We start from the raw sequence: 107,253 nt of genomic DNA, 5'->3' as shown, positions 1-107,253 counted from the left end.
GGGGGTTGAAGTTTGGGTCTGCATATTTTTCATGTGATCATGGTATAAATATTAGGGGGGTTCTTCCCCCCCCCCCCCCCCCCACAAACTATGCCCCTGGTTAGGCTACAGAATAGAACGTCAGTATGAACTTTTAACATTCAATTTAAAACAATTTAATTGCACAAACTATGTAGGCAACAATTTGTTTATTGTGAAATAGCTCAAACATATGTTTTTCTGTCTTCTGTTAAACATTGTTCTGGAAAACGCAGCCCTGTTTGAATGCATTGTCAGCAGTGTGTGAACGAATCAGTCTGTGATCGATTGGTTCTGACTTGCAGTATTTGCGTGTATTCAGTTCAGATAAGCAGGAAAGTGGTTCTACTACACAATTATTCACTAACATAGGTTATTCATCAAATTCACTGCATATTGTAAGCATTAGATTTCTTGTCAAATAAACAAAATCACTGGTAAAAAAAAACACTGTAGTATTGATTTTTTTATTTGAGTATCGATACTTTAGATACTTGACGTCAGTATCGATATATCGATACTTTGTATCGATACGCCCATCCCTACACCTCACTGCAGTACACGAGATCCAGGGGGCGGAGTTGGATCCAGATCTAAGGGGTGGAGATTGGAAGTAAGGATCAGGGGGTGGCGATGGGTAGGTTTAGGTCTGAGTAAGGTGGGAGGAGTTGGATCTGGATCCCTGGATTTCGTGTTCTGCAGAGGGAATTCTGGCGAGCACAGTGCCTGTGGTATTTTGCTTTCATTTCATGGTTTCGTGGGGCTGCTTCTTCAGTTATAAATTTGTATACAAATTTTGCATAGCTCATGTCTAGGTTTCACATTACTCACTTTGACTTTCAGTTTACTCAATCCTTAAAGCGCCCTTGCAGAAATTGTATAGAGGCATTGCACATTGTTATTACGATCTGCACAAGTTATCATAGGCTATATGACACACAACACATTTTGAGCAACTTGGCCTCGAACAAACCATAAATCCTTGTCAATGCAAAATGAATTTCAGCAACTTTCTAGAAATCAGTCTGCATTTAATGTAGGCCTATTAAAATGTAAGCCTAAGAGGCCTACTTTTTAATGGTCCTCCTTTGCACCTTTTACCATTAGACTGAAAAACAAAATACCAGTATTGTAGTTTTTTTTTATTTAAGACAGCATAGAACAAAGAAAGTGTTGCTCCAGTATGTGGAGTATGACGTTGAGCGTTAACGCGCAGACCCGGGTGGAGCATGCGCGTGGGCTACTTGTTGTTGTCGATCTCCATTAAAGGCTTGACTAAACTAGTCTCTTGTGTCAGCGACTCATTGTACGTTCTTCACACTGGCGTGGTGGCAGCGTTACAGTCACTCCCCAAACAGTTAGGTGAGCTCATGTGAGATCAGTTCACACTATAGACAATGCATAAACAAGCTGCATTGTGGATTATCTCTGCTGGTGAAATGCGAGACTTAACCAATGGTGAATACACACAGCACCGAAACAATGGTGGCTCTCAAAAGTTGAGACTGAATTCATTTGAGAAGTTCGCTTCATTTCTAGTTGACGGTGCGCACTGGGAAAAGAAGACGAGGGCTTCATCATTCAGAGGTTTTACCGATGATGACGCAGATGTTCCCGCGGCGCAAGCGCCAACAAAAGTTTAGCATGCTTGAGCTTATGCTGGGGCAGATTGTAAACTACTGCCCAATTATTTCCCGAAATACTATTGTTAAGAGCTCTACATTGATCTCATATGGCAGAAAATCAGACTACATTATGGATTCCAGCTGAATGCTGCACATTTTATTGATTTTTCTGCTATTTAACTAGAGTCTAATGAAGGACCAGAGGATTTGTACCAGAGATTAATGGCTTTTGTTGAGGATAATCTACTACGCAGAGACTCTGGCATTACTCACTCACTCAGCTCTATATTTCTTCAAAACCTAACGAAACTTATCAATTCACAAAATTAACGGAATGCATAGCGGATATAAAAAATTGGATGACTTGTAATTTCCTACTTCTAAATTCTGAAAAAACAGAGTTTCTAATTATTGGACAAAAAACTTCCTCATGTAATAATCTAGAATACTGTCTAACACTTGATGGCTGCTCTGTTAAGTCTTCGTCGTCGGTTATGAACCTGGGTGTGCTCTTTGATACCAATCTTTCATTTGAAAGTCACGTGTCTAGTATCTGTAAAACTGCATTTTTCCATCTTAAAAATATATCTAAATTACGCCATATGCTCTCATTGACAAATGCGGAACAATTAGTTCATGCGTTCATGACTTCAAGGCTAGATTATTGTAATGCTCTACTGGGTGGTTGCCCTGCACGCTTAATAAACAAACTACAGCTGGTTCAAAACGCAGCAGCTCGAGTTACCAGAACCAGGAAGTATGACCATATTAGCCCAGTTCTGTCAAAACTGCATTGGCTCCCTATTAAACATCGCATCAATTTTAAAATATTGCTGATTACTTACAAAGCACTGAATGGTTTAGCTCCGCAGTACTTGAGCGAGCTCTTAACGCATTATAGTCCGTCACGTCTATTACGATCTCAAAATTCCGGCCAGTTGATAATACCTAGAATTTCAAAATCGACAAATGCTTTCAAATTTCAAAATGCTGGTGGTAGATCCTTTTCCTATTTAGCACCAAAACTCTGGAACAGTCTTCCTACCATTGTCCGGGAAGCAGACACACTCTGTCAGTTCAAAGCCAGATTAAAGACACATCTCTTTGACCTAGCTTTCACATAATACATTATAGACTTTTATAAATTAATGTTAGGCTGCATATAGTAGGTCAGCCGGAACCGGGAACACTTCCCAAAAATCCTGATGTACTCGTTACATCATGAGAAGAATGGCATCTACGCTAATTTTAGTGTCTGTGCTTATCCCGAGGTTTTCCTGCAGCCTGCCGGATCCAGGCCGTATCCAGATCTGACGAAGGACCTTCGCCTGGACCGATGACAACGCAGTGCTGAAGTGCCAACTAGTCTCTCCCTATGGAGGATCCCACTACCACTCTACAGATAAGGCGTTGTCGGGAAAATTCGTCTCGCGGTCCTTCCCCAAAGCAACAAATAAAATAAAATTCCTTATCAAAATTTATAAGGAAAGACAAGTATTTTGTTTAGGCTTGGCTTGTAGGGAATTCCAAACCTGCGTATATTCAAACGCACATAACTATAGAACCCATTCTAAATGCGCATGTGAACGCCATCAGCGTTTCTCACAGGTTCGCGTTTAAAGTCTGTGTAGAGGGAATGGTGTCGTCTTAGCGGCCCCTAATTTAATAACAAATGATCATTGCGACAGAAGCAAATCAATTAAAACTAACTTTAGATGGAAATAACTTAACTCTGCTGTAAAGCCGAAACAATCTCTGTTACCTTAAATTATACGTTTATCTCTGCAAAGCTGCTTTGAGACAATCTACATTGTTAAAAGCGCTATATAAATGAAGATGACTTGACTTGACTTGACTCACGGAGGTGAACCCATTGCGGAGGATGAGGAGCTCTCCCCCACGACAGAAAGCTTTGTTGTTCTCACTTGGCTTCATCTTATACACAACTACTTGCTGAAGCTTGTAAAGCAGAGGTATGGCAAAGAGTTACGTTCGCGCACTCTGGCGTCCATTAAACCAGAGATATCTCAAGCCCTGTGCTCATTACTAGACGAGCTGCAGTCATCAGATGATGCTAGAGCTACGTGCTCGGCTGTGTCTAACCCCCCAAGAGAGAAGCTGGCTTCACTGGGTCAACTCCTCTCTGATGTGCGTGTTTACAGACTGTGTATATATTAGGTTTTTTTTATTAGGGGTTGAAGCATGTGGAGCTGAAACCCTATTGTAATTGTTAGAATTTCCAAGGATCAGCATTTTTCCCTAAAATTGATTGGGCAGACCAAACCATAAGTCATAGAGACTTAAAACTTTTAAGGGATGGTGGTACCCTGTCTACAATGTCAGCAAGACTTGCCCCAATTAGCCTGATGGTGGTGCTACAGCAACCAAAGGTAACTCCTAAACTGGAGTTGGGCTCTGTCTGTATGAAAAAGGATGTGGTGACTGGTGTGGTAGATTTTTCTTATTTCGCACCTGACGCAAGTTTACCTGGTCGTAATCGACATCACCGAACGTCTACAGTCGACATTAGTTTGTCTGGGTCTCGTCTACAATCGACGTCCTCGAACGTCTACAGTCGACGTTAGTTTCTTATAATATTTATAGCGCGTCCATGGGGCGTTGCTAGACCCAGGGGCAGTATGTTTGATGAATACAGTATATTTGATGAATGTTACAGTTATTGACCTGAACTGAATATTAACTGAATATTGACACTATTGGCTTGTTGGCCAAGCTGCTTATCAGGCGATTTTTTAATTTGTTACTATTGTGAAGCTGCTGTGAAACAATACATTGTAGCTAATATGTATACGGATCTACACACACACACATACACACACTGAATATGCAAATATGCCAAGTCAGAAACTCAACTCTATTTCTAAAGCACTGTGTGAGTGTGTGTGTGTGTGTGTGTGTGTGTATGTTTGTAGCCTATGTATGCATGTATGTGTAGTATGTGCACATACATATATAAAATAAATACATACACTAGTCTCGCATTAGACTACTATGAATGGGAGAAACACAGTTCTCTACATGTCACACTAATTTACTGACGACCTACACCCAATGATCATGTGTGAAAACACTTACAAATTGATCACATAGAAATCAAATTTCCCCTTGAATTTCTGTTTATAGTGCAAATATATATATTTGCATATATATATGCATACATACATACACACACACTCACACAGCGCTTTAGAAATAGAGTTGAGTTTCTGACTTGGCATTTTTGCATATTCAGTGAGTGTGTGTGGACATGTTTTTCTACACTGGTGGGGACTTAAACCTGAATGCACACAGACTCATGGGGACTCGTGTCACCGTGGGGACCTAAATTGAGGTCCCCATGGGTACAAAAGCTTATAAATCATACAGAATTAGTTTTTTTGAAAATGTAAAAATGCAGAATGTCTCCTGTGATGGGTAGGTTTAGGGATAGGGGCAGTGTAAGGGGATAGAATATACAGTTTGTACAGAATAAAAACCATTACGTCTATGGAGAGTCCTCACAAAGATAGTGCACCAGACGTGTGTGTGTGTGTGTGTGTGTGTGTGTGTGTGTGTGTGTGTGTGTGTGTGTGTGTGTGTGTGTGTGTGTGTGTGTGTGTGTGTGTGTGTGTGTGCAGATCCGGGTTGGACCACTGCTGTCAATCGATTCGTTTATTAAATATTGGAGATTTTAAAAACCTACTTTCGCGAACTAGTCCTAGATTTTTGGCTCAACATCGATAAACCACTGCGGCATAATTCTCTGGACTCTCGGTCCAGATTATCAAAATAATTATTTTATATAATAATTATCAAAAATTATAAAACTCTAGCTATTATAAAACTCAGAACCTCGCGTCATTAGATGAGCACATTTGGCACATAATTCTAAAGAAGCATGCAAACTTTTATGGAGATCGGGCCATAGGTGGGGCTATAACTGTTAAAAAAGTTGTAAAAATACTGTAGTAGTCATATGGAAAATCACACGAAAAGGCTGAAAATGGGCGTTTCCTGTCTGATTTACGTAGAACTTAACGAAATTAGGTGAGCACATGCGTTACATGATTCTAAAGAAGCGTGCAAACTAGAGATCAGGCCAGAGCTATTACACATTAAAACGTCAACAACAACAAAAAAAACCCTAGATTTCCATGATAAATGACCTGAAAGTGCAGAAAGGGGTATTTTTCCTCTCTGATGTGCGTGTTTACGCACCCTATTGAAACCCTATTGTAACTTGAATTTCCAAGGATCAGCATTTTTCCCTAAAAGTGATTGGGCAGACCAAACCATAAGTCATAGAGACTTGAATCTTTAAGGGATGGTAGCCTACCCACCCGTCTAACGTCTCCAAGACTTGCCCCAATCTCCAGCATGGTGGCGCTACAGCGAACAAAAGTAACTCTGGGGGATACGGTGAATAAGCTAATGGCTGCTTGCAGCTATATTTCTGTATTGAAGCTGTTTATGTGAAGTTAGGTCATTCAAGCAGTTTAGAAAGTATAGGCCTATATATTACAGTGTAATTATTAATGAACAAATCTAATAACTACATATATATGCAGTAATATATATAGGATCACACTGAACAGACAAATATGAAAGAAAGATTATTTATTAACCACACAGTGCACAGATCAAGGAGAAATAATCAAGTCTTATTCTTCAATGGAGCTTCAAATAAAATAATACAGGCTCGGTGGTAATAGACACATGCATTAGCCAGCACACCGTACAATGGCTCTGCACGCCACTCTCTAGTGGTCACAGCCAAACAGCTCCTGAGACACCCTGTGCTGCTCAGGCATGATTTTGCTTGTCATCATAATCGTGGGAGTATCATATATGTAGTAATGGTTACCGATGACAACCGTCAAACCCTTGGGGCCGCACATTGCAGCATCAATCCTTTTAAATTGTGTTATGCTTCCTTCCTTCACAGGCTTACGTGGGGTGACTTTCAAGTCAACATCATAGATTGTTTGACCTATAGTAGAAAAGACAGTGAGTTTTCTGTCACTATGACAAAAGCTTGTAGTAAGGATCTACAGTAGAATGTGACAGAACAAGCATTCCTGTGATTATACCTTTGATGACATGAGCAATGTGTTTGTCTGCGCACACAAAGGCAGCATCTACAGGACCCTCAATTCCCAGCTCCTCCTTCAGGGGTTTGGGGTAACCCTCTAGGTGTGTGTGTGGCTCTCCAACTTTGTACACAAACACTTGTTTATCCTTTGCATGGAATATAATATATGAGAAGACATTTCCACAATAAATTAAAATACAGATGAAAAAAAAACCTGGTAAAAAAAAAACTGCTGCACAAAATAACCTTGATCATGTAGAGATGACCTTCATAAGAGAAGACTGCATCCACTTCACTGTGTAACTCTTTAAAAGCACTCTCAATTGTGTCTGAATGAAACTTATCACCAGTTATGCTGAGGAAGTGGTACCCTAGGGAAGAGAAACGAAGATTATTATTATTGTGTGGGTCTGTGAAATTGCATTTGTTAAAATAGTGGCTTGCAGTTGCATGTGTACATTGGTATACATTTTTTAAGAAATAGCACAATAACAAGAGAGCTTTCGATGCCTTACTGATATTTGGACGGACTGTACAATTGGGATTTTGCAAGTGATTTTACTTGTATATATACACATTTAATAAACAAAAGATTAATATTGTGTAACTTATATTTTAGACACATTATGGTCAGTTACAATGTCTGTTTTTGTTCTGCCTATACGAAAAAAGTAATTGAAAAAAATTATGCGAACAACGCGTATCCGAGCAACAATTCGCATTTTTCAAGGAATCAGTTGAATGAGTGATTCAATGACTCACTCATAAAGGCTTCGATCCTGATAGGATTCGAATCTTGCCTCCCAATTCGAATCCAATCCACCCTAAATATTAGCCTGATTAGGTCTTGAATAGGCCTACTATTAATGGCGGATTATATGCCAAATGAGATGCAGGGTCTGCGTTTTTGAAGGAATTGTTTGAATGAATGATTCTCAACTAGTCACTTGCTGCCACCTACTGGTGTAATGATGTAACCTGAAAAAGAGTCACTAAAATTCCTTGTCCCTGTCTAGACAAAATAACAATAGGAAATTCACCTCTGAAAGCATATACACTGCCATCATCGTCAGATGTAATAGCATCCAAGTGCACACGGCTGCACTGTTCTCTCTCAATGTGGTCATCAGTGCTTTTTTCTCCTGAAGGAGATACAAGTAGAAACACCCTATAAGACTCCAAGTTCTGCTTTTTAATGCATGCCTTCTCAAGCCTGTTAACTTTTCCACATTTGTTACGCTTACCAAAATGTGGGCATTTCATAAAGTAATCACGGCTCTCCTTTGGATATTTGCCCTGGACTTCTCCTGTAATAGGGTCAAACTTGGAGAACTGATGTCCATGGAAGCAGTAATAATGACCCATGTAACGGAAGGCTGCTGTGCAGTTGGGCATGCTCTTGAATTCCTTTTCATCAACCTTCTTCGTCTTCATATCGAAGTGGTAGATCTCATCACCTTTGGTGGAAAAAAGGTGAAAAATCTTCTCAAAAAAATCTTCTCAACATACTTACTATCCTTACATGTTTTCCATTATAATTAATCAAAGAAATATAATAAGATATTACAATACCTTTGAAAAAGACTACGGTGTCATTAGGACAGTCTTGCTTGGGACACTCCACTGCAGCATCCAAGTAGTCAGGAATCCCAGGGAAAACTTCAGAGATGTCCTTGGGATAGTCCTTCTCCAGTTTGTGCTTGTAGTAGCTGAAGACCTTTTGGTCCTTAAATGGTGTTAAAGATGATGTTAGTTTACTTGTCAGGTGTTGATACATAAAGCAAACATCACAGTGTATTCGACAAATAAATTGCACTTCAGGTAATGTTAAAATTACCAGGAAGAAGAACTGGTGGTCATGGTGGTCTGGGCTGTCTTCAGAGTGCATGCGGAATGCAGCATCCACATGTCCCAGATGATGATAGTCGTCCAGCTCAAGGAAGGTTTGATTAGACAGCTCAGCCTGGCCATGGAAACCCTTGAACAAGTGGTCACCTTTGGTCAAAAGTCAACGAGAAAGGTCAGTTAAAGGGCCACTAAAAAAAAAATAATAATAATTCATAAGCTCTAAAGAAAATTCAAATTTCTATTGTTTACATTAATTTATCATTACTTTTAACCATATTTTTTCATCTCTCACCCTTGAAGAAATAAGGAACTCCCTCCTCGTTCACAGCGACTGCATCAAACTCCATTCCTGCGCAGCGGTCAAGGTTAGCATCATGGTGCAATTCATGCTTATGTCCTTCAGGTTTGTCTGAACCAAAAATAATTCATATCATGAAATATGTCTTGATGAAATCAGAATTTGCTGATGTATCACTTTCATTTACTACCCACTTAAGGGAAAATTGTTTGCATCTGGTTATCGAGAAGACCCACCTTTTTTTGCATGAACCTCCTGATGATGCCTGAACACAAATAAACAAATACGTATACGTTAAAATTAACCATTACAAACACACTGTAACAACGGGCTCTTTTCATTAACCCAAATTAGGGAGCCCCTGCAAAATATCTCTAATGATAACAAAATGGTATATCTCTAAATCAGCTATTTGACCATTAGATTTATTTATAAAATTGTTTTTATAAATAATTTAATCAAAAAACAAACAAATCAAGCAATTAAGGCAATTGTCTGAGATAAAAAAAATGTACTACGAAACTGTAAAACTACTGTACTAATCGACCTTATACTTGAAACTTGCCATTGTGCCATACTGCAAGAATAGTTGTCTCTTATGATAAATTGCTTGTTATGTTTCTCATTTATAAGTCACTTTTGATAAAAGCTTTTGCTAAATGAAGTGAATTCAAGAATTTATTGAGTTAGAGACCAAGCAATTAAAGTTGAAAAAATCTAAATGTTGGTACACATGAACACATAAAATCCCACTTCAAACAGATAAACTTATTTGCAAAAGTTATTTTTAATGTTAGGTTAAAGTAATAAACTTGTGATATATAGCTAATCTGAACACATTATTCAGTATTTGACTCATTTTAACATTGTACGTACGTACTGTGTTGACATGTGTCTGTGTGTATACTCACGAGGGAGCAGCAAGGCTCAGCAACAGAGCCAGGCACAGAGTAAGCGTTTGAACGAGCTTCATGATCAGCAGGGTCCTTTGGTGAGACAGAGCTCAGCTGGAAAAGGTAAAGCACAAACTGATGACCCCAATTTATACACTCCACCAGGGACAGCCTTGCAAGCACGCTGAAGACAACACGTACGCCCCCGTTTGCACAGAGCGTAGGAAGGGACATTCAGTAACTTACGTGCCCACACAAAACAACACGCATTCAAATGCACGTTTGCACGATTCCCCTAACTCCCCCATTCACCAGCTGGTCAAGGTGCATAGGATTTTTTCAAGGAATTTCTGGTGAAGTATTGGGGAAGGTACGGGTAACATGAGTTGCACAATGCAAAGATCCTTCCATCGTGAATTAGACTTGGCATGAATTAGTAAATAATTAGAGACCCCCTTTGCAGGTCAGCAGTCATTGGCATGATAGTTCATAGTACATGCTTTAGCATGCATCTTCAAACTTTCCTACTTAGGAATATAAGAGTAAACTGTACTTTATGTTGTCTATAGTTTTTGCATGCATTTTGTTTTCTGAAAGGTTGGTCACTACACTTTTTGTTGTTGTTGTTGTTGTTGTTGTTGTTGTTGTTGTTGTTGTTGTTATTTTAATTTGTTGGGACATTTCTTGTAAAAAAATTAAAATAATATAATATAAATATTCTTGTAGGAAAAAAATATATACAGTCAAGTATGATCAACCATCAAGTTAACACGTCACTAAGAAGTGCAAGCTGATTGTCAATTAATACTGATTGAGATGTTTTAACCTGTAGAAAATTAATTAATGAAAAGATAATAAAAAAGATATGATAATGATAAAGTTATTGAAATGCAATGTGTGCTCAAATGTATGTCTGCTTTGTCACTATGTGCATGCACAGGGTCGAATTTTCTAGAAAACCCATGTGAACCGGGCCGTGTTACCTTTTTCCCGGTTAACCAGGCAAATAACATAGATAATCAATATGAAGTGCTGACCTCTGCAGTTTAGTTTGATATGGTGATCATTAACAGAGAATTTTTTTTTGCGCTGTCGAAATACTCATGGAAGCATAAAAGTGTTTTGCAGAATTCATATTAATGCAGAGACTGTGATAGAGAGACTGACCTGATACATCACTATATTTTATTATATTTATTTGAGGGGTTTTCAAGCATTTTGAATGCCACCCAGACCCTCAAATATGCTGCTATTATTGTGAGGGACCCCTTTCTATAATATAAAGGCAGCTACAGTATATCACTGGCTTACAGAGATTAGCATCAGCATCCAACCTTGCATTTCTCACTATATATATATATATATTTATATATATATATATATATATATATATAGCCTGTGAAAATAATCTCTTAATTGGATTAAAACAATGGAACAATGAAATAAACATTTTTCTCTAAGATAACAGCTCTGAGTCTTCTCCTATAATGCCTGTTGAGATTAGAGACTAGAATCTCTCCAGATCCTTTAAATTCCCAAGTTCATGTTGATACACTCTACTCTTCGATCTGTTAGAATTCAGATCACCGGACTGGGATGGCAATGGCAGAACCTTACTTTTGTGCTCAGTGACCCATTTTTGTGTTGATTTTGATGTTTGTTTTGGATCATTCTCCTGATCCAGCAGTTTATTAATCGTATGTGGTATACTTTTTTATCCCTGTGTGCAGTAAACACATCTTGTGGGTTTGCTGCCAAAAAACTCTTCTTTTTTTTGTTTCATCTGACAATAGAACCCAGTCTCATTTGAAGTTCCAGTAGTGGGTTCCAGCTTTTGGATGAGAGCAGAGGATTTTTCTTGAAACCCCCCCAAACAACTTGTGGTGATGTAGGTGCTGTTTTTTTTTTTTTTTTTAAGGCTTTCTGACCCCAAGACTCAACTAATCTCTGCAATTCTCCATCTTTCTGACCCCAAGACTCAACTAATCTCTGCAATTCTCCATCTGTGATCCTTGGAGAGTCTTTGGCAACTCAAACTATCCTCCTCGCCGTGCATTAAGACAATATAGACACACGTCCTCTTCCAGGCAAATTTGTAACATCTCCTGTTGATTGGAACTTCTTAATTATTGCCCTGATGATGGAAATGGGGATTTTCAATGCTTTAGCTATTTTCTGACTGCCACTTTCTATTTTGTGATGCTCAACAATCTTTGCTGCACGTCAGAACTATATTCTTTGGTTTTACCTATGTGATGGATGATTAAAGGAATTTGGCCTTTGTGTTACCTGATTTATTATTTATACTTATAGTCATGGCTGGATAATTTCATGTTACTAGTCACCCTGGTGTGCTAAAAATGCTAAATATGAAAATATGAATACTTGTGTATATATTTTATTCATAAGGAATTCTAAGGGTACCCAATAATTGTGGCCAACGTGCAGTATAGAAAAACATTAATTTCTTAATGTGATTTTCCCCCTACTTTAGTTTTACTTAAATCATAGGCGTAATTTGTGGGTGGGACATGTCCCCACCACTTTTTGCCATGGGTTGATATTATCCCCACCACTTTTGAAACATCTCGCGGCACGGATGTACCAATACAAATAAAACATAACAGAGCATTCTAGCACTGAAATGTGTGTGTGTTTTTTTTTTAAATCAAGTGATGAAAGTGCTCATTGCCGCTGCGATCAGTGGCGCGGATACAGTGTTCTCTTGTGGCTCGCGCACACCGTTGCGGAGACTCTCTATTAGTTCCGGTGAAATCACAAAACAAAATGCACACAAACGTGTCCCTGATTGATATACAACCACTGATAAACATAGGTCTAATCGGTTTTGATGAGAAAAAACGAAGAAAAAAAAAAACTATGCGAGTGCGGATTAGGACCCACAACCTCTGACACACTTGGCAAAAGGTGTGCCCCTACTCTACTGCATATTAAGAGTCGGATCTATCTATTTCATGTGAAAATTCTCGGCACTGACAACATATTGGCTATTAGATCTCATTATACGAACAATTAAACCCAAATAGGCCTACTATTTAAATCTATTGCTGCACACCCCAAAAGGATAAACAATACAGATTTTCTTTTTTTCACAGCCTTCTTTGATCATATTTACTAAGGGCCATTCTTTTTTTACCACGACTGTATGTGTACCAACAAAACCACCTGACTATGTCACAGCATTGACCATGCATTACTGTGACCTTGAACATGGCACGTAGCCTAGGCCTACATATTGTTACGTGCTTCAAAAATGGTACGCGAAAAAGTTTCCCGACTAGAGAAATTATTTTAAATAGGCTATGAAATCAAATATAACATTTTTATTTATCTTACACAGAAATGTTATTTTAAGGATGATGATGTGATAAGCTAAAAGTTCTCTAGCAAGGGCCAAAATCAGTTTGTAAAGGATGGGACAAGTGTGTAATATTTATTTACATTTATTATGTTTTTAAATGTTACCATAACACATTACTGCTTTAACAATAGTGGTTACTTAGCACTTCCGGTCAGTCATTATGCCGCATTACAAACATTAGGCTACACATATTTTTCTCACTCTCCCTATTGGTAACATAGCATTAAAGCGCATTAAGCAGTTTTGGGAATCGTTTGGGTAGTTACCCACCAAAGAACCAATAACTGTTGTAAAAAACAGTAAAAGTTGTGTCCAAGGAAACAATAGCAATGTTTCAAACAGCAAAGTGCTGCGAAAAACAATGGTTAAAAGACTGTTGCTTCCCCCTGCTGGACAAAGACAGGTTCAGCATCCTAACCAACTTTCTGCTTTGTCATGTCTTCTCCATTGCACATCATATATATATATATATATATATATATATATATATATATATATATATATATATATATATATATATATATATATATATATATATATATATATATATATATATTACAATGAATACATGCTAATTAGGTAACATATGCAACACCCCCTGAAATAATATGTATATGACATGTGCAAACATATGAAATGACATGTGCAAACAGTAAGAAAAGAAAATCTGATAGCTTGTTGCAAAGAATAAGTCAGTTTGCATCAAACATGAAAATATAATATTTTCATCTTAACACATTTTGTGCAGTGTGAGATTCTCAATCCAGAAAGCAAAAGGCAAGTAATGTAAAGAGCATTATGCATAGCTAATGCCCACTGCATTACTTAAGTAATATGCAGGGTCAAGGCAAACCGAAGTGGGGTTGTGAAAAGAAAAAATTAGAGCAGAAATATTGGGATTAAAGGCATCATAAAGACATGCACGATTAAAACCAACCCAAATAATTACATTAGCATTGCACTTAAGGACAAATGAGATCCTTCAAATGACCTGCATCTACTGTGATAGCTATAGTTGACATATTCAGAAAGTCAATTACAGGATTTAAACATGCATATGCAGCAGAATAATGTGTGTTCAGCAGTAGCTATGTATGGGGCGCCGTTTGTAAAGCGGCTCACACTGAAAATAACAGCAACATTTCGTCACATTTAGCTTCAAACAATGTTTAAAAAACTGGTATGAATTTTTGACGGTCACTTTTTAGCACATTTACAACAATATTTGTCAACGTAGAGATATTTTAAATAGATAAATCTAAATATTAAATGTTACACCTAAATGTTAAATCTAAATATTAAATTTTACACCTAAATGTTAAATCTAAATGCTAAATCTAAATCTAAATGTTAAATCTAAATTCAAATGTTAAATCTAAATGTTAAATCTAAATATTAAATCTAAATCTAAATGTTAAATCTAAATCTAAATCTTAATGTTAAATCTAAATATTAAATCTAAATCTAAATGTTAAATCTAAATATTAAATCTAAATCTAAATGCTAAATCTAAATCTTAATGTTAAATCTAAATATTAAATCTAAATGTTAAATCTAAATGTTAAATCTAAATCTAAATGTTGAATCTAAATGTTAAATCTAAATCTAAATGTTGAATCTAAATGTTTCGGGTGAAACTAAATATTTAACAAATATGCAAATTCAAAATGGCGGTAATCGGATTTAGATTAAACATTTAGATTTAGATTTAGCATTTAGATTCAACATTTAGATTTAGATTTAACATTTAGATTTAGATTTAACATTTAGATTTAACATTTAGATTTAACATTTAGATTTAGATTTAATATTTAGATTTAACATTTAGATTTAACATTTAGATTTAGATTTAATATTTAGATTTAACATTTAGTTTTAGATTTAACATTTAGATTTAACATTTAGATTTAGATTTAACATTTAGATTTAACATTTAGATTTAGATTTAACATTTAGATTTAGATTTAACATTTAGATTTAACATTTAATATTTAGATTTAACATTTAGATTTAGATTTAGATTTAACATTTAGATTTAACATTTAGATTTAACATTTAGATTTAACATTTAGATTTAGATTTAGCATTTAGATTTAACATTTAACATTTAGGTGTAACATTTAATATTTAGATTTATCTATTTAAAATATCTCTTCGTTGACAAATATTGTTGTAAATGTGCTAAAAAGTGACCGTCAAAAATTCATACCAGTTTTTTTAAACATTGTTTGAAGCTAAATGTGACAAAATGTTGCTGTTATTTTCAGCGTGAGCCGCTTTACAAACGGTGCCCCATTATGAGGCGCCAGGGCCGTTTCTAGGCATAGGCAAACTAGGCGGTCGCCTAGGGCGCAAACAGCTGGGGGGCGCCAGTGAGAGCCCCCACCCCACCAAGAGATTTTTTTTCTCACCCTGGCGAGTGGAAGAAAATCCTTTTTTTTTACATTTCCGATAATGAAGCGTATATTTTTTCACTAAGTGCCTGTCTTTTTGGCAAAAAGACGCCCACTTCTTAATATCTACAGTGGCATAGGTCGTAAGGCGTGAGGTGCTTGAAAGTAGCTTTTGATGCGTTCGACCCGAGTTCGAATCCGCCTTTTGCCTAACTCGCTCTTCTCCCCTTTCCCAAGACATGAGATGTAAAAGTTATAGCCTAGCATAAAGGTCTCTAGCGTTACATTTTGTCAACGAACTAAAATCGAAATCGTGATATGGCTTTGTGCCTTTATAAAACAGCACAAGACTTTAATTAAGTAGCCTATATAGGCATTCTGTTTGTGCTGCGTGATTTAAAGAAAAGTGCGCACTTTGCTCATGCGATCAGGTGTTTTTCTCCAAAATAAAAGCTCAAGGGTTTATTTCTTGCAACTTGCAAGTGAAAAAATTAGGACAAAAGTATTGTAATTTTCCTATACTATAGTAGGCTATAATGTAAAATATACTTACTGTATATAATTTATACAGTACATATTATTGGCTATATGGATTTTACGTCATAAGAATACTTAAAAATCATAAACACCAGTGATAATGTAATGTAGATTGAGACTCTATATCATAACTAAGATGTTTGAGCCCTTTAGTGTCCAGGTACAAGTCAATGTTTTTTCTTTGTTCAATGTGCACAGTTCATGGGTTGAAGCTCTTAATTTTTAGCTCTCAAAGTGCACCAGATTGATGCATTAATTTAACCTTAAAATGTACAAAATTTTCTAGCGGGGGAGCATGCCCCCGAAACCCCCTAGAGGGACAGGGGTCCACACAACATAGTTTCACAAAATCCTATGGGAGAGAACGATCATTTATTAATTAATTTATTACCTACTCCAGCATAGTGCAACAACAAAGTCCTTTTTAAGTGAGTAAAACTGTTAATGCCAAATTACAATATATAATTTTTATATATAATATATAAATATATTTATATATTTATAAATATATATAAATGGGGGGGGGGGGGGGGTGCTCAATAGGAATCTTGCCTAGGGTGCCAAAAAGGCTAGAAACGGCCCTGTGAGGCGCCACGTAGGATTTAAATCAAACTTCGCTTATCAATACATACATAACACACGTGCATATACACCTATAAATTACTCGCATATACATGTATACTATTGGATGTTCAAAATACATATATGAAATACACGTGCACACTAATATGAAATCCATACCAATACATATTATGTTAGTAATGAATGCATATACACTTGTGAATAACTTGCATATACATATAAACTTGACGCACGAATACACCTATAAATACTCGCATATACATATAAACTTCCATGCATATACACCTATAAACACTCGCACATACATATAAACTTCCATGCATATACACCTATAAACACTCGCATATACATATAAACTTCCATGCATATACACCTATAAACACTCGCACATACATATAAACTTCCATGCATATACACCTATAAACACTCGCACATACATATAAACTCGATGCGCGCATACACATCCATAAAACACTCGCGCATACATATAAAATAAAACGTGGATGCATGCTTTGTGTAGGCTATATATGCGAGTGATTTCATATGTGGATGTGCGTGAACTTTTCAGTGTAAAAGGAAGGCATTTCAGTGTAAAAGGAAGTCATTTGTGCGTACACGGAATTAACCTGCCTTTTTGATAGTTTGTTTTCCAATTTGAAATGAAATAAGCATAAACGAGAAAACGGCCTTTATTCGATTTTTTCGTAAAAAAAAAAAAAAAAAAAGCCTAAAGCCTCTTACGTTGTTGATTTATATTCCAAACAAGAATTCGACAGCTCGCAATGTTTTTCTTACAAAAACCTCATCATTTTGCAGGACAATTGTCTACTACAGTATACAACACAGATTGAAGGGTGCCAATAATTCTGTGGTGATATACAACATGCTTTAAGAAAAGTTTATTTCCATCACACTGTAAAGTGTTTTTAGATATTATAGATTACATATACCAAAGATTTTACATATAAACTGGGTCAGCATACTGTTAATTACAGTTAGAGTACCATGGGAAGTAGGGGTGCTGATGTGACCCCTGGAGTGGAGCCCATATAAAGAAATATGGTTGGGGATAAAAGTTCACACAAACAAAACCAAAAAACTGTGGTGTTTAGCCTATAGGCATACATATTACGTGTGTTTGTTTTTATTTATGCAGTATTATAAAATACCCATATTATAACAAATAAATATATTTTGGAAATTGCCCTTTAAAACGAAAGCTCAGTTTGTGGTTCACAATTACTTGATTAAAAACAACAAAAACAATAAAACAAAGACAAAGTCACTTAGATTAAACACTTTTTTATTGATTTTTTTGTTAACAGAAGTTATATCTAGCACCTTTAATTGCCTTCGCCGTCCTGTCAATCATCTGTCTCATTCTCGCGGGTCGCGGATATGATTACAGTTTCAGTAAAACTGTATTTCACCATCATCGGTACCCACCCTCAGCAATCGCATTACAGTATTTGCAATCACCATCCCGTTTCAAAACGGAGCGTCTAAAAGAAAAGTTCTGACTGCTGCCTGAACATTGGTCAGTGAGCCTCTCCCGCTCGGCGCTGTCAAGCGCAGCTTCACCACACAGATTTAACTCCGCACAGCTAAATAAAACAGGCTGGTGGCAGACTAATAATTAATATCTCTGATGTAAAGATTTCTGTGAAACGCGTAAAGTTGCACAGAAGAAAGCCCAATAGGACCTGCCCTGTACAGTTTAAGAATCTGTAGCCATAGTAGAGGACTCTTATTTTTTAGAACAGACCCGAGCAACAACTGATGACGTCACATGCTCAGACTTGCTTGACCAATCGGCAGAAGGGGCGTGTCAGGCCGCCCACATGTGGAAAACTAATTTTGAAGTAATTTGTTCGTTTTTTGCCTGAGAACTAAAAAAATGAAAAATCAAGCCGAAATCTCATTTTTTTCGTTTTTTTTTTTTTTTACGAAAAAACGAATAAAGGGGCCGTTTTCTCGTTTATGCTTATTTCATTTCAAATTGGAAAACAAACTATCAAAATGACACAAATGACTTTTACACTGAAATGCCTTCCGGTTACACTGAAATGCCTTCCTTTTACACTGAAATGCCTTCCGACACTGAAATGCCTTCCGTTTGCACTGAAAAGTTCACGCACATACACATATGAAATCACTCGCATATACATATATACACAAAGCACACATCCACGTTATGTATGCGCGAGTGTTTTATGGATGTGTATGCGCGCATCGAGTTTATATGTGCAAGTGTTTATAGGTGTATATGCATGGAAGTTTATATGTATATGCGAGTGTTTATAGGTGTATATGCATGGAAGTTTATATGTATGTGCGAGTGTTTATAGGTGTATATGCATGGAAGTTTATATGTATGTGCGAGTGTTTATAGGTGTATATGCATGGAAGTTTATATGTATGTGCGAGTGTTTATAGGTGTATATGCATGGAAGTTTATATGTATGTGCGAGTGTTTATAGGTGTATATGCATGGAAGTTTATATGTATATGCGAGTGTTTATGTTTATATGCATGGAAGTTTATATGTATATGCGAGTATTTATAGGTGTATGCGTGCGTCAAGTTTATATGTATATGCAAGTTATTCACAAGTGTATATGCATTCATGACTAACATAATATATTGGTATGGATTTCATATTAGTGTGCACGTGTATTTCATATATGTATTTTGAACATCCAATAGTATACATGTATATGCGAGTAATTTATAGGTGTATGTGCACGTGTGTTATGTATGTATTGATAAGCGAAGTTTGATTTAAATCCTACGTGGCGCCTCATACCCCATAGCTATGTGAACAAAATGGAGCTATGGCATCATCCAGCAGCAGTATACAACACAAACTAACACAAACACTGTGCCCCTAAATTTAAGATGTCAGGGCAAAAATGGGCAAAAAATGGCCGTTTTGGTCTCATATTTATATCTTATGATAGTTAAGCAATATTACTCGAGTGACGAGCACAATAACCTTTCACACGAGTGCTGTTTTATACTAGCACGAGTGCAAATGTAGGCTAATATTGATTTTCATTAAATAAGAACTTAATATTGTGTTATTTTAGACAGGATATTGTCTGTTTATGCTCAATTTTGCCAACGAATATTTGAAATGTTAATCCAGAGCAGAACTGCGCGTCTCTTCCGAGGCCCGAACAACACGGTGTTGTGTTTTTGAAGCGGTGTTTAGTTTCTAAATGAATCCGCGTTCTGAGCGAATCAAACGGGTGAACCAATGATTCAATGGCCCGTTCATAGAAATATACTTAATTCTTGAATGAATCAGCCATTTGAGTGAATCTTATAGAGACAGAGCGTAACGCGTCATAATCTGAAGACCACGCCCACCGGGGGGGGGGGGGGGGGCAGTCCAGCGGTCTCCATTGACTTTGCATTGCGAGAGGCTGTCTCCTTGGCCCTGTCCCAAATGGCACACTCCGGACTTGTGGACTTCCTCAGAGTCCACACTTTGGTGACGTCATGTAGTGCAGACCTATAGGGCCCTTGGCGCGAGTCCACGAGGGTGCATTGAGAGGTATTTTTGGGACAGACTTGATCAGCACGCCGGAAATAACGGGCTGTTTTTTTTTTTTTTTGTTGTTGTTTTTTTGCATTACAATGAAAATACAAAACAATGAACATGTGGGGATACAGAGAAAATGAAAGTAAATAATAACAGTAAATAAAATATTTTTACAATTTATATAAAACTTGTTCTATAATACAGGATATTTTCGAAGCTCTTTAATTGGAGGGGATTTTTTGAAGTGAAGAATAACTGTAAATCATAAGCAAAAAAATTGCAACTAGGTTTGAATTTAAGGTATCTTGCTTTGTGAATATGATATTTACCCATCGTACAGAAAAAGTTTAATATATCATCTAGCTTTTTATTTTCAGAGAAATCAGAGTGAAAAATAACCTTACTGACAGAAATACAGGCCTGGTTGTTGTTGGACAGGAGAAATCACATTTTTTGCGCTCCAACGTCTTATCTCCATGTCAACTACACAGCCTAATTTTACAGTTCTATATTTTGATATTGTGCATATCACTTGGGCATTAGACAATAGATACACCATGCTTATTTAAATGATGTATACAGTTGTACATAATAATACATAATGTTCCATTTGAACTAAGATTGCAATTTTAAAACATAATGAAAATGTGCATGAGTTTCAGATGAATTTACAGGTTTCAATATTCATATATGTTTAATACGCGCTATTATAATACGCGCTATTATTATGTTTGAGACATCAACCACTGGTCGATTACCATAATGTTTGTATAAACTGTAGGTAACCACTGATAAAATGTACATTTAGGTCATAAAAACCGTAATATTTCCTTCTCAGCCATAATGAAAATGTGCATGAGTTTCAGATGAATTTACAGGTTTCAATATTCATACTATGTTTACATATGACTCAGTAAAGCCCTGCCATTATTTATTTAATGAATCATAATGCGATCGTATTATTAAACGCGCTATTATTATGTTTGAGACATCAACCACTGGTCGATTACCATAATGTTTGTATAAACTGTAGGTAACCACTGATAAAATGTACATTTAGGTCATAAAAACCGTAATATTTTCTTCTCAGCCATGTCAACAATTATCCGCTAGTGAAATCTCCTCCCATCTGTTGTCTGATTGGCCTTTCGCAAGGATTCCTGGGTAGTTAAAGTGCGTGAAGCCTGCTTCTATGCGGGCTTCGCGGAAGACCGCTTCAAGGGCACAAAGGGGGCGCTGCTGAGCACACTTCAGAGCGGTAAAATGCTGAATGGGACAGCCTACGGACTCGTAGACTCAGCGAGCACGCGCAATTCAAGTCCACGAGACCGAAAGTCCGCATGAAGTGCGCCATTTGGGACAGGGCCCTTGTCATTTCTTGCTTCTAACGAAAGACAGAATAATGCCTAAAAGCTGCTATGTGACAAGGTGTACAGCAAACAAGCTAAGAAACCCAGAAATAAGTTTTCATAAGCTGTCGACCCCAAAAAACGAGCGTTTTTGAGGACATAAACGTGGATACAGGCTGGAACGAATGGGTAAATTGTGGGATCCTGACACTCTCTCAGTATGCACTAAAAATACACCACGTGTGCAGTAAGTTAAACATTTGGTCACTGGTGATCAAATATCCAAATGTCAGTTTTATATATTATATTTCTGTAAGATAAACTATCCTGTGTTGCCGATTATGGTCTCCTCCAGCGGGCGTACGTTAGTTCCCTTACGAGAACGTTCTCTCGTACTGCGTTGAAAACGCTTGTGGGAAAAGTCCTTTTCTCGAGAATATTGAAGCCTTTATTTTAAAACGCATTGCTGCAGCACATGCGAGAGCTAGAAGCTCGCGTGAGCGTGCTGATTGGCTTGTGCAAAGCAACTGCACGAACCAATGGCGGAACAGCAGAGGAGCGCGAGCCAATCGGGGCGCTTGGCACTCTGCCAGAGTCAAGCGCGCGAAACTGCACGTGACAGAAGAGTATAAATACACAGAGAATCCGCCATTTGACAGATTTTATCTCCTTCAGCTTTCGACTCACCTCGTCGCTGATTCTCTCCAGAGTGAAGCCGCTCGTCGTCGAACAGCCTTCCAGCGGAACTGCTTCGCATCTCGGCGTCTGCCAAGCTGAGCGTTTCCCTGTGGCATCCGACGAGTATCCTTTTTTTCTAACTCAAAAAGAGCATTCTAAGAGAGCAAATCGCTGTTTTCACAGCGCGCGGCGTTGTTTCAAATGCCGCTCACCGTGTGTCTCAGAGGCCTCCTGAACGCGCTCATCTGGACGAATGCACGCCGGGTCTCTCCCCGCACGCTTCGCCCGCGCCTTCATCTCCAGTTCTGTTCTCCCAGAGCGACCAACGCCCCTCTTCTGAAGCGGCAGGTCTCGTCTCTTTCGGTCTGTCAACAGAAGAACTGGACGACGCTGTTTCTATGGCAGCATCTGAAAGTGAGGAATGGTCGGGCTCCGCGGACCCCGCCCCCCTCTCTCAGCTGGATCCCACTGACACTCGAGCGAGCATTGACGCCGAACTCTTCCGTGTCATGTCTCGCGCTGTCGAAGAACTGGGACTCGACTGGTTTTCCCCAGCTGAGCCTACCAAAAGCCGCCTCGACGAATGGTACCTGCCGGGGCGCCAACAGGCCCCTCGTCAACGTGCCGCCCCCTTTATGCCCGAGGTCCATGATGAGCTCACTAAAAGCTGGCGCGCGCCCTTTTCAGCGCGAACGCGCTCTTCAGCTTCTTCAACGCTCTCCTCTGTCGACGGCGCTGAAGAGAAGGGGTATGTTTCTCTCCCTCCATTAGAGGAAGCGGTCGCTGCACACTTATGCCCCCCCACAGCTGGGAGTTGGAGGGCTAAAACCGTGCACCCCTCTAAGCCGTGCAGGACCACTTCGGCTCTCGCCAGCCGCGCTTATGCTGCCGCCGGTCAAGCCGCCTCTGCACTCCACGCTATGGCGACCCTGCAGGTGTTTCAAGCTAAGCTCCTCCGCACTATGGACGAGTCTGGCCCGGATCCAGACACCTTCAAAGACCTCAGGAGTGCTACAGATTTGGCGCTGAGGGCCACGAAGACCACCGCGCAAGCACTGGGCCGCAATATGTCTAGCCTGGTTGTCTTAGAGCGCCACCTGTGGCTCACTTTAACGGAGATCAGGGACGCTGACAAAACTGCCTTCCTCGACTCTCCAGTCTCTCCATCCGGTCTCTTCGGCCCTTCTGTAAGTGGCTTCGCTGATCGCTTCACGGAGGCTCAGAAAGCTTCGAGTGCTATGAGGCACTTCCTGCCCAAGCGCTCTAGCTCGGTCCAACGGCGCCCCAAGAGCACGCCGCGACCGGAAAAGCCAGCGTCTCAGGTTCTCCAGCCCCGCCCCGCGGCTGACACCACTCGACGCCTGAAGCCTGCAAAACGATTCCCGTTTCCCAGGCGCCAGGGCCCTCGACCGAAGCTGACGCTCGACCATGAGCCCAAGAAGCCGTCCTAACCGGCAGAAAAAGGGGTTTATGTCCCGCCGCAGCCGGACCAGCCCCGAAGATCGCTCGAGTGCTTCTCACAGCCCCCTCTTCAGTTCAGGCGGCTGGAGCAGTTGTGTATGCAGACAATGGGCCCGTCACGAGTTACGCACCCCTGCACCCAAACGCTGTTTTAACGGCGACCCACACAGAGCACAAAACGAGCAAAATTTCTCCCCTGACTCCATATCAGTTCGAGCCCCCGTCTCTGGGCGTTCCAGATATGATGATGCCTTTGGCTCTTCGGGCTCTAGCCTGGCAGGCTATCCCAGGAGTTTCAAAATGGGTGATAAACATCATAAAGCACGGCTACTTGCTTCAGTTTGCACGCAGACCCCCGCGCTTTCGCGCTGTGGTTCAAACCTCGGTCAGCAGCACACTGTGTCATGTCCTCCGCACCGAAGTACTAAGTCTGCTAGCAAAAGGGGCTATCGAGAGGGTTCCTCCTTCTCTAAGCGAGTCAGGCTTTTACAGCCGTTACTTTCTCGTTCCGAAGAAAGACGGCGGCCTGAGGCCCATTTTAGATCTCAGACATCTGAACAAGGCTCTCATGTCACGGCCGTTCAGGATGCTCACGACCAGACATATACTGGCGCAAATTCGCCCAGGCGACTGGTTTTTCTCAGTAGATCTGAAAGACGCTTACTTTCACATTCAAGTGAATCCCCACCACAGGCCATTCTTGAGATTCGCCTTCGAGGGGCAGACATACCAGTACACGGTTCTACCGTTTGGACTGGCTCTGGCACCTCGTACATTCACGAAGTGCATGGATGCAGCTCTCTCCCCCCTGAGACAGCGGGGAATGCGCATTCTAAACTACCTCGACGACTGGCTCATTCTGACTCAGTCAGAGGCGGAGTCACATACTCACAAAGCCTGGCTCCTCAGCCATCTAGAATGTCTAGGGCTCAGGGTGAACTTTTCAAAGAGTATTCTGTCTCCCAGCCAACGTATCATGTTCCTGGGGACAGTATTCGACTCCGTTCTTATGAGAGCATGGCCCTCCCCGGCCCGTGCTCTATCGATTCAGCGGCTCGCCGCATCGTTCACGGAGGGCTCTCATGCACCCCTCAGAACGTTTCAGAGGATCCTTGGCCTTATGGCCTCAGCATCATCAGTACTCCAACTAGGCCTACTGCGCATGTGTCCTCTTCAGCTATGGCTAGCACCTCGGGTGCCACCCCACGCCTGGCACTCAGGCCGATTGATTATCAAGGTGGATCAGCGCTGTGTTCAAGCCCTGGCCCCTTGGACGAACGCCAGCTGGTTTCAGCAGGGCGTGAGTATGGGGGTGGTCTCCAAGAGGAGGGTGATTTCAACAGACGCTTCCAACTTAGGTTGGGGAGCCCTGTACGAGGGCAGGCCTGCCTCCGGCCTCTGGTTGAGCTCGGAGAAACGCCTACACATCAACTGCCTCGAAATGAGGGCAGTTTTTCTGGCCCTGAAAACCTTCCTCCCATACCTGGCTGGACACCACGTATTGGTCCGGACGGACAACATGTCAGTGGTATCTTACATAAATCGCCAGGGCGGCCTCAGGTCCCGCAACCTGCTTGCCATAGCCACACAGCTACTGTTATGGGCTCACACCAATCTGCGCTCGCTCAGGGCAGCTCACGTGCCGGGCACGTTGAACACAGGAGCAGACATGCTCTCTCGGGGCAGGGTTCCCCCAGAGGAATGGTCTCTCCACCCTCAGACGATTCTCCTACTTTGGGAGGTCTTCGGGAAGGCGGAAGTAGATCTCTTCGCCTCAGAAGACAATCGTCACTGCCCAATCTTCTTTTCAAAGAGCAGGGATGCGTTGGCCCACGACTGGCCCAGCCTTCCCCTCTATGCTTTTCCTCCGGTCTCGATGCTCCCTCAGGTCATCGAACGGATCAGAGACACGAAATGCGCAGTGCTCCTGATAGCTCCTCTATGGCGAACCCAGTCTTGGTTCCCGGAGCTGATACGGCTGTCTGTGACAGACCCTTGGCCAATCCCAGTGAGGCGCGACCTCCTGGCTCAGGCCAGCAGGACTATATGGCATCCCCGTCCCGATTTGTGGGCCCTACACGCTTGGCCACTCAACGGGTACCCCAGGACCTCCCAGAGGGCGTCCTGAACACGATCAGGGAAGCTAGAGCTCCGTCTACCAGACACCTCTACCACCATAAATGGTCAGTGTTTTCCAGCTGGTGTTTAGCTCGAAACCTCGACCCACACACTTGTGAAATTCCAAGAGTGCTATCCTTTCTCCAGGAGATGCTGGATGCGGGTCGCTCCCCCTCCACTCTCAAGGTATACGTAGCAGCCATTGCTGCACAGCATGTATTGGAAGCCGGAGCCTCCTTAGGAAAATGCGACCTTATAGTTCGCTTCCTTAAGGGCGCCAGAAGGCTTAACCCGCCTCGGCCGCCATCTGTCCCAGCATGGGACCTTTCTTTGGTTCTGCGGGCTCTTAAGGGACCTCCCTTTGAACCACTTCGGTCAGCCGACCTAAAACCTCTCTCCCTGAAAACCGCCCTGCTGTTGGCACTGGCGTCAGTCAAGAGAGTAAGTGACTTACAGGCGCTCTCTACTAGCGCTTCCTGTCTGGAATTCGGCCCCAATGACTCTAAGGTCATCCTTAGGCCAAGACATGGATATATTCCTAAGGTGCTCTCAACTCCGTTCAGAGCCCAGGTTATTTCTCTGTCAGCTCTTCCCATCTCAGAAGAGTTCAGTGATGCTCTCACACTCTGCCCTGTCAGAGCTTTGAGGATTTATTTAGAGCGTTCAGCCTCTTTCAGACAGTCTGAACAGCTTTTTGTTTGCTTCGGGGGCCAAACCAAGGGTCTTCCTGTCACGAAGCTCACGCTGTCCAGGTGGATAGTGGATGCCATTGCTCTGGCCTACACCTCACTGGGCCTTACATGTCCCATAGGTGTTAGAGCTCACTCCACGAGAGGCGTCGCCTCTTCGTGGGCCTGGTCAAGTGGTGTTTCTATCGAAGACATTTGTGCGGCGGCCGGATGGTCCGTCCCGTCCACATTTGTGAGATTTTACAACCTGGAAGTTCCTGCTCTGCAGGCACGAGTTCTCTCTATCTAAGCTCTGGCTCTGCGGACCCAGGCTAGTTTTGACATTCCTTCTGTCACATTGTGCGATGACCGGCTAGTCTGTTTCGTCCACATTTGTGAAACGTTACAACCCAAAAGTCCCTGCTCCGCAGGTACAAATTCTCTCTAGCTAGGCCCTGGCTCTATGGATCCAGACTAGTTACGAAAATGCCTATGTAGGACCTTATGCGGCGGCCGGCTGGTCCGTTCCGTCCGCATCTTAAACCTTTATGGTACCTGCCTTATAGGCATGAGTAAGTCTCTATCTAATGTATGCGGCGGCCGGCTGGTCCGTTCCGTCCGCATCTTAAACCTCTATGGTACCTGCCTTATAGGCATGAGTAGTCTCTATCTAACGTATGCGGCGGCCGGCTGGTCCGTTCCGTCCGCATCTTAAACCTCTATGGTACCTGCCTTTTAGGCATGAGTAGTCTCTATCTAACGCTGGCTCTGTGGACCCAGACTAGTTTTTGACTCAGACACTGGTTGTCATCTCGAATTGTGGGATTCTTAAGACTGGCCCTTGGCCCAGCTTTATCTGTTTGGATATCTAAGGGCCCGAAGATTCGGTCTCTTTATCCTAGGCTATTCTGTACTTCCTGGAGCTCTCGGTGAGTCAGATTGGCCAAAGACGACAAGCACGGCGTTTTAAATAGTGTTCCCACAAGCGTTTTCAACGCAGTACGAGAGAACGTTCTCGTAAGGGAACGTACTTGGTTACTTACGTAACCTCGGTTCCCTTAGAGATAAGGGAACGAGTACTGCGTTGCCTTGCCGTGCTATTGTCTCTTATGGCAGGTGTCTTTTCGCTTCAGTCGATTTAAACCTGTCAAATGGCGGATTCTCTGTGTATTTATACTCTTCTGTCACGTGCAGTTTCGCGCGCTTGACTCTGGCAGAGTGCCAAGCGCCCCGATTGGCTCGCGCTCCTCTGCTGTTCCGCCATTGGTTCGTGCAGTTGCTTTGCACAAGCCAATCAGCACGCTCACGCGAGCTTCTAGCTCTCGCATGTGCTGCAGCAATGCGTTTTAAAATAAAGGCTTCAATATTCTCGAGAAAAGGACTTTTCCCACAAGCGTTTTCAACGCAGTACTCGTTCCCTTATCTCTAAGGGAACCGAGGTTACGTAAGTAACCAAGTACGTTCTCAGAGTAATGAGACCATGAATGAGACATGTGACGCTCTGTCTCAACTGCCTGTATCCACTTTTATGTCCTAAAAACACGCGTTTTTTGGGGTCGAGAGCTAATAAAAACGTATTTCTGGGTTTTTTAGCTTGTTTGCTGTACACCTTGTCACACAGCAGCTTTTAGGCATTTTTCTGTCTTTTGTTAGAAGCAAGAAATGACAAGGAGGCAGCCTCTCGCAATGCAAAGTCAATGGAGACGTTTTGATTGTTTTCCCCCCGGTTGCGGGCGTGGCCTAAATACGCTCTGTCTCATAGAGTGTAAAAAATATGTATTAATCAATGACTCAATGACTTACTCGTTTAGACATATACCACCACCTACTGAAAGTTTTTCTTATTTAGAGTATAATTTCGTTAAAAAAATAATTTCATATTTTGGGAAGGCTATAGTTTGCCCAAAAATGAAAATTCGGGTTGTTTGCATTTAGGCCTACTCACCCTCAGTTTCAAACCTGTATGACTTGCATGTTGGTAAGCAAGCTGTTTTAGCCTGTAAAATATCTAAATAGGCCACCAATTCAGATGCAGCTTCGGTGGGGGGGGGGGAAACCAAGAAAAAAAACATGGCTGTTGTAGCCTAAAAGTTTGTCTAATAAATTAAATGTTGAATCAGATTAAAAAACAAAATCTTTCTAAAGCCACTTTTTGTAAAGCCTATTTGATACTTTTCTGATTTAACACAATAATGACTTTAAATGATCTTGGGGGTAATTTCTCAGCTGGATTTAATGTGATTAAATTGCGATTAATAAGATGAATTAACCGGCACATCATGTTAGTAAGATTTTAAAAAAATGACAGCCCTGTCTCAACATAACAACAAAAACCCTGTCAGTTAAATTATATAACAATATCATCCCCTGCAGCCTTGTGCTCGGCTCAGCATTCAATCACAGCATCCAGAAACTGTTAATACACAATCTGATATCTGGCATGTCTGGACTTTGTCTGCTCAATGTTTACATAGCCTTGTGTTACACAGAACAGTTACAGATTTGATCCATGAGCTGAACCATCTCTGCTCTGTTCTCTTAAGAAAATATATCTGTAGCTGTAATATTGAGCAGAGCTCCAAGCAACAAATGCAAATGCAAAGTTATAGGCTTGTGTGGGAGGGAAAATTGATTCATGTGAGAGGAATAAAAGCTGAATGCTTTACTCAGACCCAGATGTAATCATTTCAACATCTCAGATCAATTTCAATGTTTCTCTGTGTTTATAACCCCTTTACTCTTGTCAATTATTTAAAGTGGAATCTGATAAATTTAATAATTAATCAACGTGAAGGATCCTTGTAATGTCTGAAGTGAAAACTATACATTTTTGACAGTCTGCGAAATGAACGAGGAAGAAATCTTTAAGCATTGGTGCAGGTGTGTTACTGTAGGCAGGAAGCTGGCTGTGAATTCACTCCAAGGATTATTCTCTGAATTCCTGGTCCTGCCTTGCAAATGCAAAAATCACACCAGAGGATTTCCAGGTCATCCCAGAAAAAGGAAAAAAGGCTATTGTTGAATCTTGAATGTAAAGACTCTTGTGCCAGAAAGGTAAAAAAAAAATCAGGATAAAATAACCTAATATTTTAACAACATTTTGGTGAGCAATGACAAACATTTATGGGTTTTATTTCACCCCAAAATCTAAATAAAAATAGGAAAACAAAAAAAAATGAAGCCTATTATGAGATTATTGGGATATTTTTTGCATTATGACATTTTCATGGCACTTGATGTCTGAATCTACTGTGAAAGTGACACACACACAAACACACTGACACAGTCACATATCTTTTATATATTTCTATAGGCTATTTTTTTCCATTTCCATTTGCTTATTTATATTAGGAATATTTCTTAAAGGTTTACCATTTTTAATTACAGCTGAATTAAACTGGCATCTCACACTACTTGACATACGCGCCCCCTCGTGGACTACAATGTTCGCGTCGGAAATCGGAATAAACCAATCAAGATGCGTGAAAACTTGGAGCTCTAACAGACTTCCATGGTGGGTGCAGCGCGCGATGTGCTCTATTTTTTTTGCAGACACATTAAGTGATTTGCATTTGTGAAAACCTACAGGAATTATCGACGGACACGACGCACAATAACATCACGCTTCATGTAACCAAACATCTACATTACACACTGTACAAAAACCAACGCGTCGGAGTGCGCTGCGTGGAGCGACACTGTGGACATGCGTGGATCTGTTGCAATGCTGAAATTGTACCGTAGTATCTTGAAGGATTCAGAGGCTTTGGGTTTGTGCTGTCCAAGTGTAGCGTGGTGAGCGTCAGGTGGGCGTCAGGAGGATGATGAAGATGCGGCACCTGCAACCTGCCGAGTCTCCGGTTCCAGTCAATTAAACGGTTGGCGATTCAGAACGCTGGAAGCGTCGAGGCAAGGGTTCTACATCTTTTTTTATTTCGACCCACTGAGTTCTTATGTTGACTTCCTGGATAATTTATTTTACAGAACTTAGTTGGACATGGTGTAGCGTGTTAAATGGTAGCTTAAAGGTGATAGTTTCAACTAGAGACCAACTAGTGTGTAACACTGTGGGTTTATGATCAAGATTCAGTGTTTTCAGATCCAGCAGGGCTGAACTTGACGCTTTGATAAAAGCTATAGCCTATATAATTATTTTACTGTAGCCTACAATGTGATGCAAGTATAAATGTTATTCCCAGTGCTGGGTAGATTAGGCTACTAATTATTACGTAGTCGTTTAGCTCAGTGGTTCTCAAACTTTTTGCACCAAGAAGTACCACTTCAGAAAATATTTGGCTCTCCAAGTAGGCTACCACCATAATGACCAATATGAAAATACAGTAGCGTAGTAATTCAGCTACAGTTATGCAAAGCTAAAAAATTAGGCCGTTTTATTTCTAATGAGCCACTTTAAACATTGTAAAAACACAGTTTGAATATTAACATTGCACTGTGCTGCTTACATAAAGGTAAATAAAACTTAAATAATGATTAAATTTAAATGTATTGCACCTAAAAGTGAAATAAAAACTGTACTGTACTTAAAATAGGCTATTAAGTAAAAAAAAAAAAAAAAAAAAAAAAAGTAGGCCTACTCTACTTAAAAAGAATTAACACAAGCTGTGTATTCATGTTTAACCGTTTTACACGTATGGCCTACATTTAAAATATTCTGGCTGACCCACTGATCTATATAGAATAACATTATATGTCATTATACGTGACTTATATATGACGTAATGTCATTATATAGATCAGTGGGCTGACCCCCGTGAGTTTTTCAATGAGTTAGAACTGATCACTTTATTGTTTCTATGGTGACGCGTCATTGCTTGTCACGTGACACCGCGCTGAATGACTGATGATCTGCTTTTATTTCCTTTTTTATTCAAAATAATCTAATCTGACTACTGATTACTTTTGACCTAACTCGTTTATCACATTGATTTGAAAAGGATAAACGTGTACCCAGAGCCGGATTAACGCAAAGGCAAACTAGGCACGTGCCTAGGGCCCGATTGGCGGGATGGGGCCCAGACAGAGGGACAAAAAAAAAAAAAAAAAAGTACAAATGTCCTATCTACAATTTATTTCAATATTTATTAATTCACTATAAATAGTGACGATGTTTATCTTAACCATAGACTGTTACATTACTGCAGTTAAACCAATTAATGTGTGCCGGCTTCTGAAAGTATGTGTAACGAACGCATCCATCAGATGCTGCGAGGCTAAAGCCTAATAAGCACACAAAGAAGCACAGCTCATAATGCAGGTGTGAGAGTTGTCGTCATCTATTTTGGAGTGATTGCAATGTATTCTAAATATAAACTTGTACTGTAGATCAGCGTCATTTCTGGAAAAATCATTCACCGTTTTATTACGAGTTTAAAAGAGCGCGAGCGTCATTAACGTGCCCAGACGCGACGCTTTGAATTTGCGCGTACAATGAATAACATCGCGTCGGGAGCTGACTAGTAAAAAAGCTACAAAATTAAAAGACAAGACGTCTGTATTCTAAGTTAAAAAGCCAACACACTACAACATTTTTAAATGTTTCAAATAGTCTAAAGGATCTCATATCTATGGGTCTATCTTCTAAATTCTGCTGATGATTAGATTCCTGACATTACGCCAATAATTTCACTTTATATATTTTTTTCTGCTCAGTAGCGATCGTGTCTTTCTCTTCCACTTGATTTGTGTATAGCATATTTAAGGTAGCAATGCAATATAAAAGCACTTATGCTCATCTACTGAAGTGGGATTCTGGAACTGTGAATAAATTGAATAAAACAGCAAAATAACAACAACAACAATAACATCTTCATTAAACAAAAAAGAGATTACCGTAGATAAAGTTTGATTAATATGTACAGTACCGGTAAAAGTCTGGACCCATTACTATTTTTAATGTTTTTGAAAGAAGTTTATTATTATGCTCTACAAGCCTGCATTTATTTGATCAAAAATACAGAAAAAAAAATATATGTGTTAAATATATAAAAAGTGATAGTGAAGACTTTTTTAAAACAACTCTTTAATAATCAAAAATCCTGAAAAAAAGTATCACAGGTTATAAAATAAATATTAAGCACCATTTCTAACATTTGATAATAAATCAGAATGATCACGTGGCACTAAATTCAGCTTTGCATCACAGAAATATAAAGTATAGTAAAATAGAAAACCATTATTTAAAATTTTAATAATATTTCACTTTATTATTTTTCTGTTTTTTTTTTTATCAAATAAATCCAGGCTTGATGAGCATAAGAGACTTCTTTCAAAAACATTAAAAATAGTAATGTGTCCAAACTTATGTACTGTGTAAGTAAAAATATACTGCTTTTAAAATTAAATGTTGTATAAATAAAAAGGTTAGGAATCATATTTGTTTCAAGTGTTTTTTTTATTGGGGGTGGGGGGCCTCCAACATGAATTTTGCCTAGGGCCTCCTAATGTCTAGAACCGGCTCTGCGTGTACCCTATTATTGTGTACCAAAAATACAAAGAGAAAGAAAATGTATTCCCTTCTTTATCAACAATGTGAAGTACATAGAATAATATTAATCACAGGGTTTCCCAGACTGGAGTTTGTGAAGGAACTGCAGGGGGTTCGTGAGTTTAATGAAAAGCTTTCGGTGATAGGCTCGTGACTAGTGGCTGGTCTGTGTGTGCAATTCCACAAACCTAGATGACCTTCTGAATGTATATAGGCTTTTTTTTTTTTTTTTTTTTTTTTTAGAAAGGAAATTTAAATAGTAAAAAGGTAGTAAGGAGAATCAATCTATTATAAATAATTTTCTGCCATTGTGAGAATAACATGTAATCATGTAATCAATAAAAAGGTAACTTTAGTCTTGTTACGAGTATTTTAGAAGCTAATATAATCTAATTACAAGTACTTAATTTTTTTGGAATCTGATAATCCAGATTACATGTAATCAGTTAGTACCCAGCACTGTTTTTTTTTTTTTTTTTTTCATATTCGATGGGGGAAGTTTGATTATTCTGGTAATGGTTTTCAAAATGCATACTGTAACTTTTTTTTTAGAATAGAAGCAAAATGTAACACTGTAGTTGACATAGAGTAACATGAATGTGAGCTTTAACAAAACGTATCATTGAACTTGCCTCGACCTGAAAAACATAGCCTTATCCTTGAACACAATTCAACCAATCAGTTTTTGTAAATCAAATCTTTTTACTTTTTTTTTTTTTTTTTTTTTTTTTTTTTACTGCTTTTTAGTCACTTATTTGTATGGTATGGTACAAAATTTTGTTAAAACACAATTAAGCCTTTGGAAACTGTATAATAAAAAACTGAATTAGCTGTGTTGTTACACATACATTTAGCCCATGCACGTGCTAAAGTTGAGTAGCAAATATTGTCATGTCAAAAGAGCTCTCACAAAAGCTGTAGAGAACAAATAGTTTTATTACATTAGAAAGTCACGGGAACATTTCAATGCAGAGTATAAGAACAACACTAGACAAGCATGACCTTCATGTTGGGACATCTTGCCTAATGCCACTCTTGACCAAGAAGAACATAAAAGTGTCTTGAATATGCTAAAATTCATTTGGATAGACCTGTGGAGTTTTGGAAGAATGTGATATGACCAAACTGGAACTTTTTGGACCCATGGATCAGCAGTATGTCTGGTGCAAAAAGGGCAAAGTTTATGAGCAGAAGAACACCATCTCCATGGTCAAACATGGAGGTGGTCTAGTCTTGTTACGGGGTGCTTTGCTGTTGCAGGAAGTGGAAATCTTGAATGTATAAAGGACAATGAATTATTTGAAGTATATCAAGCTATTTTGGCAAAGATGGCGAAAACTTTGGTGCAGAAACTGAAGCTTGGTGATCAATGGACTTTCCTGCAGGACAGTCATCCCAAAGTATACATCCAAATATACTTAAGTTTGGTTCAGGGATCAGTCATAGAATGTTCTTGAGTGGCCTGTGCAGTCTTCAGATTTAAATCTCGTTGAAAATATTTGGTGGAATTTGAATAAAGCTGTGGTAATGTGAAAACCAAAGATTATCAGTGATCTGGAAGCTTTTTCAAGCGAGTACTGTCTAGGCCAAGATTGCAGTAGAGACGGGACAGAAGCTTCTAAGCACTTACAGGGAGCATTTATTGGAGGTTATAAAGAATAAAAGATTCTGCACAAAATTTGACTTTTGGGGGTTGAATAATTTTGTACATAAATGTTTAGAGCCAATTTGATTTTTGATTTTTCATCATTTTTACGTTCTCAGAATCACTCAAATGTGTATTAAACTTTCTATAATAGTTTACTGATTGATTAGTTTACTTTTGCTCTTGGCAAAAGGGCACAACATGTCACTCACATGTGATCACAGCAATAGCAAACCACAACCATCCTATCAATTCCCAATGGACCAAATCAAGTCCCGCACTATGGAAGAAAGGACTATAGCAACTTTCATTTCATACCTACTTTAAATACTTTGTGTAAGATAGTAAATTTGTGATGTGATCTATGAGTAAAATATGTTTTGTGTGAAAATGACCCGATAATTTGTCAATAAAGCCAGCAGATAAATTCAGGACAAATAATATTTTTTTCATTTTTATAATTTTGACGCCTGCATTACATGCTCATGCTGACTTTTTTTTTTTTTAAACTAATATATTACTTAGTTACTTGTTATTCATCTGACTCCTTTATCCAATTTAACCCACAGTACAGTAATTACAGGGAGAGCCCCCCTTGAGCAGTCTTGGGTTGGGCGCTTCCCTCGAGGGCGCAATGGTTAGAGGATTCATGGATCATCTGTAACAATTGGATTCTGCGACCTCTGGGCAGACAGCCTGCATCTTTATCCACTCCACTTCCCTACCCCCACCACATGTTGTTGTTCAGTTAGTTGTTGATTTAGACATTGTGTAAAAAATACACTGTCAGCACTGTATTTGGTGTAATGAGGTTGCTGGCTGTTGAGGGAATGCACTTCTGTTTTGTTTTATGGATTCTAATAAATTGCAGACATGTGAGGTGTATTTAGGGCAATAATCTGGATCCTGTCCATGAGTTCTCACTCTCTTAAGAGAATGTGTATGGACAAAGGAAGAGAAACACTATATGACATCATGCATCTGTGTTTAAACTTTGACCCCAAACCCTAACTCCTCCCTTATTCTCTCTCTCTCTCTCTCTCTCTCTCTCTCTCTCTCTCTCTCTCTCTCTCTCTCTCTCTTTCTCACTTGCAGTCAGCTATTTCACTTCATGCCCTGACATGTTGAGGAGCAAGAGGGGAGGAGATAAAGGACCAGAAAAACCGGTAAGCAGCTGGGAGCCGGTGAGAATATGCCAAAGGAGGAGCAGATTTCAGTCTGGCCAGCAGAACCATAAGACCTGCGAGGAGGAAGATAGGAGCAACAGAAAGACGTGAAGAGAGAGAATATATTTGAGACGAGTGAAGACTGCCACGGAGAAAACAAAAAGGAAAAACATGACCGGTGTTTATGAAAGGTGAGATTTTTTTGTTGTTTCTCTTTCACTCTCTGTCTTTCATTCTATCTTTAATTTTATTTCTTTATTGCTTAGGACAATTTAAGTTGAGGGTTGAGTCAGCAGCTTAACTTGCTTGAATATCCAAGCTCTCACTTTCATGGGAGTTTGTCAGATACGTTCAACCCCTCTTTCTATTTCTGTTTCTCTCTCAACCTTTCCTTCTCACATGTCATGGGTGAGTTAAATGCCAAGCTTTCATTTAAAGGTGAAGGGTGTAATTTCTGTGCCGCTGGCATCACCAAACGGAATTGCAAAAATAATGACTGTTTTCAGTCAGTAAAAGGATTAATGTTTTTTGAGCATAATAGGTAAAACAGCACCGCCTGAATTAGGGGGCTTGGGAAGATGTTTTAGGTTGGGGGTGCTGTTTTGTTTTTTGGGTGGGGGGATCACCACATTTGAATGAGAAACAATATTGAGTCTAAAAAACACGTTAGACATCATGAAGCACATCATGCGAACCGGCGAGAACCCTCGTTTAAACAGCATACACTGGGACATTTGACTGCACATCACATTTGTGAAATCAGTGATGCTGCTTGCAATAGTAATGCAATGGGTTAAATAAATAAAAGGTTTATTGAGCTGTTTGCACACTGTCATATACAATAAAAGATCATGCACAACAACAGGAAATAAAAAATGAACAGTGTAAGAGTGTGTATGTTTTAAAAAACTTAATTCAACATATGAACAACACTTTTTACTAGCCCATTTAAAGTGTTTATTATAAATTCTGAAAAACAGCTGCAGCTCCCCCAGCAACCCTACTTCCCACGCTCCCGTCAGAATTGCATGGGATTTACATTACAGTATGCCAGAAGTCATTCATAAAGTGACCCAATCAAAAATGAATTTCCCTGAAAAGTTTAAACACTGTGGTATTATGAAAACATTCACAGCAACATTGGCTCAACAACCATTAGTTGGGAATGGCACAGTCTGTTTATACGACCAATGGAACAATTAGACAATTTAAGTTTAAGTCATTATTAAGAATTGTTATTTTTTTTAAATTATTATTTCTATAATTTTAAAATACTTTTCTTTGTATATGGAATATCTATATGTTTTTATATGCTGACTTGTTTACACTTGAAAAATATTATTATTATTATGACTTGTGCATATTAATTTGGGTTAGGAGAAAGTATTTAAACATTGACAGAATTACACCCTTCTCCTCCAGCTTTATGTTTGTTTTGTCTTACAGGGCTTCCGAGTAGCAGCATGACTTGGACCTACGGGATTGCAAAATACAAACACACCTGCAGCCAACAGTTATCTGAGGACACTCTCTCTGACTCTCCAATCCGGAAACCTTTCGATTTGCATATAGCCCAACGCAACCCTCTGCTCATTCTGTGTTAACTCTAGTGCAAACATTGAAGGTTTGAAGAGATTCTAAGAGCACCTGCTTCGCTTGTTCTGTAAGGGACTATGGAAGAAGGTACATCCTCATGGTCCGTCCCTGTTTATCTCCAGAGGGCCAGATGAGGAGCATGTTACCCAGCTTGTTACGGGGCCGGCGGTTCTACTGCCGTGAATGGGCTCTCGAGAAGCTACAAAGATGGCTGGAGGCGCGAGATGCCGCCAAGGCTGTGGAGGGAGCGATCCATGTCTCTCCAGGGGTCCTAGTGACTGGGGGCCCGGGCACGGGTAAGACGGCCCTCTGCACAGAGCTGGTTTGGCCCCAGTCGGAAGCATGCAGGGCGGCAGGGTTTGCATCACGGTGTTTGGCCTGGCACTATTGCCAGCGAGAGGATGCGAGCAGTATTGAAGTGTGGAGATTTGTACTGGGGCTGGTTGAACAGCTGAAGGAAAGTCCTCTACTGGGACCAAACTATATGAAAGTGATTAGCAGTGCTGCTATTGCCGCTGTCCTGGAGCCCCTCCACTGCCAAAGAGCACCTGATGACACTTTTAAAAGGTTGGTGTAGATCTATCACAATTTATACATTGCAATGTCACAATGTTTTAAGTTGATTGCAAGTTTTTTTTAAAGAGCATGTTTCTTCTGAACTGTATTGTATGAATGAACACATAAATTATTTAAATAATTAATAATTACAGAAATTGTTAGAAGAACCTTAATTATTAATGCAATATCATGAGAAAATAATCACAATTTATATCGGTATGTCATGATGTATATAAAACAGTGACAATTTTTCTTCTTGATTCACAGTAACTTACATTTCTTCTTGAAAATCATGTTTTTAAATAATGTACAAATTGATACAATTTTAATATGGATTTTTATATCTTAAACATTCACTATTTCAGCAGTTCTAATAATCACTTTGTCTTTACTCGGAATTTCTAACATTTTTCTGTTACTTTTGCTCTGCAACAAATCACTCCCTGTTCAAGAACTATTTGAACTCATTTCTTTCTGCCTTTCGTTCTCCAAGCATTTCATGTTTGCTCTCCAAGCATTACTTCTGTGAGAAATCCCAGATGTTTCACAGCTAGGCCTTTGGTGTATCTTACACATTCCCTCTGTATTTCACATTGTTTGTGCAAGGAAAGTGACGCTTCAGTGGGGCCTTTGCTAGACCAGAAACAACAAAATATCTAAGTCATTTAGAGTGTCAGGCTTAGAACATAGAACAGAGAAAAAAACTGAATTTAAAAATCATGCAAACACATTTTTCTTATATTTGCTGGTTATTTATTATAAGCTGATGTTTTTTTTGTGTGTTTGTTATGAATATTAATGCACTCAGTGCATGGCATCTTGCTTGAACAAGGTTTCTTTTATTGTTTCCTACCAAACCCTCCCACCCCCTGTATTCTCCTCCTCCAATCGTATTTTTCGTCTGGTGCCCCTCAGAAAGACTCTGTCAAAGGCAGGAAAGGGGGCTATTGTTCTGCTTTTCTGCCACATATATTTATTTATTTATTCCTCTCATCGCAATAATGATGCCTATTCACAGTTATCACAATAGCCCAGCGTTTAGTGCAGATGGATGACGCTATTTACAACCTTCAGGGGAAAAATAGGGGCAAAGAGGATCGTGCCACTAGTTTCTGGAGTTGGTGAGGTCGCCATGCTGACAGCTTTCTCTATTCTCTCTTTTTTTTTGCTTTTCAGTGTTTGCTCTTACACTAGTTCTTTCAGCTTTCCCTCACAGATCTGACGTACAGGCCCACATTTCACATTTGCCTTACACATGCTGACAAACTGCTGTGATGTTTTTCGCTGGTCCTGGCAAGAGATTGTAAGAAGAGTTAATTTAGAGGTGAAATGCAAGTGTCAGTCCCTGCTGTGTTCAGCATGCTCTCTGATGTACATAAGCTATCCTTAACACTGTCTTCAGAGTGGAGATCACTTGTTGTCTTATAAATGTTTATTTTATCTGGACATAACTTTTGTCATAAGGAAATAATTTTGTCTTTTGTCAGTTTGAAGCTCTACATAGAGATATAGTTGGATTAAACAGAAAATGTCTTTTAAGAGTATTGTATTGAAAAATAGATCGCTAAATGTTTTGTCTAGCGAAATGGAATTGTACTTACAGCCATTGTAACTCATTCTCAGTTTCATTGTAACTCCTGTAATCTTCTGGCCTGACCATGACCACAACCTTTCTATTTTGTCCTCTACTGAAGTCAAAAAAAAAAAGTGTCACATAACTGTTCTTTTGAGCTTGATCTCTTAACCCTTCTCTGTTTGACAACTTTAACTAGCATGACCATTCTCGGGGTCAAGACAAGCCCATAGCTTGTCTTTGTGGACAGAATGAGTCAGGAAGTACATTTATTAGGTTGTTCAGCTCAAGCTGTGATCTGTGAGCATGTTAAAAGGGCATTAGCTCAACAAATTATGTGAGCCCACATGTTGGAGATAAGGAACCGATAAACACAGCATGCTTGTGATTTATAAATTTTATGGCGGGAGTAAGAGAGAGGAACTTCAATACTGATCCGTGTAACCATAACAGACAGAATGAGGTGTGTTGTTTAAAACGCTTTGCTATTGAAGAAAGCGAGTGTGGATCTTCATTATTATCAAAATATGAGCTATGATTATTCTATAGAGAACGGAATGCTTCCAGTTTGGGATGTTTTTTTTTTCCAATTCATTTTCTCAATCGCAATTTAAAAAACAAAAACAAAGAAAGACTTCCATGGGCCAAGAGTAAAAAAAAAGAGTCCATGGTCCAAGCAGTTAAGAAAGAAAGAAAGAAAGAAAGGAAAAAAAAAATATATATATATATATATATATATATATATATATATTATATATTATATATATATATATATTATATATTTAATATATATATAAATATATATACGCTCATTGGAAAATATTGAGATTTATTTATACACGCATAGTCTAAATGTGTAGGTAGTTCAAATTGATTAAGTCATTTGCAGTGCTTCAGTTTTAGATGGTTGCTCCTGAGCTCTTTGCCACAATTTGCTAAATTTACACAAACATAATCCTCTGCTCATGCCACTGATTTAGGTATCAGGATGCTTTAGGTTGTATGAGGACGCTCAAACTGTGTTTTGGGAAATTAAATCAACCTATGGTTTGTAGTTGTCTCTGCATATTAGGCTGGGATAGATGAAAGTATTATACTGTATTACATTTAAGTGTTTGATTAACAGGGGAATCATGAGTGAAGTGGGTCAGTAATAAGAGTAAGACAGATAGGTAATTATGAGTCTGATAAAGCAGCACCTTCTCACTGTCTACTGGTATGCCCTGGAAGCAACAGGAAATCACTGAGCTTCCATAACACTGAGTCACGATGCCTCTGCAACCACACCTTAAGTCAGAAGAAGTGGCCAAAAAGAAAGAAAGGCTGAGGAATAAGAAAGCTTTAAAAAAAAAAAAAACATCCAAAGAACTCCCAGCATTTTAAAGGATGTTGTTGGGTTTGTTTGTTTTTTCAAAATAAATTTGTCACATGATTCCATTCTATACAAAACAATGCCACATTTCTGAACTCTTGTTTTGATGTCAGATAAGCTCTGTTTTAGTTCTGAATTGACTTTCATTCATATGTGATGATATCTCTTTCCTATTTCCAGTTCTTAAAATTATTGATTTTTTTTTTTTCATTTGCTCACTGTTGCTTAAAGAAATATACATATCCTTGCTTCTCCTTCCTCCATTCTTCTGTTTCTTCTACCTAACTATTTTTGCCCTATTCCTGGTCACATTTTTTTTAATTAAATTAAGACTTTATATCAGTGTCTTGCAGGTAAGGTTGATTCATTTTTTAAAAAGTAATATGTCTGTGTGGTTTAAGATGGTTTGATACTAGCAGTGGTCACTTGCTATCAGTGTTCTAGCTGAATACAATCAATTGTGCAATCATGCTGGGTTATGCCTTTACTTTTGTATAATATATTTTAAACTCCTCCTTTGGTTTTTCTTTAGGGCAGTATTAGAGCCTCTCATGTCCTTGACACCACCAGCTCACAGTGTGTTTATTGTGGTGGATTCGCTGGACTCAGGGTGTTGTGGAGGTAATGGAATTGGAGAACGGTCAATATCAGGATCTGCGGCCACTCAAAGTTCCTCTATTGCAGAGCTCCTGCTCAGATACATACAGCTCCTGCCTCCCTGGATCTTGCTTGTCTGCTCTGCACGCCGACAGAACAAAGCCATATGCAAGATGTTCTCAGGTACACACTTGGATGATTCATAAACCACTTCATGAGAACTGAAATGTGAGATGATTAGCTTTACTGCTTTCTGTTGTGAATTGTTCATCTGTCTTTAGAAACATTTTTAGTAACAAATGAATAATGTTCTCCACACTTGTATGACCACCCAAACATTCAGTATTGCCAAACATACAGCTTGTGACTGTTTGTTCTTATATCAGTATATTATGGCCGGGTCTTATGAGATGAGGGTTGCATAGCTCTTTGTGGATGACATCTGAAGTATAGCATTAAGAGACTACAATCTTTTGTACAGTAGTTGTGTGCATAGTTCAGCCTTTATAAACAAATTTGAATGCAAGGTTCTGAACCTAGGCTTGAAAAGCCTCGAGGACCATCATGTTTTACCTCTGCCCACGAGATGAAAATACTGGAAAGAAACTACTGTTGTTGGTCTACACAATTTGCTTAAAAATATATTGCAATTATTCTGACAAATGCTGCATTTGTAGTTATGATAAATATCTCATACTACTGCTGCTTAGATACCAAGAACAAAAGACTTTGGCTCTGCTGCCAATAGTAAGAAATACTCTTTAAGGGTGTTCACACTTGTGTTCTTTTTAAAATAACATCTAATGCAGTATCCACCTGGATTGCCCATCTGGAGGGCAAAACAAGGCTTTCCTCCTTTGTTTGCTAGTCATTTTTTACCAGGTTCGTACTAAATACTAATGTGCAAAGCTATGTACAGGCAAGTAGATGAATCCAGAATAAAAACACAAAGTGCAGTTTCTCGTTAAGAAGTTTTCCATAGAAGATACATACATGCTCGCCTGTATATATAGTATGCATCATCAATAGGTTGTATACTAAACTTGATCTTTAAAATTCTTTTTTCCGCGTTAAGCGTTTTAGAATGCCCCGCTGTTTTTAGTAATTCAGATACTGCAACAGATGCTGTATATGGATCACAAGTGTCCAAAACGTGCATTTTGTTCACTTATTTTTTTTTTTTTTCTTTTGAGATGGAAAATGGACAGGCCTATAATGTTTTGCCTTCCAGGTCTCCACACTATTCACGTGACTGAAAACTATAAATAATGAAACTAACATGCAGTTGTGATTGTATAGATAACAAACAGAACATGCTGCTGACTGTATATTTAATGAAATCACATCTTTTTGTTGCACAAGACAATTTTAATTTTGAAGCCCTAAAAAAACTCATGATGCTTTATTCATTGTTGTATCTTATTTTGTCTCTGATTTTGCTGTGTACACTGCTCTGATTTTATCTCTTGCTTTTCTACCCTGCAGGTTTTAGGAGGTTGTGTCTGGATGACTTAAGAAAGCCTGCAACTGTACGAGATGTACAGCAATATATCCTGCGGAGGCTTGACCAGGACGGGGCTTTGAGAAGACAACTTACACCAGATACGGCTGAAATGCTTAATCTTTTGCACATCAAAAGTGGTGGATGTTTCTTGTTTCTTGAACGAGTACTAGATGGAGTTGCACATGGTCTAGTAGGACTTAGAGAAATTCGGGACATTCCTGGCACACTAAATGGCCTTTACCTATGGCTCTGTCAGCGACTCTTTCCTAGAAGTCTGTTTGTCCATATTAGGCCTTTGCTAAATATCCTTTTGGCATCCCCTCAACCACTAACAGCTGATCAGCTCTACACTATTGCTAGAAGCCGTGACTCCTACCTTGGGATTGGAGACTTCCAAGCACAGATGGGTGCTCTGGCATCTCTGTTTGTAGATGGCCCTGAGGGCAGTAAACTCCTCTTTCACAGCAGCTTTGCAGAATGGTTAACTGATGTCAAATACTGCACACAGAAGTTTTTGTGTTGTGTAAAGGATGGTCAACTTTCTCTGGCCATGTCCCTTTCTTTTCGAGCCAGTAGTTTGGGTACAGAGGAGACTTGCCAACTGGCCCACCACCTCCTCAGCAGCGGAATCCATCAAGGGGAACCATCCCTCTTGGCACTGTGGTTGCTATGGACTGGAGTTCCATCTCTTAATAGTGCCAGAAAAGACTGTTCTTCTACATCACCTCCTCATACACCTGTATTAGTTCAGCAAGATGTTCTTCAGCTCTTAATGAAAAGTGGAATTTACCCTGCAAGCTGTTCCCCTGACAATAGCTCCAGTGTGGGGGTTCACTGTGTTGGGGGAGGAGGCAGGATAGTTCGACGAGCATTACAGAGGGAAGACTCTGTGAGAGCTCTTCTTGACAGTGGCATCAGTGTGAACCGTACAGACCCATCAGATGGACGGACTTTACTAGCATCTGCAGCCCATGCTGGACTTGTAGATGTAGCTGTATTGCTGTTATGCCGTGGAGCAGACCCTTCAGTGAATGACAACCAGGGGCAGACTGCACTGACGCTTGCTGCCAGACAAGGCCATGCTGGTGTTCTACAGGTGTTGCTAGAGTGGGTGCAGGAGCAAGGGAGCAAGAGTCCGGCAGCACAGGCCCTGCTGGAGCATGTTGACAGTGAGGGATGGACGGCTCTTCGTTCTGCTGCATGGGGTGGCCACAAGGAAGCTGTGCGTCTACTTCTGGAAGCTGGGGCAGAGATTGATGGGTGCGATTCAGATGGCCGGACAGCCTTACGAGCAGCAGCATGGGGTGGACATGAGGAAATTCTGTTGACCCTCCTTAAACATGGTGCTGAAGTAGACCGTTCAGACCGTGAGGGACGTACTCCACTAATAGCTGCAACCTACATGGGTCACAAAGAGGCAGTGGAAATACTTTTGGATGCTGGGGCTGATTTGAATCTTGCAGATGGGGACGGACGTACTGCTCTCTCTGTTGCTGCATTGTGTGTGCCGTCAGCAGCTGGAGGACGAGGACATGGAGAGGTTGTAAATCTTCTTTTGGAGCGCGGTGCTGATCCAGAACATAAGGATAGAGATGGAATGACCCCTTTACTACTAGCCTCTTACGAAGGGCATGAGGAAGTGGTTGAACTCCTCCTGGAAGCTGGAGCTGATGTAGATGAAAGTTCTGGAGCTCATCCCTCTGCTGTCACTCCTCTTCTTGGGGCTGCAGCTATGGGACATGCTGGCACAGTTAATCGTATGCTGTTTTGGGGGGCAGCAGTGGATGGCATCGATGGAGAAGGCCGCACCGCTCTCTGCTTGGCTGCAGCAAAGGGTAGTGTTGAAGTTGTAAGAGCACTGCTGGACAGAGGTTTGGATGAGAATCACAAAGATGATCTGGGCTGGACTCCACTGCATGCTGCAGCTTGTGAAGGTCACAAAAGTGTGTGTGCCATATTGACAGAGCGAGGTAGCATGGCACGTGTGGGTGAGCTTGATGTGGAGGGTCGGAGCCCTCTAATTCTAGCAGCACAAGAAGGGCACTGCAGTACAGTCAGGCTGCTTCTAGACCGAAAATCACCAATTGATCATCGTGCATATGATGGACACTCCGCACTCAGTGCGGCTGCTCTGCAGGGACATCGGGAGATTGTGGAGTTATTGATGCGTAGAGGGGCTGACACTGATGTCCGTGATGCTGAAGGAAGACCTCTTCTTTATTTGCTGGTCCTGGAGGGCTGTTTAGACATGGCCACCCTACTCATAGAAAAAGGTGGTGTCCCTCTGGAGTCAAAAGATGCAGAAGGGCGAACTGCACTCCACGTAGCAGCTTGGCGAGGAGACTTGGAAGGTATTGAACTGTTGCTGCAATATGGAGCTGACCCAAATGCAAGAGATCTTGATGGTCGGCCTCCTTTGCACTCTGTGGCATGGAGAGGTCATGCAGCTGCTGGCAGGCTGCTCCTTAGGGCTAAAGGTCTCAATGTAGACCTGGCTTGCAAACAGCAGGGTGCCACAGCGCTTAGCATTGCTGCTCAGGAGGGGCATGCTGAAATTGTGGCCATGCTTTTAGAAAAAGGTGCAGAACCAGACAATGTGGATCGTTATGGTCGCAGCCCAGTAAAGGTAGCAGGAAAACAAGGTCATTTCATGATTGTGCGACTTCTGGAAAACTATGGTGCAAAGCCCTTTTCAGGTCTCATACCGTTTCAACCCAGTGGTGCTCCCAACACCTCTTACCTTTCAGCCCTTGTCAAGACCCGTACGTCTCTTAGTTCAGGAGAGGTGGGTGTTGATGGAATTACATCTTCTCCATCCTCGACCTCAGTTTCTGCCTCCTGTTCCCCTGCTTCGACTGCAGAGCGTTTCCACTCCATACCTGCCTCACAGACTTCCTCCTCCACCTGCCACTCCCATGCCACAGTACAGACCGTGCCTGCTGACAGCCTAAATTTCATCCAGCAGATACAACAACATTCACTTTCTCGTTCCCGCAGTCGGCCATCCACCTTGCCTCTTCCTGGCTCCAATCCTGCCAGTCTTCAGGGCAGAGCATCTAGGCATAATCAAAAGGCTGTACCCAAGAGCAGTCCCACACATGAACAGTGCACCTTCACTGAACTGCCTGACTCAGAAAACCCCTTAAAAGGGCTTGGATCAATGGGGGATGGTAACTACCTCTTAAAACCTAAAACTCCTTACATCATAGAGGATGTGATTGAGAAGAGCCACAAACAAGCTGGAGGAGTTGATCTAAAGTGGAACTCTGTTATGGCTTCCTTGGGTGTGATGCCAAACCAAGAGGTCCCAATTAGACAGACAAAAATTAGGGAAAGCCCCCCTTTGGGGTATCCACCTTTTCTCATCCAATCCCATGAACAAAAAAATGACTGGGGGGGAATTCAAAAGACATCCATGTCTCCAATCATTGACCTTTCAGATATTTCCCCACATAGTGCCTTACCTAATGAGTCTGTGTTTAACATGACAACTACTGACCCCCAGCTGAATCTCAAACAGGCAATTAAGCTGCAGTTTGAAGGGCCGACCAGTGCAGCACTTTACAAGCGGGAAACTCCGCTCTGAGGTGAGGCATTGAGTTTCACACATACAAGAACAATACATTTGTCTTGTAATTTGTCAGTTATCAAATAAATGGGAATTTTATTAATTGATTAAGATTTTATTGTTGTATGTAGTGTCCAAAATATGTGTTTTATCAGGCAGTTTTCAGATATGCCAGATTGAAGTAAACCACACTGTACTTTGAGCTGCAGTATTTATGATTGTAACTTGGAATGTCTGGAATTCTAATGACAACTTTGTCTGTTGTAGGCAAACCTGGGCATTTATGATTTCAAGGAGGTGAGGGTTGTGTGGGTAATCACTGCACTGTGTGGGAGATGTCAAGAGTAGAGGAGGATGGCAGATGAGAGTGTTATAACACACTGACCTCCACCTCTCTTTAACCAATTGACCCCAAGGCACAAAGAAGAGGGAAAGGCCTAGAGGAACCTGAGTTCAAAGGCTCAAGCTGTGTACATTCCAGAGCTTTTCCTCCTTATGCCGTCACAATGGAGAGCAGCTGGCAATCTCTCATACTCTGTCACACAATTACAGGAAAATATATTTACATTCAGAGGGACACTTATGGATATTTCCTCTGCTGGTGTTGTGCATTTACAAAAGTTGATATATGTACCCCAGGGATTTTTGTGCACATTATAACTCGGCATGAATGACAACTTTTCATAGGCCGAACAGCTGTTCACTCTTTTTTCTTCATACACACACTCATTGTGCTAAGAAGTGCCACCTTTATTTTATTTTGTTCCAAAGAATGTGGTCAAAACTCGAAGGTATCTACAATTAAAATATTAATGTCTGTGATTTTCAGTACATTGCTCTGGTTTACACCCAGGCTTGGACTTGCTAAAAAAGGGCTTTTCAAAGCGCCACGGTCACTTAGTGGCTTTATATGCTAGACCAGGTCATCAGCAATGTTTCTGTCCTTTAAAGATGTTTCGGAACATAGATGTGTCACTACTTATTTACATTGAGTTTTTAATTTTCAGATACCTTCTACCTATCAACAAGGCAAATTAACATTTTAAAGCTTCATTCCAATTGAAATATATGAGATGGGAAAAAGAAAGTGAGAAGTTATTGTTTTAAAAGCAAACAGATGTAGTTAGGGAAGGATATATAAGTGATCTCAAATACATGTACATGTTCATCAGAGCATGACTAGATTTGAATGGAAGGTCATAAAAACCTTATAGGTGTGACAGGTAGAGAAAGTGATGGTGATGTGAATTTAATACACTGCCATAGGTAATTTATAGTGTTTTGTATGTTAAAACTTATTGAGATGCACTAATTAAAACAATGTATATGATTTTGTGTCTTTGTGCAAATTTGTATGGAAAAGAAACAAGCAAACCTTACACCCCTTTGGTTTGCATGTGTAACCCCTACTCGCCTCACTCTGAGCAGGACTCGAATTGGCATCTCCGGTATGGGAGGCGATTACTATTTTTGCATTATCATGATTTCATTGGTTATATCACAGAATCAGCGAAATCATAAGAGCTTCATAGTATAGTTCACCCCAAAATATCATTAATTCACCCTCATGTCTTTGGAAAGCAGTATGGTTTTCTTTCTTACCTGTAACAGAAATATTTAGACAGAGTTTGTTTTTTGTATTGCTCTGTAGTGTACAGAAATGTAAATACAAGAATGAATGAATGAGCTTTGAAAATTGTGGAAGGAAAGTTTTTTAGTTTATAAATTTTAACAGAAACATTAATGTGGACAAGGACATGGACATTCATGATTAACAGAAAAAAAGATTCCAGATGTTTTCTGTCCTTTTGAGTTGGTGTAGCCCATATTTCCCCTATGGTTTAAATGTGAAAATGTCACACATTCTTCAGTGAGCTTTTCCTTATTTGTACATCCTCAGTAATGGTTAACTCTTGTTTCTTCTCTCTCCCTCTGTCTCTCTCTCTCTCACACACACACACAGACACGTCTCTCCCTGTGAGGGGTATTTTTTATTGCCTCTCTAAAGTTTACTTGCTACTTCCATAAACCCCCTCAAAGCAAACAACTGTGGCTATGTGCAACAAGCAGAATTCTGCTACTCTTTTGACAATTTGCCTGTTGGTCATACAGCCACAAATATGGACACTGCTTATACTGTAATGTACACACAATAGCCACAGGATTCAGCAAAAACTGTTACACACAAACACTGCAATGAAAGGTTTATTGTTATTATTATTATTTTATGACCAAAGGTAAATTTCATTAAGACATGCGCAACACAAAACACTGTGACAAACTCTTCCTCTCAAGTTTGTCAACTAGAAAAGCTCCATATTAATAATTATCCATAAGCACATTATTATAGGTTGCATGAGGATCTCAAATATGCAGCTGCATACTGAGACTTGTGGTAAAACTGTTACTGTTACAACAAGCTAAGACCCATAAACAATATCAAAAGGTTCACTATGCCATTATCATCCATTTAAAATTCTCTTTGAAACATTTTAATTTCTCAGACTACTGAGACATTTTAAAGCATGTCATTTCCATTTTAAAAGTTAGTCATCTGTGTTCTTTCTTTTTTTATTCCAGGTCGTAACTAGTCTTTACCCGGCTGATGTGGTTTGGGGTTGCTAGACAAACTGCAAACTCAGGCATTCCTCTATAATGAAGGACATCTTGCACCCAGTTCTTTTATAGGTGGGATTTATTTATTTTTTTCTCTGTAGACACTGCAGGATACATTTTTATTTGAGACGTTTTAAGGGCCATCTAACATTCCTTTCTAAATAACATTCTTAGATGCATTATTCATTGCAACCATTATATGGGATCTTTCAGACAAGATGGCGGTGTAAAACATTTTTACAGTAATTATTAATAAAGCACACTATAATATCTTTATAAAAGACCTTAAAAGAAATAATAATAAACAATGGAAAATTTACAATTAAAATATTTATTGTTAAAAAATATGTAATTTCCTACAACAATTCTAGAATGGAGCAAGTGGAACAGGTTCCGCTTTCTGGGAAGTTCATCCATGTTTTCTCACAAGATCACATCCTACACTGATTAAAAATAAACAGATTATCTGCAATGAAAGTGTGTCTTAAACCACTGTTAAAGGTCATTCATTGCACATTAGGGGAAAATGGATGTTTGGACTTGTGATGAGAACCTTAGTCAAATTAATTCCGGATTCAGTCTCACACAAAGTTAAAGACGAGGTTCCGCTTCCTGACAAGGAGACACCACATCCTCTTAGAGTGTAAACAAGGGAGAGGAAAACATTTCTATTGAATAGCAAGCCATTTTTAGGGCACAGGAAGGATATCACAAAGCATGAAACTTTTATTTCAAAAAAAATCTGTATGAAACGAGGAGATAAACTCTTATGTAGACCCTCAAGTAAGCAGATGTCATTTTGATTAGAGTATAGCCATCCTGGTCTTTGTGAACAAGCCAAAAGAATACGTTTGGCCTAAATTCAAACTGTAAAGATATGGCAGACTGGGTGTGTTTGTTAGTCAACATGCCCTGTTGAGCTTCGAGAGGCTCTCATTAATACAGCAAGTCGTTATAGAACTGGGAATTAAAACATTCCAGTGTGCTGGTTCACTTTTTAAGATTTCAGTCTTACCAAGAATATTTCACATTCACCAGTTAAATTCCTGTTGCTATTCCAGGTGTAAGCAGATTAATGATGGACAGAAATGCTCAAACAGAAAAGCTTTTTTAATGATATATTTTAAGAACAGTAAAAGACATTAACACATGTAATAATATATATTTTAGAAAGCACAAAATGTATAGATTTGAACAGGAGCCTTGTTCATTATATGCATTTGCGTTATGAATGATTTCATTTACTTTAAGCCGTTTCTTCATTCATGAAAGATCCTTTCCAAAGCATTACAAAATGCATTAACATGTGCACGTATCATTACTGCCTCCTGCTGGTAAGGTTCTTCGGTTTCAATAGCATAGTATTGTCAAAAAGTCATGTATTGTGAAAGAAATTACAATCTATAAGCAATAGAAGCAACCAAGGATTCAAAACTAATGTCAATACACACTCTATGAAAATCTACATAGCAACATGCCAAGGTCAGTCAACTGTATTCTATCTGTGTTTTTCTTTAAAAAAAAAAGTAAATAAAATGTCACACAAAAGTCACGCACACCACCTTCACCCCTACAAAATATACCACAAAATATTATTCTGGTCAAAAACTGGTCACATGTGAGTAAATGAATACTGAATTATCAAATGGGTCAAGCCGCACACTGTGGTTAAAGGGATACTTCACCTCTGGGAAGATGAATGTGTATTTAAAATAGGTCATTTAAGTAGAAGAAATGTGAAGAAATTTTTGAATTTGGAGCTTTCTAGACTGAGAAAAGCCAGAAAATGTATTTTTGGCTTATGTGGATGAAAGACAACAACTCCCAGAATGCACTTGCTTCGCTGCCTTAGGAGGCCACGCCTACCGGTAAGAGTGCGCAGTTGAAAACAACAAAGCTAGCCTACGTGATGAGTTTGCGAGGGATTTAGAGATCGTTCAAAATGTCCGGGATTCGGCTTTTGCGTTCTACAGTCGCCATTCATCATGTTTACTGTGGCGAGCAGGACGAGGCTGACGGCCGCGGGAGAACGGCGCGAGGCCGGTGGCGTGATTACTGAGACGCGCCGGGTCTCGCATCTCTCACGGAGGAGCGGGAATTTTCTTAGCAATGGTAAAACGCACATCAACCGATCACTTGTTTAGCGTTCATGTAAACACTACATTCAAATTCACCAATCGGAATGAATTCAGTTAGATTGAAACAAAAGGTGCATGTGCATGTAAACAATGAATGGCGACCGCAGAACGCAAAAACCGAATCCCGGACATTTTGAACGATCTCGACGGCCGGACAAGTCCAGGAAAAGGAGGATGGTACTTACTCAACTTTCTCCTACTATTCAGCTTTCTCCACAGAACAAGAGCCTGCTAGCTTAGCTTCCAAAGAAAGACGGCTGATACTGTGTACATTCTGTGAGTGAGATCCCCCCCTCTATGGGCGGGCTGAACACATGCGGAACAACGCCATCTACTGGCTGTAGTTTTTAGACTCTGGCCAGAAAATCCTCCGATGACGCAAAATGACGATTTTTGCATCATCGGAGGATTTTTTCCAGACAAAAAAATACATAAATCTCTCGTCTCAGGGGGATATGAGGGTGGAAAGCATGGTAATTCGAAAATACTACAGGTTTTCTACTAATACAAAGCTTAATGCTAAATCCTGAAGTATCCCTTTAAATGGTATGTAGATAAGAGGGATTTCAACATTTTTTAATAAACATCTAAATAAATAGTATTCATCTCTACTCTTATTGCTTATTGTAGGTTGTCAAGCCCTGCTATATACCATGCAGTATGATATTGCACTAGCAGCAAATAGATTAAAATTTGTATTGTTTGCCAAATATTCACATGTTGCCAAATACAGTGACATCTTTCTTTTGAATCTTGAGCTTTGTGGTAACTTCATTTGTACTGATACATTTTAATGCAGTGGTGCATGCTATCTGACACAACCAGGAGATCATGTGGTAAAAGTGCCAGTCCACGAGGGCTGCTCAGTCCATCAGACACAATCACTCGTCCTGCCCCTTCAGAAGGATAAAGAAGCACTCTATGTTTTTCTCCCCAGTCTGCCACCAACACAGCCCCATCCTTATCAATGCAGAGGCCCCAGGGACAGGAGAGTACAGGCCCTAAGCTGGAACATACACCCAGGATTCGTAAGGTGTCCCATCCTGGTCCTAACATCTTCACACAAGGCTCCTGCCCCATTTCACTGCCTCGCTCAGACACTGCGACCAGACCAGAGTGCAGGCATGCTGCAACCAGATAAGGCCTGTGGAAACCAGTCACCACAGTGCGTTCCAATCTGGAACCAGTTTTAGGTTCAAGTTTCAGTGCAGTAAGAGTACCCTTTCGTATATCTGCAACTAGGAATTCATCTCTTTGGGTGACTGTCACTCCCCTCGGTGCTTCCAACTCATCTCGAGGCACTCCTGCAATGTAGGGTCCTCCTCCAAATGTTTGGAGGAGACGCCCATGCCGACTAAGGATCAGGAGAGCCCTCTCAGCTGCACAGCTCAGAGCAATCAGACCCTTGGCATTAACGGCCACATCAAAGTAATTACGGCAGCGTCGTGAGGAGCCTCCTAAGTCGTTACTTGTTGTCACTTGTTGTAGGACGTTGCCATGGGCATCAGTTACCTGGACACGAGCATTCCCACAATCCACAAGGAACAGTTGACCTTGTGGTGTTGCGTGGACACCACTGGGTAGCGTGAGATCAGCACGTCCTGAGCCTTGTTTACCAAACTGCCGGACAAGGCGCACCTCCTCTGGTGCCAATGATTCCTCATCCTCCTCTAACACTAGGAGGGCTGGCTCACTCCTCTCTCCCCGCATTCTGTTCTCATTTAGAGAATTCTGCCGTCCTGCTGTAAGGTGGTTCAGTCTTTTCTGAGATGAGTTATCGATAACAGACATAGAAAGCGAACGAGGCACCCTACTGGAGCAAGTAGCGTGTGGTTGGGTGCTCTTTTGAGAGAAGTTACCATGGCTGGGACAGGATTTAGTCCGTGACACCTCGCATTGTTTTTGGAAGGTGGAACTTGAGGACATTTGACTCTTGGAAACAGACCATATGCTTGATTGCGGTGTTCTGGTTTCACTGAGGGGTCTGTTACAGTAGGAAAGGTCAGCAGCTGATCTGGAGAGGCGAGCAGTAGGACGCAGGGAGTTGGAGAAATCCCTGGGGGAGCTGACAATGAAAGTGTACCCAGAATCTACACTGTCTGCAGGGGATGGTGCACGGTTTTGTGGGTGATCATCTGAGGATGCACTTAATTGGGAGCAAGACCTGCCATGAAAGAAGTTGTTGTTGCTGCCTTGACTAGAGATGATCTCTCTGGGGCTTTGTGGTGATGAGTGTGTGCCATACCTTGATGTTTCTCTTGAAGATCCGGTCCTTCTGGCATGATTTTTATGGTCAAACTGATTCAAGAACCAGCCACCTTGTTCTTGGTGACCTTGCTCTGGAGATGGAGAGAGTTCTTTTTGCCTTTTTGCTCTCTGTGAAGCAAACTGTGTGATTGGTTCATTTTGTATACAAGCAAAATCCTCACCCTCTAACTCACCATGACTAAGGGATGGTACAGCCAAGAAGAGCTCATCTCCTTTGCATTCAGATGTAGGCGATTCACACTCATCCTCCTGTGATGAATCACGTTCACATGGGACTTGTTTAGGGGACCAGTGACGCAGTTGTGGGGACTTGCGTTTTACCTCTTCTCCTGATTCATCATCACTTCGGGCTGACAAACGGAGCTTCCGGACAACCCTCAAGTTGCTACTATTTGATGAGTGCCTTTGATTAAGCCCAGGAGATAGGATTTGGTTCTGCCCAGGAATTGTTCCATCAGGCGTACTCTGGCCTTCTCCACCAGCATGAGCCCCACTGCGTATTTCAGTGGCATGGAGGGAACACATTTGCCCCAGCTGCCCACAGCCTCCTACAGGAATATGAACATTGTGATCTTGCACATTGATATCACCAAAGGTTACAGCGTTTGGTTGGGCACTTGGTTTAAAAGATACACGTTTGAGTGTAAGTGAGACTTCCCAAGGCTGGACCAGTTCTGTAACGCCCTTAAGAAGCTGGTCCCGCTTCTGATCCCCCTCTCGATTTTTACTACCATCACCACCACAACTTTTCCTTATTAGCTCTCGAAGTTTAATGACTTTATATAATCGCTGGTCTACTAATCTTTGTCCAACCCTTATGGCTGCCCCATTCTCCCTCTGCACCTGTTCCAGTCTGCGCTGTAGATCCCTGTGATCCTGTTCTACCCTTTCCAGTAGACGGTGCTCCTCCCTTTGTGCTCCAAGCAGTGCACGCTCCACACCTCGAACTACTGTCTGCGCTTCAGTCACTTGTTGCTCCCGCAGACGCCTGAGGTCTGTCTCACATCTTGCCAAATCACATAGGGCCTGGGTAGCCCAACATGGTAAGGAAAACGAAGATCCTATAGGAGTAAGCTTTGAGTCCTCATGAGCTTCTATGTCTGACTGTGCTGATGGGCTTAGAGGGGGCTGTGGAGATGTACTACGGGAAGTCTTGTTGCTCACTGGAGAGCCAGCAGACATATTTGCAGAGAATTTGTAGATGCTATTTGCAGAGGTTTGTATCAAGGCCTATTTTGGACCTGTTAAGAAATGTACAGAAAAAGAGGGGTTAATACTGAGGCCATTAGAAAAATTAGCTTCATTGCACTAAATTGTATTTAATATTAAGGTATTTATCATTAAAAAAATATTATTAAGGTAATCACATATTTTTTGAACAATTGTCTTTTCAATTGAACAATTGAAATTCATCAAATGATTCTCTCTCAGGTGAAATATTTAATCTTAATTATTTGGATATTAATTTGATCAATTTTACTGTCAAACAGGTTTCACACCAACAATCACATCTTACGTGACAGATTAGATAAGTAAATGTTATATTTTATAGTTATGTGGCATTTTATTTTATTTATTTTTTTTTATCTGTATATAATTTAATGTAACGCGAATGAAATGTTTAACCAGCAAGGCTTTAAAACACATACAAATAATACACTTTTGTGAATAGCAGAATCCCATCATAAATTACATTTTAAAATATATTAAAACAGAAAACTTTTTACGGTATTTTAAAAAGACTTATTTAAAAAAAAAAAGAATTAAACCTTAACTCAAACTAAGGTAAGTAATGCACTACCTGCAATTCAACCTATTGTAATGTTGAATAAATAGCAGAATCCCTTGAGTGTAACTCTACCTCTGCATTAACATGTGATGTGAATGTACATTTCATTGTACATTTAAGACATAAGTGCAGGATAAAGCTTTTGACAATGGCAAATCAGCTGTTCTCCCGTAGTAGACGGAAATTCAGACTGCTGAAAATTCAAAGACGGTTGCTGTAGAACGTCACGAAGTTGCTTTTAAACGTATTTTAAACGCTTGTCACGCATGCGCAACAGAATGCCGTTGCCGTTCCATCAGCAGCTGTTGCTTAAAGTCCCTATTCTCTCAATTATTGCAATGTTATGCAATTAATCTTATGATCGTTAACGCTGCTATTACATCAAAATATCTTATAGTTCTGGATTATATCCTGAGAATTTTTTAAAAATTAACAAGCTAAACAAAGCAAACAAACAAAATGCAGATATTTTTTAAGTTTTCATCTCAACCTTTTTTAATGTTATATCTAAGAAGTTTCTTGGAGACAAAAACACAACACTCAGCCCATTGTTTCAGGCTCTTGTACGGACTAAAAGTAAAAAGCTTACTCTGGGAATTTGATATGGTTTGCTGTCTTGAGGAACAGTTGCTAAACACATTTGAGAGGGCAGATAGTGAAACAAGACCAGAGAACAAAGGATGCACATTTTGTTTGTCTTCTCTGACTGTCTTTATATAATCGATGGAACAGCTATATATGGAACATATTGATTATGCAACTGATTATTTCTTTGCCGTTTATGATGATTATTATTATTTCTATTACTTTGCCTATTTAAGAGATGCAAAGAAAATATTTTTCCCACTGGCTGTACTGATGAGCATGTGATAAAAAACAACTTTGACCTTGACTGACAGATGGAAAACTGAGAAACTCTGACAGAACTGAGGAATTGAGGGAACCAATGATTGGCAAGAGAGACTACTGGAAAACACATGGCAGAAAAGTGAAAGACAGACAAATGCAAGCAAAGGCGAGGGAGAGACAGATATTCAGAAGAAAGAGAGTCCGAATATTTCTAGCACTGAGGAGATCATTAGCATTTCAAATTCAGGGAGGCAGACAGTTGAACGAAAGAGGACAGCATATATGTGGGAGGCATAAGACAGACTAAAATGGAAAAAAAAAACTGAGAAGTGCACTTGCTCTCCATTGTTCACTTGTATTCTTACTCTGCAGTCTTCTTTTTCGGCACTTCAGGCCCCTTCAAGCTCAGTGTGACATCAGGCACAACGTTCTGATACTTAATTCATGATGAGGTATGAAGCAGTCGAGTCCAAAATGTGCATGTGTAGTGGGAGGAAGAGACCTTGAAAGTAAAGAAAATTAGGTTATTATCAGAGGACATGAATATTCATGCTGTGAATACACCGTCTGATAGCAGTGTGTACTTGAGATTGTTTATCAACTAAAGTTAAAGCTTATATTAGTTAAATGCACATATACTATCTTAGAACTTGACTATATATATATATATATATATATATATATATATATATATATATATATATATATATATATATATAAGATCTTGTATACAAGTTAGTATATGAGCATTTAACCAATCAGGTATGTCAATATATATTCACATTCAGGTATTTTCAAATTGAACCTTCTTTGTGTAATGCTATTTTAATGGCACTTTTCCTGATTGGTTCTGTTCGAGAGACAGTGCTAGGAGGGACAAGATAGAAATATAGATGTCAGCAAGAAATGCCAAGCAGAGAAAAAAAAAAAAACATAAGGGACTGTTCACTGTCACTCTATTTGCCAAATCAGCAAAGTTGTAGTGTAGTTTTCTATAAATAATAAAATAAAATAAAGTCTGACAAACAAAAGCTAAAACTTTATAACACTGATGATATTCAAGCGATTTTTTGGTCAGGATGTATAAACATTTTTAAAAAGTTGTTGTCTTAGTCCACAGTCAAGGTGAACTTATGTCTTTTGTATGCTAATTTACAAAACTGGAGATAACACCAATTCATTACAAATTTGAACAGTCATTTGCATTATTGTAACAGTACATGCAAAGTCATTTGATATGGTGCATGTGTTTATGTGTTCTCCTGTGTCTTTTCCTCTCATATTACTTCTTACATTATCTATGAGGGGTTGCTGCAGTTGAACTCTGCATATTGGCTTTTCACAAGAATGACAGTGAAAAACAGCAAAAACAATTATTTTTAGTGCACAAATAACCATTATCAAACTAAATCTAGGCAAAAGCAATACAACTAGTCCACTAAACAAACTGCAAACTGGCAGTGCCAGATAACGATATGAATAATTTCCAACTTATTTATAACCACATAAATGTAAAAAGCAATTCTCATTTATATTCTTTAACTATACTTTAAAAGCATTGCGAAACATTTAATTCCATTGTATTGCTTAAATGACAATTTATTAAAAGAAAAGAAAAATTGTTCAACCCAAAACTAACCAGAAAAGAACTTAGTATTTGACTGTTTATTACTAATCAAAACAATATTTTGTCTTCAATTATAAAAGTGTATTAAATTTGTAAGTCTTACCTGTGTGTCTTTCACCTGCTCCTTTGTCACTGCCCTCCTGTCTCTCAAGCAGGTTTTTGTCCTCTTGCTAGTTGTCCCACTGTTGCTAGGAAACGGTACAAAACAAATTCAGTTAACTACCCGTAATCTAAGTAGACCCAAAACACCCTTTGCAAAGAATGAATTAAGCAAAATTAAAACTATATTCCAAATTTAAAGGTATTTATTTATCACAACGTGCAATTAAACAAATTTCAGGGACTTCATGGAATTTGAATAGCCGTTCTACACGTCTCCTGCACCACCTTATATGTTTATTTCAATACAGGAAACAATATATTTCAAATACAGCACCGTTATGAAAATCTTCGTACTCGTAGAATTTTTCAACATGATAATTTTCTGCAGTTAAAGGTAGGCCATTTATATATTATAAACTTTTATAAATCATGCCTTTATTTACATAAAAATGAACAATGGAGCACTGGTCTTCGCTCATGGAAAAACAATTTTCCGTTAACTAAACTAGACTGATCTGACATGAGAAGAGAAATCTCAGCTACTGGATAGCCAGCTCCATGAGTCACTAATCAACAAAATGGTAATCCTGTGGGAGTTTGAGGACCTTTGGCTGTATATCAAAGTGTTCTCTTCACACTGTACATCTATGAAGAGCACTTAACTAATCAAGACTTCTGATGCAGCACAGAGACAGTAAAAGTCCATAGTACAAATGGAAGATCTAGTTGCTTCTACAGGTAGTTGCTGAAATAATTTTGCTTTATGCACATGTATCACTTCAGGAGGCCAAGTAATCATGGACTAGATTGATTGAATGTTCAACATGAAATAATGGTGAATGCAAGTCAACAAGCTCATCAGATACAGCTAAAGTCTCATGTGAACAATGGCCACTTTAACTTTCGAATGTACAAGTGTTATTAATTAACATGTATAAATAAATTGGCTCAATTACATGTGAAGAGGCCAACCTTATGTCTTTGATCACGTTTAATATGATTGAATTAAAAGGGGGCGATTGCATCTCACTGGATCGCAGGGCCGGCGCTAGCCATTTGGGTGCCCTAAGCACAAATGCTTGGTGGTGCCCCCCCCCACCCACCAAGGGAATAACAACCATTCAGAATTTCTTAGTTAGGTTCTCTTTACTTCCAAAATAACTGCTGCAAATAAATAATTTTACATTAACAATGGCACCAAACATGAAAAGAAATAAATAATATAAAGGTTAAAATTATAAATACCAAATACCACCACAATTACTAAAAACACAGATTTGGAACTGAACAATGTAAACACAGAAAGTTAAAAGTGCAAAGGTCAGGCACAATATAATAATTCTGTACATAATTCGACAACTCTGTAAATATGAAAATATACAAACACTGAGATTGTGGTTTTTTTTTTTTTATTCTAATTGCAGTTTCAAAGTAAAAAAAAAAAAAAAAAAAGATTTTAGCCATGCAGGGCTAAAGCCTCGGATCTTTTGCACTACTATAGCGACGCCCCTGGACATGCATACGCATAGGCGTAATTTGCGGGTAGGACATGTCCCCACCACTTTTGAAACATCTCGCGGCACGAATGTACCAATACAAACAAACAAAACATCTCCAGTTAACCAGCAGAGCATTCATTTCATTCGTTTTTTAAATAAGAGTCGATTTAGCGCTGAAATGTGTTGTTTTTTTTAAATCAACTGATCAAAGTGCTCGTTGCCGAGCGATCAGTGGCGCGGATACTATGTTTGTTTCTGGCTCGCGCACAGCCTTCACTCAGACGCGCGTTTCAATCCGTTGTGGAGAGACTCTCTATTCGCTCCGGTACAATTAGAAAACAAAAAGCACAAAAAGTGTCCCTGCCTGATATACAACCACTAAAAAACATAATCGGTTTTGATGAGAAAAAAAAAACAAAAAACTATATGAGTGCGGATTAGAACTCAGAACCTCTGACACGCTTGGCAAAAATTCTACCACTGGACCACTTAAATACACACATAATTTTCGTCGGATCAACATATAATAGGCCTCATTGAACGACCACTTAAACCCAATATTAACATGTTTTAGACATATTTTATTTGTTATTTATACTAGTACCCTATTGTGATGATTTTTCACGACCCAGATTTTTTGGTGCCCCCCCAAGCACTTGGTGCCCTACGCGCAGTGCGTGATGTGCGTGTGCGGAGCGCCGGCCCTGCTGGATCGTCTGTGTAAATGTTGAAGTGCAATAATCCAGCTCCATCCAATTATGTTCATTATGAAACTGCAAAAGTGTGATGATTCAAATGGTTTAATTCACACGTCCTTGTTAAGGAACCCATTTGAACCAGTTTATCCCTAGTGTTAATGAATACAATAACTATCATACATGTACTAAGGTGTAGCCACATAAATTTGGTAATTATTAATGCATGACTTCTTCCATGGCCATGGTAAGCATTTCAAGATATTGATTAGTTTATGCCTTCCTTTATTCAACATTACAATAGGTTGAATTTCAGGTAGTGCATTTACTTACCTTGGTTTGAGGTAATGTTTAAAAAAAAATAGATTTTTTTTTTTTTTTTACAAATAAGTCTTTTTAAAATACCGTAAAAAGTTTTGTTTTAATGTATTTAAACAACAGCTATTACTGCAGTCTTCAGTGTCACATGATCCTTGAATGATGTCCAGAAATCATTCTAATATGCAAGAAACATCATTACTATCAAAGCTGAAAAACTGAGCTAGTATGTATTTATTCATTTAGAGAAAAATGCAATACTCTTTTTTTTTTCCCTTTCATTATTGACCCCAAACTAACAAATCTAGTGGGCTAATTGGAAAGAATGTATGAAAAGTTAGACAAAAGAACATTTTTGTAAAAATGCATAATAATGTTTTGCCATAAAAAAATTACTTTATTCTCTTTATCCTGCACTTATGTCTTAAAAGTTACTGGCAATGTTTACTGTCACAGCATAAGAATTCTGCAAAACAAAATAAATACCTGATAAACGCTGATTTAGCAAACTTGTAAGTAACTTTGAATATCTTTACAACAGTGATTTTGTGGCGTGACCCAATGCTCATGAAAGACATGACGTCTTTCTTCCCTGTAGCAGCATCCTCTGTCTATGATCCAGTGAAGATGAGCAAGACTTTTATCAGAAGATGACAAAAATCTCAAGGGGCAGGAACAGAATCTCAATAATGAGCATGGAGACTCAGAGTGAACTGGGTCATTGTTCTGACAATATTTAAGGTTTCATCAAATCTGCAGCTTAAAACCAGTCTATGCACCAACCAAAGTGAACTTACTCAAGTGTCATTTATTTTTAAAGAACATTCATCTAAGAAAAAATATTCTGCTGAAGTCCGAGCAACAGATCAGAGAAAAGCTAAAGTGTATATTCAGGAAATGTGATCATTCATATTTCACATACATTCTTGACCATTATGTCTAATGTATTTGCAATCAATCACATCTTATCAAACCATAAATAAAAACAGAGGATCTCATCTTTACAAACTCATGAGAAATAAAGACCAAGAAGCCAAAGGTATTGCCAGATAAAACATTTATAAATTAATAAAAACATTCCCTTTTAGTGTTTGTTTGTCTTTGAAGGTTGATTTAAATCTCCATTCAGTTCCACTTTCCTCCTCCATTTTAAATATAGAAAAATATTTTGACAACATTCAATATTTTGCATGAGTTTCCATACAGTCCAGTAGATTATTGAATAGATAAGAGATAAGTAAATTATTGAAGTGGGGTTCCAGATTGCAAATTTAGTTTGTTTGTCTGAAAAACTTTAACCATCTTCACTTACTCAGAAACAAAGAAACCAGTTTGCATAGATAACAAGCGACAGAAGTCCTTGTCAACACCAACGTTTCATTCAAACAAATGGACAGAATGAAAAAATAGGAAACCAATTACATAAAAAAAAAAAAAAAATCAACTTGTGCAATGTATATTGATCAAACAAACACTTTCCAATAACAATCAACGAGCGCCTGATTTTTTCAAAATTTCAAAATCATACACACTTGAATACATGTAGAAAAAGAAAAACATGCTATCTGCACCACATCCGGCATATAATTACATCCTCAAAACAATGGGCGTTTCTTGTGCATTGGTATCTTACGACACACATTAATTGTATAGGCCTATTTGATTTCTAACTTAGAAACTGTGTTTAATTTGCACTGTCTCCATAGAGATAACTGAACTCTAACATATATGTACCGTTTCATTCTTCAACCTCTTGCTCTTTATCTTCCTTTTTCATCTTTCTCACCCACACAGACAGAGCGTTTCAGGGATGTGTGCAAAAACTATTTTTCTTGACACTAACTCTGCCTAACATTATCCTTAATTATGGAATTTACATGCTGAACATTTCAGATATCAACAAAAGCAGAGAATCATCACACTAATGTCCCACACAGACCTTCTGTGGACGGGTGAATGGGATGGGGGATAGATGCATTGACAACTCAGCAGCTAGAGGTAACCAGAAAAAAAGACTTTCGATAAACTGTCTGCTATCTATATAAACTGATAGAAAAATATGTCTTAAATGATATTTGATTGAACCGAACCATCAAATCTAAGACAAGTGAAGCAGCAAGAATACCGCATGGAACGAAAATTAAGTAGCCTAACTGAGGTAATGCGCATATGGCTTGTGCATGATAAAAGAGCTCTTGAATGGATGATTTCAGATCAGCAACACTTTTTCTAAGACACATATGGAACAAGGGGCAAAAACCATACTGTAAAAACACACACACACACACACACAAATGCACATGCATGTCCTTAACTTCCATTCTGAAAATTAAAGTGTCTAAAGTATTTTGGCAATAAACAAATTAAATCAAAAAGTCAAACGTCTTGTGGCGGTTTTTCCATTATGCACAATTTACGGCTGATTTCACTCATACTCCATAACACTAGCAAAATCAAGTAATGAACAGAAAGAAAGAAAAAACACTTGGTTTCAACACTAAGATGGCTTATGATTCACATAACTTGGCTCACTCCTTAAAGGGACAGGTAATTAAGCAAGCTCCTCTTTGCTCGTACCAGTCAAAAATGTAAGACATTAGCACCTAGTCAGACGCCAAAAGGGACGCTAACATCCAGGAGGAGATCTTTGTGGGCAGAAAAATCAGTGCCTTTCCAGAAACTGAAGACGATATGTAATGTCATGCTGGGTGAATGTACCATATGCATTTCCCAGAAACTCACCCAAAAATCTGTCCTAGAAAATGCGCTGCTGCAACCGAGAATAAAAACTAAAACTTTAAAATGCAAACTGTCCATCAATGCTTCATTTTATTGGGACAGAGGCTAAGGAAATCAACCCTCTACCCCTTTTACAAGCTCTAACGTGTTACTCTAGCTGCTGGACAAAAAAGATGTGTGCTAGAGATTGGAAGAACATTTTGGAAATTTTGTCAATTGTTGATTTTTCAGAGGCAATTCCTGCTGCAATACTGAGGACATGTTGTCCAGCATGTGATTGGTAAACAGAATCTGACATCTCATCCTTTAAAAAAGACCAGATGATTATTTTCAATATATATTGGTGTGATCTTACAGACCTATACTCTATAAAAGACTAAATAACCACCTGACATTGCTAAAATGTAAATGACACTTCTGCACCCATAAAAGTTTAAAAGAACCATGTGTAGTGAGTCTACATTAGCTAGTCTCTGAAGTGACATAGAAACGTCGGGAGTGCAAGTTTACGACCAAATTCCTCCAGCTTAAAGGATGCAAGTCTCTCTGAGTGTACAAAAATCATTATACACATAGATATTTTATATAGTCTATATACAAGATTTATATGCACAATTTCCTAAAGATTAATGGATAAATGGTCCTGTACAATTAAAAAAAATTACATTATGAACATGAGATTATTCACAAGAGATGACCTCTCTTCACCTTTAAGAGCGATTGATTTTGCTGTCTCTTTGAGTGCATCATGTCCCATGAAAAAACGACTTTTGAAAAAAGAGGTGGAAATTTGGAAACAAATTTTGGCCTGATGTTATTCCTCAGTGCCTTGACTGGGTGGGAAGGGTAGGGCTACGGCATGCTCCTGTGCAAGAGCTGCGAGCTCTTTGAGAAACTCGGAGAAAATGACAGCACAGTAGACTGCGTTTTTCACCCTTAGTGCCTCTGCCTGCTTCTCCAGGCCAGAAGCCCCACCGGCCGCACCACCCCGGAACAAAGCACTGTGCAGGGACTGCCCTCCATCTCTCACGTGGGCCAATGCCAACTGAGCTGCATGTCGAGCTCTCGTAGGACTGTTGGTGTGCCTCAAGATAAGATCGCCCAGAGATGGCTTTCGGCTTTTAACTGTTGGAGAGATAGAGAGAAGTAATCAAAAGGGTATCTACAGTGTTTAAAAATTAAATTGAAGACTTTATACCCTTTTTTTTGAGACCAGCACAAATAAAATCAATATTGTATGTCCATACAGAACAAACCCATGCTACCTCAAAATAAATCATGTATATTTTAAACAGGCTGTGGCACACATTCAACTGCAAAACAGGGTAACTTCAAATTTAAAATACTCAAGACACTAAATATATACACGAAATATGGAAATACATACGAATTAGAGGTTGTTCAATATTGGATTTTGCTGATACAATAATAATGTGTTCAAAGAAAGATTATAAAAAGATAATAGTGCCTATATTAGTAAAATCTATATACTGTGACAGGCGGCCAGAGAGAAGCCACAAGAGTTTTCATTGCCTCTCATTCACCTACTTAAAGAGTCTGATCGACGGAGGTTGGGCACTCCCATGGGTGAGTCGGACCAGTCTAACTTTCCTCTCGCAACCAGAAAGCGACGAGCCTTTCTTAACAGGACAGGGAAATCCTCGTGCGTTGCTGCGAATGCCTCAATGCGATTTTTTACTGATCCCAGCACCTGAGAAATGGAAAGTGAAAGTAAAACCAACATTTTGGATATTCCTTTTGATGCAATGGATTTACGTTTCAGTCAAATCAAATTCAGTCAATCAAATGGTAAATTAATTGCTTACTCAAACTTCACCCCAGAACATTAAATAGATTAATATAATTTAATTCTAAAAGAAAGAAAAAAATGCCAGAGACAGCCAAGTCAAAATAAAACAAACAGTTTTTGAGCTGTCAAAACAAAGATTTTCAGTAAAACAGCATAAAAACAGCAAGAATTGGAGAAAAGTGGAAAAAGTTATGAAAAAAAAAAATAAGAAAGGTTTTCTTTGGAATAATGTATTGTACACCAATAAAATGTTCCCAATAAAACCAGGATCATGTTTTAAGAGACTAAATAAAATCTTCTGTTTTGATCAGAAAATGTAGAAACCAATAAAAAGAGCAACTGAGAATGATTCAGTCATTGCATATTTCGTATTAAGCAGTCACGCTAATAGAGTCATATTTGTTCTTTATGTATTACCTGTATGAGTGATTTAACGCTGGGCTGAAACACCATGTTGGTGTTGAGGAGGAAAGAGCGTAGGAGTGGCTGAGGGTAACAGGCCAGCTGGAACACAACGCCCGTCAGCAAAATGTTCACATATAGGGAGTTCTGCATCATACTCTCCAGTTTACTGAACAGGACTGTTATAAATGGACCTACACAGAGGGAGAAGCGGAACCAGTGACTTATGGTTAGCTCTTGCTGAACTTGGACAAGTAACATAAGCACTCAAATCTTTAATTTGGTCATCTCTACATCGAGAACCTGTGTACGGTTGAGCAAGAGGTTGTCCGAGGGGTCGTGCGGGGCTAAATACCCCAGTGGTAGAGTTGTCAGGCTTTGTTTCACTGGAGCGCTGCTCAGTCTCCACTGGAAGGCAGTCCTCATCTGTCAGGCTGGGAGCAGGAGCAGTGCGGGATTCCCGAGAGGACTCCTCTGAGCTGTGTGAAAGAACCCTCCTCTCTCTTACACGTTCCTCCAGCTCCCTCAGCTCCTGGTGGAAAGCCTCAATGCTGATTCCCTGGCCTTTCGAGTCACCAGACAATGGCTCTGACGGCGCCCGCTCCAGCAACTCCTCAATCAGACGCTCAACGGACTCTGGAGCCCTGTTGTCACGGGGCACTGTGGTGGTCTCTGTCAAGCCAAGAACAGGAGACAATCTTTGGCTCTCACTTTGCAGACACTCTTGTGCAGAGGAGGGCACGGAGGTTTGATGTTGCAGATGAGGCTTCAACTGCACCTGAGATGATTTCAGCGCCGATCCTACATGGAAATCTTTGAAGTCAACTGGGCCCATACCCATCGACCCGTTCATCCCCGACTCAACCACACCGCTATTTACATCTGACTCCCTCTTCACTTTCTTAACCTCCATTCTCTCATCCACACTGTCTGTGAACTCCACCTGCCCCATCCCATTGTAGAGTGCTGGATGAGGTGCTGAATGAGGGTGTTGGGACACTGTTTCCACAGCACCTGTTATTTCTGTAGAGGCTGATGCAGAAGATTGTAGGGGTACAGTGCTGGGAAGAAGGCTGCGTTTCTTACTGCGGGGTGTCAGACTGATACAGTTCTTGCCGATGGTAACATCCCACTCTCCACTATCTCGATCTGAACTGCTCCACTCGGAACGAGCTGCAGCCACCACTGCTGCCCTCTGCTGAGCGGGGTCCATTACAGAGAAATGCTCTGGTACCATACTGAGGGAGGGGTTGGATGTAGGAGGGGGAGGTGGAGGAGGAACAGAGCTTGGAGAAGGATTTTCTCCATCATAAGGTGCCGACCAGTCCCGACAGCCCCAAGAGCAGAGCTCAATACCCCTCCGAGCATCACGCAGATACTCTAGGTAGCCAGTCTCTCCTTCTGAAGTGTCTGGGAGTTGGTGCATGGGGCTGTCAGAAGAAAGAGGGGAAGAAACACTACCACGAGGAGAAGGGGGAGCATTCTCTGAGCCAGAAGAGTTGGCTTGGCCTCCTGAGCTTTGCTGTCGAATAAAGAGAGAAAGGCGGGAAGGAGTGCTGGGTCTGTGGTGAACTGGTGACTCTGAAGTAGGACTACCCAACACTATAGGCAAAAACAGACAGAAAATACATGTTGTAGGTATGAACCTCAGCAATGTTTTTTCAGAAGTCTAAAAGCACATCTATTGTGTCCGTAAATGTGCCTGACACATGCTTACTCTTACCCTTTCCCCAAAAGGCAGGTTCATCATCCCGCTCACTAGAGGGTGCTGAAGTGATTCGGCAGCATTCTGGTATGAGGGAAAGGAACTTGTCAGCTGATTTGCCATAGAGGTCTGTTTCTCTGACTGCCCTCCGCTGACTCAGCATTACATGTGTGCATGGCAACAGATACCTGGAAACACACAAGAAAAATCATAGCAGCTTTATCTTTTACACAAAATGATAATTATTTTAGTCTCTTTCCCCAAGTAAATTGCCTAATAAAACAACTAATAATGCACTATAATCCTTTCACATTTAAATCACTTATATATGATCTACAAAATCTTATGCTTACCAAGGATGTATTAAATTTGATCAGATTTTTTGACAGTATTTCAATTTGCAAGATGCAATGTCCAAATCCATCTATAAACACCCAAAGCTTATTTTGTAGGCTCTCTTGCTAAATGAGTCACACATCCAAGCACACAAAATACCTGAGAACAAGCTGGAGCATGAGGTCTTCACAGTTGAGACTGAGCAATGTCTTAAACAGACTCAGAGAGACCATGCACAGCTTCAGAGAGAGAGGGAGGAAAATGTAACTTTAGTTACAACGCTCCATATATCCATAACCAACAGCACTGACAAAACAGTGTCTTTTCCATCTATACATGCACCCCAGATACAGCGTGTGCTAAACTGACCCGTGAATTGCTGCTGATGCGTGTGAGTAGTGTATCGAGGATGGTGTCGTTGTCATGGCGATGCAACAGAATGAAGCGCAGGAAGGTCTTAAGGAGGGAAGTTTCTGTGATACTGCGTAAAAACAGGTCCAGATATGCCGTGCTTGCTATCATCTCATCCACCGACGACTGACAGAGGAACCATAAGAGACAGAGACAAAAGGAGAGAGGCGAAACAAAATAAGAGAAAATAAATTCCATTCAAAACAATATTGTATAGTGAATGAATATGGAAACTGCCATCTATGCCAAACAGGGCCCAGTTCATTATGTTTCACCTTGTGCAGAGCGGGGCCCACGACTGGCACCAGGAAGCCGTTGTGGAGGTAGTCAAGGAGTTGGTAGCGCACAAGAGGGTGTGCCACCTGTACTACAGCGTTGCAGAATTCAAGACTGTTCATGAACAGCACTAGAGAGGAGACGCCCATCCAGTCCTCCCTCCGCAAGGCGTGCCAGTCGTCGCCCCGTACCTCAATCTTCCGTGGCAGGGATGAATATAGTGCACTCAGCCCGGTCGCTAGCACCTGGAATTTGGGGGGAATTTGCCAACATTATTACATAAAGTTCATCAAGCAAGCTCTGCCTTTTAAACATCAGTTGGTGATGGCTTTAAAACCTGATTGGATGTGAAAACATTTGCACATCTGAAGCCATGCAGCAAATTACGTCTGTAGATTTTGCAACAAACCTTTTTGACTAATAAACTGTACAAGTAAACTTATTAAGTTTACGGCTGCTTCACCTTGTGTAATAACAGCCCTTAACTGTGGTACAATCACTGTAACACACAGAAAGTTTTTTTATTGCTATACTACAACAAAGAGTGTGGTTCTTATTCCAAACTATGGATGAGTCACAATTTTCGAAAATATTAGATTTTTTTTTATGATCCCATCTTACTCATCTCATGCAGTTCCCTTTTCATATAATCAACATAGATGAAATTTAAAAAAATTACATTATATTACTTAAACATAAATATGAAACGTATGTTTAAGTTTTTTTTACTTTTATTTAAATATATTAATATATATTTTAAAAATATTAAGCGTCACACCGCTCTACTTTGCTCACATGCTCTGGTGTGTAGCCATGTGGGGAGGGGTGCGATTTCCGAATAATAATCGAATAATACCCAGCGATCTTCAAATATTATTTTTGCTTGAAATGCCCATCCCTATTCCAAAACGCAGTTATTCTTTCTCAGACATCTTAACATGGAATAATGGTATGGTCAAACGTTAAAAAAAAAAAAAAAAAAAAAAAAAAAAAAAAAAAAGGCTAAATTTCTTGTCCATTGTCAAGTGTGGCAATGATTCACTGCTCATACAGAATTCACTTACAAACCAAGAAGCTTTCTGTTTGTCAACGTGGCATGTTCGCATGACCTTAAACCCTATGCGAATTTTCCGACTGCGTGGATTTCTATTGAAATGATTGGATTTCGAACATGAAAATTCGCTGAACATCAGTAAATGTGACCACACCTTAATGCTCAAATATGTTGAAGAACATCATTCATGTCAGGGCTGGTTTTATATGTGGAACTTGGCCATGTCTTCTAGAGCCACAAAACAGGCAATCAAAGACACTGGCAGCAAGATCTAATGCATCTCTGGCATAAAAATAGCTATATGTGACATACAGTAGAAAAAGTAAGAGAGAGAAATGTTAAGAGACTGAGGCACTGCAGTAGCACGGAGTCCTAGATGAGACCTCCAGTCGTATATGTGTTAAGTGGGTCACATGAAGGCTCATATATTATTCTCGTGAGGAAAGAGGACAGAGGGGAGGAAAGCAGCACATCCACTGGACCAACACTGTAGTCAAACACTGTAATCACAGAGCAAAACTATAGATGACAAATGGCCTTTTTCATTCCACAGAAGCCAATAGAATGCAACCCAGAGAAAATACTACAGGATTTTATGTCTCCACTGAAACAACTTTAAAAGGCACATATGAAATCAACAAGCGACATTCAAACTGCATGGCACAGACAAAAAAAGCACGATAATATGAACAGAATGGATATTCATAAAGACATGCTAACAGTGAGAAAAGAAAAGAACAGAATGAATATACAAATTAAAGACGGCTTCTCTAACTCTTCTCTGTCCTTTAATCATAAATAATCTAGGATACAAGCTCACTTTCAAAAACATGAACAGAAAAGAGCACACACAACAACAAACACACTCATGCTTACTGGACAGAAGTAGGAGTTCTCAGCGATGTAGCGTGCAACAGCGTGGTTGCTGGCAGAGGTTGCCATGACGAGGAGTAGCGCGTCACGGGCCTGCTGCCCCAGAGAGCCGTCTCGATGGATAAATGGCACCAACAGTGAGAAGATCAGCAGGTTAGTGGGACCCTGCTGTACCGGCCCACACTTAAATAACAACTCCAAAATGGCAGTTTCTTTCACCATGGACACACATACCTGACACAAACACAAATAATTTACAGTTACAAAACACACATTAATATCTAATTATGCATGAAATTATTTAGGACTGCACAATATATCGAAAAATTATCGTTATCGCGATAAAAGTATATGCGATATCCGTATCGCAGAGAGGTGCGATAAACTGCATTTATTTTATGTGCCAAGCATTTGTGTGATACATGCATGCATAGGTTGTTTATCCAAATTCGACCAATCAAATGGGGCCTTACTATCTTTATACCCACCTCCCCAGTAGGTGCTATTATGCTATTGGCTAGATTGGGCCCAAAGGGGAACCTAGTGGCTCAGAGCAGAGAGTGAAAATAAAAACTAATGGCGGGAGTAGAGACAAGTGAGGAAAATAACAACAGCGAAGAACCTGTGCCTAAAGAGAACTGTACGTCTGAAATATGGCAATATTTTGGCTTCAATAGAGAAGACGCGTCATAAATACAGGTACTGTGTAAGGGGCCATTCACATATCGCGTCTAAAACGCATGGAAAGCGTGGCGGTGCAGCTATCTCCTTCTTTCCACAAGAGCTTGCGTTTGTCGTTGCTATGCAACCATGACTTGTGTGAGCTTGCGGAATTCTGAAAAGTTGAGATGTTCTGAGATGTCGCGGCATAGGCGGGCCTGGAAAAATGTGCTTCCATATTCAGCGCGCTTGCCACGCGCCTGCATTTGAAATAACGAATTTGCACGCGCAAAAAACGCGATATGTGAACATAAGTGACAGTGTCACTAAGTCGCGCCGAAAAATTTAGGCCACGTCGAGAGGAAACTAATCTCCACAGTCATCTGGCATGCAATCTCAGGGAGCCATATGAGGACTTCAAAAAGTGTAAACCCAAATCTACCAAAACTAATGAAATGCCAAGTAACAATAACAGAGTCTCACAGAGAACCAAAGTGTTGCATGTGTAACGTTAACTCCTTATGAAAAAACTGAGATATTCTTCTGAAGATCAGAAAAATATCTATTAGCCTACTTGTTTATTTTAGTATGATCTTTACATATTATAAAAAAAAGAATAAAAATAGCATTTCTCTAGGGAAATGTTATATCGCAAGAAATATCGTTATCGCAATACTCAACAACAATATCGCATATCGCATATTTTCCCAGTATCGTGCAGCCCTAAAATTATTGCACATTACAGAATGTTTTTCCCTTGCCGGTCTAATTTGGGCTCATATTTTGGCCCATTTAATTCCATCTGCTTTTGTTTCTGTGCTGATTGTAGAGCTGTGTGATTCTGGATTTTTTTTTTTTTTTTCAAATGGAGATCACGATTCTGAACAAACAACTAAAAATAATGTGCGATTAACAAGAGGTTCTGACAAAATGTTAATTCCTGCAGTCTATTTAAAAATGTTTAATTAATTTGAATGAATAAAACAAAATAAAATAAAAAGTCGGTTTGAATGAATGATTCAATGACTCACTAAATGAATACTTTTTCACTACTGGATGAAGCAGCGTTTTTGAACGAATCTCTTGAATGTATGTATCAATGATTTTTTTTTATTATTATTTCAAAGTCAATTGTCGCCTACTGGTGTAACAATGTAATTTATATAATCCTTAGTTGAAGCAACATATGAAAAGACTGAAACGTATTTGTGTTTCAGAAAGTGATATTAAAATTCAGTTTCAGGATACGACAAATAGATTTTGACAGAAGGGGTATAATTCATAAGTAGCCCTATTTCAAGTGTCACAAAGAAAGTAAAGAGTTAAATCTATGGACAGGAACCAATTATTGCAAAAGAAAAAAAAAAAAGAATGCAACAACGCCCTTCAGATATCTCCAATCGTGTTTCCTTTTTGATAACTTTAGCTGAGAGGCAACACAAATTAAACATTGTAAATTCCAATTGAAACATTATTGAAAGTGACAGCACACTTAGGGCCGTCTTTCCAGAAATACCAATGGTTAGTTTTAGACATGCCCCTACTATACAAAACAAGGTAAAACATGGCTTGGTTCTTTAGTGGGTGATTTTATGTGTGGAGGGTGCAAGCATTGTCAATACATGGTAAAAACAAAAACTTTCACTGTTGTTTTTTTTTTTCTGGAAAGGTGTATCCAATTGAATATTTTAGTCAATTCCTCTTATGTAACTTACAGGTTGGAATGTGAATTTTTATATAGGTCAAACAAAAAGGAAATTAAGATTGAGAGTGGCTGAACATAAATATGCTATTCGCACTAAAAACTGTAAATGAGGATCTATAAACTTATTTCAGTTCTTCTGTGGGAATCTACAGAAATAACGATACTGTGTGGTTGAAAAGACTGTTTGTGGTTTCATATCTATAATACAGGACAACTTCCAGTGTGTAAAAGTTTTAATAGACAGGAGAATCGTTGTCATTTAGGAATAAGATTGTGTGTTTGAATCGAGATTGTGATCTTTTAACAATGAATCGTGCAGCTCTAGCTGATTGTAATCGCATGTCCTAATTTTGCAGAATGTTTGGTCGGTCCTTGAAATAAGTTGTCAAAAAAAAAAAAACTGTAACCCACTCCCTACCACAGCCCAAAACTTAACAATAACCTAAACCAGGGTTTCTCAAACTCGGTCCTGGAGGGCCATTGTCCTGCAGTTTAGCTCCAACCTAACCTGTTTGATCAGGGTTGGAGCTAAACTGTGCAGGACAGTGGCCCTCCAGGACCGAGTTTGAGAAACCCTGACCTAAACCATAAATTGGAATTGGAATTGATAGGTTTCGGTGGTGTACAAGCCACTAACCCAGTTGTAAGCTCAACAATAAAATCTGATTGGCTGTCAAGGAATGTTGCGAAATTCTGCTAAATTAATTTCCATGTGATTCAAACAGGTGTCAGAATCTGCCTGTCAAACACCTGATTTAGCAGCAGTACGAGGCTGGACTCTAGGGCAGAAGGGCAGCCCAGCTGGGGATCCACACATGCTCCCAGCAGGCTTAGCAGCGGCTGCAGCACTGCACTGTGCAGGAGCAGTGGCTGATGTGACTGTCCGATCAGCATCTCAAACAGTTTCAACAGCTCTAGCTGGCTGTCCGGATCCAGACCATGGCGAACATGCCACTGTACCAACTCTTCCAGTATGTTCTCTGCCACCACCATCTCCAGAATAGGACCCATTGCTGCAGACATTCCACAATCTATTGTCACATAAAAAAAACTTATTTATATTATGCTAAACAGTACAAATGTATGCTCCATCGAGCTCACAGGAGAGTGTTTTAACCTGGTGATTCAATGTCTCCCCCAGCTGGTCTCTCTTCAGCTAGCAGGCACAGCATCTGATCTGTGTGATTGCGAACTGCTGTGAGATCATCAGCACAACCTCCCACTGAAGACTCTCTCCGTTTCAACACACCCGATACCTGACAGGGAGACAGGGAACAGTTCAATTCTATTTATGGTAAAGCCAAAGAGGAACAGGTGTCTATATTAATATTAGGGCTGGGTTCGATACATCGATAAGACGTATACTGCTTTTTTATACAAGTATCGATACAACTGCTTCTGTATCAATTCCGTGCTTAATTTGAATACAAGAGCAGAGTTTAAAACGGAGTGAGAATGTGCTGAAATTAATTAATAGAATATAATTTATAGGTTAGAACAAAGTTTAATCTGGCCTACAGAGGAAAATAACTGGGGTTGCCTTGCCTTATATCATGAGATGTAATCACCCAATCAGAGCGTCACACTTGTTCAATATGGAAATATCTACTAAGTGTTATTTTTCTCAACCTGGCAACCATGTGCACGTGCTCTGTCTCCACTGTGGATAAAAAAAAGCTGCCTTTCTGAAAACACCGGTAAGCTAACAGTATTGCCATCTCCAGTTTGATATTGCATTCACATAACAGTGTGATACATCAAGTCTTTGCACAATCTGTCTCATATTATGGCTCATATTATAAAAAATATATTTTTCTGACTATTATGTCATATGTCAGGTTTTACAGGGTTAAATTAGTATTTAAAAGAACAGTCAAGTCCCAAGATGTCCTGTTTTTTGATTATACATGTTGTTGAGTCCAAAGGATCCCTCATTTGCATTTCTTATGAAAAAAAAAAAGTTTACTATGTATTAACCATACCAATAATTCTTAAACAATAATTTTTAACACCTCACTAAAATGTAAAATGCATCCATTTATATGAATGGTGTAAAAAAATTAATTTATATGACTGCAGTTGTACTAAGGATATTATTTGCACTATGAGGGAAAATAAGCCTATGTGTTGTCTCACCTGTCTCCAATGGTTCTCAAACACCATAAGGCAGGTCTCGGGGTCGGCAGTACATGGGCTGGACGGGGCTGCATGTCGACCGGTCCGAGTGCCTGGACCCCTTGGATTTAAACGACTTAGCCAACTCATCTTAACTCACAGGCTGATCCAAATTCGATCAAGAGGTCAACAGGGAAAGAATAAAGGGGGAGCAAGGGAGAAGCACAGAGAGGGAGAGAAAAGGGAAAAGGGGGGAGGGGGGGTAAGGCGACTCACAAAAGGTGTCCAAAAAAAACAAGAAATGAAGAGTCCTGCTTGATGAAGTAAGAGGTAAAAGCATAGAGAGGACGGAATCCTGCTGATGTCTGCAGCAACAGTCACTGTACACCAGTGATCAGTGTGGCTTGTCTGCACTCCCTGTCATCCAGTTTGCAATCGGCACTATACTCCATACCGATACATAGACTCCTCCGCACACACCTGCAGGGACAGACAGACAGACAGAGAGAGAGAGAGAGAGAGAGAGAGATGATGACACATTAACACCTGCAGGTAAAACACAAACAGTGCAGCCAGTAAGTGTAAAGGTTAGTTTCTGTGGGAGACCGAAAGGACAAGACAGAAGGGCACAGCACATACAAAACTCCGAACTGTAACTATTTTGATAATCAACATGCATGTAAATATTCTTAATATATACATTACTGTTCAAAAACTTGTGTCTGTAAGTTAAATTGATCAAGTAACAGAGACTGGAGTAAATGAATGCTGAAAATTCAGCTTTGCCCTCGGGAATAAACTACATTTTATACATCCTGCCTGCATGTGCGTCTAAAGCAAAATTATGGTACAGTGTGTGAATATTAATTGAGTTATGCAGATGTTGCTTGGTAAAGTTCCTGGAGCAGCCAGTCAAATAATTTAATACATATTCATGATTCAAGCATTCACCATAATATGATTCATCATCTGATTAATGCACATGTAACGTCTGCCTTAAATTAACAAGTTTGGCCTACTGGGTAAATTAAATATTCATGAAAAAAAGCATCACCTTAATAGGAATTACATATATATATAAAAAAAAATTTTAAATCACCAATAAAGGACACGTGAGCTTCAGAGTGATCCTACCAAAACATGTTAGCATAGCACCCAGAGTTAAAGAATTAATTCTTTAAAGTAGAAAGTGAAAGTTTCAGTCATAAATAAATGATTCAGCACACTAGCATCTCACCATTTCAGATTCTCAGTCTAATCATTATAGTGTCTTGTAAAACAACTTGACCCATAACACAACAGGCAGAGGCACTAAAACACTAAAATACTGCAAGTGTTAGCCTATGTTCATCTTTCTATTTAGTTGGTTCTCTAGCATTTCTGAAAACTTACCTGCAGACAATATATATATCATTAGGCTTCCTGTGATGTTACATACTCCCACAACTCTTTCTGTGGCCTTAACTAATGCAACAACACTTCCTGTGTTGTTATCAGTACCAGTGACACTTCATATTGACTTAGCATTCTTTTGAGATTACTTTAATTTCAGTACAAACAAGTTCAGCACAGGGGAGGACAAATAAAACAGAAGCAGAATAAAACCTGGATCAAAGAGAAATGGGTCAAACAATTTCAGCACAAAATTCAAAAGCCCATTTTTAAAGAAGCTTGCTTTGCACTGAACACACACACTCCACCCTACCATTCATTAAAAACTTCCTTGACCATGACAAGAAGTGAGACTTCCTTCTCTGCAAGAACTCCCTCAACCCAAGAAAGACAGTTCACAATTCCAATAACATAATGCTATAGAGGCTGTCTCTTGAGGAAGGGCCACTGAACAAGGGAGGAACCAAGTGTCACAAACTCAGGGGGATACAAAGGCTTCTTGGTACTAGATTGGATACTATGAGTCACAGGCAATTTCAACTACAGCAGCGTCACATGTTCCAGACCAATTCCAACAACATCTACTTACCACCAGTGCACAGTTTCTAGCCAGCAAAGAGGCGGTACGATAGCTTGGCAAAGTTTTTCCTTTAATTAGTTTAGTGCACACAGTCCAGCTGACCACTTCCTATGATACTCTATCTCTCTCCCTCGTAGTAATTGCTCGAGTTGGTCACTCACTAGTAACGTCACAGCCAAATCATACTGTGCAGCAGCTGCAATGAATGTGTTATCGTCAACGCGCATAATGACTGAATTGCTCCTCTGTAGGCATATGCAAATGACAGTACCATGACATTTATTGTCAATAAACATTGTCCAGTTTAGGATAAAGAGTTCCCTAGTAGTAGTTGGTACTATAGTGTCAAGAAAAAACACTCAAGCGTTATACTCAAGAATATCATGAAGCAGTTTCACAATCAGACATCTGAGGCTTCAGATACCATGTTAATAGCCTATGATCAATATTAGCTGCCACACCAATGCAAAGACTAATTTGTGCACTTCATCCTGGTCTTAGTTTAGTGACATTGTCTTTTATCTGCTTCACAAATCCCAAGAATTTTTGGCAACACAAGAAGACTATCAGAAAACAAGTTCATCTGCAAGTTTCCACTATAAGATAAATAATTCTGTAATGTTTTTACAAATGCTATGCTGGCTACAACATTCCAGCATAACTCAACTAGTGGTGCTAATCCATAATGGGACTAGGGATGTCCATGACATGACAGCGAAGATCGATGATCATAAAAACGATGATGATGATGTACCTGATGTCTGATTGGTTAGCTTTAGGACAGAATGCCGTCCAGACTGGCGAAATAAAGTGAAACTATTTGAAAACGTGCAGTGATGCCTGGAATCAATTTTATCATGAAAATACAGTTAAGTGCAAGACGTGCAGCACCAATCTGCCATATCCATAACATTATAACGAGAACACCATGTAATAGAATGTTGTAAATTCTTTGTGCTTTAGATGCCTGTGTTTCAGCGTTGTTTATGGGAAGTGCGCATCCACAATGGGAAAAACACATTCAGACAAGCCTGGTCAAGTTCATGTGTACATTCACGTCCTTTTGTGCAGATGCAATTTGTAATATTACTTTTATGTTGGACTGGGAGATATGGTAAAAAAATGATCATGATAAAACTTTTCATATCAGTCGATATCGATAATTATCACGATAAATGTCAAATCTTTCTTTCTTTCATGTTTAAAGGTAGATTTTTGCTCCTAAGGGAAAGTTGTAGAAAACAGACCTTTATTTGTGGTTTTAAACTACCCTTTATTGACAGAACATGATAAACACTTCACATTTTAAAATTCGTTACACTTTTCCAGTCATTTTCCCTTAAAATAAATATCTTAACAGAAAAAACAATTTCTCTGTTTCTTAATGTTCAAACAGGTGATATTGTTTAAAATCATGAAACAAGTTTGTGTTGTGTTACCTGACTTTGATGACTCGTATCTTCAGCACAGTTTGTAGTGCGGGCTGCAATATTAATAATATTACATGTTTTGTCTCTTAGAAATGCACATTTGACAATAGCTTTGTAGCAGTAGTTGGGATGCCGATGTAAATTTATGTTCACCAACAAAAACTAACATATGTAAAAATTGTAGCCTCATTTTATATGGTAAAATTATATAAAAAAAAAATGTGCCTATATGGTAAAAAAGTTTTATTAAAATTAACCATTGGTCTTCCATAGTAGCACACATTTAGATCATGATAAAACCACACATCACATCACTACCATGGTAAAATGTAACTATATGGTTTATGGTATTTGTATGAAAAACAGTAGGCTAACGTTAGCCTAATTACATTTAGTATAGGGATGGGACGATTACCGGTTTCACTATAAACCACGATAAAATGTACTGACGGTTAGTATTATCGTTCAAATTTTAATTATCATTAAAACCGTGTTTGATTATCGCGATTTTAATAACTCACTGTAAATCCTGTCCAACCAGCAACAGTCTGACACAGGCCAGGCGCAGGGCGCAATGTTGTTTTTTTTTATTCGAGAAGGAGTAGCGGAAGGCAGTGACCGTGCTCGGGAGATTTTTCAGCCTTTTAAGAGGTCCAAATCTGAGGTGTGGTCATATTTTGGCTTTTACAAAAGTCATGAGTGAAACTTAATTGAGAATGGTCACTACAATAGGGGGGAAACACTTCAAATCTGCCGAGTCGTCTTGTGTAACCATCACCCACTGTTTATAGCGAACGCAAGGCAAGTTAACTTTGACCTCAATAGCAAAACTACGTCTGGTAAACATTTAATCACAAAATATTGTTTTGAGTTGAAATATTTTATCTCACTCACTTGAAATAAACGTGAAGCTTCCGTGAAGAAAAGTTCGCAGCAAGTGGCTTTGAGCCAAAGACGAACGATCAAGTTCAAACAAGACTATCATTGTAGGCTACACTTATTACACCGATTTTTTTTTTTTTTTCACAATTACGGGGACATATTGAAATGAGATTAATGTTTTAAATCTTACCTGTTTATAAATCCATTTTGTTCAGCGTACAAAACAATCGTCCAAAAACGGAGACGCAAGACGGCAAGTTGTATTTGAATGAAACGAGAGAGCGCGACCGTTGCGATACATGGATGTGCGCTGTTATAATGCGTTGCTAGGAAGGAAATGCCACAGAATATAATCTTGCTTAAAAAAGTGCATAGAGCTGCTGTTTTATTTGTTGTTTGTTGATTTTCAAATATTAAACTGTTTTTAGTGTGAGCATCAGTTCTTTTTGAACACTTTCATCTCGTTTTAACAAAACCGTGATAATATTGATAATCACGATCATTTTAGTCACTATAATCGTGATATGAAATTTTAATACCGTCCCATCCCTAATTTAGTATAAATGCACAAACGCTATAGGGTTAGCTTAATCACAAAAACTACTTTTTTCCTCCTTTAATACGTTTAATAGATGTCTACATTAATAATACAATGAAATTTGATAAGAATATCCCACATTTCTGCCACAATACCATGGTGCCGTTAGTGTCACGTACAGTAAATCGATGGTAAATGATGGGCATTTGTAGATTGAAAAGCCTTAATTCTGACTGTATCGTTGCGCAGTGTTTTTCCTGTTTGTCAGTTCTCCACTGAATTCAAGCGCTATTTAGTGGTCATATAACCGAAGACGATCAGCAAGTAAATGCATCTGCTATAATAAGCTTGCACTGCGCTGCCGTTTGAACTTTGAGCCGAGCAGATAATTGGTCCATGTTGTGCTGTTCAAATGAGTATCGCGGTTTCGTTACACTTTTGCCGCATAAACATTATATTGAACATTTATCGAACTCTAGTTATCGTTTTATAGAGGAATATTTGATCACGATAATTATCGCTATCGTTTTATCGCCCAGCCCTACTTTTAAATTGTATATATCGGATCAATCTCGTAGGGGTGTGCGATATTGACAAAAAAATTATATCTCGATATTTTCTAGGATTTTCTCGATAACGATTATTAGACAATATTTTGCTGAGTGTGTTTATTGTGTTGGTACTTTGGCAGGTTTAGGACTGTCGTGGACAGCCGACTCCTAAAGATTTTGATATTCTTCATACTCTGTGTGGTGGTCAGTTCACAGCAGTGACAGAAATGATTTTTTCCAATATGTTTCAATTGATTTTTACCTAATATGGCCATTTTTATATTTATAAAGCCTTTTAAATCTAATTTTATGCATGCATCATCTTTTGTGTTAATTTCATAAATTGAACCAAATTCAATTATAAAAATAAGACACAATATGGCTGTTACAAATCAAATGAAATCAGTATAAAAAAAATCATCTTTGCAATATTGAATATTGATATTTAAAATAATCTAAAACCAGAAAAGATACTTTAAATGTGAAATTGAAACCACCAAGTAGGTGGCAGCAGGTCACTGTTGTTGAGTGAATTATTGAGATTCAACCGATTAATTCACGGAAAAAAGTATTTGACTATCTTAATCTATCCAAGTCAACTGATTCGTTTAAAAAGCTGATTCACTCAGTAAGGAAACACCGCTGTGTGCGGCTTTGTTTTGAACAATTTCCTTAGCGAAATAGAGCAAAAACAGGCAACATGGTGTCTAAAATGTAAGTCACTTAATATTAACTTGTATAAAATCAATATCACATTTGTTATCATGCTGATATTTGGAAAAAAAACTGCACTTGTGATATTTATTACTAAATGATATGAGACTAAATCACACAGTGAAAGCATGCACTCTAAATGCGCACCCGCACTAGTCTAATCCACAAGACTACATCACGTAGAGTATGCATGCACTCTCTGGGTGTGTGTGATGGATAGGATATACTCGATAATGTAAAATCGCACATCGTTAAAACAACAATTACGATATTTTCGCAGACGATATATATCACACACCCCTACATATAGGATGCGATTTGTTGAGTTAATTACCAGCTAGCCAAGTGCTTCAGTTTATTGGTGTTCATTAACATTTCAGCATTAGCTCAAATGGCAATGCCCAACATTATTGTTATGATTGTATATACTCATCTGTATAGTTTACATGCGAGTCAGAGGCGTCTTTTTTCGGTTTTATGTCATCAGATTGGGATTGGCTTGTGAGATCGGCCAAATTTAGTGACTACCGATCGAGTCATAGAATGTGATTATTGGCCGATACTGTTCTGCGGCCGATCGGAGCATCCCTAGTGTTCAATTTTATCTCTGCATATTTTTTCAACAGTACGCCTATGTTTTCATTAAAATTGTTTCTCGTCATGAAAAATGCACAGGGATGTCTAGAATCACTTAAAGCAGATGAAAACACAGTTAAGTGCAAGATGACATATACTGTACATAACATTATAATGAGAATATTTAGTTGCCCATGTTTCAGCGTGTTGTTCTGGGAATAGCGCATCCACAACAGGATTAGCACTTGCTGGCCAGCATGTAACTTAGTTCAAGTTAACTTGCATTTGCATCCTTTTGTGCAGATAAGTTGTAATGTATGTTATGTTAATGCTGTGTATCAAGAATATCTGATTAATCTCATATGAGATGTGCATATATAGAAGTCAAAAAATGCCCATCCCTAAATGGGACTAAACAGTGGAGATTATCTGAGCAGTCAAGAGAATCAGTCAGCTCTGCTTGCTTACTGACTGCTTAATGCCCCAGGGAGAACAGTCAGCTCCTTGTGTTTCACTGTGATTTCTTTATCGACCCTGCAACCACAAACACCAAAGATTCACACTACTGGCGTATCAAGATTCAGATCTATGTCTTAAAACATTAACAAAAACAAACAGTTGTGACTCACCAACAGTCGCAAAGTTTTGGGAAATTGTTTTTTAGAAGTAACTGTAAGAATCAATACATAATTGGTGAGGACAACTGTGCTGAACCTCAAACATTAAGGACATGTAGAGGAGGAGACACCTGAATCATGTGCTTAAACATGATTCATAAGTCATTAATGCAAATGTATACTGCTTACTCTTACTCAAACCAGGTCATTTAAAAAAAAAATAATAATCTAAAATTCCCAAAGATAAAAATGTATTTGAAGTGAAATTGCGGCTTGCAAAAACAAAATGTGCACATGTTTTGAAGTTAATTGCTTTAAATAAATTGCTTTGGAATAAAAGTTGCAGCATGTTTCAGATGATAAAGAACACAACTTATATTACAGAAAATACAGTATTTGCCTATACGATGCATATTTAGAGATGCAAATTTGGTAGTAAATTATATTTACATATAAAACCCATTACAAAACAATTCTGCCAAATTAACTGGAAAATAATTGGTATAGCAATGACTTTGCATGTTGACCTATACTGCAGTGCAAGCCAAGGCTGTTTGAGAATTTGACAGCAGGAAAAAAAGGGGTGGAGAGAAAGAGAGAGAGAGATAGAGAATGAAATGAAAAGGGCTCTCTCTCTCTTTCTTATTTGCCCTGAGGTCAATGAATCATTAGCCAAGTGTCTGTCTCAACGGCTCACAGGTTAAGTCTTAATGGTAGGTTAGCAGATCAGGAGAAGGTAAAAGAGCGTAATGACTAGAATCACATAAGTGCACTCTTTTAGCTGAAGAGATCATGGTAACCTAATGGTTTAGATCTGTGCTGCTAACCACTAAATAAAAATAAAAGGGGTTAATAACATCACAGATCTTAAATCAAATGCAAGTTAACCTTGCACAAAAGGCACTGCCCCTAAATATCCTGTAGTCCATCTCTGCTTAATATTAAACAAGGCTGCATTTTCCAAGATTAACATTACTCTCTAAATGTAAGGCTATTCAAAACAAAAGACATTTGAAACATTTCTTCACCACCAAATGTTTGTACTTCCTTATGATTTAATTTTTAGGCCACACATTTACTTCTCTGTTGGCGTGTTTCATATTTATGCCAATGGAGGTAACAAAATCTAATAAAAGGAAAAAGTGAATCATTAAAAACTATAAATGAGTCTGACTAACTGCATGGGAATCCATCTAGAGAAAGAACAAGAGCAAGTTTGTTTGCACTGCAGGTCACATTAATTCCTTGGGTTTTAATCATCAAGAGTTCAAAGTTCAGTCATTCTGACACATAAATGAGTTTAGGACTGCTGTGGCATTTACTGAAGAGGAATGAACCTGAACACAATGGGTCAAATGACTCCAGCGAGTGTATGTTTATGTATGTATCTGTGCATAAAAAAGACTGAGGAAGAAAGTCTGAAGTACAGCTTCACCAGAGCCCAAAGTATGGATTTATGACACAGAAATGTTGCTTTGGCAAGCTAGCCTATATGGCATGCTATTGACTTTATGGAGCAAAAGTATGATTAAATCAGAGATACTGTAATTAACTAAAACTAAAAAAAAAAAAAAAACATTTTCACTACTTGACATAAAATAGACTGAAATCTGCAGACCCTTCAAAATCTCCACTTCCACTCATAACCCTTTCATTATCTCCCATTACAAATGTAGAGCATATATTCAACCATGAACCCTCAAAAAAGCAAGTCTCATCAAAAAGCCAAGGACATAATGCTGTGTACTTTTATATTTGATAAGCACAGCAACATCATGCACTACAGCTCAACAGGCTTTTATATGAATGACACATGCCAAAAAAAAAAGACTCAAATGAGCAGCCACCCAATGCTGTTGCCATAATCATATTCATAAGAGATTGTTTTCAACATCACATCTGTATTGCATACTACCATAAACAGACTTTGACCACATGATTATATATGTTTTTGAACTGAAATTATGCACCAAAATACTTAACGTTACTAGCTCCAACAGCCACGTTTTGAGTATTCACGTTACAGAATAACATAACAGTCATTTTAAAAGTATGGCTTCATCACTTATGACAACATAAACATTTGACCGGTAACTGCAGGTGAAAAGCCACTTACAGCACAGCAAACAACACCACAAAAGACTCGTTTTACTGGCTCATTCCAAGAAGATGACCTACAAATACCAAACCAGCTGTCAAACACATATTAAAGTTTATTTCAATGCAGCTCCCTCTTTCATATTTTCAATATGAGTATGTCACAATACACATTCCCACGTAGTGATGTGTCATTTTAAACACACACACACACACAGGGCACTGAACGGTTAAGAACCGTTATACTGTGTGATTAATGTCAAGAGGGATAACACAAAACATGCCTAATTTTCTCGCTTCCAAAATGATCGTGATTTATAGGGTGTATGCATATTTTCTTTCACTGGCAGTTATAATTCTAGTCTCATCTGTAAGGAGTTTCACCGTTAACCGCAAGGAGAGCTCGCAACGGGTCAGATTTGATTTGACGCCGTCCGTTGAGCTCGCGAGCGGAGCGGGAAACGAAAGGTGACGAGGCCACACAGTGCGATTCGACCAATAAAAAACGAGGGGAAAAAAACTTACGCGAGCGAGTGCTGTTTTCCGCTTCGTCCTCCGCCGTAGCCTGGCTATCCTCAAACAGCGATTCTGAGATTTGTCAACCTCTCCCTTCGTCCCGCAGCCATCTTTCTCCTCAGATTCCACGGACACACCCACGCGCACGGGACGCTGTGACGTTACATTGGAGGGAGGCGGCCATGGCGAGAAGTGTGTTGTTTTGCTCGGAGCGCCACCGCAGGCGAAAATGGTGAACTGATGAAGTGGATTATGAATATTAATTATATTCGTTATATTGCGTTGGTTTGAACCTTTTTTTTACAGTCTATGGTTTGAACCCCTTTTTGGTAACCTTTATGTAGCGGCCAAACACGGCACGTGGCGTAATTAATATTGATGCGTTGTGCCATGATCAAATTCATCCGACCACTGCTGTGCTGAAAAACACAACTTTGATATAAATGCTGCCATCAGGTGGTAATAGATAGATACTTGAAAAATTATTTTGGAAGTAGCCTACTAAAGTTCCCCTTTCCTCTGTTAGTTACCCTATTTCTCCCCCAAGAAAATTGTAACTGCGAAATGGCAACACTAGCCAAATAAAATGAAATCTATGAGTGTCTGTGAAATTGAGACACTAAAAAGTTTAGTTCTAAAATTATTCCATGTGCAGATATAATTTTGTATAATTAGTCATTATAAAAAATGTTAGTCATTATTTTAAGTCCAAGATAGATACTTGATATATTATTTTGAAAGTAGCCTATATTTTCCATTCAGTTACATTCTGTTCCTCTCCCTAGGGTTTTTTGTATTTTTTTTTTTTTAGAAATCTGATTGGTTCGCGCAGATTGCTGAGCCAGGAGGAAACTGCTTACCTGGTTCCTCTGGAGAAATGTTGTCATGACAATGAGCATCACATAGTACCTGTGTTATATGGGTGGGGTTGCTTGTTGTTGTGACAGCTATGTGTTCAAACAATGGTTGTTATAAACTCACTTACCTTCATATTCTTTTGTAAATACTAAACATGAACACAAATCGCTGGACAGGGCTTTTTGCATGGCAACGCAAGATCAAGAAAGCTGATGAGGAAGAGAATAAGGCAAAAGAATCAAATAAGACGAAGAATGAGGAGACTCCAAAAATAAAGTGAGTTTTAGTTCAAATATTTTATTGTCACATTTGTTAACTGTATATTGTAATGTAAAAGCATTATGCATTACCAAACTACTCCAACCTCCAATAGACACAAATTAAATGAATAATTACAGTTCTTTGTTATTTTATGCTATAAAGACTAACACAAAATGTTCTATATGCTGTCAGCTGGAAGGAATGGATAATCGATCCATCTGAAGAGTTTTACTATACATGGTTGCAAATTATGATACTCCCTATCTGCTACAACTGGGTCATCATAATATGCAGGTAGGAAAACATTAAGTGAGGTTTGACTACTGTACACTTTAATAACTTTTATTTTATTTTTACATTAAGATGAGAATAATATCAGAAAAAAAGGTACAAAAGCTGTCACTGGTACAGTACACTTCAAAAAGGTTCTAAAATGTACCATTTAGGTACTAATATGTACACTTTTGGAACTAATATGTACACTTTTGGAACTAATATGTACACTTTTGGAACTAATATGTACACTTTTGGAACTAATATGTACACTTTTGGTACCAATATGTACCTTTGAGGGACTAATATGAACTCTTTAGGTAAAAAAAAGTGTACCTTTTGAAAAGGTACCGCCACAGTGACAGCTTTTGTACCTTTTTTTCTTAGAGTGTATTGAATGAAAATTGTAACTGAAATGGCAACATTAACTGTGAGTGTCTGTGAAATGAAGACACTAAAAGTTTAGTTCTAAAGTTAGGGTTAGATATCATTTGGATTTCAAGTCTTAACAGTTGTTAATTTACTAAGAAATCATTATGCTTGTGTACCGAGAGAACTGAAGTTAAATGGTCTTTGTTGTTAAAAGGACATGTTTCTATACAATTGAAGAGACATATTTGGCAACATGGCTAACCTTGGATTATATCTGTGACTTGGTCTTTGTGCTTGACACAGTTATTGGTTTTCGCACAGGTAAGTGTGCATCTTATCTCTTTTTTTATTTGTTTGTTTGTTTATTATCTTTGCATAGCCTACTTATTTAACTTTGAACTTAATTTTAAATTTTGCTTCTATACAGATTGACTTCACTATGGATTAGGCTAATTATTTTTTTTTTTTTTTTTTTAAACATCAAATTGCTTATTTTTTCTTCTTCTTCTTGTTTGTTGTCACTGTACTAATTTCCCCCCACCCACATTGGCCGTCTGGAAAACCTAGACAACATTTTTAAAAAAGGCTTTCTCTCTAAAGGTTTTCTGGAGCAGGGTATCCTGGTGCGAGACTTGTCCCGTTTGAAAACGCGTTACCTACGCTCCTCTCGATTCAAATGGGACATTGCCTCTCTGTTGCCCACTGATCTGCTCTATCTGACACTGGGGATCCACGCACCTCTAGTCCGGGTCAACCGTTTCCTGCGCACGGGCCGTTTGAACGAGGCCTTGGACCGCATGGAAACACGCACAGCCTATCCGAACACCTTCCGCGTCGCCAAACTCATGCTGTATATCTTCGTGCTCATCCACTGGAACGCCTGCATCTACTTCTCCCTGTCTAATTACATAGGCTTTGGTGCGGATCCCTGGGTCTATCCCAACATCTCCGACCCGGAGTTTGCTTCCACGAGACGCCAGTACTTCTACTGCTTCTGGTTTTCCACTCTCATCCTCACCACAGTGGGTGACACTCCGACGCCCGAACGCGAAGAAGAGTATCTGTTTCTGATCGCTGACATGTTGATCGCAGTGCTGGTGTTTGCATCCGTCGTGGGGAGCATGGGGGACGTGATATCAAGCTTGCGTGATCGTGACAACGTGTTTTTCCCCAATCACGAGCTGGTGAAGGCTTACCTGCGCAGCCGGCGCATCAGCAAAGAACTGCAGAATCGCGTCAACGACTGGTACCAGCATCTGCACATCAACAAGTGGGTCTTCCTATTATAGTCTGTGAGCCCAAAAAGCAATATTTAAAGACACCAAATCCACATCTACACTACTGTTTAAAAGTTTGGGGTCAACAGTGCCGGATTTAGGCACGTGCATGCTCATAAAATGATTTGCCTCTAATGCTAAAACACTGTAGGCCTAAGACAGTTATATCTTTAGTATGTAGTATGTAGATGCCGTAAATTAAATACAAAGCATCATTCTACATCCTTCAATTCTACATTAGGCCGATTTAGCAGTTTTGTTTGTAATGACAGTAAAAAAACGATAATATTAATGTTAATTAATGACAACAACCATAATTTTATCCAGCTTTTATTCAGCCATCACAGGAATAAAATACATTTTAAAATAAATTAGAAAATGGTTATTTTTAAATTATAATAATATCTTAGAATATTTCTGTTTTACTGTATTTTTTATCAAATAAATGCAGTGCACCCTTGGTGAGCATTATAGAGACTTCAATCAAACCATTACAACATTTTATCGAACCCAGATTTCTGAGCGATAGTGTAAATGTAAAAAAATATATATAAATTGCAAAAGAAAACAAAATATTCCAAGTGACATCTGCAAAAAACAATGCTAGATTTTCTCAGAGCTAAATCTTGAAGGCTGTAGTATAGCCTACTTCTGGGTCGGACTATACGCCGGAGCCTCTACGCTGTAGGCAACGCGTTGGTTTTCATTTATACTTCTGCGTCGTTGTCCGCGCTGACGCGCAATTACACTTGCAGAGGGAGCATGTGAAACCCGAGGGAGCGGTCCAGACCAATCACAGCGCTTGCGTCCGCGTAGAGTTGACGCGTTGTTACATTTTTGGAGAGGTGCACGTCAGGGTACGCCGAAGGGTACGCGCTCTACACACAGCCTACGACGTAGCTAAGGCGTGAGTTCGACGCAGAAGTATAAATAGGCCATAGGCCTTTAGCCATTTTGTTTAGTCATACTTTTAACCAATTGTTCCCAAGTTAATTAACAACAATTTTTAATGTTTGTTTACACCCAAATTATGTGTCTGGAACAGAAAGATCACACGGGAAAATGAGATTCTTCGACATCTTCCAATCACACTTCAGACAGCAACTGCCGTGAGCGTGCATCTGCCCACTCTGTCTAAAGTCACCATCTTTCAGAACTGTGAGAAAAGTCTGTTGGAGCAGCTGGTACTTAAACTCACCCCACAGGTTAGAAAACAGATGGCACACCTGGGGCCTGCTCTTCATACGTGGACTACTCACTTATCTGGATTATACTGTTAACGATTTGACATTATCCAGGATTGTTAGGTCTCTTATGCTCATCCCGGAGTTGCTGTCATAGCAACAGGTCCATACGCTTAAACCAGGCTTATTTCATGTAAACTTAGATTGCATCTTTTTAAGCTTGGAGGTGATGCTTAAAGTCTGTCACAGCCACTGCTACTTTCTTACAAGATTGAACCAGGAACAATAGGCTAATAATTTAAAAACTAATTTGAAAACAATATTAGAATATTGTGTAGTCTATCATAATATAGACACAGCAAGTTTTACTCTTTGAGGGTACACTTTGCTGTTTCCTTATAAAGAAATTCAAGTTTTTCATCAGGTGTGTCATGTTGTCTTTTAATATGATAAAAAAAATCTTGCTGCCAGCAAATTGCTGCATTGCTGATCATGGTTTTGAGTATCGATACATCTGCCCTTTCCAATGAACACAAAGGGCTGTGTCCGAAATCACATACTCTTTTAAGTATAGGTACTTATTTTGAATAAGTAATTACTTCACTAGCGCTAAAAAGTATGTTCTATGTAGTATGTGTGTAGTATGAATGTAATCTGTATGTACTACATTCGCCATGTTGTCATTATCATGTTATCTACTAGCGTCAGTTGCCTTGCTTCACTGCCATTCGCAAATTCTCTCCCGTGGCCTCATGGGATAATAAAGTATCTATCGCATGCACACTTCAGAATCTCGCCGAAAGAAGTTGGTTATCCGCATACTTTTTGCCTACTCTTTTATGAGTACTGTAAATTCAGACATACTTTGTTTTTCGCTTACTGTAGGGAAGTATGCGATTTTGGATGCAGCCAAGAACGCGCAGTAATCCAGATATTTTATTCAAATCAGCAAGATTAAGAGTCAGTTAAATCTAGTCTTGCATATTGTACTTGACTTCAGCAATATATTTTTTTTTATGTTTGCTGTTGTCATTATTATACTTTTTATGTATACTTTGCTAGTACAGTATTATACCAGAATCTCTTCTATCATCTTTAGGTGTATAGCCCGGGAGAGTACGTATGCAAGAAGGGTGATGTAGGTCATGAGATGTACATCATTAAAGAGGGGAAGCTGGCAGTGGTGGCTGATGATGGAGTCACTCAGTTTGCTGTTCTGGGGGATGGAAACTTCTTTGGAGAAATCAGTATCCTGAATATCAAGGGTATGAAATGCTAAAGACCAGTACAGTATTCAGTACACTGTAAAAAGTTGCTTTTTAAAAATTTTCAGTACAATCAACTTGTACTTGTTATAAATTGCTTAACTTATTTTGATGAATTAAAGCAATGTAAAAACATACGTTATCATAACTTATTGATCATATCATTTTCAGCATAATCATATTCCTTATAATTAGTATTCACTACAATAACAACATATGTCCATCATGATTCAATTTCTATTATTTCCTTATTCCACAACAACAACAAAAAGCTTTTTATTGTTTTGGAAATATAAAAAGTGTTCTCACATTCCTTTGATGGCTTAGAAATAATAAAGTAATTCCCTTCTGATAGTGGACCTGAGATAACGCATTCTCCACAATGTTTAAGTGGAATAATTGACCTAATGTTTTTAAATATATTTTTACTCACCCCCATGCGGTTGCACCCTTGTTATTTTCTATCTTCCATGAAACACAAAAGGGGAGCAGAATGTCAAAGCTTCTATTTTTCATACAAGAAATGTGGATAGTAATTTATACAGCAAGAACAACAACAAAAAATCCATATGACTCATACACTATATTTTACAATAGAATCCATACAATAACAATGAAATTTGTTTAACACTGAAAACCTTTCCCCCGTGTGTGCTTGTGTTACGCTACCTATATTGCTTCAGAAGACTGGATTACATTTATGGAGCTTTAGTGTGTTTTTTGGTGCTTTTGTTGTATGGAAAAAAAAGCTTGAGAATCTCATTTTGTGTTTCACGAATGAAAGAATATAAAATGGGATTCGAGCAGCATGATACTTTAACTTTAACTTTAACTTTAACAAAAGAAAAGCAAATTTAGCTGTATTAAAACATAATGAATCACTATAAATAACACAAATTCATCACAACTCTCATTAATGCACAGGTAACAAATCAGGAAACAGACGAACCGCCAACATTCGCAGCATTGGATACTCAGATCTGTTCAGCCTATCGAAAGAGGACCTGACTGAAACACTTCATGAGTACCCTGCTGCCAAGCGCCTGTTGGAGGAGAAGGGTCGTCAGATCCTGACAAAGATGGGGATGCTGGAAGAGACAGATGAAGGGCAGGGAGAGGTAGAGAAAACGGAGGACGTGGTGAACCGTTTAGAGGCCAACCTTGAGACGCTGCAGACCAAACTGGCTCGGCTGATAGCTGAACTGGAATCTAGTGCCCGCAAAATGATGCGAAGAGTGGAACAATTGGAACTGCAGACAGACGAATGGGAAGGCATCGTGGCTGAGGGTGCACAGGCAGAAACAGAAGAGCAGGAAAAAGTAATAGGGAGGGAGATTGGGGATGGGGAAGGAGAAGGAGAAGGAGAGAAGGAAGATGAAGAGGAGCCAGTGGTTGAAGGAGAGAGAGGAGAGGGTGATGGAGGAGAGGAGAGCCTGGGAGAAAAGAAGAATGTTGGAGGAAATGAGATCAGTGAAAATGAGAAAGAAGAGGCAGAGGAAGAGCTAATAAAAACAGAAACGCATCAGGATAAGAAAGGAGATGAAAAGTAGGTAGAAAATATATGTAAAATATACACTACCGTTCAAAAGTGCGGGGTCAGTAAGAAAAAAAAAAAATAATTATTCAGCAAGGATGCAAGTGATACCAAAGACATTTATAATGTTACAAAAGATTTCTACTTCAAATAAATGATAACTTCATCAAAGAATCCTATGTTACGGTTTTTAACAAAAAATATTATGCAGCACAGCTGTTTTTAACATTGATAATGGGAAATGTTTCTTGATCAGCAAATCATCATATTAGAATGATTTCTTATCAAGTGACAATAAAGACTAGAGAAATGATGCTGAAAATTCAGCTTTGCCATCACAGGAGTAAATTACTTTTTAAAATATATTAAAATAGAAAACGGTCATTTTAAATCATAATAATATTACAGAAAATTACTATTTTTATACATTAAAAAGCATTGAAAAAATTAAAACAGTAGTGAATACCAGTCATTGTACCATAATATGCATCTAAAAAAAAAAAAATTGGAATGTAGAAAAAATAAATCTGTACCCTGTTAAGTTTTATGTGATACATTAAAGGAAAGTTTATTACAATTTGAGAGCACTGTTGTTTTTTTTTTTTTTAACAAAGAGAAATTAATATTTTGTATATTATATATAATTTTAATAATAGCGTTGCTAAGCTCCATTCAGACGCTAGGTGGCAGCACATACTCCAGTTTCACAGTTATTTTGATAAAAACATGAAACCAGAGGGCATCAGTTTGGAATTGGAAGCAAATGTCTCATGCAGTTTCTAAAGGAATTGAGATCCATCTTAAAATGCTTTAAAAAATAGGATTTATTGAAAACAGTTTTGTTTTGTTTTTTCACTAAATAACACCTCTGCAGAGGGGCCATGGTGGGAACTCCAGTAACTGTACGGCCCACCCAGTGGCCCACCTTACATGTCAGCCAGGTTCTCATGGTGTGAAATTTCCTACCATGCAGAGTTCATTATTTGTTAGGTTTCTTTCCACTGTATTGTTCATTGGTGAAGAAAATGATAAAAATGTAGGAAATCTGGATTCTGTGTAATCAGTGTTGAACTGGGTTCAATGCTGTTTATCTTTGCTCAGTGTGCTTCTGTGATTGCAAACTCCATTGGAAAAGGGAAAGCTGCAGTCAGCAATCAATATACTGCAGTGCAGTTTATTCTAATAGTCGCACCCTCTTAATTAAGCAAGTCTGATGATGTTCTTCTTCAATTAAGCAACAAATTAAGAATACTAATTGCGTTGGCTCAAGCTAATTCTTATGCATGCCTAACTGTTATGTGTATTATCTATTTAATTTGTTAGTATTGACATGACTTAACTTGGTTCACTCTCGCACTCCTGCTTTGGGCTGACACAATGCGATGAAATCAGAGTTACTCTCTGTGTTTGTTTTGAGCACATTACAGAGCATGTGCATGTCTTATCTTGCTTAATAACAAATCGAGTGAAATCAAATACAGAAACAGCTTATTCTTCTCTCTCCTCATGTTTGTTTCTCTGTGCGGTGGTGGTGTATCAGGGGCCTGTCACAACTACACTCCTGCGCAGAGTCCTGCTGTGGTAGCAAATTACTGGCCCTACCACTGGGTGCATAGCGCTACCCACTAGCTCCGATCGCCTAGTGTCCTCAGGTTAGTCTCTTAAAAATATAACTGCACAAACAGCAAAATGGGAGCCTATAGTTCTCATATAACAGAAAAAATTAAATTAGAGGTCATTAAGAGGAAATGAATAACAGCACTCAGCTATCCACCTTATTTTTAAGTAAGAGCAGGACTAACTTGAATGTGCAAGTCTTCTGGTGTAATTTGCTTCCAGTTATTTTACCTGTACAAAAACAGTCTGTTATGCTGCTTGATATTGCAAACTGATATTTGTTATTATGTTATTTTAATTTATTATCGTAATCATAAACACAATGGTTTGTAGCGCAAATAGTTTTGACTGCACTTTGTTATTCTTCTTGTTATTTACCTATAGTGGCAAATGAATCAGAAATCTTGCACATTCAAAGAAAATAGCTTACTTCTGTGATACAAAATAAGGTGTATATGTTACACAGAATGCATACTTAGTATTCGTAATAGAGTGGTGCAGGGATGGCATCAAAACCCGGAAGACTGATTCCCTGGAGATTTTCCTATGGGTTTTTTTTATAATGTTTGTATTAATATGTGGTAATGTCACACCCACTAGCTGGAGTGCCCTTGATTTCCACCAGTGGGCACTCCTCCCTTGTCCTTTGCCATTCAATCATGAACTACATTTCCCATAAAACTTTGCCTGGACTCATTATATTCTGATTACTGCAATCCTGTGTCCCATTGTTTATTCAGTCACATATTGCGAAGTCTTGTATGGGTCACACTGCATTTTTGAGCGCTCTCTTTTGTCTCCTCTTTTGGTTCTAACCTTCTGCCTGATTTCCTGGATTCCGCTGTTTTCCTGTGCTTTTTACCCTGTTGTTTGTTTTGGATTGTCTTCCCTGTGGTTTTGAACCTTGCCTGTCATATGAGTTATGATTGTGGATTACCCCTAATAAAAGCTGTGTTAGGATCCTCAACCCGTGTTTCAGATCAGTTTGTGACAGGCGAACATAAGTCAGCGATACTTGGACGTTTTTTTCTACAACATAAATTACACACACCCATATCAAAAAATAATTTTAATAAAGCTGTTATGTTTATTATAAAAAAAGAAAGAAAACGTATGTTTCTAATAAGTAACTAGATAAGAATGTTCGTAGTGTGCAGTTTACATTGTAGAACAAAATGTCCAAGTATCATCAGTGTTTACCACAGACCTTATTTTACTCATAAAATAAAAATAACCATTTTAAAAACCCATCTCGAAAGAACTACTGGTGAATTACTCTTCTGGGTTTTTATGTCATCCCTGCACCACTCTATAGACCTTATGCTTCAGAAAAACAAGCGCACAGCCATCTTTAGAATTTTTTGTGTGAACTTCCGTTTTTGCAGTAAGAAAAAGTTTGTCACAACAAACTTTGAGGTTGGCTTGAGAAAGCCTGACCAGAAAATTTGAAAAAGCTTGAAATTCTAAGGTTTTCAGTTTGAAGTAGTTTGAAGTTTCCTTCATGCTGTGGAAATACAAAACAGAAGACAGCACGAAAAGGGACGGGGTTACACTAAGAATCTATTTGTACTTCTTCCCGCACCAAAAAGGAAAAGAATTACATATTCAAATGAGATAAATTCAATATATTCCATTCATACATCTCAGTGAAATTTCGCAGGTGTTTGAGATACAAGTGTAAATGTTGCTATTATTGCTTTAGATGCCCAGATGTTCTCTGCCAAAAGAGGCTTGATATCCAATAAAACTACAATTACAGCGGAAGACGCAAAACCATGGAAAAGAATATCAGAAAAGAAAATCTGATGTTCCCTGTCTTGCATAAATGTGCAAAATGTGTAATGCAAAGTAAAAAAAAAAAAAAAAACCCAACCTGTCCACAGAATAGAAATAATAGATACCATCACGTTATATAATGTTGTGTCCTCAACTTTGCACTTTTGGCTGATGGTATGCTCTCCAGGTGTTCATTTTACTCTCTGAAAGTAACTGACCACTCGCTTTAGCCATATTATTAATTTTTCGCCTGTCAATCACAATCTGTCATGGATTATGTCAATTTAAAGCGCGTAATTCTACATCAACAACCCGAAAAACAAAGCGGCCCTGCACAAATCAGACTTGAGCAGATGGCACATAATTGCCTTGAGGTGGAAACGGGGCGTCCATTTTACAGGTCTCGCGGGAAAATACAGGTGCGTTTGTTTTTGTTTATCTTTCTCTCTAATCAAAGTATTGCCATGATCATTGGAAAACTGTCAGTTTAGAGCGTCATAATTCACAACGAGGGACGTCAATTCATGCTCCACTTATACTAGGGAATTGTGGGCAAACCAGGGAAGGTTAACCCTCTCCACAAACACCTCTCTGTGATAGATGCATCATCTGTTCCTCAGATTGGAGGAGGAGATACCTATAAATAGCCAATTGCAAGTTGTGATCATAACAGCAGCCAGAGCTACAATGGAGCAGGTGTGCAAATGCTTCAAAATTAATTTTACCCAGCATACACACAGCTTTAGTGGTGTAATATGTTCTATAATTTCATTTATAAATGTGTAGTTCTGAACTGATTGGCAAGTGGGTGGATGTGTGTCTGCTGCTAAGGCAGATAGGAGGAAAAAACTTTTCTGGACTTGGTCTCACTAAATTCAGGTACAGTGTTTTACCGTATGGTGGTGAATGAACATTGTCATATCATATATCTGTCTGCTTGTTTACCATTTGTAATGGCTTGTAAGTTTTGTTATGTATAACTGGTTCCACGGCATTTCCCAGTAATTAATTATCTAAGCAGGGACACGCAACTGACACTCAGGGGAGGATGACAGAAGCTTTTAAACAAATCCCTGCGCTTCTCTGCTTGGCTGTCTGTCACCTTCAACACTCACAGACTACATCTGTGCACCTTCCCAAATGCCAGAGTATGTGTCTTTCTGGCATTTCACAACCATGCTGCTTCCAGATCCCTGGCACACTTTCACGGAGCATCCACACATACAGTGATTTGCAGTGACCGGAAGTCATTCATTTTCAATGAAAGTTGGCGGTTTATGGCGACATGATCGACAGCAACTGTTGGTGATGCAATATGAGTTCCAAAGTCCCTATTAAGGCAAGTCAGTTCACTCGGCAGCCATTTTGGCAACACCCCGGCGGGCAGTTTTTTTTTTTCTTTCTTGGCAAGTACAGATTCTCTTCATGGAAACATATTTCCACCACATATAGGGGGAAAAAGTCATGCTTTGGTAAAGCATAATAAAAAGTCTTTTATGTACATAAATGTATGGGTTGGGTTTTAACATAAAAAGATTTATGTTGCAATTGAGATTAAATCACAATTATGACAGTAAAAATTATGTGATGTCATAATTATTTTTATAAAGTCAAATGTATTATACAAATGTCATAATTATGAAAAAGTCATAATGTTAATTGTGGCTTAAAGTCGTAATTATGGCATAAAAATGTTGACATGTCACAAAAATGTCGACTTGAATGGGGAACATTCAAAATGTCCATAAACATTGTTTTAGTTCAAAATATTGTTCAGGCTGAAATGCACATTAGACTGACAATTTCTTTTTATCATGAGTACATGATTTTAGAAAATATCAGCTTAACAAATTGTCATATTTTATGAAGACATAGAAAATGTGCTTTGCAACATGTCAGGGATCAGCCAGGCCCCATTACCATTTAATCACAATGATCACTATCACCTGAGTATTAATCACCAGCACCTGCACGCCATCTGCTCATCACCACAAACACTTATAAGCACACACCTCACTCTGGCACTTTGTCTTGTCTTGTACATGAGTAAGAACTCACCTCATTGTCTTCGCCTACCTTCCATGCATCATTGGCAAAGTATCTTCGTCTCCCAGAGAGTGTCCCATAGTCTCCAGTTCGTTGTCGTCGTCGTCTTCTTCTTCTTCTTCTTCTTCTTCTTCTTCTTCTTCTTCTTCTTCTTCTTCTTCTTCTTCTTCTTCTTCTTCTTCTTCTTCTTCTTCTTCTTCTTCTTCTTCTTCTTCTTCTTCTTCTTCTTCTTCTTCTTCTTCTTCTTCTTCTTCTTCTTCTTCTTCTTCGTCGTCTTGCAATCACTTACCTCTCTTCCTGCGCCGGTGTGTGCTTCCACCATCCTCCGCTCCATCATTCACGACTTTCTCAACCATCTAAACAGAAAAGACTGTCAGTATCTCCGTTCATCATTACTCATAGACATTTACCTTTAAAGTTTCCCGCTACTGCTATTAGCTTCATTTTGTCAATAAACCTGTTTTTCACCTCTACCATTTTGTTTAGAGTCTGTGTTCCGTAACAGAAAACAAGACCAACACCGTTGAGAATAAGTTCCCATATCCATTCCAGGAGGTCGTGGATGCACTCAAGTGAGCATTCACCGGATCCATTTCCGCATCACCCGTCACCTTCTCTTCTTCACCACCAGTGGCCCCCAGTCCCGTGGCCAATCCAGCGCCCTACTCTGGTTCGGCGGAGGATTGCGACGGATTTCTCCTTCAGTATTCGCTGGCCCTGGAGATGCAGTCACCCCGCTTCCCCACCGAGAGAACGAAGGTGGGTTTTATCATTTCCCTGCTGACGGGGCAAGCGCACCATTGGGCCCAGACCATCTGGAACCAAAATACTGCCATTACAACTTCACCTCTCACTTCTGTCTCTGAGCAACTTCACCTCTCACTTCTGTGACGTTTTTGGGATTCCAGATGGCGATTCATCAGTCGGTGAGCAGTTATACCATTTTCATCAAGAGAAAAATTCTGTTTCTGATTATACCCTCAAGTTCCAGACCCTAGCGGGCGCCAGTGGATGGAATGGGAACTTGCTCCTCACCACCTATCGGCAGGGGCTAAATCCGCGTCTGCATCTCGCTGCATACGACGACGCCATGGGTTTAGAATGGTTCATTCAGCTCGCCATCCGCACCGATCGTTGTATGCAGCCCTGCTTGGAAGACCTACAAGGTCAGCCGTCACATTTCCCGCCTCGCCAACCAGAGTATACCAGTACTCCAGAACCAGTCCCCATGCAAGTGGATAACACTCATCTCACAATCACTGAGCGGCAGAGGAGGCTGACCCAGGGTCTTTGCTTGTACTGCGGCGCTGGTGGACATCATTACAGCATGTCCCATCCGTTTTCCTATGGTGAGTGTCATCCATTCTTCCTCAGTCAACATGAAACCCCTCACCACTGAAGTTATCCTTACTGTCTCACATGTCTCTCTTCCAGTACACGCCCTCCTCGACTCTGGGTCAGCTGGAAACTTCATTTCCGATTCCCTCTGCCGCCAGCTCAATCTCCAGAAAAGGCCCACCGAAACCCATTATCAGGTTCACTCGATAATCTGTAAACCTCTCAATAAGAAGAACGTACGTTTCTCCGTGGGACCTCTCCAACTGCAAGTGGGACAGCTGCATACTGAATCCATCTCTCTACTGGTTCTGGAGAATTCCACCGCTGGTATCATACCCGTGGTTAGTGCAACACGATCCCGTTTTCTTCTGGGTAATGGGAGAAATCCTGAAGAGGTGCGATAGCTGCTTTCCAGGATGCTTTCCACATCTTCCTCAACCAGTGATTTCCCTTCCGATCAACTCCACTTCCATTGAGCCCTGTAGAACAGCAGTCCATCGATATTCCAACCTGCTACGCCCCCTTCTGTGACGTCTTCTACCCCAAACGGGCTTCATCATTGCTGCCACATCGGCCATGGGACTGCGCCATCGACCTCCTTCCGGATGAGCCAGTGCCTCACGGTAAAATCTATCCTCTGTTTCTTCCCGAACAGAAGGCCATGGAGGAGTCCGTTGAAGAGGCCCTCCAGCAAGGTTACATCCGCCCTTCCACCTCCCCTGCAGCTTCGAGTTTTTTCTTTGTGGCGAAAAAAGCGGAGGCTTGCGGCACTGCATCGATTACCGAGCCCTCAACAATATAACAGTCAAGTTCCGATACCCACTTCCTCTCATCCCAGCAGCCCTGGAACAACTCCGTGGAGCAGCCGTGGAGCAGCCGTGTTCACTACGTTGGACCTCCGCAGCGCGTATAACCTCGTCCGGATACGTGAGAGGGACGAGTGGAAGACCCCAACTGGACACTACGAATACTTGGTCATGCCGTATGGCCTGGTAAATGCCCCCTCCTTATTCCAGGACTTTATGCACGAGGTGCTCCGGGAATTCCTCCATCGTACCATGAACGTCTACATCGATGGCATTCTGATATATTCCCGGAGCCTGGCCTAACAAGCCTGGCCTCACCACCACATTGCGGAGGTCCTCCAACACCTCCGAGAACATCAGCTCTTCCTTAAACCCGAGAAATGCTCATTCCATCAGTATACCATCCAATTTCTCGGTTACAACATCAGTGAACACGACATCCAGATGGACAAGAGGAAGGTGGAAGCGGTTCGGAACTGGCCAACCCCTTCTACCATCAAGGAACTTCAGCGTTTCCTCTGATTCACAAATTTCTATCGCCGGTTCATTCATAACAATAGCTCCATCACCTCTCCGTTAACCAATCTCCTCAAGAATAAGCCCAAGTCTCTGTCCTGGACACCTACTGCCACCCAGGCTTTCCAGAGCCTCAAGGACTCTTTCACCAATGCGCTGCTCCTAATCCACCCAGATCCCAACAGGCCGTTCATCGTTGAGGTCGACGCCTCCACCACCGGGGTAGGAGCGGTGCTATGTCAGCTGCAGGGAATCCATCACGTCTCCATCAATGCGTCTTCTTTTCCAAAAAGTTATCCCTGGCGGAGATCAATTATGACATTGGTAACCGAGAGCTACTGGCGATCAAGCTCGCATTGGAGGAGTGGAGACACTGGTTGGAGGGTGCGAAGGAAGAATTCACAGTACTCACGACCACAAAAATCTCCAATACCTCCGAAGCCAAATAACTCAAACCCAGACAGGGGTTGACAGAGTCTATGTTCTGTAACAGCATGGTCTGATACTTAAATTTTGAATTTGAAGCTTGGTATGGTATAGTAAATTAAAAAATGTTTTAAATAGCAAACATAATATAATTGATCAAATTAATCAAAATTTGCTTTAAAAATCCTTTAAAAAATATCTAATTCCATTAAGCTGCAGCACATGTTGAATCTGCAGGGCTGCTATCCAAGCCTACTGCATTTCTTTCCAACTGAATATGCAGAAACCTGGCTCAGGTGGTCAATTTAAAGATGAATGGCTCAGAGATGCCGCTAGGAATGCACCGGAAATAGGATAGGGCATGAATTCCAAACAAGCTCTGTGGAGATTGGCGGCGCTGTATAATACCTTTCTCTTTTTTATCAAACTAATAAATTACAGCCCATCTCTCTGATAACTAGGAAGAGAAAGTGCTCGATTTAGACCCCAGATGTGACCCAGGGTTACCTGGCAACTGGACAAGCTTAGGAAGAGGAAGAAGAAGAAAAAATAAAACATTGAGCTAACATTGGCTGGTTAGAGAAAAAAAGAAACAGAGTGGGAGACAGAAAAGTAAGTACATAGAAATGACCTTTCTGTTTCATGATAACCTTCTCTAGCTGACATTTCTTCCAATGAAATGAGGCAGATTTAAATGTCCGTGTTACATGTGCGGTTTGTCACATAACAGCGTTGTTGTTTATGTTGTCTAACACTTTATCGCCGAGGTGCACTGCAAATCATCCTATCCTATCTTATTTAAAATGTCAATACTCTACATGAGCATGTATGTGTCATTTTTTACATTCTTTTCCTCTTCCCCATGTTTCTACCCTCTTAAAAAGGCAATACAGTATTTAGTGCTGTTCATATCCACTGGTGCATGTTTAGATGCTAGAAATTGCAGCTTCTTTGTTAGGTACACATGTTGCCTGAAGCCTCAGTGAATAGAAAAGCTCTCCGAACACACAAGCTGGGGCCCATTGCATCTCTCTATCTATCTATCTATCTATCTATCTATCTGGAATTTATCTATCTGGAATTTTTTGTAAACTATATTGCACATTTTGTGGTCACTTAAAGTGTTTTATGCCAACATAATAAAGAACAAAATAAATAAAAAGACATCATCTGGTATATGTCCGGTAATATTTTATATTTTTACATTTCTATATACGAAAAGCAATGGGGGGGGGGTTTCCTGAGCAAATAAATAAGTATAAATGAAAGTGAGGGTGTTTTTCCAATTAACCAGCACTCATAATCTCAAGAGAGAGCCAATTAAGATTATGGACTTTGAGCAGTCATGTCCAGACATGCCGTATAGTCTGATCTGTATCATAGACACACATACACCCTCACACAACAAACACAGGCCATGTTTTCTCTTTCATCTGGGAAATTCAGCATCTTAGACCCTGAGCGCCTGCAGGACATGACCCCTCTCTTTCTTTCACTCGATCTGTCTCTCTTACTCAGACTCCCGGGGTACATTGCAGATTTCACTTTACATTCTGTGATGATCACCCAATTTACATCTTACCCCTCTCCCTTAGGCATCATTACCACGGCAACCTGTCCCCTCAGAGACAAAAGAAAACAAGACTCATATATTTCCATCATAAATACACACCACACACATTCACACAGTGTTTCAGTTGTGGCACATCCCTCGAGGGTGTCTAAACTACAGGGAAATAGCCATGTAAAAGTAGAAAAGATACTCTAGGCCATCAGTGCAAACCAATCACGTGACAGCTCATCCATATTATATTGCAAACTAGAAGAAAGCAGCACCCAATCAAAACACCCAGTCACCTGTATAAAAAAGTGGACAGACAGTAAAATTGGGGTTGGGGAGAGAAAGAGAGAGAGAGAGACGAGGGGGAAGGGCCTTCATCATAGGGATTGCCATTCTTCATTAGAGGGATGATTATGGTCGTAGAGGAAAGGCCCAAGGGAAATAGTGTGATTTTTTTTAGGTGAAAGAGGCAAATGAATTGAGAAAGAAAGAAAGAAAGAAAGAAAGAAAGAAAGAAAGAAAGAAAGAAAGAAAGAAAGAAAGAAAGAAAGAAAGAAAGAAAGAAAGAAAGAAAGAAAGAAAGAAAGAAAGAAAGAAAGAAAGAAAGAAAGATGGGTGAATATTACACAGACAGAGAGAGATCTGTCAATATCTATCTATAGGAAGAAAAAGAAGGAAAGAAAGAAAGAAATTTGATGGATAGAGAGACATCTATCTATGAGAAAGAAAGAAAGAAAGAAAGAAAGAAAGAAAGAAAGAAAGAAAGAAAGAAAGAAAGAAAGAAAGAAAGAAAGAAAGAAAGAAAGAAAGAAAGAAAGAAAGAAAGAAAGAAAGAAAGAAAGAAGAATAAAGAACAGAAAGAAAAATAAGGAAAAAAAGATGGATGGATGGAGAGACAGATGTATCTATAAAAAAGTGAGAAAAAGAAAGAAAGATAGATAGATGAATACTATAGAGACAGACAGACAGAGAGAGATCTGTCAATATTTATAGGAAGAAAAAAGAAAGATAGAAAAAAGGACAGATGGATGGATGGACAGACAGAGAGATATATCTATCTATCAAAAAAGGATGCTGTAGATAGATGGATAGATAGACAGACAGACAGACAGACAGATAGACAGACAGACAGACAGACAGACAGACAGACAGACAGACAGACAGATAGACAGATAGATAGATAGATAGATAGATAGATAGATAGATAGATAGATAGATAGATAGATAGATAGATAGATAGATAGATAGATAGATAGATAGATAGATAGATTGATTGATTGATTGATTGATGGAAAGAAAGAAAGAAAGAAAGAAAGAAAGATAGAAAGAAAGAAAGAAAGAAAGAAAGAAAGAAAGAAAGAAAGAAAGAAAGAAAGAAAGAAAGAAAGAAAGTCACACGGGCAGCTGCTATTACAGCTCTCCTCAGGCAAGATACCAGTTCCTCATATCCATGTGTCCACTCCACTCCCATCATCCACAAACACACACGGCCGCACAGACATGACAGAGACGAGACATGATGTGAATGCAGAGGGAAAACTAACAGTCTCATGGACAAAGCAGATGAGGTCGAGTCCACATCAGATACTCAACGATAACACAGGTATTGAGGCACAGGCACATCAGTACAAGTTTATGTATGTGCCTGTAGGAATCTGTCACTTTGCCTTAAAATAACATGGATCTGTCCTTGTGAACCTTTCACTTGTGATCTGTCTGTTAGTTTCTCACCATGACCACTGCAGTTGTTTTTCCTTCAGTTCACTTTTTGCAAGCCTATATTCTCCCTCCCTTGCTTAGTCACCATGGCACCATATCTGATCGATAGGATGCAGTCATATTTCAAACTCAAGGAAGAATATTGCAGTCGATGGCGACCAGCCCGCCTGGCAGAGTTTGTGCTTGATTGAATATGAGTACAGCATGTGACCATAACAAATATGTATTTTACCATTCAAAAATTTGGGGTCAGTAAGATTTTTTTTTATGTACCAACCAAGCCTGCATTTATTTAATCAAAAATAGTAATGTTGTGAATTAAGATAACTTTTTCTATTTTAATGTTTTAAAATGTAATTTATTAATTTATTCCTGTGATGACAAACCTGAATTTTCTACATCATTACTCCAGTCTTCAGTGTCACATGATCCTTAAGAAGTCATTCTGATATGCTGATTTGCTGCTTATTATCAATGTTGAAAACAGTTGTGCTGCTTCATTTTATTCAGCAAGATTAAAGTTTTGATCAAAACTGAAAAAGATTACAACAGATTGCAGATTGGTGGAAGCCATGATACATTTTTCAGGATTCTTCAATACTTTTTTTTTTTTTTACTTTCTGTGTAATCTGTTGTAATCTTTTTCAATTTTGATCAAAACTTTATTCTTGCTGAATAAAAGTATTAATTTCTTAGACTTTTCTTCAAACTTTTTATATCTAGGCTATAATTTAGATGTATCAAAGAGATGACTCCGAATCAGGAAATGCATCAAACAAATACTGTGTCCTTAAAAATATTATTTAATGTTAAGTTGGGTGAAGGAGTAGAATTTTATGCATAAATAATGTCTTTATTAATAAGAGGAATAGGTGAATGTCATCGCAGGGTTGTGGGTAGGCAATTATGCTTTCATCATAATCAAGATAACAAGACAAAACACTGTGAATTGAAAAAGTGATCCTCAGTAATTCATCTCTTAGATTAGGTCTTGATGAGACATTAAAATAACCCCTCTAATGTCTCTCTCTACACATGTCAATGACAACACTACAACTAAAAACGCTAGTTTAACATATTTCATTTTCATTCCACACTCTCTTTATTGAATATAATATTAAACAATTGGATAGCACAGATAAGCAGAAAATCTGGCTTTAGAATATAATAAATTGGCACATTTTATTAGACATAATTTAAATGCGTTTGTCAATTTCCCATACCCTCTAGCAGCTTTGAAGCTAATAAATTATTCAATTGAATAATTAGCATTAAATAGAAAATATTTTGCATTTGCATTTGATTCATACCTACTGAAAGTTCTATGAAATCTGATACTGTCTTTTGTGCTCCTATGAAATTCAGCATATGCATACTTAATATATAATAATTATAATTATTTCATTATGGCAATGCCTTTCTCCAGCACTGTCCATGGTACTGAATTTCCCACATTTCTCTTAACCTTACAGGCCTAAAACGCTTTCATTTGGATCACACAGAAACTTTAAACAAATAAAATGCAAAGAAACACAGCTAAAATAACAAAGAGAAAAAGAGAAAGCTTGTTAGAGAAAAACAGATGGTCTTTAAATTCAACAAAGGACTCAAGGGAACAAATTCTGGGTGCAGACATGACCCATGCAGCTTTAATGCACATGTGCCGATGTGTGTGTATGTGTACAAGTCTATATATTTACAGAAACAAAGCTGTATTAATAATAAAAAACAGAGATAATAGCTCTCTTCTCATGTGCACACAAACAAACACACACTCACACATACAAAGCAGAATTAAATGAAAGTATTTGGGGGTTCCATTCTGTCACATTATAGCAGATGGTGTCCAGTTCAAGCCAGGCTGGTACAGTCCCTGGAGACGAAGTGGGAGGGAAAAAGAGAGAGACAGAGGAAAGCAAAAAGGGAGAAAGATGTTGGGTACTCTCTTAACTCCCTCTTTGTCTCAGTTATTTACACCTCAAAGATTGTCCTCGGGGGAAAGGGCTGACCAATTCGTTCTTTCCGCCCAGGAGTGCATCCTCACATACGCATGCAACACACACACACAGACATCACCCGCATTGGGCTTCTTGGATGTATCCAAAAAGCCCAAGTTAGGTTGTTGCTGCTTTTCTTTTTTTTTTAATTTCTGGGCTTGTCAAACTCTTCAATCGCCTCTGTGCAGGTGCAAAGATGGACCTTTCCAATCATATCCATGCTTCTGCACCCAGATTCGCCTCCAGGATCTCTCACAGGTGCAACATTGGCCCCCGGCCGGCCTGGCACCCTACCCTCCTGCTCATCAGCACCACTACCAAAACACACACACACATAAACCCTCTGCCCCCCTTCTCGAAGGTCCAGCTGATCCCCACCTGATCCCAATTCATGGGGGAGGAGGAGGTGTTCTGATCTGAGCTCACCCTGGAGAGGTGAGAGAGAACAAAATATATGCCATCGCTCATCTTTTCTCGTCTCTCTCTCTCTCTCTCTCTCTCCCTCTTTCTATTTCAATTTCAAACGAGCTTTATTGGAATGACTGTGTAAAATAGCACAAACATATAGATAAATAAAAGGGTGGAAAAACCATTTCCATATTATACATAAATATATCACAATAAAAATAAATAAACAAATAAACTCTCTCTCTCTCTCTCTCTCTCTCACACACACACACACACAAGGATAGTAATTCTTTGTGTTCTTGTCAGATTAATGCCAACAATAACATCCAAAACCACATTAGATAGTGTCTTTGAGAATCGTATGCATGCATGTGCATGTTCGTATAGCGTTGTGCATCCGTGTGCATGAGTTTTATTGTGTGTAAAGGGCAGTATGTCCAACCAAGGCTGAGCTCAGGTGTCCTGTGCTGATGAGCTGCAGCTGGCTCTCATTGGGGCTGTAATGGGTGCTATCCAGTGCCTGGGTCAGTCATGCAGCTGAGTTTCGACTACCCTCAGTTTAACAATCCATGCTCAAGCTCATTCAGCCTTCTAAAAGTATAGAAGTTATGAACTGTACTTAATGAGGCAAGTCATTAAAACCCACAAGACTTTAATCGTCAATCTTCAAAACACAAATTAAGATATTTTTAACGAAACCTGAGAGGTTTTTTGTACCTCCATCGTGAGTTTGGGTAACCAAAAAATTAACAGATTTGAAAAGGGTTATAATGGCATTGAAAAAATGAATCATGTTCTCATATGGATGAGTAAATGATAGCAGAATTTCCATTTTTATGCAAACTATCGTATTAAATGATTTTCTGAATTAAACTGTTCCATTTAAATGAATGTGTCCTCCGTGACAAGTTATTGTGATCACTGCAATTCTATGAATAGGCATGTAATCATTTGCTTAATTAGGTGTAGGATTCCCAATGAATGCCAAAAACAAAAAATGAATCCCACATTATAAGTCTAGTTCTCAAATTTGCTATTCTGAATTCAGTTATAACATCAAATGGGACTTTTCAGGCCTGTAAGCCTCCAAACAACATCAAAGGTTTTTAAACTTTTTTCAAGACTTTCTACTCTTCTATTTGAATGCATTTGATTTGAAATTCACTTTAATTCTATTCTTCTTTACATTCGTACATGTCACCTTAATTCAAATTCAGGAATTTTACTGGAATGTAAAAGGCATTCTCAATTCAGTTCTAATGGCACACAGTCTTAATGCATACACATGCATATCAAGACTAAACCGAAATTAGGCAGAACCACAGTTTGTATCAGCTATGCAGTCTATTGTATTTTTTGTAAACATAGTGGATGACATGGTGAATATTTTGTATTACACATCAAAATAAAGCATTGGAAATTTGTTGATTTAAATGAACATGAATCAAAGCTTGGCCCGGCAGAAGGTCTTCTTATTGACCGCGTACTTGGACTGAATTAAGCCGTGAAATGAGCTGCAATCCATTGTTCTTTCACCATGAACAACAGAGATCAATAATTATGATC

General features: G+C 39.2%; 4 protein-coding genes across 6 annotated transcripts; 2 read left to right on the top strand and 2 right to left on the bottom strand.

The window, feature by feature from the left end:
• Positions 1-6,244: 6,244 nt before the first annotated feature.
• On the bottom strand, positions 6,245-30,436 carry hpxa (hemopexin a). 2 transcript variants are annotated; one of them, XM_081367507.1, is made up of 11 exons: positions 30,229-30,436; positions 9,793-9,888; positions 9,118-9,146; positions 8,876-8,992; positions 8,573-8,730; positions 8,308-8,461; positions 7,980-8,192; positions 7,776-7,877; positions 6,982-7,106; positions 6,734-6,881; positions 6,245-6,633 (listed from the first exon to the last, which is right to left on the bottom strand). In XM_081367507.1, the coding sequence occupies exons 2-11, from the start codon at positions 9,852-9,854 to the stop codon at positions 6,404-6,406; spliced, it is 1,338 nt and encodes a 445-aa protein (XP_081223633.1). In that variant the 5' UTR covers positions 9,855-9,888; positions 30,229-30,436; the 3' UTR covers positions 6,245-6,403. The 2 variants fall into 2 exon arrangements, with proteins under 2 accessions (XP_081223633.1, XP_081223632.1); XM_081367506.1 differs by lacking the exon at positions 30,229-30,436 and having other exon boundaries at positions 9,793-10,046.
• On the top strand, positions 29,913-47,902 carry ankrd50l (ankyrin repeat domain 50-like). The gene is made up of 6 exons (XM_081367505.1): positions 29,913-30,003; positions 35,735-35,996; positions 37,252-37,968; positions 41,437-41,684; positions 42,987-46,592; positions 46,841-47,902. Exons 3-5 carry the CDS (start codon positions 37,499-37,501, stop codon positions 46,589-46,591), a joined length of 4,323 nt encoding a protein of 1,440 aa, XP_081223631.1. The 5' UTR covers positions 29,913-30,003; positions 35,735-35,996; positions 37,252-37,498; the 3' UTR covers position 46,592; positions 46,841-47,902.
• Positions 47,903-61,514: 13,612 nt separating this feature from the next.
• On the bottom strand, positions 61,515-84,592 carry fhip1b (FHF complex subunit HOOK interacting protein 1B). 2 transcript variants are annotated; one of them, XM_081368910.1, is made up of 13 exons: positions 84,463-84,592; positions 74,582-75,040; positions 73,563-73,701; positions 73,196-73,476; positions 70,084-70,314; positions 68,153-68,398; positions 67,836-68,003; positions 67,626-67,705; positions 67,149-67,318; positions 65,729-67,027; positions 65,441-65,619; positions 64,762-64,924; positions 61,515-64,338 (listed from the first exon to the last, which is right to left on the bottom strand). In XM_081368910.1, exons 2-13 carry the CDS (start codon positions 74,708-74,710, stop codon positions 64,028-64,030), a joined length of 3,396 nt encoding a protein of 1,131 aa, XP_081225036.1. In that variant the 5' UTR covers positions 74,711-75,040; positions 84,463-84,592; the 3' UTR covers positions 61,515-64,027. The 2 variants fall into 2 exon arrangements, with proteins under 2 accessions (XP_081225036.1, XP_081225037.1); XM_081368911.1 differs by lacking the exon at positions 84,463-84,592 and having other exon boundaries at positions 73,196-73,458; positions 74,582-74,853.
• Positions 83,135-91,544, top strand: cnga4 (cyclic nucleotide gated channel subunit alpha 4; the record flags this gene model as incomplete). Its single annotated transcript, XM_081369298.1, has 6 exons — positions 83,135-83,210; positions 86,521-86,538; positions 86,818-87,487; positions 88,540-88,699; positions 89,778-89,943; positions 90,868-91,544. 6 exons carry the CDS (start codon positions 83,135-83,137, stop codon positions 91,491-91,493), a joined length of 1,716 nt encoding a protein of 571 aa, XP_081225424.1. The 3' UTR covers positions 91,494-91,544.
• Between the last annotated feature and the right edge of the window lie 15,709 nt (positions 91,545-107,253).

Source organism: Scardinius erythrophthalmus (assembly GCF_964197995.2).
Source record: "Scardinius erythrophthalmus genome assembly, chromosome: 6".
Lineage (NCBI taxonomy): Eukaryota > Metazoa > Chordata > Actinopteri > Cypriniformes > Leuciscidae > Scardinius > Scardinius erythrophthalmus.
Note: the sequence above shows the minus strand (reverse complement) of the source record. Positions and strands in the feature narration are given on the sequence as shown.

Coding starts and splice junctions, on each gene's coding strand:
- hpxa (XM_081367507.1), bottom strand. CDS start 9,854: ATGAAGCTCGTTCAAACGCTTACTCTGTGCCTGGCTCTGTTGCTGAGC. Junction 8,993..9,117: donor GGAGGTTCATGCAAAAAAAG/GTGGGTCTTCTC, acceptor TTTTTGGTTCAG/ACAAACCTGAAGGACATAAG. Junction 8,731..8,875: donor AGTTCCTTATTTCTTCAAGG/GTGAGAGATGAA, acceptor TTTTGACCAAAG/GTGACCACTTGTTCAAGGGT.
- ankrd50l (XM_081367505.1), top strand. CDS start 37,499: ATGGTCCGTCCCTGTTTATCTCCAGAGGGCCAGATGAGGAGCATGTTA. Junction 37,969..41,436: donor CCTGATGACACTTTTAAAAG/GTTGGTGTAGAT, acceptor GTTTTTCTTTAG/GGCAGTATTAGAGCCTCTCA. Junction 41,685..42,986: donor CATATGCAAGATGTTCTCAG/GTACACACTTGG, acceptor TCTACCCTGCAG/GTTTTAGGAGGTTGTGTCTG.
- fhip1b (XM_081368910.1), bottom strand. CDS start 74,710: ATGAGTTGGCTAAGTCGTTTAAATCCAAGGGGTCCAGGCACTCGGACC. Junction 70,315..73,195: donor TCGTACTGCTGCTAAATCAG/GTGTTTGACAGG, acceptor TGTTTGTGTCAG/GTATGTGTGTCCATGGTGAA. Junction 68,004..68,152: donor TGGGCCCCGCTCTGCACAAG/GTGAAACATAAT, acceptor TTCCTCTGTCAG/TCGTCGGTGGATGAGATGAT.